At 33.4% G+C, this 144179-nt stretch overlaps 10 protein-coding genes and 3 long non-coding RNA genes across 36 annotated transcripts in view; 8 read left to right on the top strand and 5 right to left on the bottom strand.

The window, feature by feature from the left end:
• Window positions 1-46560: 46560 nt before the first annotated feature.
• Window positions 46561-50833, top strand: LOC112273328 (uncharacterized). The gene is made up of 3 exons (XM_090245147.1): window positions 46561-50164; window positions 50302-50419; window positions 50591-50833. Exons 1-2 carry the CDS (start codon window positions 47581-47583, stop codon window positions 50307-50309), a joined length of 2592 nt encoding a protein of 863 aa, XP_090101273.1. The 5' UTR covers window positions 46561-47580; the 3' UTR covers window positions 50310-50419; window positions 50591-50833.
• A 141-nt stretch (window positions 50834-50974) lies between these two features.
• On the top strand, window positions 50975-52340 carry LOC149987302 (uncharacterized). Its single transcript, XR_016498912.1, has 2 exons — window positions 50975-51387; window positions 51559-52340. It is a non-coding gene; the product is annotated as an uncharacterized LOC149987302 (long non-coding RNA).
• Window positions 52341-60308: 7968 nt separating this feature from the next.
• LOC112273235 (4-alpha-glucanotransferase, chloroplastic/amyloplastic) lies at window positions 60309-63236 on the top strand. The gene is made up of 2 exons (XM_024501726.3): window positions 60309-60484; window positions 60898-63236. The coding sequence occupies exon 2, from the start codon at window positions 60951-60953 to the stop codon at window positions 62949-62951; it is 2001 nt and encodes a 666-aa protein (XP_024357494.1). The 5' UTR covers window positions 60309-60484; window positions 60898-60950; the 3' UTR covers window positions 62952-63236.
• Window positions 63237-67952: 4716 nt separating this feature from the next.
• LOC141044592 (uncharacterized) lies at window positions 67953-68721 on the bottom strand. Its single transcript, XR_012216187.2, has 3 exons — window positions 68582-68721; window positions 68368-68443; window positions 67953-68091 (listed from the first exon to the last, which is right to left on the bottom strand). It is a non-coding gene; the product is annotated as an uncharacterized LOC141044592 (long non-coding RNA).
• Window positions 68722-68969: 248 nt separating this feature from the next.
• On the bottom strand, window positions 68970-70676 carry LOC112273241 (nudix hydrolase 1). Its single transcript, XM_024501737.3, has 2 exons — window positions 70374-70676; window positions 68970-69486 (listed from the first exon to the last, which is right to left on the bottom strand). The coding sequence occupies exons 1-2, from the start codon at window positions 70501-70503 to the stop codon at window positions 69197-69199; spliced, it is 420 nt and encodes a 139-aa protein (XP_024357505.1). The 5' UTR covers window positions 70504-70676; the 3' UTR covers window positions 68970-69196.
• A 3857-nt stretch (window positions 70677-74533) lies between these two features.
• On the top strand, window positions 74534-79115 carry LOC112273238 (protein TRIGALACTOSYLDIACYLGLYCEROL 3, chloroplastic). 4 transcript variants are annotated; one of them, XM_090245404.1, is made up of 14 exons: window positions 74534-74602; window positions 74858-74942; window positions 75392-75535; window positions 75691-75829; window positions 76002-76071; window positions 76294-76443; window positions 76633-76728; window positions 76957-77037; window positions 77291-77352; window positions 77568-77643; window positions 77779-77886; window positions 78073-78248; window positions 78442-78526; window positions 78845-79115. In XM_090245404.1, exons 4-14 carry the CDS (start codon window positions 75714-75716, stop codon window positions 78881-78883), a joined length of 1059 nt encoding a protein of 352 aa, XP_090101530.1. In that variant the 5' UTR covers window positions 74534-74602; window positions 74858-74942; window positions 75392-75535; window positions 75691-75713; the 3' UTR covers window positions 78884-79115. The 4 variants fall into 4 exon arrangements, with proteins under 4 accessions (XP_090101530.1, XP_024357500.1, XP_024357503.1 ...); XM_024501732.3 differs by having other exon boundaries at window positions 75675-75829; XM_024501735.3 differs by lacking the exon at window positions 75392-75535.
• Window positions 79116-79944: 829 nt separating this feature from the next.
• Window positions 79945-83016, top strand: LOC112273240 (uncharacterized). 3 transcript variants are annotated; one of them, XR_012216186.2, is made up of 7 exons: window positions 79982-80142; window positions 80700-80909; window positions 81194-81643; window positions 81901-82123; window positions 82236-82331; window positions 82507-82618; window positions 82746-83016. XR_012216186.2 is itself a non-coding variant. In XM_024501736.3 (6 exons), exons 3-6 carry the CDS (start codon window positions 81209-81211, stop codon window positions 82509-82511), a joined length of 759 nt encoding a protein of 252 aa, XP_024357504.1. In that variant the 5' UTR covers window positions 79945-80142; window positions 80700-80909; window positions 81194-81208; the 3' UTR covers window positions 82512-83016. The 3 variants fall into 3 exon arrangements, 2 of the variants coding, with proteins under 2 accessions (XP_024357504.1, XP_090101531.1); XM_024501736.3 differs by having other exon boundaries at window positions 79945-80142; window positions 82507-83016; XM_090245405.1 differs by having other exon boundaries at window positions 80002-80142; window positions 80757-80909; window positions 82507-83016.
• A 650-nt stretch (window positions 83017-83666) lies between these two features.
• On the top strand, window positions 83667-86043 carry LOC112273237 (uncharacterized). Its single transcript, XM_024501729.3, has 4 exons — window positions 83667-83799; window positions 83939-84339; window positions 84561-84704; window positions 84836-86043. Exons 2-4 carry the CDS (start codon window positions 84148-84150, stop codon window positions 85646-85648), a joined length of 1149 nt encoding a protein of 382 aa, XP_024357497.1. The 5' UTR covers window positions 83667-83799; window positions 83939-84147; the 3' UTR covers window positions 85649-86043.
• Window positions 86044-90041: 3998 nt separating this feature from the next.
• On the bottom strand, window positions 90042-92157 carry LOC149987301 (uncharacterized). 2 transcript variants are annotated; one of them, XR_016499106.1, is made up of 3 exons: window positions 91935-92157; window positions 91643-91769; window positions 90042-91048 (listed from the first exon to the last, which is right to left on the bottom strand). It is a non-coding gene; the product is annotated as an uncharacterized LOC149987301 (long non-coding RNA). The 2 variants fall into 2 exon arrangements; XR_016499105.1 differs by lacking the exon at window positions 90042-91048 and adding an exon at window positions 91408-91548 and having other exon boundaries at window positions 91935-92076.
• LOC112273242 (basic blue protein) lies at window positions 92042-93432 on the top strand. 2 transcript variants are annotated; one of them, XM_024501739.3, is made up of 3 exons: window positions 92042-92297; window positions 92458-92666; window positions 92839-93432. In XM_024501739.3, exons 2-3 carry the CDS (start codon window positions 92495-92497, stop codon window positions 93066-93068), a joined length of 402 nt encoding a protein of 133 aa, XP_024357507.1. In that variant the 5' UTR covers window positions 92042-92297; window positions 92458-92494; the 3' UTR covers window positions 93069-93432. The 2 variants fall into 2 exon arrangements, with proteins under 2 accessions (XP_024357507.1, XP_024357506.1); XM_024501738.3 differs by having other exon boundaries at window positions 92042-92666.
• Window positions 93433-93938: 506 nt separating this feature from the next.
• LOC112273236 (uncharacterized) lies at window positions 93939-99532 on the bottom strand. 3 transcript variants are annotated; one of them, XM_024501727.3, is made up of 7 exons: window positions 99056-99532; window positions 98065-98483; window positions 96520-96794; window positions 95750-95854; window positions 95302-95467; window positions 94730-95028; window positions 93939-94606 (listed from the first exon to the last, which is right to left on the bottom strand). In XM_024501727.3, the coding sequence occupies exons 2-7, from the start codon at window positions 98350-98352 to the stop codon at window positions 94228-94230; spliced, it is 1512 nt and encodes a 503-aa protein (XP_024357495.1). In that variant the 5' UTR covers window positions 98353-98483; window positions 99056-99532; the 3' UTR covers window positions 93939-94227. The 3 variants fall into 3 exon arrangements, with proteins under 3 accessions (XP_024357495.1, XP_090101528.1, XP_073385505.1); XM_090245402.1 differs by having other exon boundaries at window positions 98065-98558; window positions 99056-99353; XM_073529404.2 differs by having other exon boundaries at window positions 98065-98458; window positions 99056-99196.
• Window positions 99533-102794: 3262 nt separating this feature from the next.
• Window positions 102795-108768, top strand: LOC112273114 (uncharacterized). 11 transcript variants are annotated; one of them, XM_073529211.2, is made up of 6 exons: window positions 102795-103032; window positions 103456-104480; window positions 104610-105257; window positions 107271-107331; window positions 107489-107526; window positions 108027-108768. In XM_073529211.2, exons 3-6 carry the CDS (start codon window positions 105089-105091, stop codon window positions 108164-108166), a joined length of 408 nt encoding a protein of 135 aa, XP_073385312.1. In that variant the 5' UTR covers window positions 102795-103032; window positions 103456-104480; window positions 104610-105088; the 3' UTR covers window positions 108167-108768. The 11 variants fall into 11 exon arrangements, 1 of the variants encoding a protein (XP_073385312.1); XR_012216148.1 differs by lacking the exons at window positions 102795-103032; window positions 103456-104480; window positions 108027-108768 and adding exons at window positions 105579-106078; window positions 106249-106705; window positions 107949-107978 and having other exon boundaries at window positions 105120-105257; XR_012216145.2 differs by lacking the exons at window positions 102795-103032; window positions 103456-104480; window positions 107489-107526 and adding exons at window positions 105579-106078; window positions 106249-106705 and having other exon boundaries at window positions 105120-105257; window positions 108027-108264.
• A 31010-nt stretch (window positions 108769-139778) lies between these two features.
• LOC112273649 (protein SAWADEE HOMEODOMAIN HOMOLOG 2) overlaps window positions 139779-144179 on the bottom strand; it is a 5262-nt gene continuing 861 nt past the window's right edge. For 4 of the 5 annotated variants that reach the window (XM_090245325.1, XM_090245327.1, XM_090245324.1 and 1 more), the window contains exons 2-9: window positions 143572-144098; window positions 142949-143034; window positions 142701-142746; window positions 142369-142489; window positions 142078-142147; window positions 141711-141906; window positions 141328-141447; window positions 139779-141053 (exon numbers count right to left, since the gene is read on the bottom strand). In XM_090245325.1, coding sequence (XP_090101451.1) covers window positions 140202-141053; window positions 141328-141447; window positions 141711-141906; window positions 142078-142147; window positions 142369-142489; window positions 142701-142746; window positions 142949-143034; window positions 143572-143625 — 1545 coding nt within the window. In that variant the 5' untranslated portion in view covers window positions 143626-144098 and the 3' untranslated portion in view covers window positions 139779-140201. Of the gene's footprint in view, window positions 141054-141327; window positions 141448-141710; window positions 141907-142077; window positions 142148-142368; window positions 142490-142700; window positions 142747-142948; window positions 143035-143571 lie in introns of all 5 variants that reach the window. The other variant, XM_024502658.3, reaches the window with a different exon arrangement.

Here is a 144179-nt window from a genome sequence, read left to right as displayed (position 1 = left end):
TGTTATTCTTAAACTTTTTTTAATTTTATCTTTATTATTATATGTAATTTAGATAAATAATTCACCAAATCTTTCATCACATGATTATCAACTTTGAAAAGTCAAAAACATTAAATTATAGATAATAAACATAATTAGAAAAAATATTTATTGAATAAATGAGTGTATTATATTATTATAAGAAAACTCTATCAATGGCAATAGAGTTGTCCAATCATCTTATTCATAGTTAATAGTACATCTCAAATATTACTTCAAAACTTGATTTATGTGCTTTATTTGTCTATTAACTTGAAGATAGAAAGATAAAAATAGTTTTATGTCCATCTTCAAAATCTTGATACAAATTGAGTCATCCTATCCAAAATAATATCCTTGGATAATCTATGATAACAATAGATGTTGTCAAAAAAAAAATTAGTTGTTTCTTTACTTGTCATAGATTTTAGATGTAGAACAAAATGTGCCATTTTGATGAAACAATCTACTATCACAAATATAGAGTCATAAAAACTTGAGATTCAATGATTCATGATAAAATCCATAGATATAGAAGATAATGGTTGTTTTAGAATAAGTAATAGCTGAAAAGTTTTATAAGATTGATGACAAGGAATTTTTGATTTTGAACAAACATCATATGATTATACAAAGTCCTTAACTTCCTTCCATATGTGAGGCCACTAATTTTTTTTAAATATTAGCTCCAAAGTTTTAATATATCAAAAATATCTTATTATTGGAAAGTCATGATGAGCTTGAAAAATACATAATTATAATTTATTTTTTAAATATATAAGCATCTTTAAAATAAAATAGATTGTACTTAAATTCAAACTTGGAGGTATCATGAGATTTTAAAGAATCATCTTTAATATAACAAACAAGAAGAACAAAGGCCATACTTAATTGAACCTGCTTAAGAAAAGTTGAATCAATGATTTGAGTTGATTTCATTACTTGAAGATAAAATTATTTTAGCTACAAGAGAATAATTTATTATTGATTAAAAATTAAATTTCTTTCTTTTGATATAAGATAAGAATGTCTAAAAAGAGTATTTGATAAATTTTATTATTTTCTTAGGTAATAAGTAATCTTGAAATGAAATCTTGATAAGAACATGTTCCAAGGGACTTAATAACGATTCAAAATACATATTGACATGAAATACTTAAGATTCTTATGATTCATATTTATAGTAATTGGATTAAAAATTCCTTCTAAATAATGATTTTATTTTAAAAATAAATCCATAATTACAAAGAATTCTTTGTCATTGATTTTATAGTTGATTTTGGCTATTGAAAATTTCTTGGAATAGAAAACTATTAGGTGAAGTTTTTTATGTGATCTCATTTATAATAATATGGCACCTATAAAAAAGTCGAATATATTTATTTTTATAAAGAATGCTTTAAAAAAATTGATACAATATAAGATTGGTGCTGATATTAAAATTATCTTTAAAGCTTCAAAAAATAATTCAACTACTTTGCTTTAGTTTAGTTTATCTTTATATATTAGACATATCAGTGGATCTATAATTTAAAAAAAGTTCTTCATTAAGATCTAATAATAATTGACAAATCTTAAAAAATATTAAATATTTATTATTGTTTTTAGAATCTTCTAATCTATGATAATCTATATCTTTTTAAGATCCATTATAAGACCATCATTTAAAATGATATATCTTAAGAAGTCAACTTGAATAGTATAAAATATATACTTTTTTATCTTGGCGTATAGTCTTCTATCTCTAAGTTTTTGTAATATGCAACAAACATAAAGTTTATGTTTTCTAAGGCTCTTAGAATAGATTAAAATATATTTTTTAGATAATAGACAACAAAATTATCTAAAAACTTTTAAAAGACATTATTTTTAAGATGTGGAAAGCTATTGACATATTTATAAGTCCAAAAATTATTATATTGTATTCAAAATGTCCATACTTCGTTCAAAATGCAATCTTCTATTCATCCCTTTCTTTGATGCATATCAAATTATATGCTTCTTACAGATCTATTTTGATATAGATCTTAATTTAATGCAATTAATTAAAAAATCTTAATATTAAGAATAGAAGGTATATATTTTTGATGGTAATCTTATTAAATCATTAATAATACATACAAATTTGTAAAGATCCATCTTTTTTCTTCATAAATAAGATTAAAGCTCTTACTAGTAATTTTAAATGACATATGAAATTCTTGGCCAAATTCCAATTAATGTATTTCTTGTGTTTAACTAACTCATTTTACAATAAATTATAGATTGGTCTAAATGACAATTGAGCTCCTTCTTGAAGATCAATTGAAAAATCATAGAAGCAATATTTTAGCAATGTATCCAAATTTTGTTTTTCAAAAACATCTTAATAATTTTAATATTGGCTTGAAATGCAACTTTAAGTCTTTTTACCATTAAAAATAGATGTCGCAGATATAATACAAGGTGATGTTTCTTTTGTAGCATTCAAAAAATCTCTTGTATCTATAAATAAAGATTTGATTATATTAGACTTGTGAATTTCTACTTTTTTAACAACATTTTTAATTATAATTTCAAAAAAATTAAGACTACAAGAAATCTAATGTATTTAGGAATTATACTTTTTTAACCATCATAAATCCAAAATAATTGAATTAGAGGGAGGTGTAATGATATGAAATATTACAAAGCTATTATGTCTTTTAATAAATTTTTAATCTAAAAAATAAATTGAAGCTCATAAATCTAGTAAGACAAAGATTTTGTGATGTTTAAGTCTTGAACTAACATCTATTGTAAAACAAGTAGAGGATTATAGAAAGAGAATAGGACCTTTATTAGATATTATATAAGATTCCAACTACATGATATTGTATTATTTAAAGTCTTGCTTGAAAATACACCAAACACTTTGCTGTGGAAGGTACAAGAAATTTATAACAATAAATCATAATAATTCTAATAGAATCATATATAAATTATAATTAAAGCTTAAAAAATATAATAAAATATTCATTAAGTTCAATTAAATTTTTAAATAAATTATAAATAAATTACAAAGAAATCCTACAGAACTTCTAAAGAAGTAATAAAAAATAATAAAAAACCTAAAAAAATCTAAAAGAAATAAAAAATAATATTTAAATAAATAAAAAATAAATCTACAAAAAACTTATAGAAATCCTTATAAACCCTTAAAGAAATTTTTAAAAAATCCTAATCAATTTTTAAACAAATCCTAATTGAATCCTAATTAATTCAAACCAATCTTAGAATAGTCTTAAAATCTCAATATCTATTGGTTAAACCATTGATTTTGCTTAAAATTTTATATATCTCTCAATTTTTTAGTTAACAATAAGTACAACAAATATGAAGAAAATAAAACATATAAAATAGGAAAAAAAATCAAAATCCACTCACGTATTGGCTAGCCTCCACCTTTGATCTTAATGTTGATCTTCTATAAACAATAATTTTTAATTAAATTATTAACTTACTCTCAAATTTCACATAAATTTTAGAAGTCAAGTTGATTATTAGCTCTAATAAAAATCATCTCAATACAATAGGCAAATTAATGCAAAACTTAAATAATCTTATTGGACCTAAAAATCCAATTTTTGAGATCCTAACTCACTTCAACTTCAATAATTTCTAATCTAATAATCCAATTAAGCTCAAATTTACAACATATGTTAAGCACAAAAATACTCTCAATTCTATAAAATTTCACTTGTAGATCCATTACAAAATTTATAAAATTATGTAAATTATAAATCCTATTTTATTTCACAAAATCCAAAGTCATCCAAAATAATGCTAATTTATAAAACTCTTACAAAGTAATTAAAAATTTAAATCACTTAAAATCAATGCTTTAAAAAAATCTTATAAAGTCTTTTTTCAAATTCCACTCTTCAATTTGCAAAAGAATCCTAGAGCCATTGTAGGTGTACAATTTCATGCCTCAAGGTCTGATTTCAACCTAGATTGACAATTAGTCCTCTCTAGGTATCAATTTTTGTCTTCTTGAAGTAATTTTTGCTACAATAAACTCTTAACTTCTTCTTATAAATACTTATATTTTATATTTTTTTAATCTACCTTGTTTTGCTTTATTTATAGTCCTACAAAATAAATAGAAGCTCGTTTTATAAAAAGGTAATATTTATACTTTTAGTTTACTATTCTTTGACTATTATTTATATTTCTAAGATAATATGTTATAATATTTTAAAATAAGATCTTCTAAAATATAATATTTTCTTCACACTTTCACCTATTAGCCATGTTACATCACAATAGTCCCTTTTGTAGGTAGACAAATTTGTTGTTAGACATATTATCTTTTTTTGACAACCATATTCTTCATTTTATGGTTGTATTGCTTCTTTGGACAATGTTAAGTAGTATGCCTAGGTTCTCTATAATACAAGCACAATTCTTCTTGTTGACAACAAATCTTTTCTTGCTCAATAAGATATTTAAAATGTATTATGTCAATTTGCATATCTTCTACTTTTGCATGTATGTGCTGAAAAGACATTGGTATTGTTATTGAGTTGTAAAAATGTGAGGCCTATTTGAATAGCTATGAGATTAAAATTCAAAAACTTGATTGTCACACTTCACATCAAAATCAATTGCTTGACTCAATGTTTGAGGGTTTAATAAGTTGAACTTTCAATTTCTTTACTTCATATTATCATCCATTGAAAAATTGACTAATAAATGTAGTATTATTCTACTTGATATCAATTACAAATTATCAAAATTAAAAAGCATATAACATTATTAATTGATTATTTTATTAAAAAATATGAATCTTGTTGGTTGCAACATAAATTACATCATATAAATCACATAATTGACTCACTATTTATTTTAATACAAAAGACATTTATAGAGTCTAAAGTTACTAATTTAAAGAGTTAATATAAGAATTTTGAGTTAAATAGAAACTAATAGATTGTCAATGGCTAGAATAGATCTCTTATAGATTTTTAGAAAAAAAATTCTAAAATAGATAGTCTCTCTTTAATTTAGCTACTATGAATCTCAATTTGATAGTAGTTGTTTTTATTGTCATTAAAATATTTAAATTAGATTAGAAAGAGACGTGGAATCTTTGATTCAAAACATTCAACAAGAGCAAAAGAAAGAAAAGAATGAAGAGGTAGAAGGACAAGAAGAGAAAGGTAGGAGAGATGATGAGGAAAAAAAAACAAAAAACAAAAAAATGAAAAGAAAAGAAAGAAAAAACAACAAAAGCTCTTCTGTATCAGCCTGATGGATGCCGGCCGGATTTTTTGGAGGACCACAGAGATTTGGGTAGTTCTGGACCCCAGCTGCATTCATTTGGACTCTTCTTCAATTTTTTCTACATACCTCAGATGGGGCTCTGGAATTGACGGATAGGCAGCCGGTGGTTGTTCTTGTTTTTTCCTGTCTACGGTGTTTTTGCGAGGTCGTTGGTGCGTTGTTGCGTCCGTGTGGTGTATGTGTTGAGTGTATTTTCTTTTGTTCTTTTTTCTACGTTGTTAGAAACCTCCAACGTAAGCGGATTGTGGCGGCATTATTCCGACTGTGGTTGTTGCACCATTGAACTTTCGAGGAGTGTCAACGTCCTTTTCCTTTCTCTTGAGTTGGTGTTCAAGAGCAGTGATCTGAAATCGCACCATTGTTCTACTAGTTGTTTGGCAATGGAGCGTTGGCGCTGGGGTGCGGTAGTGCTGCAGTGGGAGATTAACAAAAATACTCCAAATTTGTGCAATTCTTCTTTCATGTGGTTGGGTTGACGACCGTCCACTAGGTTCTTCTTCTTGGCCATTGCGGCCCAACGACCATTGCTACGAATTCTTGCCATTAGCTACCATCGGCACGTCAGAGATCTCGATAGGCTGGAATGTTGAATTATCCCTGAAAAGTGAAGAAATACAGTAGGAAGGAGTTTATGACCAAGGTTTTGAAAGTTCAGTGGCTATGAGAAGAAGGCTTTATTTATACATTCTATCATCCAGCGTTTTGAAGATTTAGGAATTCCACGAAGACGAGCTCGGAGTTGGGCTCCTTTTCACGGACCTAGCAGCTAAAATCTATGCAGAACCCTCACAAATTCCATAAATCTATTCATGATACACGATTTCTCTTCTGCTCTTGTATGCGTGTATGATTCCAGCTGTTGTGGTATGATTTCAAACAAGAGTTACTTAATCTCGTGCAGTTTTTGGATAATTTTATCAAGAGGTGGTGGTGAAGAAGAAGAGAGCCCAGTGCTGGTTGCGAGCCCTGGGGTTGTGAAGAGCCCGGATACCTAGGTTGGGTTGCGAGCTTGTGGTTTTTAATGGTTATTGCTTCTTGAGTTAAAGCAAGCTGATCCCTTCTACCTAACTACATTCTATGTGAGGTGGAGTGTTTCACGAGACGCAATTATACAGATGAGACTTCTGAAATCGGAGTCTCTGGCTTCGGAGCTTCACATCTGTGGAAGTGTGATGATCAACTGTGTCACCAAGCCAAGCAACGAGCTCCAACATTCTCTTCCTCATCAGCCTTCTTGGATCATAAAGGAAGAAAGCAATCGATGTTCTAATTTGATATAGTCAATGTTTGCAGTTGAAGCATCAATATTTTACGTCCAGTCAACTTGTGATTGAATGTGACCAGAAGCGAAGGAGGATCTGGAGCACACATCGACGTCAATGTGGAATCAAATACAGAAAATTGTTTCATAAGATCCGGTTGGAGCACATCAAAGGCGCACGCAAGTTGTCTTTGCAATGACAAGCATATCGCTTATGAATTAGAGCCTTGCAAAAAAAAATTGTGTCATTACAAGGAATGGATTATCAAGTTGAGATTATTGGAACCATAGCAAGGAAAGTTTGAACATTAGAATGTTTAGGTAGATTAGATCATTGAATTTCAGTAGTAGAGCCACTATAGCTGGGAAAAAGTACCGGGAGGTGAGTTTTAAAGAGTGGCTGAAGCAATCAATTGAGGAGGTTTTGCCTCGGAGAGTGTAGCTAATGTAGCTAATGTGAAGAGGACGTCATCCAATATTGCAAGTATACTGCTTCACGTGGACACTGTTCAGACGACTTTCAACTCCAAGTGAAGTCATCGTTGGAAGACCTTGTCAATCCGCCATCTGCTTCCAGGGAGAAAGGAGAGGCATTCGACGACCCATATGCACTGCCGGAGTGAAGATCTAGTGCTAGTCAAATTGTGGTGCTTTTCAACCTCGTCTCGACTTGTCATTAGCCCTCATTTTGTAAAACATTCGAATTAAGTTGCGTGTGAACCAACCATTATATCGAATTATGATGATCAATTTAAATTGAATTGGATGAATTAGGGTTTGAAGTGGATGATAAATTATGGATGAAGGTTGATTGAAATTGGATGAATTTTCATTTGTAAATGAGAAGTTATATGTGGATGAAAATTTATTCATGGATGGAAATTTATCTTGGATGACTTTTGAATTTTGGGTGATAAATAATACTAGATAAAAATAAAAATTATATAGGCTTGAATTAAATCATATAAAAAATTATCTTCAAAGCATGTATTTTTGTTGAGTTATTTGAGTGTCTTCTATTATTTTTGTGGTGTGTGAGTGGTTATTTATCACTTAAGAGTATTAAGAATTTAAGACAAAGTAAAAGACAACTTAATTAATTAAAATGGAATCCACTTAATAATTGTAAGTTAGAATGGACTTCCAATTAGTATAGGTTAAATTTACTTCACACATCATGTTTTTTTATTCATAGATCAAAATTCCATCAAAAAAGCCTCTAAATTATCCAATATTGAATCTCATCATTTTAAAAAAGATAAAAACTATGATAATGCACAACTTGAAAGTAGTCTTCTAATAAACTTGACTTGTGATCCTAGAATTAGATAGCTTTGGAATTGAAGTTCAATTACCAATTGTACTTGATTGATAAATCCTTGAACTTTGATCTTATACCATCAAACTTCTTGGGCAAGGCAACTCTTGGTTTTTAAATACTTGAATGGTATTCTACAACAAAAGAAGTAATATGAGTTAGTGCAGATATTGAAGTAGTTCCAATTATCTCTATATCTTCACTTCCTTCCAATCTTATTGCTCTTTGTGGTTGCAAATTGAATTGATGCATTGTAAGTATTAATTCCTTCAATACCTCTTACATTTGTGCCATTTTACTCTTCATTTTAACAAGCTCTTCTATGATAACACTAGAAAAAAAATATATCTAATATTACTTAAGACAAGTAGAAGTGAGGATTTAATAACAATAAAATTTTTAAGAATAATATCAGCCTAGAAATGAATAATCTACAACTTTTAATATGCTTATGTCTTATTAAGAAAAAGGAATAATCTATTCTTAATAAAAATAAAAATAAAATTCTAATATTGTAAGTATATTCTTGTCAATTTTTTTAAAGATAAGAACTTAAAGAAGATATGTAAACAAATAAGATATGTATCAAAGAGAGATAATAAAATAAAAATAGGAAAGTATTTATATTTAAGAAGGAACTAGAATTATATTATTTACATTAAATATAAGATATTTTCAAATTAATCTACTTTAATTTACTTCTACCTATTTATAATATCTAGATAATTATTGAAATAAATATTTTTGTTTGTGAAAATGGTTACATATTAAATTTCAATTGTGAAGAAGAAATGGTTTAGGTTTATTGAGCTAGAAAAGAAATGCAAAGATTTTTTGGTATTATACATACCATTCAATTAAATAACTTTATCATCAAATTGGAAGCTTAGTATAATGGTCAAGCTGAGAGCAAAATAAAAATTAATCCTAATAACATGTAATAAGCATTTTTTTTAATATTTGGAAGGTGCTCTAATATACAATTATTCAAAAATTTGATGTCTATTACAAAGCAAAAATTGAGGCATTTAAAGATTATTGGGCACCAAATTTTAAGAATATATTTGAAGAACTAATAAAAATTGACAATTAAAGAGATGGTGGTGGTGTTTTATCAATTGAAAAAAATATGGATCTTAGAATAAAGATTGAAGATAGGAAAAGCTCAATGAGAGATAAATTTAAAATCAAAGTGGATGAAAAATAATAACTTTTATTTAACCATATTTTGAGTTTCTTTAAGGTTCTTTAATTGAACTAACAAAGCTAGAGATTGGATAAGATGTTGGAGCTCCAACAATTTTAGTTGAAGAAAAAAGAGATCTATTGTAATGTTTATCATTGGCTCATAAAGTTGATAGAAAATACTAAAAAAGTCATAGTTGTGTAGGCAATCAATTACTTGTATAATATCTTAGATTTTAAGCTCAATGATTTGATTAAAGCTAAAATGTTGAATTTGCCTTTTAGCAATTCATCTACTTTGAAATATATCTTTTTGGCTACAAATTCTATTCCTATTATTTTGACAAGGAAAAAAAACCATGGATGTAATGAAAAAGGTTCTTAAAATCGTAAAAAAGATTAAGATTATTCATGCTAAGATTATCATACCTTCATGTGTTGATAAAAAGAATATAAATGATGAAAAATCTAAACCACTCAGAAATATTTGGTAGCCAAATATTGGATTCTTTACCTAACATTGAGACCAACTAATGTATAAAAATACAATGAAGAAGCCAAAAGTGACCATAAATAGAAGTATAAGGCTACAAAAAAAAAAGACAAATCTTTTGGCAAAGAAGTGGAAAGTCAAATGAATGAGACTTAAGATGATTCTTATTTGAAGGCAATTAAAGCTCAATTGGCATTGATTATAGTTGTATAAAAGACCAAAGAATCTTTTATAACAAAAAAAATACTTTATTATTTTATAGAATATAGGATGAATCTTTATGTGGTATAAATGAGCCAAATTATATAATATCTACTAGCACACATACACAATAAAAAGTGCCAAGGGATGATACTAATATACTTGATCCAAAAGTTGGAAAGGTACAACATCAAGTTATATTCCAACAGACTTTTGTTTTAGAAGATTTGAGCTTTAAGGTACTAAAGGACATATAAAAAAATAAAAAGATAATAGTCTTTTGTAAAAACCATATTAAGTTGCCAAATAAAGATGGACTTTATCTACAACAACCACAATCTATTAAATGCTTGTATTTTTATTTAAATGATAAGAATACCAAGAATTAATGTAACTAAAGTATTAGAGACAATTATTGCTCTATGCAAGGTTAATAGATGCCAATTCATTATAATAATGAAGATGGAGGCATATAGAGAAAATAAATCAAGAGATGAATCATTAAAATAAGTAAGTCTTTATGCAGCAACAGTACAAGTTGAAATCAAGCCACAATGATTAAGAATTTAAAAGATCTTTTGTCATACTAAGTATTATAGTAGTAAATAATATACATGGTTTGCTGTAGATTGTGACACATAATCGATAGGTCTTTACACCTCACAGGATTTTTATCAAACTTTGGAATTCAACTATTAATGCTCAATAAGGCTTCTATTGAATCTTTGAGTTTATATAAAAGTACATTACAAACTCATCTTTTTACAATTAATATATTTATGGAAGGATAAAAAAAGCTATTAGAATCACAATTCAAACATTATTAATTAAATTATATTCTAACAATGTTATAGATACAACAACCATTAAGACTAACACTATTTTTACTCAGGCTAAGTTATATGATGAACTAGTGGATATTAAAATATTATATGTTATGATTTTTACTTTGAATTTCTGAAACAAAATAACCTTATATAAATCTAAATATCAATCTAGTGATGAACATCAAGCTATTCTACCTATATAATTTATATATATATAAATAGTCACTACATACAATATACCATAATAAAAATAAAAGCAGATGATATTTTGGATGAATGGTCTATTCATAAAGAAATTTTATCATCTTCTATAGTCATTGAAAAATGTAGTAGCAAAAAGACACATTTAGCTAAAATGTAGTAAGCAATATCAATATAGAAGTCTAACAATAAACTTTTAAAATAAGTCAAAGATATATTAATTAAAATATGAAATGATAAGTCTTTACTATTCAAAGTAATTAAAAGTACATATTAAATTTTTGAGGCCTCTCTTTTGGTGACAATAGGAATAATTTAATAGCCTTTTCAGAAAGACATTTATTTATTGGAATTATTTGGTGGCTTTAGAATTAAACTTGTAATTATTTTATAAGTATATATGAAGGTTAGAAAATACTTGTATGTAGATAAGGATCCAATTGCTAAAAAAGTAGCCATTAAACATATTAAAAAGCTCAAAAAATGCTACCTTAGTCTACTCCAACATAAGATAACTACAACTTGTTTTATTACATTAGCACAAGACATTATATTGATTGGTGATACTCAATTAAGAGCATATGATTTAGTGGATTTAATTATTTAAAATTAGCCTTAAGATAGAAAATCAGAATAGATTATAAGACAAGCGGAGTACCTCATTTCAAAAATTCATTAGAATTTTTTAAATTTTTTAGATTATACAAACAAACATACTAAGTTATATAATTGAGATTGTACATGTGCTTTCAAAGTCTAGAGAGAGGAACTTCAAGAGTGTTAAGTACATTCTTGCTATTTTGGATTAATCAATTATTATTGATGTAGCCAAGATAGGATTAAAAGCTCATAAGACTCACTAGTGGTAGACTAATTTAATCCCTATAATTGTTTTACAAGTCATTTATAATAATACAAAATAACCATTTTATTTATTTATATAAGATATTATAAATTTTTAACAAAGATTTTATGATATTAGGTAAGATGATAAGCTACTATATACAATAGTCAATATATTTATAGAACTATTGTCACGGACATACATATTTACCTTGATAATTATCTAGATAATAAGAATAGGTAGAAGTAAGTCAAAGTAGATAAATATGATAATATCTTATAAAAAGCTTCCTAGAAGCTTCATAGATGTTGCTTTGCCTTTATACATGTCTATAGGTGATTGATAGGTTGAAAACTTGGCCAATAAGGAGGCCACATATTGATATGTTGACCACTTGTAGTACAAATTGGACATATGGCGCACACCTATGAAACTTGCCTTGCAAATTAGACATGTGTCTTGGAAGTTAGACACGTATTAGAGGTCCTATAGCATGTTGCCACATGGTTTTTAATTAAGTAGTATATATAGAGGCAAGAGTGAGGCCTTCTTCACTCTTGTCAACGCCTTTCTTGCTTTTAGTTTAGTTTCAAGAGACTTATGTTTTCTAGTCTTTGACAATAGCCATTGCAGTTCTTCCTTGAATATACATACTTTTTTCTATTTTGTCACTTTTTTTTTGACACAAATTCCACTAGTTTATGTATCTTCTTTCAATTTGTGTCTTTGATAGCTATAGAAAGTATTCTTTAAATTTATCAACTTTTTTAGATCATATGAATTCTATGGAGATAGACTAGACACCATTTTTGATATAAGTGGTATGGAATATATCACTAAAGAACCTTATGTATATAAACAAGAGCATACCATGGGATTTTTTACTAATACTACTCAATTGTTTAATCATTCTATCTATAAGTATGAACAAAGAATGTTATTTATACAAGCAATGGATTTAAATTGTTTAACATGGATATTAGCTATTTTTATAAAAGAAAAATAATATATTATTTATTATAGCTTGAGAAAAATAATTCTATAGCTAAGAGCAAAGAGTGGTAACTATTACATCTTTAGAAATGGCGGAGTATTAAAATACTACTTGAAGGGCATTTTGCTACATCTTCTAATAATTATGAGACCTTTAGGAAATATGTAGAAAATTTATTTTTTAATAAAAATAGAAATAAAATTAATAATATAAGATTCTTATTGAATATATTTGATGCAAAGAAAACAAATTCTATGTCCATTAAGGTTGCATAGCAATTACAAAGACTCCCATCTATTCCAAAAGAAATTAAGCCACTATTGACAACAAAGAATTGAAAACCAAATGTGAGGCTTCAAAGAAGAGTAGAAAGGCAAGAAGAGTAACAATTCTTTAAAGAATTTAAGATTTTTTTTGCTTTTAGATTAAAAACTTTATAAGAGCTCAAAGCATAAAAAATAAGGATTTATTTTATTAGTGATGCTCATATTTTTTGAAAATCTTATAGATATAGTAAAGTAGTAAAATTATTGTTACAAGCTCAAACTAAAGAGCTTTTGGATTCAAAATTGATAGAATTTTCTAATAGAAAATATGCATCATTTATTATAATTCATTTTAAAAAATATATTTTTAATAATTGGACAAAAAAGAAAATATGTGGCTATTACAAGCCTATCAAAAAGAGAACAAAGTCAAATAGATATGTCATGCCTACCTATGAAGAAATATTTAATACCATTAGGCATATAAAGATCTTAAGTATGTTAGATTTAAGATCTAAATATCATCAACTATTGGTGAAAAAAGACAAGAGATATAAAATAATATTTTGGAAGATTAATAAATTTAAAAAAGATAGATTGTATCAATAGAAGTTTCTACCATTTGGATTTGAAAAATATACTTGCTAAATTTCAGAGGATGGTGAATAAATTACTCACAAGATTGCCTTTTTAAGTTATTATATAGATGATATCTTTTTTGGTAAGAATAAGAAAGAATATTGATAAAATCTTAAAATAATATTAAAGTGCTTAACAAAACATGGAATAAAATTATATTTAAGTAAATGCACATGCTTTTATTTATAGGTAGAATACTTATGGCATATAATTTATTTAAGAGGCCTTGTATTATGAAGAATAAGATAGAAGCATTGGCAAGAATTTCAAAATCCAAAGATGTAAATCAATTAAGATCTTTTTTTATATTAGAAAAATACTACTAAAAATTTTTCGCCAATTTTAATTGTATACCAAAAAATTTAACTATGCTTGTGAAATAAAATAAATTCTCTATTAATTAGAATTAATCTTAGTTCACAACAATATTAATTAACTAAAGTTTCTAATAAGTTCCTATTAGTGTTTGATTAAGTGTCTAAAAATTCCTATAACCTTTTAAATATGAGTTAAGATAATGTTTTTGAATAGGTGTTTTATTCTAACTCACTATTATTAATTAAGATATGAGTTGATAACATGAATTTTCTTCCTATTTTTTTTATAAAAAAACTTAAGTTATCTAGCTAATTAAATTTATATTCAACCAATCATAAAAAATAATATTATAATTTAAATAATTAAAAAAAAATAATTAAAAAATTCACAAAACCACATACTTGTAAGAATTTTTTATATGAATTAATTTAATTGTAGATATTTTTTATATTTTTTATATGGTATTAATTTTTATTGAAATTCAAATTTTCATTCAAGATAATTTTTCATCCAAGAATAACTTTTCATCTATGAATAAAAATTCATTCAATTCTAAATAAGATCTATCTATAATTTTTCATCCAATTATGATCTAATTTAATCCAAATTGACCTAATTCATCACGTGATTACATTCAAATATCAAGTTTTATTCAAATGAAGAAATTCAATAATATCACCTTCAAAATTCTTGTCTAAATTTTCATGTAGCCTTGAATTTTTTGTGTCCTAGTGTTGAGAACTTTAGGGATGCAATTATATATACTGCTCCAACTTAGAGTTGGACTTCAGCCTTTCTTCTTTGACTCTAATGGAAATTGAGATTGTAATCAGCTACTTCCAACTAATGCTTACAATTAAAATGTACCTACTTAGATGTGCTTATAATTACAATTCTATAAACGGCCTCTGTAATTACTCTCTAAATTCTACCAAAGTATAATTAATTCTAATATTTAATTAGTTTAGGCTTTAAATTTTTTATTAGTTTAGCTACTACTTGGCCTTCTTTAGATCACATAGTAATTAGTTTCTTTGCATGTTGGAAGTCAGATTAGACATTGTAAAAAATAAAATAAAAAATAAAAAATGAATGGTACAAGTTAACTTCTTATCGCTATTGTGTAGTAACATGGCTATTATGTGAAAGAAAAAAGAAAATATTTTATTATAAAAGAGCCTAATTAAAAAGATATAATAAAAAAAAATATAGATAAAAGATAGGCAGGTAGTATCACAAATATATATTTATATTTTAGTAAATACCTATATGATTAGGTAGAAGTAGATAAAAGTAGATAAAAGTATATTAATTTCATAATACCTTTTAAAGAAGCTTTTTAGAAGCTTCATAGATGTTGCTTTGATTTTAGATGTATTTTTAATTGATTGATAGGTTAGAAACTTGGTCAATAAGTTAACCACATATTGATATCTTGCAAAATAAGTTAATTATGTTGCGCTCATATAGAAAACTTGTTTTGTAAGTTAAGATATGTGTTTTACAAAGCCAACATGTTTTGGAGGTCTTATAGGACATCACTACATAGTTCCTAGTTAAGAATATGTATAGAAGCAAGAATAAAGCCTTTTTCACTCTTGCCAATGCCTTTCTAGTCCTTAGTCTTATTTCAAGACTTTCTAGTCTTTTTGTTTTTTGCAATAGCCATTCTAGCTTGATATTATATCATCTTTGAGTAACTTTTTAGTTCTTTTTAATGACATAATAGTATTATTGAGGATTCTTTTTTTCAAGATTCAAATATTTGACAATTTGATAAAAGTGCTAACTTATTATTTTTGTCTTGTTTTAGAAGTGAGTAGATTATCCTACTTCTATTGTTGTATTTTGAAGGTTGTGGATTATCCACCTTTAAACAAGCAATCTTATTTTCTAACATTGATCTTTTCCTAAAAGAAAGTAGATTATCTCTTTCTATGAAAATTTTCATTTGATATCAAAGGTTACAAATTATCCTCTTTTAATTTAAATTGAATTTGTTTGAGTTTTCTATCAAATGAAAGATTATAGATACTACTCTCAATGGAAGTGAGAATAGATTTGAAATTATTATAGATCTTTATGAGCTTATTAATATTCTAAAAATAGATATCTTACATACTTTCAATATAAATTATGGAGGTATTATTCCTATACCAAAAAAAATTCAGAATCTGCAGCAAGAAGTTGTGCAGTTGAAAGAAGCAAGTAGATTGACCTCACAACCAAATTTAAGAAGTTTTGCTTATATAAGTATGATAGAAATAAGGATTAATATATTTGAGAAGTTTAATGGATGAGGATCAAAATTTTGAGGATTTCTACAAAAAGTCAAGTTCTATTTAAGGTTGCATCCTTTCTAATACCTTGATGGATTTACTCAAGTCGGATTCATAAATGCACTTCTATCAAGAAGCACTCTCTCTTGGTTTGCCCCTTCAATGAAAAAAAATTTATGACTCTTTTATGACTTGAATTCAATTCTAGAAGTGTTTACAGCCACATTTAGAAAAAGACATTGAGAAAGAGTAGTAGAAACCAAGCTCTTATCTTTATGGCAAGGATCACGGTCAACCACCATATATATTCAAAATACCAAAACCTCTCTTATGATATAGACTGGAATAACAAAGCCTTCATCAATCAATTTTGATGTAAGTTGAAGGATAATATCAAAGATTTGTTATTGATAATGTCAAAAATAGAATCTTTAGAATAATTTATTATTCAAGCTATTGCATGTAATAATTAATTATTTGAAAAATATCAAGATCAAAGACTTGATTAAAAAAGAATAAATCAAATAATAACAACAACTTCTAAATTTTCAAAAAATTATTCATCAAGGCCAAAATTCAAGCAAATTGATATGATATGTTTTTGAAATCCTAAAAGAATAGGAATAGATTCAACAACATTGTCAAGATAGAGAGAATTTGCTTTAAAAAAGCAGTGGGATTTTAGCTATTACTAATTGCTTAATCAAGCCTCAAGATTAAAAAATACCAATTTTATATACAAAATTATTCCTATAGAGGCAATTACATCAATACACAAGCCTTAAGTACCAAAGATCATCAAAATTGTGATAAAAATATTATAAAAATTTGTATATCCTTCAGATAATTTTTTTCTAAATTTCAGTAGTTTATATCTCATGATTGGATAATCCAAACAAATCCAAATTTTATATAAAGTACTGATGTACTTTAAACAACTACCACAACAAATTTCAATTGCAAATTTATTACAAATCTTGAGATATTTCCAAAATTCTAACAATAACTTCAAATCCTTGCTTATATACACATGTATGCAAATTTCTTCATATCTCATAAATTAAGTACTCAAATACCATAAAATTTTGATATATAGCTTCTTAACTTAATAACACAGAGTTCTTAAAAATTTTGACTAAATATTCATCTAAAAACTCAAAATATGGCTCAAACCATTACTATCAACAAAACAAATCACTTATTGCCTCTGAATTACATGTGATATCTTCAATATTTTATAACTTCTTTATACAAACTCCAAATACAAAAAAACTTTCATAAACAATTTACATCTTAAAATCATCCTTGCAATCACACCTTCAATCTCCAAAATCTATTATAAACTCCTTGTATTCTCAAAATAGTAATAATATATCTTAAAAAATCACCTTTATTTTAAACGGCTATAATTTCATCACCCTAAGTCCAAATCCTCTAAAATTTGCACAAAAATTGTAGTCCAAATTCTAAACCTTTTGAAGTTACCAAAATCCTTGTTATGATTGCAGATAGCTTGTTGAATGCCCATTCGGCATGGCCTTCGACCAATAGAGATAAAGATCTTTACTTTTAGCCTTCATCCATCCATACCTTGCCTTCATCATTGCAAATAAGTTTTTAGAGGTTTGGATCTTCATCTTTGAGTCCCAATCTTCTCCTTATTTTTTATATTAGATATCTAAATCTTATATATTTTAAACACTATAATCAGCATAGATAAAGCTCAAAATAAATTTTCTTACATCAAGTCTTTTTAAATTAACCTATCAACCATTGTAATGTACATCAATACTTATAAATATATTATCTATTTTAGTTAATTTTTACATACTATAAAAAATTATAATATATCATTATCAATAAGGCTTAGCTTATATTATAGAAAAGCTAAATACATTGATCAACATTGTCCAAAGAAAAAATGTAATTACAAAATGAGAAGCATTGTTGCCAAAAAAGATAATGTATTGGAAAACAAGTTTTTTCAGCTATAATAGAAATTGTGTGGTAAAAATATTATATTATTTTTAATAAAGGTCTTATTTTTTATTTAGATCTTTTACCTTGCTTTATAATAGAAGTTAATATAGGACCAAAACATCACAAAGTCTTAGCTTTGTTAGATTTAGAAGCCTCAACATGTTTTATAGATAAAGATTTTGTTAAAAAATAAGAAATATCATTAGTCAAGAAAACTAAACATATATATATAGAAGTTATAAATGTTCATTTTTTATCTTTTGAAGATGTTACATATGAAATTATTCCTTTAGATGTAGCAATTAAAGATTATAATAGCATAATAATGTTTATTGTAATATCTTCATTCAATTTGGTTATTTTAAAATTATCTTGGTTAAAAAAATATAATCCCTAGATAGATTAGATTTCTTGTAACTTTAATTTTTTTAATAATTTAATCCAAAATCCCGTTAGTCAAGTAAAAATACATAAATCTACTACATCCAAATCTTTAGTGGTAGATGCAAAAGCTTTTAGACATGCTGCAAAAGAAGGATTATCTTTTGTTATATATGCCACATCTATTTTTGATAGTAAGAAGACATCAAGTAGTATTCCTAGTCAATATTAAGATTTTTAGGACATTTTTTAAAAAAAAATGCAAATATTCTTTCAAAGCATTGTCTTTATGATTGTTCTATTGATCTTCATGAAAGAGCTCAACCACCATTTAGACTAATATATAGCCTATTACAAAACGAGTTGGTTGCACTGAAGGAGTATATTAATGAGAAATTGGCTAAGAATTTCATACGTCATTCTAAATCTTTAGCTAAGGCTTCTATCTTATTTGTAAAGAAAAAAGATGGATCTTTGCAGTTGTTTTTGGACTATCAAGGATTCAAGAAGATTACCATAAAGAATAGGTATCTTCTACCTTTGATTTCAAAACTTCTTAATTAATTTAATAAAGTAAAGATCTATATAAAAATAGAACTATGAAATCATATAATATGATATGCATTAAAAAAAGATGAATAAAAAATTATATTTGAAACCAAGTATGGACATTTTGAATGTAATATCATGGCTTTTGGATTCATGAATGCACTAATTACTTTTTAACATGTAATAAATGAAGTTTTTTGTAAGTTTCTTGATGATTTTGTCATCTGTTATTTAGACAATATTTTAACCTACTCTAAAAGCACAAAAGAGCATGAAGTTCTTGTTTATTGTGTATTACAAAAATTTAGAGATGAAAGATTATATGCTAAGTTAGAAAAGTATATATTCTACACTACTCAAGTTAACTTCTTAAGATACATCATTTTCAATGAAGGACTAATGATAGATCCAAAGAAGGTCCAAACTAGCATAAATTAGAAGATTCTACAAAAGATAAGAGATGTGCAATGTTTTTTGAGCTTTGTCAATTACTATCAGATCTTTATCAAGATTTTTTTTAAGTTATAGCTCTACTTATATGTTTGACTTGTAAAGACAAACTTTAATAGAATAAAGAAACTAAAGAATCATTTGATGCTTTAAAAAAGAAGTTTACTATTATATCAATCTTATATTGTATTGACTTCTGCAAGGCATTTTTTATGGAAGTAGATGCATTGGACTTTGCTTAGAGTATAATATTATCACTAATAAAAATAGATGACAAACTCCATCCAATAGCTTTTTATTCCAAAAATATTTTAGTAATTGAGATTAATTATGAGATCCACAATAAAGAACTCCTTACAATCATAGATTCATTTCAAGAATAACATCATTATTTAGAAGGCCTCTCAAATCCAGTCATTGTATATATACATCACCAGAACCTTAAGTACTTCATCTTGGCATGTATTTTGAGTCATCGCAAAATTCATTAGAGCATATCTTTATTAAGATTTGATTTCAAGATCACTTATCAATCCAAAAAATAATAAGGTTTGTCAAATGTCCTTTTTAGATATTTTTATCTTATACCAAAAGAAAGAAATGTATCTTTTCATTAACAAAGAATGATTCCCTTGAAGTTAGAATATTTTCACCTTCAAGCAATAAAATCAACATTGATTGTTGATTTAATGTTTGTCAAGAAAATTCAATCAAGTATGTCTTCTGATCTTTTTATCCATGATATCAAGAATAATACTTCTAAGTTTCATGGTATTTTTGAGTTCGAGTTCAAAAACAACCTACTCTATTTTGAGGGATGATTATACATTCCAGAAGGTATGGCATGATTACATGTTCTTCAAACTTATCATGACTTTTCAACAACCAAATATTTTAGATACAACAAGACCTTAGAGCTAATATCAAGAGATTTTTGGTGGCTTCAAATGTAAAAGGCAATCAAAGACTGTGTACAATCATGTGATATTTGTTTAAGATCCAAAACTCTTGGCCATTAACCTTAGAGACTTCTTCAATTGATATATATTATAGAAAAATCATGGTCTTCCATTGTCATATTACGTATCATCTTATTTGAGAATACAGTAGGCATCTAGCTGTGAAAGTTGGGATTGCATTTTACAAGTATCCAAGAATCTTAATATGTATCATCCTTATAAGAAGAATGCAATTTGAACTTTAATTCAAAAATACTTAAATTTAATATAAATTACTCAAAAATAATCTTTTTAATAATTTCAACCATACATAAATTTCATTTACCTTATTTCTTTCATAATTAGGTAATTTTGAATTTTCTTTATAAATCTTAATCATAATTAGTAAGTTTTAGTAAATTATAGCCAATAAAGAATCTATTATTGTACAAAATCTATCACAAGTGAAGAAACAAATAAGTTTTATTTTAACAACATTTATTGCTATCATGAATTACTTAAAGATATTATATCAAACAAGAAGACTCAATTTATATCAAGATTTTTGAAAATCCTTTTCAAGATTTTAAAAATAGATATAAAACTCTCTTTGGTTTTTTATCTTCAAACTAATCAGCCAACAAAATAGGCAAATCAAATTTTGGAGTAGTATTTGAGATGTACCATCAATTATCATCAAGATGATTGGATAATTCTTTTATCATTGGAAGAGTTTGCATATAATTATTCAATACATACTTCCACTCAATAAATACATTTCTTTGGCAATTATGGTTATCATCCGTAACTTCATACTTTTGACTTTTCAAAAGTTGATAATTTTGTGACAAAAAATTTAGAAAATTATTTGTTAGAGCTACATGCAACAATGGCGGTATAATTAAAGGAAGCTCAAGAATGAGAAAAGATTAATGTAGATGCCTATCACAAGAAACAACCACAATTCAATATGGATAAGAAAGTATGGTTACTTTGTCGCAATATTAAAACTATTCATCTTTATAATAAGTTGGACTATTATAGGCTTTGAACTTTTCTTATTAGTGAATAAGTCAATCATATTGCTTATCAATTATATCTACCAAAGACTATGAAGATCCACCTTGTATTTCATGTATCTCTTCTTGAACCATATAAGACAAAGGATATCTTGAGAAGAAGACAAATGCCACTTCTTTCTATAAAAGCAGACAGTAATCAAGAATTCAAGGTAAAAGAAATCTTAGATTGAAGGTAGGGCCATAAAAGGTTGGAATATCTTGTTCATTGGCGTAGATATGATATTAGAGAATGTACATAGAAGCCAATAAAGAATCTTGCAAATACAGCAAAGAGAGCTGAGGCTATTCATGGATGGTATCCATAAAAATAAAGATAAAGAATAATAAGTCTTTACTATAAAAAAAATAAGATCCAAAGAAGATAACATTCTATCTTCTATCTTTTTTTATGGCTTTTGTATATTTGTGACGTTAAGGAGATGAAAAACTAACAACTAGTAGATTCAACTCAAGAGCTTTCACTTATTGATTTATTGGATGAGACATTGTGATTGTTACAACCTTCAAGACGATGTAATTGAGATGAAGATCCTAAAGAACAAAATGTTCTTTCTTGAATAGATGGCAAGATACAACGTGTTTGGTATCATGACTTTGGAAGAGACTCCTTATGTTTGGTGTTTTTATTAGAAATAAGAACAACTCTTGATGATGTTCCAAATATTTTATTTGAAGGAAGTTATAAAGTCCTGAACAATGATCAAATAACAAGGTGGTCTTCTTACCTTAGTATGGGATACTATTGATGGCTGAGAAGACCTATTAATTATCTTTGAAGATAGTAAAGATCAAAGTGTGTAACAAATATAATTTGCTCCATCTTGAATTTCATCAATACATGATGACTATTCTTCATGAAACTTATCCTTAGAAGGAGAGGTAATGTCACAAATATACATATGTATTCTAGTAAATACCTATACAATTATGTAGAAGTAGGTAAAAATAGATAAAAGTATATTAATTTCATAATACCTTTTAAAGAAGCTTCATAGATGTTGCTATGACTTTAAATGTATTTATAGTTGATTGATAGGTTAAAAACTTGGTCAATAAGTTAACCACATATCGATAGCTTGCAGAAAAAGCTAATTATAGAAAACTTGACTTGCAAGTTAAGATACATGTCTTACAAAGTCAACACATTTTGGAGGTCTTATAAGATATTATCACATAGCTCCTAGTTAAGAGTATATAGAAGCAAGGGTGAAGCCTTCTTCACTCTTGACAATGCCTTTTTAGTCCTTAGTCTTATTTCAAGACTTTTGAGTCCTCTTATTTTTGGCAATAGTCATTTTGGTTCAATATTATATCATCTTTTAGTAGCTTTTTAGTCATTTTCAGTAATACAAGAGTATATTGAGGATTTCTTTTTTTAAGATTTATGACCTTGACAAGTAATAAAATCTTGTAGTATTAAAATTACTTTTTATAGAATTAGATTTTATTTATTTTATATGGCCATAAATAAGAAAAAATAAGGTAGATTAAAAAAAAAGAATATAAACATATTTAAGATGGATTGATTAGTTGATTTTAGCAAAAATTACTTTAAAAAAAATAGGAATTGATAACAAGAAGGATCGGTTTCCAATCAAGATCAAAATCAAATCTTGACACATAAAATTGAGTACCTACATTCTTTATATGATTCTTTTTTCAATTAAAGAGCAAGATTAGAAAATAAATTGATGAAGAAATTTTTGAAAGTTGATTTCATATCATTTGAATCAATATTTAGGTTTTGAGGGATTTTTAAAGTTAATAATGTACTCAATAGATTTAGATTTTGAAAAATAAAAGAAAATTTATAAATTTCAGGATATTGTAAATTTTTTCATATTTATAGATAAAAAAAATTTGATTTTTTTTGTACTTGTTATAAATGTGTATGAAAATTTTGATATCAATTGAGTAATTAGATTGAAGAGTACAAGAGTTTTTGTGGATTATAATCTTAAATAATTAAAATTTATGATTAATGAGGGATTTCAAGATTTGGTAATATTTGTCGATTTGATTGAACCAAAATTTGATAAAAGAAATTTAGACTTGAATATCTACATACAATCCAATTTTTGAAAAAATTAAATGGTTTTGAAAATAAATTTTTTTATTGAAAGATCAACATTCAAGTTAGAGAAGGGAGATAGCTAACGACTAAGAATTTTTTTTGCAATTATTAAGTCCAATTCTTCTTAAATTTTGTATACTTCTTAATTAATTTTTTATTGAAGTTTGAATGAAATTTTATTCAAGATCTATGGTTCAATTAATATTTATTGAGGTTTCAAACAACTATAGTAATTGATTAACATTCATTTGGAATTTTCTTAGGATTTGGTTGAGATTTAAGATTTGGTAGGATTTCATTAAGATTAATCTAAGTTTTAGGGTTTGATTAGGATTTAAGATTTGATTAAAATTTTAAGATTAATCTAAGTTTTAGGATTTGATTAGGATTTAAGATTTGATTAAAATTTTATTGAAGTTTAGGATTTCATGATGACTAAATTAAATTTTGATCTAAGATTTCATTAAATTTGATTAGAATTTCAATTAAGATTAATTAAGATTGAATTAGGATTTATTTAGGATTTATTTAGATTTTTTTTAATGTTTAAAAATATTCATTATTATTTTTTAACATTTTTATATTTTAAATATTTTTTAAGATTTTTTTAATATTATTATTATTCTTTTAAGGTTTTATTTTTATATTTTTTTAGTATTTCTTTGATATTTTTCTTTAAAATTAATTTATGACTTCTTCGTATTTTTTTTGTAACTTCTTTTAAATTTATTTTGAATTAATTAAATTTTCATTGAGATTATCAAGGATTATTTAAAATTTATTTAAGACTTTATTAGATTTGATAAGATTGTTATTGCATTTCTACTTACCTTCTATAGCTAGGTGCTGAATCCATTTTCAAGCATGAATATATATAATATAACATTGCTATAGCCTTCAAACTTGCTCAATACATCCTAAATGTATACTAGTAAGAAAGCAAGTATATCAATCAAAATAAATAGTTATATATTATTTGAAAGGAACAATAAGCCAAAGCCATAGCAATTCCACCAAATTGTGGTTGAGACTAATACTCTCAAAATGAATTTACTACTACTACATTAATGAAGGTGCCAATTCAATAGGGTACTTGAGTGAGTTAATAATTGGTGAATTCAAATCTAAGAAGTGAAGAGAAAATTCATTGAATGGCTATGCGTTGAGTGAGAATACTAGTCATAATGCAATAGAATGAGAATATTATAACTACTATAACCAAATTCTAATGTACATCCTTAGGGTGCTAATTAATTTTCAAAAAAATCTAAACATGCAGCCACTTCTATTATTGATTATACTACTTAATGATTAAAAGTTGCCATCTTACTCCAACAGCAACATAATGAACAGATCTTTGATGTCATTTTAAACAATGATGGTTTTTCAATCACCATTAGTACTAAAATGAATAACTTAAATGATTCAAGCTATGTCACTTGATCTACAAGTGATACTCTATGCATTTCTTGCAACTTCACAAATAATTATCTTCACAAAATTGCAATACTTCCAATACAAGCATTTATATGGTAGTCTTATACAATTGAACCTAGATCCTTGTAAGAAACAAGATTGCATTGTCAATTCCAATCCAATATTAGGAATTACAATAAGGCACTACTTAAAAGCAATTTTCCATTATTGTAACAAATGGTGCCCAAAAAATACATGACTACCACCCTTGGATTCCAATAATATATTTATTGTAAATCTTTTGGAGCTAATAGGAAAAAATAAATAAAACAAAGAAGAAGAAAGAAAAAAAAATGTTGAAACTCTTTCAAAGTCAAGTGCTTTGGAATCATATAAAGCCACCAATACTTAATACCATTGGTAAGATTTGATTGAAATATCTTTGTAGCTAGACAATATGACTATAAACACCATTGCCATCCTCTACACATAGTAATAACAATAGAGACCTTGCACCACCATTGCAATAATCTTACACATAAGCAAATTGCCATCACTTAATCTTCAAAAATACATACAAATAGGAAAATAAAATAAAATAAAATAAAAAACTAGCATATTGTTGAATTATCTAAAGTCTATTTGAGAATATACTAAATACTTGGATGTAGAAGAAAAAATAAAACTTACAACAAGATGATCTTAATAATTCTAATAGAATTCTATAAAAGCTCCAATTAAATTATAACCATACTAATCAATCTTTAATTAAATCCAAAAGAATTTTCAAAAATTTATAAAAGAAACATAAAAAAATAATAAAATATATATAATATATAAATATTTAAAAAATATCAAAAATAGATATGCTAATTGAATTCTAATCAAATTCTAATATAACCTTTAAAAAATTCTAATAAAATTTTAAATCAATCTTAATGAAACTTTAAACAAAACCCTAATAAAATCCTATTCAAATCTTAATCAAACTTTAAATCCTAATCAAACCTTTGACAAATCTTAAATCCTAACCAAATTCTAAATCAAATCTTAAATCCTAATCAAATCTTAAAAAAATCTTATTTAAATTTTAGATCTTAAATCAAGTCTTAAATAAATCTTAATCAAATCTTAAATAAAACTTAACCAAATTCTAGACCTTAAATCAATCTTAATCAATCTTAAATTATATCTTGAATCTTAAACAAAGTCTTAACAAATCCTATAGTACATTGAAATTTCAATAACAGATGCTTGAATTAATTATTTTGATTAAAAATTTGTAAATTTTATAATAACTAAGTTAAAAATAAGTAAAAAATATTTGAAAGAGATCACACATACCAATTATAAGAACTACTTCCAAAACCTTTCAATTATTGGCTACTTTCCTTCTTTGACTTGAACGTTGATCTTTCAACAAAGATTTTTCCTTACTCAACCATTCAAATGCTTCAAAATTTAATTTATATGTAGATATTTAAGTCTAAATTTCTCTCACCAAATAATACTTCAATCAAACTAGCAAATATTCTGAGATTGTGAAATTTATCACTAATTCTAAATCACAATTATGTCAGACCACAAAATCTCTTGTATTGTTAAATCCAAATGTTCAATTGACCTCAAATTTTTCAAACACTTTCATACTAAGAACAACAAAATGTTAGATTTTCAGTCGTATACATGTTATTAAATTCAAAAAGAATATTAAAATTTTTAAATATATTTTTATTTTTCAAATTTTAAATCCACTAAGTACATCATTAACTTTGAAAATCCTTCAAAACTTTAATATTAATCCAAATAATATGAAACTAATTTTTAAAAAACTCTTATTTAATTTTTTCTTAAATTCCATTCTTTAATTAATAAAAAATTCCTATAGATAGCATAGATGCTTGGTTTTGTGCTTTGGGATTTTCATACTAATTGGCAACTAATCCTTTGCGAGTATCAATTCTTATTTCCTTGAAGTAATTTTTACTAAAATAAACTCCTAATTTCTTCTTACATATGCCTATATTCTTTATTTTTCTAATCTATCTTATTTTTTCCTATTTATGGCTGTATAAAGTAAATAAAATCTATTTTTATAAAAAATACTTCTAATACTATAAGATTTTACTACCTTTCTATCTTTTATCTATATTTTTTTATTATATCCTTTTAATTAGGCTCTTAAATAATAATAATAATAATAATAATAATACAAAAAAAAAAAAAAAAAAAAAAAAAAAATTGATTGAATGGGGGGTCTCTAACGCCAACTGCTTTGACAGAAGCAAGATTCTCTAATATCCAAATCAGCACCTAATTGAAAACCAATATGTACTTGCCAATGCCTCTTTTTTTTGTATCCGTCTTTGTATTGATACATTATATCTGCTATTATATGGTATTGTCTTTTGTATCATATTTTAATTATGTTTAGCACTATATTCAACATTACATTTTATTCATTATAGCTCTATTATATTCTAATTTATTTATATTATTTTAGTATTATATCAATATTATATTTAATAAATATTTGAATTATCTTCATCTATATTTGGATTATATATAGATTTTTATTAAGTTATATACATATTTTAAAATATTATAATTTTAAATATTTTAGATTTTTTTTAGATATTCTTAAGATACTAAAAGATATCAAATTGATATTTTTTAAGATGCCTTTTATTTAAAATTTTATATTAGATTTTCTTTACTATCTATAATTAATTTTCTAACTCTATTTTGCTTATATCTAGCTTTTCTAATCTAATTCTTTACCTAAATATTTGCACTTAGTATACTAATTACATTATTTTTGTCCTAATCTAATATATGACTTATTTTGGTGATTCACAATATTCACAAAAAATATTCAAGATTAGAAATGAAATAATGAATAAAAAATAACTTTTATAAAGCTTAAGGCTACATTGCCTAATGTGCCAATCTTACAAAGATTTATTCTAAGAAGGCTATAGCAAGTACTTACAAACAATAGTGTTTTAAGAATTAGACTTATTTTTATTAAAACAAATGATAAAACCAAAGAATATGTAGTAGTTCATACAAGCATATTAAACAATAATGTCAAAGCTTAATATAATTCATATGAAGGAGAATGTTTAGCTATGGTGTGGGCATTTACATACTTTTGATGTTATTTATATGTTAGAGAATTTATCTTAATAACATATCATTAATCACTTGAATGGCTTTTAAATTCTAACAAATTAACTAAAAAACTTGTCACGTAGGCCTTGTTGCTATAAAAATATGACTATAAGATGATGCATAGAGTATAATTAGTGAATATGAATGTTGATAGATTAAATAAGAATCCATACCTAAGCCAAATAGTTTTAATAGGAGTTAGATGGCATATTAAGAGGGATAAAAAAAAAAGTGCATAGATTGTATGCATTGATGTACTTTAGTTTATTAGCAATAAATGAAAATTCATCAAAAAATAATTTTAATAAAAGAAAAAAAAATTAAAAGTACTAAAGTTATTTATAAAGATGGACTAATTTTAGATTATTTAAAAAAAAGAATTATTATTTTATATAATTTTTTTTATAAATAGAATCTTATAAAAAATAAAATAATTTAAATGGGAAGAAGCTCATTTACTTAAGAAGATGCCAAATAAGAAGAAATATATGATATCAAAGCCATAAGAATGTAAAAAGTTAGTGTTTTATATTCATAAAAATTTAGTACATTTCAAGCTAAAAAAAACTTACAATCTTTTATAAAGTCAATATTGGTAGATTGATATATACAAAGAAATAAAATATATTTTTTTTAGATTCCAAGTGTGTAATAGGCTTTGCACTTAAGTTAATATATTAATACTTATTTTTCAACCTTTAGTTATTATAAAGCAAAGAAATATCAATAGAATTGGATTTTACATGAATATTATCAATCTTTAAGAAAAATAATAAATATGTATTAATGATGTTTAAATACTTGTCTAAATGGATAAAATTAGAGGCATTATTTGACAAATTTAATATAAAAGAAGCTTATGCTTTTCTTAATTGGATTCTAAATTGATTTGAAATATTAGTTGAGATATTAATTAACCATGGTAAAGAGTTTTTAGATGAGTTTTAAGCTTTATTGGATTAAGCATATATATATATATATATATATATATATATATAGAATAAGTAGTTATTTTCAGAATGTAGATACTTAGTGTATAGTGTAAACAAGGATAGATAACTACTGAAAAGGTGGTTCAGCAGGTAGAATGGATGAATAGTCAGGAAAAGTAGTTATCATCTGTAGTATAGGAGTTGGTATCTCGGGGTAGTATAAGGAGGATGGGAGAGGGGAAGAAAATGCCAGACTATGAGAGTCGTAAGCCGAGGGCCAGACTGCGATAGTACTGAGCCGGAGATAAGCTTGGTGCTATCTCTTCTTTTTAGTTTTCTTGTTTCTTTTGTGTTAGTGTTGATTCTAGTAAAGAGAATCGATTTAATGAATTAATGTTTGATTTACAAAGTTGTTTATGGATCACTATTTATCAATTGTTGTAAAAGATTGAGGTCGTATGGAAGTTTTCAGTCACTATTTATCGCAAGGTTGAAAATTTAGTGGAGAAGAATTGTAATCGAAGGAATTGTCTTGATTAGATTTTGTGGATTGGAAGTTGTTCGTTCCAGGGTTTGAGATATGCTTGTATGTTCGTGAATTATACAGGGTACTGAAATCGTTGTCGTGGATGTTATTGTATTGATATGAGAGATTGGACAGTAGGAGGAAAAGTTAAGTGTTCTTCGGTATGGTAAGCATTGAGCAGTAGCGGTAAATTACATGATCCTAACAATTGGAGCTCATATACATGGTCATTCCCCGTGTTCAAATCCCCCTATATGGGTTTATACTGGGAGGTTTCTTCCAGAATAAGTAAAATGAGCAATCACATTTTTGCACCGCTGCCAGAGATTGACAACATTATTGAGTGTTAGGAATTAACTGTCGAAGCAGTAAAGGAGATTAGGAAGCAAACTCAGTAGAAATAATGAAAGAGTATGGTTATTAAGAATGAAAATTTAACAGCAAAGAGAATAAAGCAATCAAAAGAAAGAACAGAGCAATCGCAAGCAAGAAATTTGTTGCATAATGAGCGAGATCATAAATTGAAAAAGAAGCATCAACAAAGTTGGATTAAGTCGTCGTTGCATGCCTGTTGGCATATTCGATCGTACCCAGAAGACGATCGACCTCTAATATTTCAGAAGTACATACCATTAAAGAAATTGCTAAGAGCATTCGCAAGGAGTGCTGCTAATAGTCCAGCAAACCTCTCAAAGCCGTTAACGGAAAACGAAGAAGGCATAGAGGAATTAGGTACCCCATTGGGTATCTTCTCAATTGGAAATACGTCCGATCCTAACAAGACTCGTTCTGAAGATTGACATAAATCACTTGCCAATAAAGACCAATTCAGAGTATATCAAAACCTGTCATTTTCACCTCATATTCAACTAGTAAAATTATTTGGAGATAATAATAGTCAATCAGGAAGGCCTAGAAGTCCAAAAAAGACTTTTACGGGAGACAGTTTTTATTTTAATAAGAAATTAAGCGGAACACCGGCATCTTTAATGACGTCCGGAGGACCAGCAGTTTCGATTGCAGTTCAAATGGGTGCAGTGGGTGATCGAACGACTAGCGTCGCGCCATTACCTACTTTTCGGGATTTGCCAAGTGCGGATCCAGATCAACATTTGTCTCAATTCTTAACGGCGTGTGTAGCTAATAATGGAAGAATAGAAGACATTTGGCTGAGATGGCTGCCAGCAACATTGAAAGACACAGCATTTGAGTGGTATAACCGCCAACCTGTGGGACAATTTATCAATTTGGAGGCATTGAAAAATACATTTTTAGCCCATTTTCGACCAATTGGTTTTGAAGAACGTCTTAGAGAAAAATTAAAGAATAGCAGAATGGTACCAGAGAAAGCGGTACAGTCATATTATGGTCGTGTAGAGGATATACTTCGAAAATGGCCAAATAACCAAATGCCGGAATCATTTGTGTTGTCCATATTGGTTAATGGACTATACCCACCAGAATTGAAAATGTTTGTAAAAGAGGCCCAATCAGCCACCATTGCATCATCTCTTGAGCAAGCAAAAGTATGGGAGGAATGTCACTATGACCAAAACTTAACAGTTGGACCCACGATGATTCCATCTCAAAGAGATTATCAAATGACAAATTGGAATGACGCATCGGAAAGTTATCTGGGAAGGAATGAGTATGGTACAATTCCACAGAGAATAGTGGATGCCGTTCCATTGCAAGCTGTACGACCATCATTATCAAACCCGTATGCACCTTATTCCGCATATCAGAAACCAATACCTACAAAGAAATTGCTAAATGCATTGGTATCAAGGAATCCTAATGAATCATTGCTGTTAACATTGATAAAAAAAATGGATGAATTGGCTGTGAATCTGGCCAAGGATAAAGAAAAAAGGCATAAACCAACCAATATGTGTCCCACTGTCTGGTGCAACAATTGTAAGGAGTAAGGTCATTTAGTAACAAAATGTCCTTCACCACCCCAAATAATTATACAATGTACCTTTTGCGGGGGCAAGCATATTACTACCAACTGTTGGAATTTACGGAAGCAACAACAACTCAGTAACCAGATAATGACTCAACCAACTTCGTGGGATGTCAATCAAGTATAAACGAATAATAGGTTTGGCTGGAATGGAAATCGAGCGAATAAACAAAACAGGAATTATTCTAATTTCTTCAACTCTGAATTTCACCAAGAAGGTGTATCCAATACTCACAGATTGGCGATGAACCAACCAGGATACCATCAATATCCACCCATGACGAAGCCAATGCCAGACTCTACACTAACAATGGGTCAACCAGGATCCTTTACTCATCCGACATGGAACAGACCTAGCCGTTATATACCAATAGAGACACCCATTATCCCTGAAGGAGTTGGCAGGAGACCACTTCGTTATTATTATTATAGACAAATTGGACATTATGCGAGTGAATGTCCTAATCCAAGGGCCAATGATGACTATGCTCCAATATGTGGAAATTGTAAGCAGTCTGGTCACACTTATCAGCAATGCAATGTACCTTTTAATTATAATAACCGGGATCAGCAAATACAAATAAGCCAACCGACGGAGGACAAAGGCCCTGTTCAATGAGACTCACTAATACATCGTATCGAGGTGGTGAACGCAGTGCTTACCAGAGGCCAACAAAAAGACAAGAATCAAATTCAAGACATGGATGAACCAATCACAGGAGAGCAAGTAGCGCCATCTATGGGACTAAACGAACCAATATCAGTATTGGGACGTATCCCAATATTGAGACCTCAACAAATTGAGGAACCTAATTCGGTCCCACATGCCAATTTACCGGGACCATCAAGATCGATCCCAATTGACCAAGTACCAATATTTGTACAGCCCAATAAAAGATCTTACGCATTAAAGAAACCTTTAGTGGTAGACAAGTTGCCAAAGTTATCAACGGCAATCCCAATCGCTAGAAAGGAATTGCTGCCGAATGGAGTAAAATTGAAACCAATGAAATGTAAAAGAGCATAGGAAATTACTCTCAATATGGAACCCTATGACATTCTGAGGGATTTTGATGTTATTCAGCCTTCAATTACAATGAAGCAACTTTTGGCTGTAGCACTGAAATGTCGATCTACATTGAATTCAGCGTTAATATGATGAAGATCCCGCACTAAAGAAATTCATGAAGTTAGCTTAAACCCAGATCCGGGAGCATCAACAATCGATGTATCAATCAATGGCGTTTTAATTCTAGGGGTACAAGTCGATGGTAGCTCCAGTGTGAATTTAATGAACGTAGATACAATGGAGGACTTGGATCTAAAATAATTTCTACCTACGACATTGGTCTTGCGAATGGCAAATCATAGTTGGATAAAGCTAATGAAAATCTTACGTAATATTGCCACTGTAATCGTTGAATTGACATACAAAATCGATTATATTGTATTCCGATTACAAAGTTCTACATTATCGTATCCCATTTTATTGAGGAGACCTTGGCTTTATCAAGCCAAAGCTAAGAATGATTGGGACCGAGGCACATTGACAATTGAAAAAGGCCGGGACCAGATTGTTCTACAGATGTACCCTGTACAATATCATGGAGAATCTCAATTGCCAGAATCAGAATTTATATCGGACAACGAGAGTCAATCGATTGAGGCAGATGACGATGCTATAGGTTCATCGCAATTTGGGGTAGGACAAAACACTTCAACAGCAAAGGCAGGAGTCTACCAATGTGGAAGTCCCAGTGAATATTTACTGTATCAGAAGGATGCGACTAACTCAGATCATACTATTGCCAAATGGATGAACAATTCTGCAATCAATAGAGTTAACACATTGGCACCAGATTTGGGTGGTTCCCATATGTCGGATAATACAAGAAATTCAGATCAGGAGAAGACAATTAAAACAAAGGTTGTTGAAGACCCTGTGTGTCAATCTATTAACCTGGGTACCAACGAAACACTACAACTAATTAAAATATATGTCGGTATTATCGGTACAGAATTGGATGCTTGAAAACAATTTTTTGTCCATCACAAATCTGCCTTTGCATGGTCGTATGCGGATTTGAAAGGGATTCCAGCCGACATATGTGAGCAACAGATTATTCTGGAGGAGGATGTTATGCTAGTTCGTCAAAGACAACACCAGCTTAATCCAAAATATTTCCTTTTAGTGAAAGAGGAATTGAATAAACTTCTCGATGTGGGTTTTATTTATCCTGTTCCACATAGTGCATGGATGTCGCCAATCGTGATGGTACCAAAGAAGAATGGAAAAATCAGAATATGTCAAGATTTTCGAAAGTTAAATGCGGCTACTAAGAAGGACTATTTTTCGTTACCATTCACAGATAATATTTTGGACGTAGTGGCCGGACATAAATGTTATTCATTTTTGGACGGATTTTTGAGGTATAATCAAATTAAAATTACCGAAGAAGACCAGTTGAAGACTATGTTTACCACAGATTGGGGCACATTCGCCTATAAAGTAATGCCATTTAGGTTATGTAATGCCCCGACTACTTTTCAACGGGTAATGATACAAGTGTTTCAAGATGACCTACGTTTATCAATGGAGATATTTCTGGACGATTTCTGCACCTTTAGCACAACGGCTGAAGATCTAGCATGCCTGGATAACTGTTTGAATCAATGCGACAAGTATGGGATATCTCTAAATTTAGAGAAGTGTCAATTTGGCGTACCATCAAGAAAGCTATTGGGACACATTGTCTCTGTTGAAGGTATCGCTATGGACCCCGATAAAGTTACTTGTATATTGGGTTTACCAAAGCCAGATACAATGTCGACCGTGCATAGTTTCATCAGCCATGTCAGCTACTATCGGTGTTTTATTGAATCCTTTGTGGTTATCTGTCAACCGTTAGTCCACTTGTTAAAGAAATCCTCGTCAGACGGGTCTAGCCCAATATGGACTGAAGACTGTACTTTTGCATTTGACGAATTGAAACGAAAATTGGTATCTGTCCCAATTCTTGTAATACTTTGTTGGACAAACCCGTTTCATGTCTATGTGGACGCGTCCAATGTTGCTATTGAATCCGTTCTCAGTCAAAAAGATGAAAAAAGATTAGATCATCCCATATATTATGCGAGCTGAGAATTTGTTGCTGCATAACAAAATTATAATACTATCAAGCGAGAGGCCCTCGGAATCATCTACTCTTTACAGAAATTCCACCACTATCTACTTGGATACTCATTTTTGTTCCACATTGATCACGATGCGCTTAAGTACATGATAAATAAACCTCAATTGAGCAGACAAATTGCTCGATGGGTGTTACTTCTACAGGAATTCAACTTTACAATTAACGTTCGACCCGGCAAGAAACATGCCAATGCGGATCACTTATCCCGTTTATCTAATATATTAGGTAATGAGCCGATAAACGATGCTCTTCTGGATGCACAACTATTCGCTGTGGATGTCATTACACCCGAATATGGTGAATTGATCCAATATCTAATGTTTCAGACTTTTTCCATTTCTTATAATGAAAAACTAAAGAAGCGTCTGATTTTAAAAAGTGCGTCATACACCATGATTGGAGATGCCTTGTACAAACAAAGGCGGGATGGAATTTTACGTCATTGCATCTTTCAAAGTGAAGTTCATACAATTTTGGAAGGATGTCATTTGGATAGTTGTCGTGGATATTTTACGGGAGACAATACTTCTCGCAAGGCTTTAATGGCCAAATATTGGTGGCCCACAATGTTTTTTGATGCACACCAATTTGTTTGTCGTTGTGATCCCTGTCAACGAATAGGTTGACCCACGGGTACTTCAGCGATGCCGTTACTACCAATCTTGGCACAAGCACCATTTGAAAAATGGAGAATTGATTTTGTTGGACCCATTGCACCAACATCGAGACATGGACAAAAGCGGTATATTTTAGTCGCCACGGACTATGTAACCAAATGGGTGGAGGCTATTGCTATCCACAATGATAATGCCAGTACAATGGCCACATTTCTATATGAGAATATTATTACTCGATTTGGGTGTCCAAAGGAATTGGTTAGCGATCGCGGCACCCATTTCATAAATTCTACCATAGCAGCCTTGATGAACACATACAAAATTAAGCACAGGAAAACAACACCATATCATCCTCGGGCCAATGGACAGACAGAAAAGACCAATGGTATTCTATATAAGATTTTAACCAAAACAATTTTGGACACGAGAACGGATTGGGATACTAAATTATTTGCGGCATTGTGGATGTATCGTAATGCATATAAAGTGACTACCAATTCCACACCATTCTAATTGGTGTATGGGCAAGAAGTAATATTATCCATTGAATTGGAAGTTCAGAGTTTGCGCATTGCGTTAGATGAATGTCTTGGAGATAAGGAATCACTTCAATATCGGTTGGCTGAATTAGACAAATTGGATGAAATACGGGCTACAGCTCTCTTCAACATGGAAGCAACTCAAAAATGGTGGAAGAGTTACTATGATAGTAAACTGCGTCCGAAGAGTTTTATGCCCAATGATTTGGTATTGTTGTTTGATAGCAGGTTTAATCATTTTTCAGGCAAATTTCAAGTTTGCTGGCATGGGCCATATCGTGTGATTGAAGGGTTTTCCAATGGGTCTATTCAATTGGAGGATTTCATGGGTCATCGATTCAATACCCGCATTAATGGGAACCGATTACGATTATATCATACGTAAAACCTGGGACGGGTTTTCAATTTCTGGAGGAGGTCATGTCGAATGTACTTAGGATAGACCTAATTAAGTACGTTAGGGTATAGAGGTGGCTGAAGGGATAGTTATTAATTACTAATGTGTCAGATGGGACGGGGATGAGAAACGGACAGTAGGGGTAACATATTGTCGTTATCACGACTAGGTAAAAGAATAGGAAAGGGGCACCTATTTACGATCATTCTCAATTGTCACATTCTGTTATTGTTTCTTTTTGGTGTTACAATTTCGGATGTTTTGGAGTACTGGAGCGTAGTATTGACGGTTAGAGCTTGAAAGAGTGTGCTTTATGGTGATTGAGAGTACAAAGAGAGCTACGGACAGAGAAAAAAGTGGCCGAAATGTGAAAGCTAAATACAATTTAGGACCACCATCTGTAGTAATCGTTACTAATATGGAGCCTATGAAGCTGGAGATTTGCTAGACGCCAAGGTGAATACGAGATTTTTGAAACGCGCAAATGTTTCAATTTTTGCGAAGGTCAAATAGTTTGCCTTCAATGAATGTGGCATTAGTGGAAGAATACATCGCGAACTATGACCCACATGATAGATCGAGCATAGTACAAGGGCACATTATCGATATTGATGAGAAGATCCTCAAAAAAGTATTGTTTCTTCCAGTTGGAGAGATTGCGGTGGGTGTTGAGGAGTCCAGTGACTTCCGACCAGGAAGTTATTTCAAAAGTGGCATGTCATCATTTGAGAAGAACTAAGGTTGGGGGACGGCTGAGGCAATTACACCAGAGCTCATAGAATGGTTTCGCTTCGTGCTGAGGCGTCTAGGGTTGTATCGACACAACACATATATGTCAAGACGGTTAATGTTTGCAGCGGTAGGGACATTTGAAGGGATGGTGTTCAATTGGACAGCTTATGTAGCAACCCGTATTCATGCGAAAATAGGAGCCAAGCACAAAATAGGAAAGTTTACAGCGTTGATATGTTCCAATTATGTGTATGCTGTGATCGCGTACATATTGTGGCAAACATCGCCAGTAGAGGGAAGTTCTGAATCAATGCCAGTGCCTCCCCAGTGAGAACAAAATTCGTCGCACAGAATATCAATACAATAGAGGTAATACATAAAATTGGGGAATCCAGTCGTCTAGTGGCACCGAAAACGGATCCGATTTGTTCGGTGGTGGACGACGAGAATGAAGTCCCGACTTTGTTAGATATCAATCAATTAGCGTTTCCACAGGGCCGATTGTCGAAAGGCGTACATCTTAAAAATTCTTTATTGAAGTACATTTCGTAAATACATTGCATGGTACGAGCATTGGATGTAGAGGGTAGTGATAAACTGGAATTAGAGGCAAGCAAAAAGGTGATATCGGAGCAAACACGAAGAATTGAAGAGCAAGAACAGATCATCCAGGCGAATGTTAAATCCAAGCTGCTATTGGAGTGACAAATTGGAGAACAACATGAAGCTTGGGACAAAAAAAGAGAGCGCATGGTGGAGACCCTCAGGCAAGAACTATTCCGAGCTCGCAGTCATTCAATTTTGGAATTAGAAAAAGTGAAGGGTCAGTTGGTAATGGAACGAGAAAAGACCGAGTTATTGGCACAAGAAAAATTGGTTTTGAGTGACCAATAGAGATGTGAAATGGAGCAGTTAAGGGCTGAAATTGAGGCCTTGAACTCCAAGGTGACAAGATTGGTAGAGGATTTAGTCAATATTGGTCAAACACAAGTATTGACGTTGCCAGTTCCCAAAGTTCCAGAAGAGAGGAGTCACTTTCAGCGCTAGTTGGAATTGAGAGATGCCCAGATCTTGAAATTGGAAGCTCAAGTCCGTGAATTAGGCAAGTACAATGAAGACCTTTCAGCTCAGTTGAGGTAGGAGCCAATGGAAGGATTGGAAGAGGACGAAGATTTGCAGTTGGAACCGGAATTGGTGGAACCAATAACAGATACTACGGCAATTGATTAATTAGATAGGGCACATGGATCACAATTTTTATAGAGTTTTTTTAGATAATTTTTAGATAGGTATCAATTGAGTATTTGCAAGGACGTTACACAGTTAGGAATGGGGCTATGTAGAATAAGTAGTTATTTTCAGAATGTAGATACCTAGTATATAGTATAAACAGGGATAGATAACTGCTGAAAAGGTGGTTCAGCAGGTAGAATGGATGAATAGTCAGGAAAAGTAGTTATTATCTGTAGTATAGGAGTTGGTATCTCGAGGTAGTATAAGGAGGATGGGAGAGGGGAAGAAAATTCCAGACTATGAGAGTCGTAAGCCGAGGGCCAGACTGCGATAGTACTGAGCCGGAGATAAGCTTGGTGCTATCTCTTCTTTTTAGTTTTCTTGTTTTTTTTGTGTTAGTGTTGATTCTAGTAAAGAGAATCGATTTAATGAATTAATGTTTGATTTACAAAGTTGTTTATGGATCACTATTTATCAATTGTTGTAAAAGATTGAGGTCGTATGGAAGTTTTCAGTCACTATTTATCGCAAGGTTGAAAATTTAGTGGAGAAGAATTGTAATCGAAGGAATTGTCTTGATTAGATTTTGTGGATTGGAAGTTGTTCATTCCAGGGTTTGAGATATGCTTGTATGTTCGTGAATTACACAGGGTACTAAAATCGTTGTCATGGATGTTATTGTATTGATATGAGAGAGTGGATAGTAGGAAGAAAAGTTAAGTGTTCTTCAGTATGATAAGCATTCAGCGGTAAATTACGTGATCCTAACAATTGGAGCTCATATACATGGTCATTCTCCGTGTTTGAATCCCCCTATACGGGTTTATGCTGGGAAGTTCCTTTCGAAATAAGTTAAACGAGCAATCACAATATATATATATATATTGGTCACAAGACTATATTGAGAGATTATCTTGACGCACATGGTTTAGCAAAATGCATAGAGTAAATTATCAAGAAGGCTCTTAAAAAATATTGTCTATAAAAAAGATATCATAGAGATTCGAACTTGCAATCACTTTGGTTGATTATAAAACACTATCAAGGATATGAATCTCAGAGAACTAAAAGATCAATACACTCTTATGTGACTCATAAAGATTAAGAAATTACTTATAGATGGTATGATATTAAATTAGAATGGCTACTGCTAAAGATAAGAAGACTAAAAAGTTTTGAAATAAGACCAAGGACTTAAAAGGCATTAACAAGAAAGAAGAAGGCTTCACTCTTACCTCTATATATACTATATAAGTAGGAGCTATATCGCAATGTTCTATAGAACTTCCAATATATGTTCAATTTTTGAAACACATGTCTTAATTTAGAAGGCAAGTTTTCTATATGTATGCCATATTTTTAGCTTGTATCTCAAATTATCTATATGTATGATACATGACTAACTTATTGATAAAGTTTCTATCCCACCAATCAATAACAAATATGTATAAAGTCAAATATACATCTATAAAGCTTTTAAGAAGCTTTGCCATAAAATAATATTAAATTTATATATATTTACCTTCTACGTAGCACTTTTTATCTAAGTAAATATATATGTTTATGATATTATCTCCCCTTCTAAGTACATGTTTTAAAGAGAGCGGTCATCATATATTAAAGAAGTCTAAATTGATGCAAATTATGTTTGCCACATATTCTTCTCTTTGTTTCTTTTGAAGGTGCTTGATAGGTCCTTTCAAACATCAATAGTTTCTTATATTAAGACAAGAAGACTACCTTCTTAAGTAATCATTATTGAGGTCTTTGTAACTTCCTTCAAATAAAACATTTAGAATATTGTCAAGAATTATTTCTACTTCAAATAAATATACCAAACATTACAAGTCTCTTTTAAGGCCATGATACCAATCAAATTGTATCTTGTCATCTATTCAAATAAAAACATGTCATTTTTGAAGATTTTCAATTCTATTACATTATTTTGAAGGTTGTAACAATTGCAATGTCTTGTCTAGTAACTCAACAAATAATAGTTTTTAAGTTGAATTTGTTGGTTGTTGGTTTTCTATTTGTTTAACTTTATAAATACACAAAAACTACAAACAATAATAGAAAGTAAAATATAATTTTTTATTGATCTTGATTTTTTTATAGCAAAGATTTGTTATTCTTTATCTTAATTTTGATGGATGTCATTAATAAAAAGTCTCAATATTTTTTGCTATATTTATAAGATTTTTAATAAGCTCCTATGTACATTCATGAATATCATATTTGGATCAATAAATAATATATTCCAACCTATTTTGGTGCTATCTTGAATCTAAGACTTCTTCTACCTCATATTTTTTATTATTTTCAATTTTTATAAGAGAAAGTGGTATTTTTTTCTTTCTAAGATATTTATTATCTTATATGATTCAAAAAGAATTATGTAGAATATAAGATGGATCTTCATAGACTACAATAGATGTAATTAATAAGCAATTAAATTATCATTTGTTTACAAATAAAAAATAATTGAAGCCTACAATATTCTAACTTGTTACAAAGATGGATAATTTTGATATTACAACAAAGTAATCATATGTTATTGCCAATATAAAATTGAGGTTATTCCTTGTAATAAGCATCTGCATTGATCTTTTGTTGTTCTTGAACTTCTTTTAATTGTACCTTTATTATTATATGTAGCTCAAATAAATAATTTTTTAAATCTTCTACTGTAAGATTATCAACTTTTAAAAATTCAAAAGTATTAAGTTATAGATGATAATTATAATTAATAAAAAAAAGATATTTATTGTATAAAAAATATATTATATTATAATAAGAAAATTCTATCAATGGTAAAAAAGTTCTTCAATCATGTTAATAGCAGTTAATACTATACCTCAAATACTACTCTAGAACTTAGTTTGTATAATTTATTTGTCTATTAATTTTAAGATTTATATTTATTTTTAGAATCTTAAAAATAATTTTTTAAAATCTTAATATAAATTTAGTCTCTCTATGTAATATAATATCCTTGAATAATTCATAATAGTAATAGATATTCTCAATAAAAAGTTTAGTTGTTTCTTCACTTATGATAGGTTTTGTATATGATAAAAAATATTCCATATTATTAAAATAATTTATTATTATAAATATAGAATTACAAGAAATCAAGAGTAAAAGATTTCTAATAAAATCTATAGAAATAAAAGAAAATAATAATTTTGAGATAGATAATAGCTAAAAGAATTCCATAAAGTTGATGATAAAGAGTTTTTGATTTTGAAAAAATATCATATAATTGTAAAAAGTCTTTGAAACCACCAAAAATCTTTAAATATTAGATCTAAAATCTTGTTCTATCTAAAATATGTGGCTATTGGAAAGTCATGACATGCTTGAAGAATATGTAATCATGCTTTGTCTTTTAAATTTTAAAATTATATCTTAAAATAAAGTAAATTATTTTTGGATTTGAACTTAGAAGTATTATGAGATTTTGAAGAATTATTTTTAATATCATGAATAAAAAAATCAGAAGACATCCTTCATTGAACTTGCTTAAAAAACATTTAATCAATAGTTTGAGTTGATTTCATTGTTCAAAGATGAAATTGCTCTAACTTCAAGATGATGGTCTGTTATTGAACAAAAAATACATCTTTTTTTTGATATAATATAAAAATATCTAAAAAAGATATTTAACAAACCTTATTATTTTTTAAATTGACAAGTGATCTTGAAATTATATCTTCATAAAGATATGCTCCAATAGACTTGACAATAATTCAAAACACATATTGCAATAAAATACTTGAAGTTCTTGTGATTTGTATATGTAATAATTGGATTAAAAGTGCCTTCTAGATAATAACAAAATTCTTAAAATAAATCCATAATTGCAAGATTTTTTTATTGTGGATTTTATAATTGATTTTATTTGCTAAAAATATTTTAGAATAAAAAGCTATTAAGTAGAGATTTTTAACTACTTCTATTTTTGGTAACATTGTATCCAAATCATAATTCGATGTATTTTTTTTAAATTCATAATGTCTTGAAAAAATTAACCTGATATAAGATTGGTACAAAAATAAATAATATCTTCAAGGCTTCAAAAGATACTTTAGCATCTTTGTTTTACTCAAGTTTTTTTTTATATGTCAAACATATAAGAAGAGCCACAATATGAAAAAAAAAAAAAAAAAAAAAAAAAAAAAAAAATCTTAATGAAGATCTAATAATAATTGACAAATTTCAAAAAATATTATGCATATTTAATTATTTTTAGAATCTTCCAATCTATGATAGTCTGTATTTTTTTACAATCCATCATAAGGCCATTATTTGAAATTATGTACCCTAAAAAATCAATTTAAATAATATAAAATATATTATTTTTTATTTTAGTATATAATTGTATATTTTTTAATTTTTTTAATACATAACAAATATAAAGTTTATACTTTTTTATATTCTTAGAATAGATTAAAATATTTTCTAAATAAAAAATAATAAAATCATCAAAAAACTTACAAAAGATATCATTTATTAGATGCTAAAAAGCAGTTAGTGCATTTGTAACTCCAAAAGATATGACATTATATTCAAAATATCTATATCTAATTTAAAACATAATTTTTTATTCATCTCTTTTATGATATATATTAAATTATGTATTTTTCATAAATCTATTTTTATATAGATTTTTACTTTATTAAATTAATTAAAAAATCTTAAAATTAAAGTTAAAAGATACCTATTTTTTATAGTAATCTTATTGAATCCTTGATAGTCCATATGCATCTGCAAATATTCATTTTTTTCTACATAAATAAGATAAGAGTTATTGTTAGAAATTAAGAATAACATACAAAGTTTTTAGCCAAGTTCTTGTTAATATATTACAGGAGTGCAATCAACTTATTTTGCAATAAGCTATAGAATGGTCCAAATATTAATTGAGGTCCTTCTTATAAATCAATGGAATAGTCATAGAGACAATGCTTTGGAAGAATAATAACATTTTTTTTTTCAAAAACATCTTAACAATCTTTATATTGGTTTAGAATGCTACTTGAAGTCTTATCTCTATCAAAAATAGATGTGGCATATATAGCAAAAGTTGATTCTTTTTTTGTAACATGCATGAAAGTTCTTGCATCTACCAATAAGAATTTGGTTGTATTGGGCTTATAAATTTCTATTTAACTAGCAAAAACTTATGCAAAATTATAGAAAAAATTAAGGTTGTGAGAAATCTAATCAATTTAAGGATTATTTTTTAATAACAATAATCTTATAATAACTGAGTTGGAGGGAAATCTAATGACATTAAATATTACTTATTTATTAAGAACTTTAGTTGTTACATCTAAAAAAATTGTTTCATAGATAATGTCTCCAAAAAATAATAAATGACCATTTACAATTTCAACATGCATAGATTTGATTTTCTTGACTAAATTTATTTTTATTTTTTGATAAAATCTTCTTTTATAAAATAGGTTAAGGTTCTTGAATCTAATAAGATAAATATTTTTTTGATTTTTTTGATTCTAAAAAAAAATCTATTATAAAATAATATGAGGGATTTAAAGAAAAAATACAATCTTTATTACATATTGTAGAAGATTCTAGCTGCATGGTTCCTATTGTAGTTAAAAAAATTATTTTTTTAACACATTATCATCTTTGGCAACCATGATTCTCATTTTGTAACTATATTGCTTCTTTACACAATATTGAGTAGTGTACTTGAATTCTCCATAATATAAGCATAAATCTTCTTGACAATTAGGAGTCTTTTCTTACTTAGTAAGATATTTAAAATATATTATATCAATTTATATAGACTTTGGCCTAGATGAGTAAGCTTTGAAAAACTTAAAAGAGATCACTGTGACTTGACTTATACATCTTCAACCAAATCTTTGTTTTTAGCATCTTTTAAAGAATCAATTGTCATATGCCATGGCTTGAACAATAAATCATTCTAATGAATTTTCTCTTAGTATTATCAGCAATAAATCCTTCATATTAACTTTTAACTCATATCAAGATTGATTTATAATGGCTTTGTCATTCTAATCCATATCATAGATAAGATTTTGGAATTCAATACTATGTATGGAGGTTGAACGTGATTTTTCTTGTAAAGATATAAATTTTATCTCTACTAAATTTTTTTGATCATTTTTTCTAGATATGGCCATAAACACTTTTAAAAATAAATTAAAATCATAAAATAGTTGTGATTCTTTTACCATCAAAGGTGCAAACCAAGAAAGAGCACTCCTAAATAGAAGCCCATCTATGAATCTAATTTGAGTAAATCCATCAAGATATTGGAAAAAGATGCAACTTTAGATAAAGCTTCACTTGTTATAAAAACCGTTGAAACTTTGATCTTGTTCCATCAAACTTCTCTAGCATTCATATCCTGCTTCCCTTATACTTGTAGTAGTAAGGCTTCTTGGATTTGATTATAAACTTAATCTACTTAGTTTTTCTAATTTCACAATTTTTTGGCATAGTCTTTCAACTTTATTGTTGACTTCTTTCATAGGCACAAAAATAATATCTCCATGATTCACATTGGAAATACATGAAATTTCTATTTTAAAAGTGTTGATAAGCTTGTGAATATCTATAATTTTTGCAAATCTATTTTCACTTCCAACAAGAATAATATCTATATTTTTTTCCTCTTTAGAAAATTCAAAAAAATGTACATGATAAATTAGAGGAGGATAATCTACAACTTATAACACCTAATGAAAATTTCTCTCTTTAAAAAAAATTAGTCTTAGAAAATTAAATCTTAGTTTAAAGATGAATAATTTGCAACCTTCAAAATACAACAATAGAAGTGGGATAATCCACTCACTTCTAAAAACAAAACAAGAACAATGAATTAGTAGTCTTGTCAAACTATCAAAGACATGAATCTCAAAGAACTAAAAGCTTAATATACTTTTGTGTCACTCAAAAAGACTAAATATGGAAATTATCATCATCTTTGTTGGCACCATTATAGCAAGAATTTGCAAAAAAACAAGTATTATTACAAACTTTGGTATAATGATCATATGTGATGCGAGCTTACCCAAAACTAGATGGTTGGATGTTTATTGTTTCAAGAGTGTTTTAGAGCCTCTTTTCTTCATTTTGAGTACAAATATTTTGGAACTGATTGGTGGTCATTGAAACTAATCTTTGCATTTTGTTGTTGCGCATTAAGTGTTAGATCCGTCGAAAATTCCTTGGACTCACTTTGGAACTCACAAAAATTGATCTATTGAGAAACATGAAGAAGCACAAGTTATCCCACGTCGAGCGGACCTTTAAGATTTCAGAAGCAAACTCTAGTCTTGTGGGGTCCCATGAGCTGGACTTTAAGGCTCGAATGACTAGGCTGCCTTGTAAGAAGCCAGTGGATGGAGGACATGCATTGAGAACAGGGACTGGGACGTCAGGACAAGGAACGAGGGGCTGGAAACAAGAAGATAAATTTAGTAAAAGTCTATTTAACATTCATATATATATATATATATATATATATACATATATTTAAAAAACATATTTTTATATTATTAAATTATATGGAATAGATTTAAAATCATAAATTATAATTATACTAAATATTGAAATATATACTTAAAAAAGCATTATGCCAAAGTAAGTTGTACTTATTATTCACTTTAAAAAATAAAATTAAAATATTAAAATAAAAAATGATAAAGTAATAATTATCAATTCAAATATGATAAAATAAATGGCCGCATGGTAGCTAATGTATTCCACAACCAGTAATTGTTCTTGGATTAAATTAACACTAAAACAGTTACCCACATGATATAAAAATATTAACCCAGGATTTAAAAATCACAAAAAATACAGAAAAGCAAAAAAATTTTAATTATGAATTTTGGAGAATTAAAAACACATGACAGAGAAATTCAATTCAACGGCTGAATTATTCCGCACAATTGTGGCCCCAGGTACCAAGGGAGAACGAGAACCAGCGGAACTCTGTTCACACGGACATCTGAGCACGCAACAGTATATCCCAAGAAAAGCGCCGCGAGGGGAGGAGGATAGGGCATCAGCAGCATCACGGATAGGGCATCAGCATCCCACTGAGACGACGTGGCCGCCACGTCGGATCAACAAGGGGTGGTGGGGTCCACGTCCGGTTGTGGAGCTCCGTGGGACTCGCTGCTTCCGACGAGTCCGATCAAGAATTCCGCGCCTTTGCAGGCGCAGGATATTGCTCCTCCTCCTCCTGCTTCGAGTCGGTCAATCGCTGCTGACCCGAGCGAGCGAGCGCCATTGGGGTGGAATTTCTTAACAGCAGCGTGAAGTGAGCTCAGTGGTGGTGTGCCACACAAGTTCGGGAATACACACCACCAACAACAGTAACTATACCCAAGACGAGTGCTGTCGTCGACGTCGGTTCCGTGTTTCGGTGCTTTCCTCTTGAATTGGTGCCTGTGGTGCTCGTAGGGTTTTTATTTTTTATTTTTTATTTTGTTTCGCTCTGTGCTGTTGCTGCATTGTGTTTCTGTGGAGGACACGCCGTGGCTGGTTCTTGTGATCACCGTTCTGGCAACATGTAACGCTTTTGGGCTGGAATATTGGAATCTCGGGGAGTGAGTACTGCGATGATGCATTGTTAGGGTTTGGTGGGGATGGGGTAGCAGGGTTGTAGTGTAGGGAGAGAAAGGGATCGAGGTTGGAGAAGTTGGTTTTCATCGTGTGCGCTTGGTGGTGAGGTTGTGATACTGGCTAGGCTTAGTTTTCTGTGTTTTTTTCGTTGTTGTTGTGCTGCGACGATTTCGGGATTGGTGAAGCTGTTGGGGTTGCTGGTGAGGGCAGGGCTTTAGGGTGAGGACAAGAGCTTCGCAAGCAGGGGAGATCACGGAGAGTGCTGCGAGTGGCTAGCAGTAACAACGGAGAAATTCTTTTAGGGTTACGAGTGAGCGTGTGCGGGAAATTTGATTCGAAGTATGGAGTTGTGAAGGTCAGGTAGGGGCAGGAGATGCTGGGCAAGATTTAGTCTGAGGGAGGTTGTTGCGAGGGTGGGGAGCAGTATCGCGAAGGTGGAGCGAGGGAAGTTTAAGCGAGGGACGCGCTATTCTTCTCATCGATATTGCAATGTGATGTTCACTCTGGGGGGACATTGTTTCTCCGCGCTAGGGCGAGTGACGTGCATAGGGTTTGCAAGAAGATTGGAGAGAGTGGAGAGTCGTCGGTTGTGGTACAACGGGGAAGGGCAGCGACATGGGTGACACCGATGCAGGACCAACAGCAACGAGCTCTATGGACTCCGGGGACATGGCCGGACTTGCAGCCTCTCGGGCGTTGATAGAAGGAGGGTCGCTTCCTCCTCGGAAGCGATTGCTAGCAGGGTTGAAGCAGAACGGCTGGTTGTCTACTTCACCTCCGCCCGCGGTGTTTCCGACTCAGGGTGGTGAGCATGCTGGGTTAGAGACCGAGGCAGTGAGTGCGGGACAGGGATTGGTCGCACGCAAGCACGAGGTCGGGAGTTGCATGGGTTGCAATGTGGTGGAGGGCGATGGAATGCGGAGAATTAAGCGGGGCGGGGTTTCGCTGCGGCTTTGCAGCGCTTGTGACGTGTTGTATTCGAAGAGCATGTTCTGTCCGCATTGCCTTGCGATGTACCACGATGCGAGTTTGCTAGGAGACCCGTCGATGTGGCTGGTATGCAGTCGATGCAGGCGGTCGGTGCACCCGGAGTGCGAGCAGAAAGCGAGCGGGACGATGCCGGACGCGGCGTTGTACGTGTGCATGGATTGCGTAAACTCGAGTCGACGGCACAGGGAGTCGAATGGGGTGACAGGGATGAGGAGCAAGCCGAGTTCTGGAAGGTCGGAAAAGTTTGGGGAGGTGAGGACAGGAGTGAGGGTGGGGTTAGATTGTTTGAGTCCAGCCCTGAAGAAGCCTCGAATGATGAGGCACGCGGATGGTTCAAGATTTGAGAGGCAGAGGTATATGCTGGATGCAACGGGCGTGGCGGGGGATGCAAGGAGCAGGAGCTTGGGATATTCTCGAAAGATGTCGCTGGGGCAGGTGCAAATGGAGGGAGCATCGCCGCAAGAAGTAGCCGCCGCGGCTCGGAACGCCGCAGCAACAGCGGCGAAAGTGGCGGCAGCAGCGAAAGCGAATGCAGCTGCGAAGGCGAACGCTGCGGTGAAAGCAGCGGCTGCTGCGAAGGCAGCACTGGAGACTGCTGCACATGCGTGCCGGGCCGAGGCTGCGTGCCGAGTGGAGCTGCGAAGGAAGGTGGCGAATGCGCAAAACAGATCGGGCGGAGGCGGAGGTGGCGGAATGAGACTGGAAATCAACGTGCATTCAGAATCTCGTCGTGATAGGAGCTATAAAGGAGAGGTAAAGAACGAGAGGGACGAGGGGTATGGCGGCAGACGGGCTGGCGCGGGGTCTGTGGACGACGAAGAGCTAGCCCGGCAGCTGCACAGAGTGATAAATAGCAGTCCGAGGATATCTCGAAGCATGACTCCGATGCGTCGGAGAGCTGTGGTGAAGCCAGAGGCTCCGTCGAGCGGGCTGAGCAACAGCAGTGCGGAGGCAGTGAGATCACGATCTCGAACCGGCGATGGAGGTGGATCAGAGAGCGTGCAGGTGCATGGGCAGAGTCACAGCCACAATTTACATGGTCAGCAGCAGCAGCAGCTCCATCACCATCACCACCACCAGGCAAATGCGCATCAAGTCCAACGTCATGGGCATCAGCAGTTCCGGCACCAGCAGACCCGACTGCGGTCGATAACGCACAAAGATTTGAGGCGCATTGATAGCAGGGCGTCTCGACATGAAGCGAAGATGGGGTTGGAAGGTGACGGCAATGGCAGTGGGGATGGGCAAGGAGAGCAGATGCAGATGGAAGGGTTGGAAACCCCGGGCAATGCTAATGCCGATGCCGATGCCGATGCACTGGGTAGTTCCATGCAGCACGACCAGATGAAGGTGCAGGAAGATGAGGGGATGGATGGAGGTGCGAAGATGGAGGTGATGGATGCAGCGTTGGAGTTTGAAGGCGTAGTTGTTGCAGATGACGCGAGCATGTTATTCGACGCGTTGGTGGAGGCCGATGGAGCGGGGATGGAGGGCGGGAGCGTAGGTGTGGACGATCGGAGGCCTGACTATTTGCAGGAGATATTGGAAGCGGCGGTGCTGACGGACACCGCGATGTCTGTCAACGAGTGTGGTCTTGTAGAGGTGTCGGATCTGGAGTCTTTTCGGGGGGAAGTGGGAACATCAGACCAAGAACATAGTGTAGGACGAGAGCAGGGGCAGGAGGTTGTAGAAGCTTCGGAGTTGGGCGGTATGGGAATGGGAGCAAGGAGTGAACCGGTGGAGTTGCACAGGGACGCATGCGGGACAAGTCTGTCAGAGCCGACCCCGATCGTTGGTGGTGTCCCCGAGGGTTCAGTGGTGGTCGAGGATGAGAGGAACACTTCGGCAGTTGTAGATGATGTAGAAATGCGAGAGGTAGGCGATGGTGAAGCAGCTTTGATTGCTGCGGAAGTGGGTAATACGGGCCCATCAAGTATTAGTGAAGCGCTGTCGGAGGCACCTTCAGTGGTTCAAGACGATGGTGCGTCTGGACCGGAGACTGTGAGAGAAACTGGGATGGAGGAGTCTGGTGTGGAAGGTCCGGAGGGACGGATAGCGGCTGGGGATGCCGTCACTGGTAGTGCCAATGCTGCAATATTGGAAGGCGGAGGTTCGACTACTGGACAAGAAGAGTGGAGATCAGGCGTATCTGAAGGTGCTGCTCATGGTGCTGACGGACAGACTACTTCCGGTTCTGCAGCTCAACAGAGTAGGTTCTGCAAACTCGCTGCTGCACGTTTTGCCATTTTGCATTGTATTGTAGCTTAGGGTTTTCCTTTGTCTTTTTATTTTTCTCTCAAGTTGTGCTTGGTGAGCTGGTGTTGAAGGGTGTTCTTGTGTCGTCAGGTGGTTGAGCTGACTGGGGAAAATCACGCAATTCGAGATGGTTTGGCGATGTCTTCATTTGTCTCTGGAATTCAAGTTGGATCTGTGTACGCGATGGCTGGCGGTGCTGATGTGTTCGGTATGCTAGCCCATGTGAAGTCGAAGTACATGAGTGTCTCCATTGGGCATTTTACCAGTGTTTGCTAGCTTCGATGCTGGTTTGGTGATTGGATATAGAAGTATTTGTGTTTGTATGTTTTTTTTTAGGTTTAGGAGTGGGCGTTAAGTTCCTTCATGTCCTTGTGAGCAGGCAGCAGAGTATTTCATGTGTTGTAGGAAGAGTGGAGACTTCGGAGGCGGAGGGTGCTCTGAGGAGACTGAAAGAATATAGTGAAATTTCTTTTCAGACTTTAGGTGTACATAAATACTGTACCATGGGTCTTGCATACAGTCGCAGGGACGATGCGTCAAAGTAGCTGGGCCACCGCAGCTGTTCCGAAATATGTACCACGATATTGCCACTCACCAAGTTCTATGTGTGAAGTTTTGTGTACAGGGTGTCTGTCACGTTTATGCATCACATAACTGGGTTGGCTCGGAACAGGATCGGATGTCCCACCTAGTTCTTATATTGTGAACCATGGATCGATTTTCTGTTTGGGGAGCACATGTTTTTCTCAAGTCGCGTAGTGTCTGCTCTCTTCATTTACGTCATGATTGCTGCATAATTGTACGAGTGTAGTGGGAGTAAACGGATGAATGTTTCTGTCGGGGGACATCCCTCTTGCAACATTTACGAAATGCCATGTTGTTGTAGAAAGGTTTAAGCAGATTCGCAGTGTTAAAAAAATCGGATACATAGCTAAACCTGGAAAGTCTTTCCACCTTGCGAACCCTGTTCAGCCTTGAAAAGTTGCACCTACAATGAGTGACGAAGATTCCTTAAATTTTGGTGTGGAACATCCATATTATTTTCAGAGTTTTAGCGCCGCAACCGGACGACCTCACCTTCATTTCAGATTGTTGACTTCACTGAAGTAGCTGCTGAACTTGAGGGCAGGGGCCTTCATCTCCAGACTACACGATGGAAATCATCATATTCCGCGGGTAAGTTTTCATTCCCAGAATAGTGACTTTACTTGGAAAGGCCATGGAACGTTCACTTTGTCTTCGCGAAGCACCCTAGGTTGCCAAGATTGGAAACGTTGGGGCTGGACGATTCTTGAGGAATAAACCAGTCACGTCCAGTCTGTCAAACTGGGCCCCTCGTCGCCGCAGGAACACAGCTACGATATTTGTGGCCTATCCCAAGCTAGTTGCAGCGCAAATTACTGGTAGCCAAGACCCCCAATCCCTCACGGGATGCCATCTCCAAATGATTCTGTTCTCGATTACGGAACCTAGAATGTGCTCCCAGTGTGGCTGACGAGATCTTTCAGCAAGTGCATAGAATAATAGCCTTGCACGAGCTCACCTCCAGCTCCCTTCAACCAAACAGCATAGCTCCTCCAAGTGAACATCCTCTGATGGGTTCACCAGGATCGCAGCAATCCTTCGGAAAGCAAAGACGTCACTCGTAGATCACGATGTCAGGTGTGTGCGATTTTTTAAGACCAAGTGGGTGTTTTTTCTATTGCACAAAGGTTATCCATTGTGCGTTACGTGGACCCACACAATCGTGTCCGTGGAAACGAGTGTTATAAAAAAAACGGAGTTGGGTACGTCGAAACATCGAACAGATATTGTGGGGGTCCTGTTCAGAGGCAGCGTGGAGGGGAGGGGTCGCCGATCGATGGTCGCCGTCCTTTGAGGGTGCTGCACCGCCCACAGGACTTGCATAGCATGGGTGGGGGCTGGATAAGTGGGTGGAATCAGGCAAGGAAGGCAGTTAAGATTGCCCGTTGCATGACCCACCAAAATTAGGGTTTCTGGAAGCTTCACACCTACCTTCACCAGCACATTTATTTCCTCGGTGTGATCAACATTGCCAATCTGAATATAAAATTTTTTTTGTTTTGTTTTGACAATGTGATATTTCCATTGTTTATTGTGTATAAATATATATATATATATATATAAATCTTTATTTATTTATTTAGTAAAATTTACAATATATTTTTAGTTTATTCATTGGTATTATTAAATTATAACTTTAGTTTAAATAGTCTAATTTCATAGAAAATATATAAATACTTTCAAATTTTTTTTCCAACGTATACAGCCTATGTCTAAGAAAACAAAAGAAAGTAAAGCATAATGCAATATAAAGTAGTGACTTCATCAAAATATATACATACTATATTATAAATATCTAGCTTAAAGCAAGATAAGAAAAATACATAAAAACAAATATGAAGATTAATAATTATGGATCTGCTGAATTAAATGAGAATGTAGTAAATGTCATTGTGGTATCAATACTTATTTTGAGGTCCCTGTTTAATCTTTAACAAAAGACATTTTGATTTATTTAAACCTATCTCATCACATCAAGTGCCAATAGAAGTGGTTGGGTAGCGGCAAAATATCACAATATTATTTTAGGATGTTTATGTTTTATAATTAATTTGATAAATATTAATATTAAATGATCTATAAAGATCTATTCAGTTTTAGAATTAAGTCACTTGAAACCAACAAATGAATTTAGTTGTTAAGAAAGTCAAATACATGTTAAAAAGTTACTCAAGTATAAACTTTAAAGATGTATCTTCCAAGTGATGACATTATATCAACAAATACAAATTTGATTATTTATAAAATGTCCAAATAAATTACTATAAACAATGAGTATAGTGGGTAGATCATTTTGAATAACAAAAATTTACACAATTTATAAAATTTACAAATTTATAAAATTAACAAATATTTACAAATTTATAAAATTTCACGAGGATATTTTGTATTATTGTTGAGTTTTATAAAAATAAATAAGTTTTTATATCAGTAAAACTACTTCTTTTGTTGCAATCCTTATTGATGCAATACTTAAACTTACTATACATTACTAATCTATCTTTATTTTTATATATACAAAATATAAATTAGTGTGTGGATATATAAACGATGGTTGTACTAAGATACAAAAATATGTATATATGAATATAAAAATCTAAAAGATACCTAAAAATAAACACCATTTATGGCTCATAGATGTTACAATAAATTTATTAAATATATAATACCCTTATGGTTTATTATACAATTTACTAGAAAAATCCTCTGTAAGACTTATCAATAGAGCATCTAAAAATAACATATAAAAATTATAGATTATTTAATCAAATTTAGAAAAAAAAAAAAAAAAAAAAAAAAAAAACAGTATATGTAATAATTTTTCATCATCATTAAAAAAATCGATTTGTATCATCATTTTCTGTTTCGAAAATAAAACTACTCCTACATGTACTAACATAAATCATAAGTTGTAGCTCCTTTTTTTTATTTTCTGTTTTTTCTTTTCATTTCTTTGTTTCTTATTTGTAAAGATTCGTATATGATTATACGTATACTATTTTCTTTCACAATTCATGTGTTTGTTTTAACTTTTGAATTCAAAGCACCAAAAAATATTAATGAAGGTGTAACGTAGGCAACAAACTGAGGTCTAGCAGCTGTGAAGGAATCAATTACATGACGAAGTGATAAAGGAACAGCATCTCAAAACTTTTGATCAACCTATGAAACGGTTACTTCTAATTTTTGTTTTGTGGAATCATAGAAGGGTTGGACACTGGTAAATAAGCAACCATAAGCTGAAGTGAAAGCACAACCCTCCCCGGCATCAATATCCATGCGGACCTCGAAACTTTAATACAGCCAGTTCAACAATTTGTTCCATGTGTTTGGAAGGCATACCTGTTTGTCCTAGATTTTGAAATATAGGTGCGAAAAGTGACAACGAACTCCTAAAATATACAATCGAAATCTTTATGAAATTTGCGAATTTTCACCGCAACTGCGAGATGAAGAAGTAATACGATTGAGTATTCAAGAGCTTCTGTAAACATCGAGCAGCTCAACATCAGAAGGATACACACAACTATGTATCGAAAAGGGGAGTCAGAAAAGCGCTAGTCCTTTCAGTGTGGTCCTCTTCTGAGGTGTGTGTGCTGCACAGACGCTCTTCTTTAGCAAAGGAAAGTAGTTTCTAAATCTGTACAGGCAAATCTGGTTCAAGTCATACTATGTGATTGGTCACACTGCTCATGGTTTTGGTGAACGCCAATTCTTGCTGTTCTGGTTGACTATCGAGCAGTAGCAAAGTGCACACCACCTTTGAAAGTGCTCCTCCTGTCCAATGCATATTTTTGACGCTGTTCAAAATGTGGCGTACTGCTTTCAAAAGTGCCTAATCAACTCAGGTTTTCGCTGTCCGAATGTTCATAAATAGCAATAATACAATTCACCAAAATTCTAGATTAAAGCCTCCGGTATTTGTTTAGAACTAATATCGATAAACAGAAGTTGATCCGAATAGTGCAGGGTCACCTTGAATTGGAAACTAATGGATAATACAAATCAGTCGATTTTGGGATCAAATAGTGCCCGCGACTCAGCTTCTTGATATCATTAGCACAGAGTCCAGCATAGTTTCTACATCAATGGAGCTGGACTAAAGAAATTCTAACGTCTTCCGCTCAACTACTTCGTTATCCAATACATCGCTTAGGGCATGTCATTCCACTTACATCAGCACTATCTGTCAGTAGTCGTTAACAAGATTGCATAACCGAACTATCATAGTATTCGTTTATTTATTCATTTACAATTACTAAAAAAACGAACGAGGTTTTCAAATCAACGAAGGCTGAGGTTATCAAGCCATAAAAGTTTGAGTTCTTCCTTGACTGCCACTCGAATGAGACCATATTAGATTATTGCTACACCACTTGTGCATCAAAAATAGCACCTCTACTTGCTCCATGTATTTTCGCAGCGTGAAAATTCACATTCTGTGAGGAAGATGCATATTGAATACAATCGAAATGCCCAAAATGCCGTCGACAAAAGCTGATGAGAATCCATGGAACTCTAACAATGTCAGCCATGGTCAAACTTTGGAGTTTCAGGGCCCAGAAATTTTAGCAGACTTATCAGTGGAATGTGTACAATAATCATGGACTTCGACGTTCCAAATTGATGTTGCTCAAGGATGCATTAACCAAGTTCCTCTGCAAACTGCATTGTCGTTATAAATTCAACGCGTATGATCATCTGCATTGTTAATGAATTACGCTCCTCACTAAATTCTTCAACGATTTCGAAAGTTTCCCACATCCAAGTTAAAGAGTGCAACAAATTGAATATCCCGCAAAAACTACAAGACTTGATGCTTGCGCAATATCCGAGGATTATCATTCTGGATTCGCAAAACAAACACCAGGAAGAAGATCCAATAGCCGATTTGCGAGCTCCACAGTGAATTGCATGACTTCAAAGAGACACATGTGTCTGCACCGACGGAACCATAGGAATTGCAATTGATGACAATGCACAACCGCAGTATTTGCCTCAACGAACTCGGGAGTGAGTCTGAACAAGTCATTGTTGAACCAATTGAAGGATGGTTCACAACAAGCACACAGCAAAAACCAGCTCAGTCACTTCTTAAATATCGTGAAGTTCGTTATTGGCCTTGAGAATGAACAAAAACGTCTTGCCTCCGCTGCTGCATCCCTCAGAGAACGGAATAATTCTCTGGTCGTGAAATCTTAACCTGCAAAGTGACTTCAACGCATCCCTCGAACTTGTGGCTGTGCAGCTCGTAGCATTCGTCGTTCAGGACGCGCCAAATTGAGGCGGCGAAATGCACAGACCTCGCCATGGTGACAATCAGGGACGACAAAAACAACAAGACGTAGTGGATCCTACGATCATCGGAGGGCTGGCGCGGCATCCAGCAAGCAAGCAAATAGAATGAGGCGAGATTCATGACCCCGCCCTTGTTTACATAAACTGGCTAAGAGGATTTGAATCGGACGAACAGAACAAGGCGCGGAACAGGATGTCTCATCCATTGTCCCTCTGTTCATCCTCGCCTGACAGTGGAGATGCCTCTTTGAATTGCCAATTTGGGGTTGCCCAAGATTAATTAATTGCTATGGATATAAAGTTTTATTTCAAAATCCTCTTCCTAGTCCAAAAGTATATAGAAATGAAAAAAATAGTAATTTTGGATTTTATTTTATTTTAATTTACAAGTAATATTTTAAATGAAAAGGAACGATCTAAATAATTATGGTTACAAAAGAAGAATATAAATTTATAACTCACAATAAAGAAAAACAAAAATAATAAGTTCTATGATATTATAATTAGTCAGTATCATTTTATTATGAATTACACTATTCATAGCCTTTTAACTATTGAATGTTTTTTATCTTCTAATTTGATTTTGTATAATAAATATTTATTTTGTACACAATTCAACTCTAGTGTAAAAAATAATTTCATTTGATGATTTTACAACTTATTCAAACTATACATGATGGTTGGTATTTTGATTTTTATAAAAAAAATCTGGATTTATCATTTATAGATATTTGCACATTGTTTCAATAATTATAATATCTTCATAATTATCAAGTAAATTATAAATATCTTTTTTTTAGCTTTTTATATGATTTTCCAAATACATCTACAGTTCATAATCATTTATAGTTTTATAATTGATGATATTTTATTTTTTCTAATTTTATAATAGCCATTCATTAGATACACATTTATATTTTTATAAAAGGCTCGAAATTGATATTAGAATATAAATTTTATAATAAAAGTAAACCTAAGTAAAACTTTTATACTATATATACTTTACATAATTAAGTTCCTTTATTATATAGTTACAAAATCGAAAGCTGTTTTGGATAAAATATCATTTATAAAAACAAGATAAAAATGATAATTTAATAATAGTTCAAATAAATAAATATGTACATATATATCTATATATATATAGAGAGAGAGAGAGAGAGAGAGAGAGAGAGAGAGATAATTTTTTCAAAGTTTTGTATGTTATTTATAATATTATTTGTGCATTGAAATCAAGCATACCAAATTTTTGGATTAAAATATCCCAAAATTAATATTATCAACGTATTATAATATAGTGAAACTAATAATAATAATTCTTAATTTTTTTACTTCAATTTTAGACTACTTTTGGTGGTAAAATATTATAGCATTAAGCAAGTTTCAATTTTTGAGATTTTTATTTCATAATTTATATTTATATGTTACTCGTATTGTTATGTTGTTCTCGGTACAAATCTTTACTATATGTTCGTTTTAAATTTAAATAATATATTTACATTTCAAACTGTATCTTATAATATAATCTTTTCAACTATGGTCTCAACCGCCACTATCTGTGCACAAACCAAGACACTAAGGCATTTACTTTAATGGGACTTGAGTCAGGAGAACTTGCCTAAACAAGAAAGCAAATCAATTAATACTTGCTTGTACAAAGCAAGGTCACCTGCCAAATGTGAGCAACATATGCTTGTGGGGCTACTAGAAAGCAACCAAAGATGGTTTTTTTGGTAGATAGACAATGTTTCTTCATCAAAATGCAAACTTGTCTAATATTTTGCTTTGCATATTCAAACGTGGACACTCAATTTCTTTGTAATTTTCACACAATTCCACACAAAGTTGTGACAAGGATTTGGCACACATGTAACTATAAATATCTTTTACTTTTTTCTTTAAAAATTTAGGTTTTGTATTAAAAAGATTCAAATAAATTTAAAGTAATGCATTGATTGTATAATCACATAATTTCTATATATCGATTTCATGCAATCTAACATGAATTTGGTTTTTTGACCTTAGAAAGCCATGCAAGATTTTATGTATTTGATTAATTACACACATACACATAAATGTACCAATTATATGGCTTGTGCATTTAGTTAAATCACAAAAGATGCTATCTATTTTCTAAAATAATAACATCAATAACAGTCAACTACAGTGGAAGAGTATCAACAAAATTGAAATCAGAATTAAATAATCTTACAAAAACAAAAGAAACTAACTCAAAGTTTGTTTTTATAGTAATTATTGAACATTCTGCCACAAAGTAATAGATATATCAATCATTTGTTCCAATCTTATCTTCAACATATTTCCAATCTTATACGATTTTATAATTTAATTTAATTTCCAATCTTATTTTCAAAATCAAATTCATTGTGTCAGTTGGATTCACATTTGGATTGCTGAATTTGATTTTGAAAATTTATTGTGGAATTTATACGTTTAGGATACCATGAAGGCTGGTTGTAATAAAATTTGTCAATGAGACAATATTTTAATGATGGCTAGTATTTTTAAATATATATAAACACAGACATGCAATTAAAACAAACCCAGTAAGAAAAATTGTATGAGATCAATGATTTTTTTGAAGAAGGCATTATAGTAAAAATTAAAAACTTACAAAAAATAAATATATTTATATATTTATTTATATTATGGCCTTTCTAACAAATTTTGGCAATCATTGTATGGCATTTACTCAACAATAGTTCCACATACACAAATTTAACGCCCACCCAAACAGTATTTTTGGTTTTTTGTCCCTCTGATTGAACAACAACCAATCATCCTACTTGCTTATGTTGCCGTGTCAGTACAGCATTGCTCAAGATTTCTAAAACAAACATCACAACTTTTTTGAAAACACTTGTTCAAATAGACCAAATCTTAGTTATAAATGCACCAGTCATATCCATTACATTAACAAACAAAGGTGGATTGGTTTATGATCAATAAATTACCAAAAAAGAAAACAAACAAACAAACACACCTAATTTTGATTTAAATACAATGTCCACCTTTATTAGGGGGTTTCAAACATGGCCTTTTTGGGTGATATTTTACTCGTGATGCAAACTTGAAGTATCTCATGATATTTCAAAATATCACTTGATAGTTCACCAAATTGACTTGGGTGATTTTGAAATTGAAATATAAAAAGAGAGGCGACTCAAATATCAAAAACCAAGTCACTTGCCTTAACTCTCTAGCCTCTTTGACTTCTTACCAAGGAGGTAATATCAAGGGATAATAAATTTTGAACCCAGGGGTAATATTAGGAAGTAATAAAGTTTGAGTTAGGGAGTAATATCAGGAGTTAATCAAGTTTGAATGGTGATTTGGAGTGATCCTGGGAATATCAGAGGTTGAATTCCAATCATTTGGTTTTGCAAAAGTGCCATATTTGAAACCCCATATTGTTACAGAATTGTCTTCTAAACCTTTCAATGAGTAACTTTAGGCATACCCAAGTTAAAAAGTCACCGACAATGTGCTCTAGTTCTAGTTCACAACAAGGTGATTATGACCTCACAATCACATACCCACACATGTGCTCATGGGTTGTTGTTGTCAATTCACAATACACACATTCACTTTTTTCCATTGACATTCTACTAAAATACGCCAATGAACGTCAACTTCACTCACCATCATCATATATATTCATGTAAAGGAATTTGCACTTGGGAAAATTATGCCATTCACACAACACCACGTTTCCAAACAAATAACAATGTACTCATTTTGAAATGTCCTTGGAATTAATGTACATGGGAAGGAAGAATCCACATCAACTTCGTCCTTGCTCCCCATAACTTCCAAACCCTAAAAGTAAAAGTAAAAGTAACAAGTTTTAAAGAAGTAAAGATGGGAAAGTCAAAGTCGCGAAAAGTGGCGGGGGGAGGGAAACGGATGAAAGCGAAAAGTGGAGGGGGAGGGGGAAATATCGCGCGTGGTGAATGATGGGGGACCAAGCGTCGTGTACGCCAACACAATCAGTTCGTCAGTCACGGGCATCAATGTTTCCACCCGCTCGCCCTCCCTTCCTTCCCTTCTTCGCAGCCTATCCTAGTTAGTTGCACATGCTTCACGCTTCTCTATCCATCACTCCCACACCACTCTTGCTTTCGCACCCTCCTCTCTCCACGCTGCTTTCCTATTTAGCAGTGGAGGAAGGCAGCGAGGGAGGGGATCCTTGTCACCGAGTTGAGGTGTAGCGGGTAGACGCGGAGTCATTTTCTGCTCGATCGTCGCCACCGAGCTGCGGCGGAAACCACGTGTGGCCTTGGCTACGTTAGCAGGAATCTCAAGTGCATTGCAGTTTGCCGTCACGGCAGACGTTTGTGCGTTTGTTGAGGAACAGCGGTGGTTGCAGGTTAGTGGCAGTTTACGAGATAGAATCTAATCGGAAGATGTGTAATGTGAGTAGATCTAGAGTTTGTTGTTTCTTACACGTTGTCAATTGGATTTGAATGGTGACGGTGTGGTGACATAGGCTGGTGTTCCGTAGAGAGGGTAGGTTTGACAGTGTGGCATATTGCGCTAGGCATCGGACGTTGGATTAGAGTTTGTGTTTGTTTTCTTCCTTGTGTCGAAGGAGTGTAGCATGATCTGTATGCGCGTGTTTTCGAAAGTTGGGTGTGAATGAGAGATGCTGGTAGGAGTACATTGCCGTGAAGCGGATTGTTAGTCGGAGACCAAGCAATGGTGTTTAGGGAGGTCCGACCTGTGAGTTTGGAAGTCTAGTTCTGAATTTGTGACCTGACTTTCGTTTAATTGGTTGTTTAGGACTATGAGCAGGAGGTGTCAGCCGTGAGAATCGACTGCCTCAGTCTACGGCCATGACTACTTCCGTTGTTTGTGCTTCTCGAGTGTACGCAGTCGGGACACCATCGTTGAAAAGTTCCACATGGCGATGGGGAGAACGGTCGTTGCTCCCTAATAAGCACAATCATGCTCTTGGGAGCACCTCCAGGGTGTGGGTTGAGAGGGTGAAGAGAGACTACCCCCGATATTTCACTGCGAGTCCCGCGGCAGTTCTTAGTCCTGAGAGATTGGATCTTTCTCCGAAGGAAACGGATACCAATAAGCTTGGATCGGGGACATATGACCTGAAGGTTGGCGATGACTTGCCTGCAAACTACGCTGACGATGACCCGAACAGAATGAAGCCTGAGAGGAGATGTGGGGTGTTGCTGCACCCGTCGTCGTTGCCTGGACCAAATGGGATTGGAGAGCTCGGAGAGGAAACGTTTGCATTTTTGGACTGGTTGGCGTCGACGGGTTGCACGCTGTGGCAGGTCCTGCCTCTTGTTCCCCCAGGTAGGAAAGGGGGTGAAGATGGCTCCCCATACGCAGGAGTGGACGCGAATTGCGGTAACACATTGCTGATTTCTCTTGAGGAGCTAGTGAAGGACGGGTTGCTGGAAGAGATCGACCTTCCGTCACCTGTTCCGCTTGGTAAAGTGGACTTTGACGCGGTTGCCAGGATTAAAGACCCCCTCATTGCCAAGGCCGCGAGGAATCTCGTCAGCAGTAGAGGTGCTATGCGGGAAGAGCTTGACAGGTTTAGGACGGATCTTAGGATCTCCTCCTGGCTCGAGGAAGCGGCGCTTTTCGCTGCCATTGACAACGTCATTGATGCAAAGCACTGGTGGGACTGGCCGGAGGACTTGCGAGACAGGAACGCAGAGGCACTAGAAGCTTTCAGAAAGGAGCATCATGGCTTCATTACGCAGTTTGTTGCTGAGCAGTTCTTGTTCCAGCGGCAATGGCAAGCAGTGCATAAACACGCAAACGCGTTGGGGATTCGAATTGTTGGTGACATGCCTATTTACGTCGGGGGGCATTCAGGGGATGTGTGGGCAAACAGGGAGATGTTTGAACTGGATCCCTCGACTGGCGCTCCAGCTATGGTGTCTGGGGTCCCCCCCGACGCTTTCTCCGAGACTGGACAGTTGTGGGGGAGCCCCCTCTATGACTGGAAGGCGATGGCGGAAGATGGCTACTCGTGGTGGGCAAACAGAATGCGGCGTGCATTCGAGCTTTACGACGAGTTCCGGATCGACCACTTTAGAGGGCTTGCCGGCTACTGGGCTATCGACGCAGCCGAGGACACTGCCATGCACGGTAAGTGGCAGAAAGGTCCAGGCGAAGAGTTCTTTTCCGCCATCCGCGCCGCCGTGGGGAAGGTGGACATTATCGCGGAAGATCTCGGTGTTATCACAAGCGACGTCGTCTCGCTTCGCAAGAATATCAATGCGCCAGGGATGGCAGTTCTTCAGTTTGCATTCGGTAGTGACTCCATGAACCCGCATTTGCCTCACAATCACGAAGTTGATCAGGTTGTTTACTCGGGTACTCATGACAACGACACTGTGGTGGGATGGTGGAAGAAGGCGACGACATCCGAGCGGGAGCATGTGCTGCAGTATATGGGTTTAAAGAGTGACGAAAACATCCATTGGGAGTTCATCAAATGTGCGCTCTCTTCCGTGGCGCTCACCACCATTATCCCAATGCAGGACGTGCTAGGGTTAGATGACTCAGCTAGAATGAATACCCCAGCAACGCAAGCTGGCAACTGGGGGTGGCGGATCGGCGAGCCCGGCATCTTCAATGAGCTGGAGACGGAGAAGCGACAGCTTCAACTATGCTTGAAGCTCTTCAATCGATACCCGCGACACTTGCAAGAGCAGGAGAGGCTGAAAGCAGAAGCTGACGCTGCTAAAGCTGAAGCCCCCGAAGCAGAAGCTGACGCTGCTATAGCTGAAGTCCCCGAAGCAGAAGCTAACGCCAATGGCTCTTTGTCGTCTCTGCTCGAATCAACTCCTACAGCATAGACAGAATTTTCTTTTTCTTTTTGACAAGATTCTGTTTTTCGATTATTGTAAAGTCGGATCTGACCTTCCGGTAAAGCAAGGAGCATTTACCTCCACTGTATGTAGCATTAGCTATTAGATAATAATAGAAGACAATGTTTATCACCATTCAGTCAAAATCGCAGTAACGAAGCGGAGGCAACAGATGACTGAATGTTACGGATATTTTGGTGTACTTCTGAACACGTTGTATATTCCACTTCTCTATCTGAATTTTCCTGTAAGGAAAGGTGCTCAACTTATAAATTCAGTCTGTCATGATTTCCAAGGTGGCTCGTGAATACCGCTGCGTCTAGTCCTCGTACTCACTTGCAACTGTAGATTCGGTGATAAGCACGTCGGCAGCAGTTGGGGATTCAGAACGTATCAGCGACGTGGAGGCCTACAATTATATCAGATCATGCATTGGGTAAACGGAAACCGAGAATTCGTGGCAAACCCTATCTAGATCTATCCAGTGGAGCTTTTGCGGTGATCTCGTGCGCACTTTTGTATACAACGTCTTTGTCTGACGTGACTATATTTAGGCGGTTCACCAGAAGTGGAGCTCCAAAGCTGTTAATGACGCGTTGGATTGAACATGATGGGCGAGCCTTGGTTGGTTGATTTGCGGAAGAATTTGTCCAGATATTCTTTGAATCTGACACGGGTTCGGTCGTCCTTGTTGTGCCGCTATTCTGCAAGACCGACAAAACCCAGTAGAGTCTGGGTATTTGGGATCGTTGTAAGAAATTCTGATCCATACCTTGCTCAATTCCATGGCACCGACAGAGGGAAGACGTCGGCAAAGTGCCCATCAAGACTTGCAATGGATCTCGGTGAGCTGCTGCAAACTCAACAGCAGATAGATGCACTGGATTTCCAATTCATCGATGTATGTGATTGTTTATATATATATATATATATAGGCATTACACGAAAAACACCACCGTAAAGGAGTCATTACACTCAGATTGATGGATAGTGAGTGTGAAAAGGGGTGTTTAGGTTTAGGCAAATAGAAATAGAAGTAGAAATAGTAGATAGAGATCTTATTTGGTTCGCAGTATGCTTAAGAAAGTTAGTCTAGAAGACATGAAAGAAAATAAAGTTGTAGTTTTATTTATTTTAACTTTATATTGGATGGATAGGATTGTCATGTGAAGTTTGTATTAGGCCATGTCAAGAGATGGTCTTGTCAAATGTCAAGGATTGTTGAAAGTATTGATTATACTTTTTTCTTAAATATTTAAAATTATTTTTATAAATATTAGAAGTAAGATATAAGTGGCTAAGATTTAAAATTGTAATTAAAAAACATTTTAATCTATATCATGGACTCTTATTACTATGTATCATTTCTAAAGAAGAAACTTCTAAAAGACAAAATTTATCCACCAAGCCAAGGACCTATACAAAGACCTATACAAGGCTTGTATACTATTACCTTACAAAACTAGCTTTTTGGTTTGAAACCCTCTTATTTTAATTATAGGAATAGAATAGGTATATCACATTAATTGCTTCACTTCAAACAAGAACTATGAATGCATATATGTAAATACTTTTTTGTTCTAATGCTTCTAAAAATTATTTTAAAATTAAATTTTTGGACTATCAAAAAATATATATATGTTGATACATACATATAATTAAATCTGATATTTTGATTCTAAAAATATTTTTAAAATGATCTATACACTTATACAAATATAATTTATTTTTATTTTTATTTTACTCAAATAATTCACATTAAAAAAATCATTTGATTAAATTTTTATTATTATAATTTATTAATGGTTATATGATATTATAATATATTATATTATTTATTAAATATATATATATAATTTATATATTATTAATTATGTGTGTATGTATTTTAATAGATACTAATATAATACTAGTTTTAATTATAGATTTTTTAGTGAGATTTTAAATATAATTAATTAATCAAGATAAAAAAGAGTATGTAAGGTTAAATACAAAGTTCAAACAACTTAACAATAATTAGCACAATTTAATATTGAAGCTTCTTAAAGCTTTTAAAATAATAGTAGATTGTAATTAGATTTTTAAAACATAGAAGAAAATATCAACAATGTTAAGAAATAAGTATCAAGCATTGCAATCAATAGATAAATAAAAACACATAAAAACAAAGCACATAAAAGATAATTTCGTAGGAATTAAAGGTGATAAAATATATTGACAAGAAGATAAACTTGCATTAATTATTGGTTAGAGTTTATAAATTAGTTAATAGAATTGGTGGTTTTTATATTAAGCATCGAATTATATTATATTATATTTAAATTATTAATAATTATTCTTAATAAATATTTAAATCTCATTGTTCTTAAATTATATTATTCTTCTTAATAAAATTTATAATCAAACATTAGAAGAGGCTAATAATAACATATCAAGATAAATCATATTTGAAATTTTAAGTGCTTGAAGATATTAATTTTTCAACTATTATTCTTTGTACATTTTATACTAATAACCATTGAATTTCAAAATATGACAAAAATTGTAACTAACTCTATAAAACCATAAGCACAATGAAGTTTTTATGGTATGTGAGATTAGAAAATAACTTATATTTAAATATTATTTCTAATTTCTAATTTTTTTTATAAAGTTTTGAATAAAACATGCTACTAATGTATAAAATAGAATAAAAATAATTTTTAAAAATTACAATATTTTTTATAGATGATAATCAAGATATCTAATATAAAAATAACCAAATTGAAATTAAATTAATAAAATTAAAAATTAAAAATTATTTCTAAATAATTATTTTTAGAAGAGTTAAAAAATATTTTAAACATATTATAAAACTACAAAAGAAAAATATCAATACAAAAATCATAATTTTGCCAATAATACTATTCATTCTTTTAAATGTCTAATTGTCACTAATAATGCTAAAAAAATCATCAAATTGTATTAATCTTTAAATAAATAAAATAAAATATTTTTTAGTAAAAACAATCTTTAAAATAATAGCATTACAATTTTTAAAGCATATTAAAATAATAGGCATTAAAAAAAACAATAAGCCAATAGACCAAAAAAATTCAAAATCACATGTAATCATTTTTTCTTCTTCAATGAATGGATATCCCACCAACAACCACAAAATTAAAGTTGAAGATTCAAAACAAGAATAAAAAAAGATTCTTTACAGATCCACTTTTGAACCCCTAAAATTACATGCAAACATTGCTTTTGTTTTTTTAAATTAATTGCAATTGTTGGTGGAAAAAGTTTCATTTGTATCCCTTCAATATGTGGTAATATTAAGAATATCCCAATATTCTCGATAATTACTCATGTATCCTTGATTTTTCTCATAATTTTAATTGTATCCTTGGACTTGATAGTATATTAAATTAATCTTATTTTAGCTCATTTTGGGGTCCAAACTGCATACCACAAACCAAACCTTGCCATTGCCCCACCGCTACTACTTTTGATCTCTTTGTATGTTGTCCTCCAAGACAGTTCTCTTTTATGGACCACCTAGATGTGGTAAGATAATACTTGTAAAGGCTATTGCTAATAAGTGTTAAGCTAATTTCATCAATGTTAAAGGTCGTGAGCTTTTGACTATGTGGTTTGGAGAGAGCGAGACCAATGTACGAGAAATCTTTGACTAGGCCCAAGAATGAACTCTCCTACTCAAAGAGAAGGCAGCGGCAGTGACACAGGTGGTTTAACAAATCGTGTATTCAACCATTTGCTCATAGAGATAGGCATCATAAATGCAAAGAAAACAATCTTCATTATAGGTGCTACAAATTAACATGATATTATTGACTTTGCCCTATTGCGACCGAGAAGATTGGATCAACTGATCTACATCCCACTTCCCAATGAAGCTTCGATGAAGCTTCGATGAAGCTTCTATGTTACATATCTTCCAAGCATGTTTGTACAGATTGTGCTAAAGAAATCAATCTAGAGGCACTTGGTTGCCACACTATGGACCTTAGTGGTGTTGATATCACCAAAATCTATCAAAGGGCTTGTAAATAAGCAATTTGTGAAAATATTGAAAAAATATGTACATAGACAACTTTGGAGCTTTGCTATTTCAATTAGATTTGCACGTCTTGTTAGTAGATTTGTTGTTGAGATATTAGCAATTTCACACCACCTCAATTCCTAAAATAAATTTTAGATGATCAATGGAATTGGATTTCGAATGCATGTGTGCAGGATATGGAATTCGAAAAAAAACGAACTAAGATCCCGGAAGCAATGGAAGAAGATGATATGGATGAAGTGTCAAAGATCAAAGCAGTGCACAATGAAGAGTCCATGAAATTTGCCCGCAGGAGTGTTACTGATGGCGCCATCAACAAGTACCAAGCTTTTGCCCAAAAAATGCATTGGTTCATATTTTTGTTTTCCACATCGACCAGCCATCACAGGATCAGCACCAGCAGCGGGATTGACAGTGGCAGCGACAGGGTCTAATTCACAGGGGCCCGCCGAAATGTGCATGGCACGCAGTTTGGGCCCAAAAATGAGCTAAAACAAGATTAATCAAATACGCTATCAAGTCCAGGGGTATAATTGAAATTATGAGAAAAATGTAATAAACAAGAATGCAGGGATATTCTTGATATTACCACATATTGGAGGGGTGCAAATGAAATTTTCCCTTAATTGCTCAACTTGAATACTTACAACCTTGTTAAACAATATCTATAGAAAATTCCTCTGGGAGTTGAAATTCTCCTCTCATTACAAAACAAAAATTATTCTCCAGAGAATTTTCACACAAAAAGTCCCCTTTTCTTGTTATTAGATTCTTTCAAATCTGATAACATTACGCACATTATTCCACAAATATTCCCTGTGAACTTTCTTCATATAAAGTCATCCCACAATTCTTTCATGTTGTTCCTTTGGAAAGCCTATCCCTTTGAGTGGATCTATACTAGTTGTAGGATCTGGGCTGTGATGGGATTTTTACATAACTTTGAATTTGGAATTATCTTTCAGTTGCTGGAATTCCTGATCCGAGAATCGTCCCACATTTGCGAATTCATCAGCTTGCAATATCAGCAGCCTTCACAAGGTTCTCACCACAATTGGGTCCCTAATTTCAGATCGGAAAACATGATCAGGTTAATCAAAACTGGGTCCTGGACTCATTTGGAAGGGCTTGAGCTTGAAAGCATTGCCAGATCTCTCAAACTCTACGCATCTCAAGGTGATTAATGAGATTAGGGGGTCGCAAGATAATCCGAGTTTTAAAGAGATTACGGAGCTGGACACTATGTTTTTCCTGACTTCGAAAACAGTTGTGATGCCGAAAGAGATGCGAATAGATTCCAAGAGGTGTGCAGAGAGGCACTGGAGATTGGTCTGAGACCTGAGGTGGGATTTGTAGGAGAAGATTCACACTTTCCCTCTGTGCTTGGCACCTCTCCTTTACGTGTTAAAAGCAGCTGCACAGATTGTATCACTGAGTTGAAACTAGTTGAAAAATACCTATCAGAAGTGTCCTATTCTGGCACACCTAAGTATTACACTACATTTCTAAGAGATTACATTACACTACATTTCTAAGAGACGTTCAGAAATACCTTGTGGCTGGGGATGCTGATGGAGGCACTAAACGTAAGTCACACCATGAATGGTAGTATTTCTCCTGAACGAATAGATGATTTGGTCTACTACGTTTCAAATTTATTAACAAACAAAAACTGATCAAAATCGGATTATGGCAAATGGCAAACATGATTGCTGAAAACTCTAGCCAACACCTTACTTGCAAGGTGGTCGCGTATGTTATGAGTCTCGCCAGTACGGAATTTACTACCACTAGAGGGATGTCTGGAGGTTGCGAAGGGCGTAATTTTGACAGATTTGCTGCTCTACATAGGCAGAATTGACAAAATTCTCAAAACCAGCAGAGTTTTCCTACCCGCTCATGGACTACAAACAAGAAAGAAAACACTTCACATCACTCAATCAAACGAAAGCTGCGAGTCATTGATTGCTTGATATCTCAAAACACAGTTCAACTTTAGAATTGCCGGTCGTTTAATGTGCGTCCATAATAGAGACCAATTCAGTGAGCAACGGTAACTGGTGCTATCAAAAAAACTAATGCAACATACCAAATAGCGGGATGAGATTTCTATATGGGAAAAACAAAATCAAGCAAGAAAAGCACTAGCTTAATCAAATGCCTCCCGCTATGAAAGTTTATAGCCGCTCTCGACAAGAGATTGTAAAGGACGAAACACAGGCAGTGGAACGTTGGGCCACTCCACCCATTCCCACCCGTCGCATTTTTCTGGTTCTAGGTTCTCTGGCAGAGCATTGGGATCACTTAGCTCGCCACGCATGAATATTGTGATATAGTGACTCGGCCTTTTCTCATCCCGCATCACTGTGTTCACCACATGCGCAAACTTGACATTGACGATGGACAGCCCCGTTTCTTCCATTACTTCCCTTGCGGCACACTCTTCCCAGGTTTCCCCTGCCACATTCATCAGCGCGTTTAGTAGAGGCTCTCAATGAAACCATAGATGCTTCAATTACAACCAGCGGGACGACTTCAATGCGTTTTGTCAAATTGGTTCAGGAAACGAATTCATGATAGCATGAGGATGTTCGTAAGAAGTGCCTTACAGTAAAGGGTGCATCATCATTTCAAAAAAAGAGTGAGCAAAACATGTGTAAATCTAAAAAGTATTTATGGGTTGTGCCTATGTTGACAATAAGACCCACACACAGTATCATTTCAACATTATTGCAGGAGAACAATTGCTGACAACAATAGCAGAGTAGGCCTAGTAAAACGAACTGTCAAGCACAAGATAGGCCAAACATAGCTGCATATGAACACTTCCAAAGAAGAGAACCCTCAAAAAGAATTTCAGAACAGCAACTCATCAACTTAACACAATGCCCTACAATTGACCAAATACGAACCAAGAGGATAAATTTTAATGATAAACTACAATGACAAACACCATAGACTGCCACTTGAAAAGTAGACTCAACAATCTTCTTTTTCAAAGTCACACACCACCATATCACAGACACCACAGCCTAGAGAGGGCAACAGTTCCAACAGCCGCTCACGACCCAGACACAAGAATCTGCAGGTCCGATTCCGCCAGCGACCTCCTCTCCGCACAACGACAACCTTCGAGCACATTCCCAGCTGCAAAGAGTGCCACTCCAAGAATCCCAAAAGCACAAAAATAGAAACACTTCCCACAGATTCTTCCGAAAGATGAACACAATCTCCAAGACAAAACTATCAAAAGTTGCCAATGCGTCAAACCATCACCCAACACCGAACCCACAAACCACAGAAAAGGCAACGAGGTGGGTACACGACGAGAAAAGCAGAATTACCAAAATCGAGATGACCTCCCGGCAGCGCGTAAGTGCCATCGCCGATGGAGGAGCGCCGTCTGCCAATCAACACGCGGGATCCTTTGCAAATCAACACCCCAACTCCCACTCTGGGCACAGGCTCCGCCATCGCAGCAGCTATTACCCTCTAGACTAGAGCTGCTGCTGCTGCTGCTTGCACAGTGTGCCACTCTTCACTGTGGTATCTCTCTTGCTCTGCTGCCTCTGCCTCGGACTGGTACTCCCTCGCTCCCTCGCCGTCGCTGCGCCCTCATTCCCGCAGCCCTCGTTCTCGGCTTGGCTGCGCAGGGAATACGCTTCCTTCCGCCATCGCTCCCGGGCTAACGAAGGGTGCACGATGACAGATTCTGTTTGGAATGTGCTCTGTTCGAGCCCGTTCAGTTCTGCCTGGAATTGTCGGATTAACAAATTTGTTTATGTCCATAAATGATGGAAGGTTTTTTTTGTAATATGATATTCTCATTCATTACATTGCAAGATACAAGAAATTTTGATTTAGATAATTTTAAAATCGGCATCGCATCTAATTTGAAGTTATATATCATTTTTTTAATTTTATTTTTTTATAGATGATTATTTAGATAAATTTAGAAAATTGTCAAATTAACCCAAGCATTTACTAAATTTATCCATTCATTCTAACTATCACCAAAAAAAAATCTTCAATGTTGGATATGGATTGGTCAAAAACTAATGAAAAAAAATGGTTGGATCTTCAATAAATGATGATGGGTGGGTCGATTTAGTAAATGCCTAGTTCAATTTAATAATTTCATATATTACTTTCAATTTGAAATACTACAGAACTAAAATTCCTAACAAGTAGAATAAATAAATATATTTTTATATATATCAAAAAATAATAAATACCAAAAATTACATACATAAGAATGTGTAAAAATAATAGTTAGTTGCACTTCTGTTACGTCATGTATCATAAATCTTGCAAACTTCAAAACAATTAATTGATATAATAAACAAAATGTTCATATTGATGTAGTATTTTTATAGAATGTCTTCACATTAATGTTGTTGTGTTGTAACACGACTACATGGTGAAAATATAATAAAAAATAAATTTCTAATTAATATTTAATCATCTTGGTTCAATAATAATTAAAGATATTTAAACATTGATTTTATAAAAAAACATCTTAATTTATTTTCTTGTCTTAATAGCTAGTAGATTGAAAGCTGGTTAGTAATTTTACCTTTTAGGCTATAGAAATTCTATTATTGCCTTAGAAAGGACATAAATTAGTAAGATTAGGTTAAAAGAGGTAAATAATTAGTATGATTGATACTAGGATTAAGTTGAGGGTAGGGTTGGACTAAAAAACCCCTAGGATAGGTTAGATTGATACTCAAGGGTCGACCATTTGTGGAACAAGGTTAAAATCAGACCTCTAGCCATTAAAATGACCGCCTAAGACAAAACAAAGAGACATTTGAAGATCGGAATTTAGAGTTAGTGAGTTAGCTTCAAGCTTATTCGAAAGGTGTAAAACTTATTTTCAAAGGGTTTGGAATAACTTTGCAATTGTTGTGCAAAGTTAGGGTTTGTATTGGTGATTTGGGATTCATACAATACAATTAGGGCTAGCACTCTTGATTAGTTTGTGCAATTGGTGTTACATCTATGGTTCAAACTTTGAAAGTACTTGGTTGATTAGGTGTGTTAAGAATGTATAAAATTTTGTGTTAATCTAACAATGCAATGGGGAGATATTTGGATTTTGGTACAAGAAGGTATTAGAAGTTGGCAATTTGGAGTTGGGTAGGATTTTTGTGATATCTGGAGATCTACTAGCCAGATCAAGGTGAAATTTGGCATAGTCATAGAAGACATCAATATTAAGCTATATAGTAATTTTGAGTTGAAGTTAACAGTTGGAGAAGGAGAAATTGCTATTGGAACATTTGCATCAACTTTCAAGTTGGAGGCTAAGTGATATCAATGCGGTTTTTGGGCTTTTTCTCACAATTTGGTTTCTTGGATATTTGTAAAACATGACTTCACCTTCTACAACCAAGTACTTGGTGCATTCTAAAAGAAGACAACACATATTACGACAAATAAATTAGAAGCAATGAAGCTATACAATATCTGTCTCAATTGCCAATTTTAATAAGAAAAAACTTTGAACTGCATTTTAAAAATATATTATGAAATTTAAAGTTCAAAATTTGAAGCTTTAGCTTAGGGATTTTATATAAATTGAAGTAGGTTTTATAACCAAATTCCAATCAATTTAACTTTTTCTAATGCCGACTTTAATTACAACTCTAGATATTTTTGTATACATGTGTTTAGACACAAGTCCCTGATGTAAACAACAATACAAGTACAAAATTTGTAAAAAATTCAAGCATATGAGAACATTGTAAATTTTTCTTAAACAAAAAAAATTAAATCATCTTAAATACTTTGCATGTATATTTTAAAACTGTATTTTATACAAAACACATATACATTACCACATCTATAGAACTTATGCTTTTCGTCCAAATAAAATAATTATATTTTTAATGATAATGTTTGGTATATAAAAATATAAAAATAAAATGTGAAATGTCAAGTACTTGGTTGTGGAAGGTGAAGTCATGTTTTACAATAATAAATTTCATCTAAATAATAAATTTCATCTAAATATTTTTTATGTCACAAATTAACAATAATTTAAATGAACAGGGTCTACTCTTTGCATTGAGAAGTATACAATTATTGGTGCATGTAATATACATAATAAAAATAAATAAAAAATAAGAATTAATATGTAAAAACATCAAATTTTAATTAATGGATTTATTATTATTATTACTATTTTGTATGTATGGTTCTTATTTGAATTATTTTACTAAAATGGTTGAAAGAATGCTACATCAACCAATTATAATCATTTACAAAAATTTCATCTAAATATAAAGTTATTTATCTTATTCTTTTTTTTGAAGTAGTTGAATATTAATTATTTTTTAGTTATAAGATTTTCAATAACATTTTTTTATCAATGAATTTTATACATAAAATTCTTGACTTAACATTTGAATAAAAAAAAATGTAATTAGGTTGCTCTCTAGTCAAAATTTCCACTTCAACAATTTACACAGTAAAATTATCTAACAAAAAATATAATTTTATTGTAAAATTCTACAAAAATATATAGTAAGTAGTATTTAATTCCCAATTATTTTTGATTGAACCATTGAACATTGTGTTTTATTTTTAAAGAATCATATGCATTCTTTCACCAAAATAATAAGTGTTTCTTTGTATGTTTCTTTTCGTAGTTTTTTTATTTTTTAGTTTAAAAATAAAAGAGTAATATATTTTTAATATAATCCAAATAGTATTTTTTCAACATTCTTGTTTAATCTTATGGATCTGTCTAAATATGTGTAAAAATTATAACTATTTTAAAACATTGAGTCATTAAACATATGTTATTTCTAGAACTTTTAAAACTTCTAAAAACTAACCAAATTGATTGTTTAACTGATAATCTTCGTAAATTATTGTTATAATAAAATTCATAATATTGAATCAATCTAATTTTAATGAATATTATTAATTGAATAAAACTTTTCAAAATGTTTTTAAAGAATTCAAAATCATGGAAGCCAAATTGTTTTTTAAACTTTTAATACTGAGTACAATTTTCATTTTATATATATATATATATATATATATATATATATATGTAATTTTTTGTGTTGATATTTGTTTTTTAAAAAACGAGCAATATGCTGACATGGCATTCTAGAACTCCCTTCGCACACTCTAAAAGAAGGAAACCCAGCGAATGCGATCTCGACACGTGACGTCCACCCATTTGAAAACCCGCCTCGTGCGGCCACGCAGTCGAGACAAGTTACGAGCGGAACCGTCGCGACGCAGGAGACGAGGAAGTGGGTGAATTACAACCAGATCCGTCGTGGGGTTCACAAGGCTGGAGCCATCCACCTCGGCGACGGATTCCACCCGGAGCATGTCGTCTTCTCCGTCAACCGATCCGGGGTCATCCATTTGGGCTAGCAGAGGAGGAGGAGCACGAGGAGGATGACGATGGAGTGAGTTGATTGAATGAATGCGAGGAGTAAGTGCGAGGAGGAGGAGGAGGAGGAGCATTGTATTGTTTTGTTTTGTTTTGGGGGGGTTCTGATTGATTCTTCTTCTTCGCCAATCTTCCGCACGGAGTGAGGGAGAGGTGAGCGTCGGATAAGCACAACCAGGAGAGACTGACCAGTCTTGGGTTCCAACGTGTAGTCTCTCTCTTTGTGTGTGTGTGTGTGTGTTCAATGTGTTGGTGTTGTTGTGGTGTTTCAGGGATCTGAATTGTGCCCAGTCTTTTTTTTAAGTTTCCACAAGGGACGCCATCTGATTGCTGATTATTATTATTATTATTATTATTATTATTATTGTTTTCTTGTTTTGAAGGAATTGAGGATTTTGTGAGATGCAGGAGTGGCGGGGAAGGAAAAATATTTCGGACAGAAGCTTTTTTGCTGGTGTGCAATTGAAGTCGTAGGCGATTCTTGGTGGACTTGGTATTGTTCCCCCACCTCTTGTTTCTGTTTTTTATTATTTATTTATTTATTTTGTGTTTTTTTTGTGTGTGTGTGTTTTATTTTTTATTTTTTATTGCGAGGAATTTTTGTTACGCATGAACAGGGGCATCTGAATTGGTCGATGGAATTCCCTGGATCATGTCTTACGGAAAGAAAGAATGAAAGAAAAATGAAAAAAAGAAGTGGAAAAAAATTATTAGTTTTTGTCCTAGAATTTTAAAACCAATGGTTTCCGAAAGAGGGCTGTTGATTTCGGCTACGGCAGACGTGTTGAAACATAGATGTTTTAGGGTAGAGCATCTCTAACTCTGAGCGAACGAGCTTATTTCACCCTTTAGCTACTGGGATCGCTTCATGACCTTGGTCCACACGGATAGGGTTTGTTGTAGTGGACGTAAAGTTTGATATTTTCTGCTCTCGTCCGGCAGATTTTTTTGAATAATACGTATTTCGAGTCACGGAAGTCTGAGGGTGTAGCTTTTCTTACACAATTTTGGAGCCATTTTCGGAGAACTGTGGAGCTCTGCGCTAGACTATATTTCATTGCAAGAATGAGGAGAAACTGTTAACAGGTTCCTGAATTCCCTTCATTCGGTAGCTGCTCAGAACGCCACTAAATTGTCAAATACCCGAGTTCGTGTTATTTCCTTCATCAAGTTGTCTATAGCTGAACTTTTGTGCGAGCCCTTGAACTGACTTAATATATTCCAGAACGTGCGAGTTGCAGACTATTGCTCTGCGTTTGGCACAATGATGGCGGTGGCACACGCACCTGTTGGTGTCGCCACGACTGTTGGAACAATTTCCAGTTCTGTACGACGGCGGTCCGGGTTTGGACAGTTTGCCGTAAGATGTGAGATGGAAAGGTCAGTTTACTAGACGCTTAAGCAATTGGTAGAATTCATGCAGTGGTATGGAAGATTAGTGTAAAGCAGAAACTTATACCGGTTTTCACATTAAACTATCTTTCTCTGACTCACTGCCTTCTAATATGTACAAATTCTCAGCTCAGCTTACTAGAATTTCTTGGGAGACTAGGGTGGTTGCAGAAACGGCTACACGCACTACAGGCGGCAACATGGAGCCCGGTAGGTGGAAAGAGATTCAGGTGCACATTTATTTTCCCCATTGTGAAACTCTTTTATATTTAGATCAGTTGTACATGCACATTTTCTCATAATTTAAGATGTATGATTTTTTTGAAACTGCATGATTCCGAGTCGCAGATGCTGGTGCGAGTACTTAACCACAGTCTGTATTTGTAGTTAGAGACTAATGATGCAGTAGCAAGAGAATGCCTTAAATTAACACGTTTACATATGAATTGTAGAGCCAGCATCATTCGTCTGTAAATGTTGGTGATGCGGCAATACCAAGAACCAAACGTGCTGCGGATGAAGATGCGGAGGTTTTAATTGAATGTCGTAATGTTTACAAATCTTTCGGCGAGAAGCATATTTTGCAAGGTGCTAGCTTTAAGGTAAGTTGATTCCTTCTATGTAACTGTGAGTAAGTGTCTTGTGCAATGGTATTTTAGTCTAGATGTTGATACACACGGAATACTAGCCCTAATTCTTTTAAACTCGCAGTAGTTTCAGTATGCACAACTCAGTCAATGTCACTGGCTAATCATTCGGTTGTTCCCACTCTAATTTTTCGTGGCTTTCAGATACGACATGGAGAAGCAGTGGGCATTATTGGCCCTTCTGGCACAGGCAAATCTACTATCCTTCGCATCATTGCTGGACTGCTTGCTCCAGATAAGGTGAACAGTCTAATGATATGCTCAAGCTATACAAAGCGGGTTTCGAATTTTATGCTTAGCTCAGAAGTTCTGATGTATTGGCGATTTTCTTTCTCAATGTCAATGAATGTTACTTGTTTTTCTAACTTATTTCTCTGTTTATTTGGTCGTTGGGAGCACGTAGTATTTATTCTGACTTTTCTAAATGCAAGTGACAGTAGTAATAGTGTTTCGTTTCTTTGCTTTTAGGGAGAGGTATATATACGCGGAAGGAAAAGAGTTGGTCTGGCAAGTATGGATGAAGATTCGTTTGGCCTTCGAATTGGTTTGGTGAGGACACAAACTCCTTGATTTGGTTCTGTTTGGTAACCTGGCAAGATTATATCACGCCTGACCAAGCGCATTGATCTGCCATTGTTTCTACTTTGCTTAATAATATGTAAGAATTTGATTGGACCCGCGGCCTGCGAAGAGAGCTGCGTCCTCGGGATCTTTTGGAAAAAGAGTAAACATATATGTTACAATTTTTAGCTTAAAGTGCTGTGTGCTTGTCTCATTTCTTCAATTTTAATATCCTATGCAGGTATTTCAGAGTGCAGCATTATTTGATTCGTTAACCGTCCGAGAAAATGTTGGATTTATGCTGTACGTATCCGCTCCCGAAGCACCATGTATTGGCTTCATGAGATTTTATATAAAAGAATATGGGGCTACACTTTGACTTCAGAGCAGAATTGGATACCCTTGGCAATGGGTGAATCTTGTAGTGCAGTAGCTTCTTCCCTGCTTTTTTATAAACGTGGTTTTCTTATCAATATCTTTGCCGACTAGTCCCTGTCCTTGCATCGACTTCTGTGCAGATATGAACATTCCAAGTTGTCTAATGAGAGAATAGCTGAACTAGTTCGAGAAAGCTTAGCAGCTGTTGGTTTGAAGGTATGAATACACGAAACTTATTTTGATTCTAAGGATTGGGGGCTAGAAGCAAAGTTTTCCAAGAGTCAGTTAGGCGTACTTCGGTCCAGCCACTATTTTTTGTGTGGCGCTGATTCTACACTTCTTCTGTGCTAGGGTGTCGAAGAGCGACTACCATCTGAGTTATCAGGAGGTATGAAGAAGAGGGTAGCTCTAGCCCGTGCCATTATCTCTGACGGCAAGCCAGGATGCACGGAGGAAGAGGTATGGAGAATATCCATTTATAGGCTTTAATTTTTCTTGGTTCGTATGCTTATTACTTGCATTCGGACACACGAGTTGAGCGTAGATGCTAATGATGGACGTCTGCTTGGTTCTTAATTGTTGTGAGGCTTGTGAGATTTATTAAGAAAGTTTTTCACGACTGTGAAGGGAATTGGTTGACTGCAGTTGGTTATGTATGACGAGCCTACGGCAGGACTGGACCCAATTGCTTCGACAGTTGTTGAGGACTTGATTCGATCAGTTCACATAAATGGTAATGATGCTCAAGGAAAGCCTGGAACCATATCCTCTTACGTCGTTGTAACTCATCAACATAGCACCATTCGTCGAGCTGTTGATAGGTACAGTTTCAGTCCCTTCGGAGCACACTGTTCTTTCTAATGAATGGATCAAGTTCCTTTCGCATGATTTGATGAAAGACCAACATTTCCTTTCAGTTATGGTACTTTAACTTTGATGAAGACGGTATTTGTTAATTGTGTTTATGGGAAGAATTAGACGCTTTTGTGGTAACTTACGGTTTGGTGTTTGCAGAATATTGTTCTTACACGAAGGGAAAGTGGTTTGGGAAGGCCCAACTGCCGAGTTTGATACGTCTACAAATCCTATTGTTCGCCAGGTAACTGTTGGGGTTCTACCACTGATAACATAGACTTATTGTTTTGTTGATGACGCTTTCCGTTCGAAATTGACGGTAGTTCGTAAATATCATATGGTTTCTTTCTTTCTTTCTAACCCGCTTGCACGATAGACGTTACATTGAATTGGCAGGCCATTGAGCATTGCATTTAGGTGAAGTTGATGCGCCTATCTTTAATCTTGGACTAAGTTCCAAGTTTATGCTTAGTCCAGTTGAGAAAATATGGTTTTGTGACTGACATCTTGTTGTTGTTGTTGTTGTTGTTGTTGTTGTTTATTTTTATTTTTGCTTGTGCAGTTTGCAGATGGCAGCTTACTTGGTCCAATTCGGTATTAAGATTCAGAATGTTAAGTGACTCTTTGTTTCGGCTAATGAATTGCTCGCCAGTGTTACTTATTGTATATAGGTGCTCTAAGTATGAGCTTGAGAGCTTGAGATGCTACCAGATTTTGGTTTGCAGTTTATTTGATTCAACCTTCTACCTAAAGGTTTGAAGGTTCAATTTGAAACACATTGTTGTTCTTATTAATACTAAGACTTGTCACATCATTCGAGCTTACAAAACCAATATTCTTTTCGTCTATTCCGAGCCATTCAATTCAGTTCTTTAAAGTAGGTTCCCAGCACCAAACTGTTTATGATTTTCATCACGAACATACTGATACTCGTTCCCTCCGAATAATCTCCCTCCAACATTGGATACTGCATAATGTAGGGAAATCCGTGCAGGAACTCTTGTTTATCCCTCAGAAGGTCACGCTAAGCCATTGAAGATTTTTGTGTGGACGCAGAGTATCCAAACCAAATCATGGATAGAGTAGGGGTCGTTTAGAGCGTTTATTTCAATGAAGAACTCGTTGGAGCCAGTCATACTCAAACTCACGAGTCAAGTGTGAGCAGTAGTCTTAGCTCTGAATATGCAACTCCTGTTACAACCACCACAGAAGACATGGTGCATTAGTTAAACATCAGAGGTACAAAGAACGACAGCCTGTTGTGAAATTAGTTGGTTATCTCAACACAAACGTTTTTGCCTAGAGCGTTATCCTTTAAGCCCCATGTTCTCAAAACTCAAACGTAAGGGCACCGGTGAACTGGATGGTCGAAGAAGAAACTGGAGAATTCACAGAGCACTGTTCTTATGCATGAGGGAAGAAGAATAAGAAGAAGAATAATAAGTTGCAAATTGTACAGAAAAAGGTAGTTTTTGTTTCTAAAGTTCTGAAAAATGAATTCGTGTGTAGTAAAAGGACTTTTAAGCCGCATTCGACTGCGGTTCTAAAACCAGTAAACTGCAGCGGGAAGTGGGAAATTCTAGTTCTCTGAGACTCCCTTTTCACACAGGCAACCACCGTTAAGACGGAGGCATGACATGCAAGACCTCGAGGAGGAGGGAGGTGGGGTGGGGCGGGGGGGGGACTCTTGTTGCGTTGAAGCGAAGCCCAAGTTGGAGCTACTACTACACCCCATGCCATGCACTCCGCAATCCATCATCCATTCCTGAATGACACCGTTCGGATTTCTTCCCGCAGGGACGGCACCGCCACCCTCCTCAACTGCTCCAGCACCGAACGCGATTTCTTCTTATGCCGCTGGTGAGGACCCATCTGCAACCTTTTCCCCTAGCCAAATTTTATTGCAATTACGTCTTGATTTGTAATTTGTATTTCTCTTTTTTGAGTTGTTAAGTAGAATTCCTCTGGCATGTGTGGTGGGAAGTCTGGAGGACTGATCGCAATCGAAATGGTTTTTCTTTTTTTCTTTTTTTGTTGCGCTGAATTTGAGTTTTGGTTGGGGAATCGGAGGTTCTGGTGACTGAGATCATGTATTGAGTCTATGAGCGTGAGTGGGAGAGGTCGAAGTTTTTTGGAGAGGGGGATCTGTTTTGGGTTTTGAACTCCCTCCCCCCTGTGCTTCTCCTTTAGGTGATCGCCCATGATTTTCTATCTTCGGACGGTCGTTGGTGAATTAATTTCACTACTGTTTTGTAGTGTATTATTTGGATATGGTTGATGTGAGGCTCTTTTCATGGGCTCGGTTTGTGGATTTTCGAAGGGAGTGTGGCAGAAGTTTCTTAGATGGAGGAGGCGATCGTGTCATAAAAATTCGCCTCGCATCTTACATGTGCTTCAATCTTCTTGGTTGATATCAGGTGGAACTGTACTGCTCGCTCTAAAATTGGGTACCTCTGTTCTTGATCAATTTTTAGAGCCACTGCGGTGATATCGTCCTGGCGCATAGGTGCTCCTTTTGATGATTTGGTTCATCGTATTTTGAGACCTATAAGGCTCAATTATGATCAGGGAGGGAAAAACAGCGCAACCAGACGGACTAACCCTATCAATATTCAGTTTACAGCCAGGTTAGTTACTGGAAGATGCAACCTTTTCCATATCACGTTCAAGTAAACCTAGCGACTGTTTCTCGTCCTTTTTTCATTCTAAAGTCATTATATTAATATCCCCAATTGACAAATGATCTAAATTTACAATTACCCAATTCTCGAGTCATAGAAGTGTCCGCACCAGAATTGTGTTTTTCTAATTTCACCCTGTTCTCTGCTGTTTGTCCGACTCAAATTTTTGTTTCACGTATTCCTGCAACTCGAGCACTGAATTACGCCCTCTAAATTGCACATTCGGGCAGGATTTGTCGTAAGCCATGGTGAGGGTGAAAGGAGGAGAGTGGGGGCATGTGCTGGTAGTGAAGGAGCCTGCAAAGCATGGCATGGCATGGCATGTGAAGTGCACACACTGTGGTAAAGTATTCCAAGGGAATGCCATGCGCATCAGATCGCACTTGCTTGGACATCCTGAGAAAGTGTCGGGGTGCCCAGCATGTCCGGCAGAGGCTCGGGAAGAGCTTCGGCTGAGTTATCTAGCTAAATCTCAAGTTGAGCGGAAGAATCGTCAGAACCGAAGCTTTAAGGCATCTCGAACCTCACACCAACGCCGGAAAGATGCTCAGCAGGGAGACCCAATGCTCGATCCGAAGCACACGGAGGAAAAACTCGCCGTGGAGCAAGCTCTGAGAAACATGGCTTTTCAAGCTGGATTACCTGTGAACTATGTAAACCACTCGGCAATCAAGTCAACGGTAAGGCCTTTGCCCCCATTAGAGCAACTTGAGGAAGGTTTAGGGCTCTTTGGATAAGAGAAAGGATATTTGGATTTTTGCACAACATATAAAGTTCAGAATATTTTATTCTAATAATACACTTTCTTATATTACTTGCTGTAGGGTAGTGGCTATTTTTTAACTAAGATATTCCAGCTGTCATGCTGCACAGTATTCTTTTTTGCATTTTTTCATCGTTTGAATTCCTCTAAAACCAGCTATGACGATGTCCGCAGGTGTCGGATACAGGTGATCTTGCAGATCTGGATTTTTTTCTTGATGGCTTTGGAATCCGGGCAGAAACGATCGGTAAGATAAAGGAGATGGGCTTCACTGGCAAAACATTCATGTCAAATGTTGATGAGCTCCTCACACTTCTTGATTCCATTAAGCAGCATTGTCATTTAACACTTGGAGAGGAATGGGGCATTAAGGGCGCTGCAAAGAAGTGGCAAAAAGGTGACAACTCAATACGATACCCTGTATTATAGTTGATATTATTTCAAACAAATCTATTTCCTTCTCTTATAAACCTTTTAGTTTAATTCTTACATCCCAATATGCTCCACAGGACATGGAATAATAAATTCCCAAACAGAACTCGAGAAGTGGCCGGATCCAGAATTCAAGTCGGCACCTGGGTGCAAGGAGGAAGTTTTGAGTCTTCGTGTGTATACTGCACCTGATCTTTTCTTGAATTGCGTCTGGCCTTCCGGAATGGAAAGTTATACTTTTTTTTTCATCCGAGACTTTTTTTTCAAGCTAGTAATATTGTTCGATCTGTAATTCAGTTTTTGAGAATAATTAACATCTTTATGACAAGGCCTGTGGTTTGTATGCAGCTTAAACCTCGCTTCACAAGAATACATGTGCAAAGTTTACAGAAAGGTTGGGAGGATGTGATATCTCGAAGGAATGTGAATATTTGAGTTGGTTGAAGACCAATTTTCAAATGTACGTCATGAGATTATGAGACATGTTCTATACTTAGTATTTGTAAATTATATGCCAGGGGAATGTGATTCAATTTTGCACTGTCGGAAAGCTCCATGTATTAACGTATAATTTTCGGTTGGTACAGATGTAGCAGTAGTAGAGATTTTAAAAGTGTAGGTGAGCTGGAGTGGTAGATGTGAAATTTAGCATTACTGGAATTCGGGTGAGGTGAAACCAAAAAGTTCTACTGTAGAAATCATAATCTGTAATTGTTAGAGGTATGTTGAGGTTGTGAAAATCAGCTGTAGCCAAACTTGTAGACAGGTGCAGACTTGGGAACCATTGTAACATACTCATTGGCTATATATGTAGCTAACCATCCTATCGCAGTAAAGGAGTTGCTTGATTATGGGAAATTGTTATATCATCACATCGTCATAAGTTTATGTTGAACTTTCAGGTTTGAATGTTCTTTGCAGCTATAAGTAATGAATGCACCTCGCTCCAAGAGATTACTCGATTGCTTCTTCATGCTGTCCAACTTCCTCTGGTTATTAGACCATGGAATATGATCTAAACCTTAGACCCTGGCCGATTATGCACTGTTGGAAAGTAACAACTACAGTTTGCGTCGTCCTGGCTTTTACGATTTCTGAGGGCCGTAACGTTCAATGTTTTTTTCACTCGTCCACAACCTCTCTCTGACACTAGATGTGTTTCTGTTCACTGAAGCTATCCAGGGTTTATATTTTTAATTTGTTTTCTTTTTTATATTCTGATTAAAAGTACCCAGAGAGAAAATTTGACGTGAACATCCTGGCATCAGCTGTATTTCTTAAGTTAACGTATCCGCTTCTGCCTCATCTCAGATATTGCCTTCGATAATACAAAAGACAGAAATTGTTCTAAAATTGGATTCCGCGTTTGAAATTTTATTCTGGAATGTGGGCATCTCTCTCGGTAGATCTGTTGCTAGAGGTAAATCAGCTACGGAAATCCTGATCAAGGACATTTAGCCCTAAATCTTTGGAAGGTCCACTATCTTCGTCCCTCCCCTCTTTTACGCGTGAACCCTTACTCATGACTTTCCTTGTTACTGGTTCCCCACCTGCAACCTTTGTGCATCTTTCGATTCACCATAACAAAGCTCCGATTTGTCGTTAGAAAAGTTTGGATCCCTCAAGGCTAGGTTAAAATTGGTATGTACACCACTTCTCGTTCTTTAGCTCCTGGGGGAAATTTTTGAGCAGTCTTCTTTTTCTGAATCACCTTGTCCGTGTTAAACATTTACCTGCTAGGGTTTGGGCTTACCGATTGTACATGTTGTGATTGCCGTAGATTCACAGCGAGGCATCGTGCGTGCTTACTCGTGTATGATTTTCAATACCACCGACTGGCAGCTTGATCCATCTCTTTCAATGCGTTTCAGTTCCTTTGGATGGTACAGATCCTGCCTTCATCGCACCGCCCAGGGATTTCTTAGTCTGCAGTGCAGTCACATGGTTGGGCTTGAGGATCTTTTCACATGATGCACATTTCACAAGGTTATGGCAGTAGCTATGAATCTTTGGAGGGGCACTACAAAGACGTCCCGTGCGAAGCTCCCAGCTCCACGGTTGAAGCTTTCGTTCTTAATTCTTTGCATTTGCGCGTCATTGGTGCCCGTCATTTACGTTCAGTACCACAAGATTTCCTATTTTTTGCGACCACTTTGGGATACTCCTCCGAAGCCCTTCCATGTACACTTCGCCCACCTTCACTTGTCATTTCATTCTTTAACTTATTCCAGCTTCGATGTCGACCCAGAGCAGCTAGTCTCTGCCAGTACGCTTGGGTGATTTGCTTCAGGTAGGATGGAAATGATAACGCTTCAGAACCCGTGGCTATAATCTTACGTGTGCATCAAGGATGATTCATATGTTGGTTAGTTTTCTGAAAGATTTGAGTAATCCCTCTGCAGGTTATTCCCCACTATTACGCGGAAGGCCTCTCCACACCCGAACTATGTAAGATCCATGGCTGGACTCCGCGGGAGACACCACTCCGCGTGTTCGATGCCGTCATTTTCAGCAACGAGGTTGACTTGCTTGAAATTAGAATGCGAGTACGTCAAAGCTCTAAATTTTTCTTCCAGACCCAAAAGTTGCAGCACAATCTCACATTAGTTTTACATTTTACGAAATGCGGTTGGCTTCTAATTCGATTGACGATCTAAGAATTGGTTTATAATTGCAGGAGCTCATGCCCATAGTAACCAAGTTTCTCGTCTTAGAATCTAACGCAACTTTCACGGGCCAGCGAAAATCCCTCATCTTCAAACAGCATAAGGAGACCCGATTCAAGTTCATCCACAGCCAGCTCCTCCACTTCTTCCTCCCCAGCCGCCCTTTCATACCCAACGAAGATCCCTTCATCAATGAGTGCTATCAAAGAGACGCTATGATTGGCGCCCTAATCCTCGCAGGCATAGAGGACGGCGACCTTCTCATCACCGCTGACGTCGACGAGATCCCCTCTGCTCACACAATTAATCTTCTCCAAAACTGCGACGGGTACCCTCCTATCATGCACCTCCAGCTACGAAACTATCTCTACTCATTTGAGTTTCTGGTTGATAATAACTCCTGGCGATCAAATGTGGAAATTTTTTATAAGAATTCCACGAAGTATGAGCACATTCGGAAGACGGACTATCTCCTGGCAGATGCGGGCTGGCACTGCAGTTTCTGCTTCCGACATATCCGAGACTTTGTCTTCAAAATGCAAGCTTACTCGCATGCTGACCGTGTGAGATATGCTTCTTTCCTGGATCCTAAGCGGATTCAGAACCTTATATGTAAGGGGAGTGACCTTTTTGATATGCTTCCGGAGGAATATACATTCCAGGAGCTCATTAGCAAGATGGGCTCAATTGCGCGTTCATTTTCTGGAGTACACTTGCCAAAGTATTTGTTAGAAAATATAGAGGCCTACAAGTACCTGTTGCCCGGAAATTGCAGACGTGAGCCAGACCCTGTCCGCTCCTTCAGCTATGGGGGTTTGCAGTGAGCGCTGTGCATGGAGTTGGTAGAGGGTTTAAGGTTCATCTACAGAACAGGTTCACCTGTAGGGTTTTCGGCTACCAATTTCGTAAACACAAATACATGTTTTAGAGTTTCGTGATGGTTTCCAGAGACTTCCACGGAACGCTCCATCTCCCTCTCTTGGAGAATTGTAACATAGTGGATCCGAGATGCAGAGTCTACAGCTGTTAGCTTACGAGTGAATCCAATTTGAGGAGCTAGAGAAGAATGAACATAACCAGGTGCAACTTAAGACCTGCCAACTACTCGAACTGTCAGTCAAACAGTGGTCGTTCACGTGGACAATTCTTAATGCTTTGATGTATCACACAACCAACACTACACTACTTGAGGTAATCTTTGAACTTGAGTTTGGCATTATTATCTCTCGAGTGTGTTTCTTCTAAATCGTATTAGATTTCCAAGTGTGCGACTTTGTCCATACCTTTCCTCCCCCCATATCATGCATCGAACACAGCTGCATGGTTTTAGTGGTTTTTGCTCTGTGGTTCTGTGTCTTATCAGCTTGAAATTTTCTGCACATGAAGCAGATCCGCACGCATTGTAGCGTCTGTCAAAACTTACAAGGAGAGTTCATCTTAGAAAATCAGATAATGTTGTTGGTCCCTAATTACACGAATATACTGCTCATGAAATCATACATCCGTGCAGTGGATTTGTGATATTGGTGATGTTCCACAGTTTTTAAGTGCCTGAGTCATGCTCCTTTCATCGAGACATAGTTCTTATCATTTCGATTTTCGAGGTAGAGTATGAAAACAATCGGATTGCACGTGTTGATTTACTGAGTGTACGAAAGATACATCGAGGTGATTGTTTTAGTTTCTACCCTTCTGAAAGTCCAGAAAAGTCGAGATCTCTGACAGTGAAATTCTTATTATTCTGGATTTTGTCTGCATTGCTGTGCCTTTTATTTGACTGCCCTTCTTCACTGCAGACTGGTCGAAGTCACACGTTTTCTATGCATTTGTGGGTAAATTATTTGATGTACCGAAACTACAGGTCTAGGGTATGGGGTTGAAACAGTGGCATTCCCCTACATGAAGCAGTGTCTTCTGATGCCAACTTGTCATGTCTCAATTGTATTGCATATGTGTGATAACAACTTTTATCACAGCTGCAGATTTCAACTGTTACTTGTAACTTGGAGTACTTTCGACTCCTGTCATGTTTGTTATTTTGTGCACTGATTGAGTGATAATGAAACATTCCCTCGTGACGATCACATTGATTGTTAACAATTGGGTACAATGTGGATTTCTAGCTTATTGCGGCTTCTGTGCATTGGTAGTTGAGGAATGACGAGGTATTCGGTGAACCCAGTGGGTCCGCTGCTAAACGAAGAGAGGTTGGCCATAATTAGGGTAGAGGGTTCTTTTTTATTTATGTTGTGCGGAACCATTATGAATTAACGTTTTGCTAATACATATGTAAGTTTCTTTTTGTGGTAATTACCCTACGTATAAAGACTATTTTCAAGACTCTAATTTTAGAAAAAAGCATGGAAAAGAGTCACTGGATTGGAATTGAAATCAAGGTGGTATGATCTTAAAAGGAGGAAGGAAGAGATGTCGTTGCTTGTGATTGCTTAAATGTTGACCTAAACGTCTCTTTGACTCATATCTTCTTTCTTTTATTACAAGTGATTAAAGGTCAGTTTTCTAATTTCTGATCAATCTTCAACTAATTATCTTTTTCTTATGACATAGCTGTATTGCTTACCAATTCATCTCAATGATTTATAATTTCTAATATTGTTGTGTACAACCTCATTTGCCTCTATTGCAATGCTTGAAAATTTTAAAACATCATGAAAAAAATTCATCTACTAATTTTTTAACTTATTTCTTGACTTAGGTGTAATATTATGCACTCCTAGACATTTTTTGTATTAGTGGTTGTTTTATTGTTTTTCTTTATAACCTCTCTTCATGTTTTAGGCATTTGTACTATATTTTATATTTCTTTTATGTTATATAGAAGAATTTGTGTTGATTTTTGTATTTCTTTTGATTCTTATTATACCTTTTTGGATTGTGTTCTTTTGTGTGTTTTGTTTCTTCTTTGTAACAAGCATAAAATTATCCACATTTACATTAAATTGTTGCTTGCCTGTGATATTATTTTTGTAAATATTTGTTATTGTTGCTAATCAATTTAGGATTTTCATTTTTTAATAAATTTAACAAGTGTTTGATAGTCTTAACTTTCATGTGATAAATCTAGACAATACATATATCTATCTGTTTTTAAGTAATAGTCTACACAAATGTTCTATTTGTTTTATTTTTTTTTTGTTAATAATTAACAACTCAAAAAGAGATCCCATTTCTATTCTTTATAAAGAAATAAAAATAAAAAATATATATTAATTTTTTGCATCAACCTTTTTTAATTTTATTTATATCTTCTCTTTTTAATTGTTGATGTTGTTTGCCATAGACTAGTTAATTATTCTGAATTCATTGTGCACCTATTTTAGTAAAATTCATGTAAAAATTCTAGTTTGATGTTATATTATAGTAGTAACAAAATGATCATAGTCTAAGGGTTGTTCTTGCATTGTACATGTTCTTATATGAAATCTACATAAGTTGAAGAGTTGTAAGTTTTGGTAGTTTTAAAAGATAATAAAATGATTTTAAAAATTATCTTTCTATTAAAAAAAATTATTGTTATTATATTGCCCACTTCTTCTTTTTTTTTAAATTAAATAAATTGTTGTTTGAAAGTTGACTTGAAGGATTTGCTTCCTACATATGTAGTTATCACCACATATTTCTTAAGAATAAAATATTCTTGCTTTATTATTTTATTTTTAATTCCAATAAATTAATTAATATTTTTTAATAACAAACCTCTAAAGATTTGTAGACACCTTTCTTGCAACTCTCCTCTTGGCATTGCTTTACAACTATTAGTTATCCATCACTATTAAGTAAAAATTGTTGTCCAAATCCTATGACACCAAATGCTAGCAAAATCATGATCTTAATGTAAATCATGTATTAGATTGACCTCCAAATCTCCAAAATCATAATGACAAGCTAAAAATTTCATTCAACAAATGAAAATGAATATCATATTAAAAAAAAGGGGAATGTTGAATAGACCCAAATGTTTACTAAATTGATCAATCCATGATGAAGAATATGATAACCATGATGAATGTGGTTGGTTTTCATTGGTTTTGGATCCAATAGTAAAGAAATGAATGTAGAAGATTTTTTTTTTTTTTTTTTTTTTTTAATAATGGTTAGGATGAGTGGGTCAATTTAGTAAAAGCCTAGGTTTATTTAACATTCCTGTAAAAAAAAATCCAACAACCCATTCTGCAAGTTGTGAGTAGTATGTGCTACAACCCTAAAGCACTCTTTTAAGCACACCATCGCTCTCCACAACAAAAGTCACCTTTGTCTCCTTAAGCTAAGAATCATGGCCAGCTTTTATTCTCTTGTGGGGGTGCAAGCAAGCAAGCAAGCAAATGGAAGCACAACATGCCAAGTCAGAGGAGGTAGAAAAATTAACTCAAGGCCACATGCACAACTCTGAAGAGAAATCCACACAATTGACGTGGATTCCGGTGCCTGTCAATGGGCCTCCAACACCATCACCACCCACCACGCACATGTGCTGACTGGCAACTCTGCCAAGTCCCCCTCCGACATGGTTTCAGAGTCAATACAGACCCCATTTCAAGCTATGAAAACAAAAATAAAGGGAGGTTTTTATGCCCCACTGTGGAAAAAGCTTACCTCTTGCACAGTTTCAGCAATGAATTGAAGCCATAGAATTGGCTTTGAGAAACAGTGATACTCTTTCCGAAGTGGAATTTTGGAGAGAGGCCAATTCTGTGGGTTCTTTCCACTATATATTTTTTATTTGTTTGATGGATGTGTGGTATGAAATAGGAGGTTGCACGGTGAGTGATCAATTTCAGAAAGAAAGAAAGAAAACACAAATAAACAAACAATAAACAAGAGGAGATTTTTCTTGGATGTGAATCAATGAAAGTTTTCATGTTTGTTTGCTCTTAAATGCTCATCAAATGTAGGGCAAGAATATTGTCTGAGAGATGCTCTTGAAATTATTGAAGGGTAAAAAAATTACTTGCTAAACTTGATAAAGAGTTGTGGAAAATACTGGAATCAAAAGAAGAAAAGAAATGAATACGGAACAATCTGGAAGAAGATTATTTACTTTTCAAAGCATTCTGGATTTCAATGCTAGAAATGCAACTCGAGTCGATGTCAATTAAGTCGCCGTTTCTTCTTCCGCTTGACATCGGAACAGTCCACTCACGACATAAAAGCACAACACAAAATGTCGTAACACTAAGAACAAAAAACAAAAACAAAAACAAAACTGCAAAATGGTGACAGTGTCCGATTCAGGTTGTGGACCCACAAATGGCATGATTGATCCTCTCCTTAGGAAGGTCGTGTAAGTTTTCTTTACAAAGCTACTCTTAATTTTTACAAGAATGTGTTTGTGTTGGCCTGTCTTGTTAGTTTATATATATATATATATATATATCAGGCCCTGCAAGTATTGATGTTGAGAAAGAAGAAGAGGATGGTGCTGTCGGCTGCAGAGCTTGCACTTCCCGTCATCTCCATCATCCTCTGGCATGCTCCACGTTGAGCACGTTCCTGGGCCCATCGAGCTCCATCTTGCACTCACAACCCGACGCATGCCTGCGCTGCCTTCACCCACCTTGAAGCACGTCAAGGCTCCTCAAAGCTGATGCTCCTGCATGGCACCAACTCGAATCTAGAGCCTGTGCTTGTGGCTTTCACACTCGCACCATCTGCACCAAGCGAGTTTTCACAAATCTTGTCTGACACTTAAACAGCCCCAAGCGCAGTTGCCAAGTCGGTTGATCACTTGCTCTCAGCATGGTTACCGATCCGAGGCATGATCGAGATCAACCATGTCTGGAAGCACAATTTGGAGAAGGTTTCAGCCGGTGGGTCTTGCGTTTTGTTTAGAGGTTTTAGCTTCTCCAACAGGGAGTTTTTGTGTCGACTCTAACTCACTTGCGGTGTCTACTTGGTTGAGCAAGTGAACTTCATAAAACTTGCTTTTGATAACTTAAAACTAGAGCTTGCTTTTGAGGTGAAACCTGGTGCTCAGTCTTGTTTCCCTTTGCTTCTGCTTCTTGTGGGTTGTAGATTATGTGAAAACATGGCTTGGGTCTAGTACACGTAAATCTGAAAACAGTTCAACAATGCATCGTGTTCTTCTTTTTCCTAGTTTCGAGAAATTGACCCTCCGACATGCACCAACTGCTGGTGGAGAGCCTCTTCATACCCACTGCTTTGACGAGATACTGGTGTGAGCACGGAGACAAACAAACGGAAACCTGAATGCACATTAAAAAAAATTATAAGTTACACACTATATTTACATTCGATTGATATCAACTCATATTTTATATGGTAATAAAACTCGCATTTCTAGCAATAAGACAATCTTTAAATTTAAAAAAAACAAAACAAAAAAAACAAAAAAAACAATGCTACATTTCAGTTTTAAGTAATTGATGTCCAACAAATTCACATCTGTAAAACATTCATTGGTCTGACGATCCTTCACTCAAAAACTACCATAAAAATTCATCAGAATAACATAAATCGGTTGTAATGATACAAAATCTAAGAAATCGAGAAGCGTTATCCAAATAATGACATGTAAAACTTCATGTTATTCAATAATCCATTTGGTGCTTTAACCATTTCATTTTCTATAAAGCTCTAACCGACGCAGCAGCCTTGTGAGTCATTCTGATAGCTTCTCTCCCAAAACAGGTTTCCGAGTTCCTAAAGCTATGGCAATTTCCTTCAACTCTGTCGAAAATCACCACTGCAATCAGACTCATCGTGGTTAGAATACAAGCTTGCACTTAGAATGGTTTCCTAAGATGAGAGAAACTCTTGAGAGTTGGTAAGAATTTTACCAGGGACGTCGGCGGTGAGTCAAGTTGAATCCATAACACAAAACTGCAACTTCTGATCATCGACCAACTCTTTATTTCGAAAAGACGAAGAAGAAGAAGAAGAAGAAGAAGAAGCAAAGTCAAGCTGCTGCAGTGAACCACAGTATAATGTCAGAGAAAAATGTCAAGTTCTGTTGGAGCAACGAAACAACCACTGAGAGGGAAAAAGAGAGTGGCGCAGAGGAACTTTAACGCCGACTGAAGGCAGCGAAAGGTGAAAACAGAACAAGGTTTGAAACATGGACGGAGCTACCCGGAAGACAGGCACGGCGATGGAGATCCAAGGACGACGATGAGCAACGACAGTGGGTGCCATATAAGAACAGCTGATCGTGTGTCATTCTTCCACCCTCCCGCTTCTCGCATTCAATGCCCCACTGGGCCACTGCTTTTATGAATCCATGCTTAGCCCTCCATCCTCCTCCTCCGTGCCTCCTCCTCACCACCATCATCTTCCCCACCTCGCTCCTCCTCATTACGCGACCCTGCAGTCACTGGACCTTTATAACTCCACAGTCAGGTCCAGTCTCTGGCAGTGTTTTAAGGCAGATGATAGCTGGCTGCTGTTCTACTACTCGAGGACCCTCTGCCTGCAAACTGATAGCTGGTCGTCCTGGTACTAGTAGTTGTCTTAAACTGCCTCTACGAAATTCGCATCCGCTTCGTTTTGAGCACTTGTGTCTGATTTCCATGTGTACCCAGTTCTTTTTGAATGTTTCATCCTGTTAGCGTATCTCAACAGCTAGTGTGGGTCCATTGCGCTCATTGTATTGTAGAGCGAGGTTGCGAAGTTCATTGGGCCAGGGAAGTGGCATGGCAATGGCAGTGTGGGTAGTGATTCTGGTGGCGCTGTCTGTTGCGTCGTTGGCTGATGCTGGTGCCCAGCCGGTTGGCAAAGAGTACGAGGTGAAGTGGGACTTCCCCACTGGAGATAAGTTTTTCAGTGCCATCCAGGGGAAGACATACTTAGTCGGCGACACTCTTAGTAACCTCTATCTCCCTCTCTGCTTCCTATGGTTGTGTTGATAACAGCGAGAATCACTATTGACAGTTTCGAATGCTGCAATGCGTTGCGTATCGTGCGTTTTCTTGTGGTTTTTCGGTGAGAGTTACTGAGGGACGAGTAAATGGGGGGTGGTGGTGATTGGTGTTGCCAGAGTTCAAGTACATGCAAGAGTTGCACAACGTGGTGAAGGTGGGGACCTTCGATGACTTCAACCAGTGCACCACAACCAAGGTCCTGAGTCCCGAATTCGCCGATGGCGACACCTCCATGTTGCTGGACAAGCCCGGCGTCCACTACTTCATCTGCTCTATCCCCGGCCACTGCTCTGATGGCATGAAGATCAAGGTGCTCGCGGTGAATCGGCCCCGTAAGTTGATGTGATCTCAACTTGCGACACTCAAAACTTTGCTGCTTCGTTACCAAAATGGATGAGATATTGAAACCAAACAAGCGAACACCAGTGTTACAACCATCACCGGCATGAATCTAGATGAGTGTGACTACAAATTGTGTGGTCCGAGTTTGTGTCGGCGTAATTTCTCACACCAGAGAGCTCCTAATTCTATCGTTTTGTTGTTTTAGACAGTTCATCGAAAGCACATTCACCTTTGAGTACCACTGAACCTGGAGTATATGGGTATAATAGTTATTATGATGATAGCAGCAAGTGCGGACACGACAAGCTGATGCTAGTTGCACTTTGTGACTTCCCGCAGTAATAACAATAACACCGAAAAATGACAAATCGTCTACAAAGAGGTCGTGAAATGAATTCTAATTGCAATTCGGGATTAATGGAAGTGAATAGATATCATGGTTAGAATGTTAGTATGCGCCCATTTCCTGACGTGAACAGATTTATATCGAGAGTAATATAAGACGGAACTGGTCACATGTTGAGAGTGAAACAGCTTTAAGCATGATATTCTCCGTAAAGGTGATAAGTGAAGATAAACTATTCATCCTCATCTGAAATTCATAGTTAAGAATAATTGCTCCAAAATGGAAAGGTTTTTTTTTAAGAGGAACTTTCAGCGATTGATCCTTCTGCCATCTCAAAACGTCATCCCCTAATTTTGTGCTTGAAATTTAATACTGCGTGGGGGATGCCTAGGTTTATTGGCCTATTTAATTGAGAGGACACTCCACAGTCAGTAAACTTCTCAGATACAAAGCAGCGAGAAGAGGAACATAAAAGTAGACATCATAGTTGACATCGTACACTATGGCATGGACAAAATAGACAAGGAATGAATGCCTCAATTTTCCTCGATTATGCCTCAATGCTGTTGGAATTATAGAAGAACCAGACACATGAGCCACTTGTTAGCCCTTGTTTACAGAGGAGGAGCTCAGAAACCGCACCTGAAGGAACACTGCCCCCAGATTCCTATTAGCTCTCCCAAGTTCCAAAACGTGTCTTAAATTTTTCCCAGGATATGGGACGGCAATTACACAACAAGCTGATTGTGAACCCAGAACTAAGCTGCACTACGAAACACGAGAATGAAATGAAATGTGAGACGTCCTACTCTACATCCTACAGAATACCCTTCGACAAGGGCTTCTTCTTTAAAAAATCATTGGATTCTGGGGACAAATACTCCCACCATAAACCTGCACATTCTTGGCCTTTCTCTGGATCACCACAAATCGAAATAATGTCGTCGTTTTCTCCACGATGGCGCTTGCCCTTCCAAGGCTTATATTTTCCATTGAAATGAAGGATATTTGCTTCATCGGCAAATGGGGACATGAAAGGGATTCGATCGAAAGTGTAGTTCCAACCCTTTTTGTAGTATATCCTCTCCATATCACTCAGATTAGGTCGACCGAGACCTCGAACGTTCCATGTCTCATCCAATACCTTGTGTTTCCCGTAGAGTGCAAGTAGAAAGGGTGGCTGTGACATACCCGCCCTGGAAGGATAAAAATACCAAAGCACAATAAGAACCTGCGAAAAATGCATAGATGATGTACAAATGAGGGATAAAGAAGCACAAAAATAATTTTTGTGTACTCTTTTTTGGTAGAGTGCATACTTGTATAATGCCTTCTTGTCTGCCTTTCGAAATTCATCCATCCACCAAACAATAGCTTTGGTAATGTTCTGTTCAATCCATTGATTGGTATCGATAATAAGTACCCCCCGGTTGAACACACAAGCTGATTTGTTGAAAGGCTCATCTGGTAGCCATTTTGGTCGATCTGGTCCCTGTCGTTTATGAATCTCATCCAATTGTGCAAAATCGAAGTAAACCTGAAATCTCTGCGAGCAGTCTTCAATGGCCGCCACTGAATGACCTTCAAGATCCACATCATTCAGCACTTCCAAATTTCCCTGTCAAACAATCAGATGCACATTGCTTATGAGTCAAATGAACGTATCATCAATTACTCGACAAAAAGTACAGAATTCAGATGCTTTGAGAGACCTCAAAGTACTGCACAAGTGGAACATGTCCATCACCAAGGACCAGCGATAAGACTGGACGCCCGAAAATAAATGCAGTTAGAATCCACAAAAGAAACATGTGAGAGAAACCATGTACCCACTTCGATACTTGTCATCAAGATTAAGAAAAGCCAGCATAACAGACTCGAAAATAAATACCTTTACTACAATATCAGAGTCTAGGTAGATGATTCGCCTAATTTCGCTATATGTTTTTGGCAGGTAGAATGGCAGAAAATTGTAGGGACTGACGAGCTCCTTGCGAGCTCCAGTGTCATTCCGGAAAGTGATATGCTCTTCCACCTCACGGATGTCGATATACTTTCTGTGTCGAACCAAAAAAGACAACTCCGATAATTGATTAGGGGATGAGTGACAAAGCGCACTAAAGAAGTACTAAACAGAAAAACTAAAACTATACAGCAAAAAATCCCGAATCGAACCAGGTGATGGGTTCACTAAAAAGATTTCATAGAATTTCTTGTAAAGAGTTACGCTTGTTAATAAAGACCAATCTGACATTGTTTTTTCGAAAAATCAAAAAAATCAAAGCATCTCAAGTAAGAATGGTTCGGCAAGAAAAAATTCTTGAGAAAGACAAACTCACTCGGCCATCTCAACTCTAGCATTCGGAAACAGATGTTTTAGACGTTTAGCAGCATTCCTCTGACTGTAGGGCATGACCAAATGATAGAAAAGGCGTTCTGGATGTCTGCAGTCAAATGACAAATCGTTGGAATTGTTAACATAAGAACCCAAAAAAAAGAAAATTAGAAAACTCAAAGGTGTACGGAAACGGGCTTTCATGATGCATCTACAACCATAAGACGTTGAATACAAAACCCACCAATCAGTTCCTAGAATGATGTATAAAATTTCTTTCACTTCAAGAGAGGCAAGAATAATGACAAGAGAAGAACTGGACTCTTTTAACAAGAGGGCATCATGAAGAACAACATCGGTGTTAGTCGATTAATTCAATTCCGAATCATTCTAAATCTTTTACAAGACATTCACACACTATAACAAACGTAGTCAAGTTATGAGAATGGAGGCAAATGGTACAACTCGAAACAAGCGTTAATAACAATTATACCGTCACATTCAGAACATAAACTAGAAAACAAAAGAGGGCCACTACTGAAACAACAACAGCAACCTTGCGAATTGATTCAAGGTGCATTAAAACCAAGAGAAAGCAACCAACTCTTTTAGATTTCGACACGCGAAAGGGACTGTAAGTACAACGAGAACCCGGGACTTCCGTTCTAAAAACAAGCGATGTACAGAGTTTAATTAAGATAGAGAATTTATTGGAATAGAAGCTGCCAAAAAGCCTAGGTGAGAAGGTAGTCGCATACAAAGCGAAAGACTTACGGGCAATTCGCCATGCTGGAGTTAATCAATACAGCAAGGGGTCGAAGATCAGCTTCATCGGTACAAACAAAAACATGTATATCCTCCCTCTTTACAACGTCAATGGGCTCGTCCTCCCTCTTCAGGGAATAGTTCGTTCCCTCCTCAGACTCTGCATTTAGAATGGGATCTAACACAACAGCCTGAAGCCCCTGTTCAAAAGCATTACGATTGTCCTGAAGCTGACTGCGCTTCCATGAGTGGAAAGATGCCATTACATTGGGAAAAGCCCACCGCTGTAAAAACGAGAAAATTTTTCAGAGGCTAATGTGAAGCATATTCTGATAACTAGTGCCTAAAAGAACATTTCAAACTTTCGGTAAGGAGATAGAATTGCAAGCATTAACATCCTTGGGCGCGGATCCGCCCAAAGCACAAACATGGCAAATTTGATAAGGTGCAATCCTCATGTATTACTGCATCCATATTATGAAGTATCCCTCAAATCATGTCTCTGCGGGGTAATGCATTGTTACAACCTAATCAGCAAAAGTTTTCCCCCACAAGAGATACAGCTTACTGCCTGAAGATGGGAATATGACTGATAACGCAACCTCAAAACTGAAACATCACGTATCAGCTCAAGTGCCAACACGAGTCACCCAATTATTACGATTGAGCTTCACTGACTACACTTCGTCGGGCCCTTATCCCATCCTCCGCATTCCCTCAAATAGCCCCTTAAAGACCATGAAGTTGGCAAGAATCACAGCAAAACTTTTCACTGTCTCTCTGATCTCTGGAACTGTTCCATTACCAAGATACCCTTCAACATTAACGACAAGGAGGAACGGCTTGACACAGTTTGAGATCTCTGACATGCCTGTGCAACGCCTTTTCGAGCGTCAACGCAACCAGGAATAAAAACCTAAATGGCTCTCAAGTTCTAGCCACAGATAGCTACAAAAATCTAGTCTCAATACGTTAATCCTGCCTACGCAATGTTTCGCAGTTCAGCCTCACATGCCCATGTCAAATGCAGTACCAACAATAAGAAGATAATCTCCTGGCTTTGAAAACTGAATGATGTCATCACTGCACCTGAGCTAAATTAACTTCAAAACTGCAGCAAAATGTGGGTAAGCTTTCAACACAACTTGATCTGGCAGAAAATGCAAGGTGGGTATGAAAGATGCCAAATCACAAGAAAGACATCACGAGCTACTCTAACACTGAAATCTCAAACGCACCCATTTTCGATCAGAGAACTTGGCTCCTCCTTAAAAACACAAGCGAAAACACCAATAGCTCAAAAACGTGGACGAAAAAGACATAAGGTCTACAATTCACCTGATCGGCTACCAAAATATTTGCGAGAGTTCAATGTCATAGAATATATCGATTTGAACCTGGTGAGGTTTGAATTAGCTCTGACCTAAGCTGCTTCATTTTCGTCTAGCGCATTGGTTCCGCCATGTGAAAAGGGAACAAATAACACTCAGAGCTACCCAGCGGTGACTTATGAGCAGTCGGGAGTAGAGTTAGGGCATGAAATTTGATGCCTACCTTGTCCTGGGGGTCCCAGCTCTTGAAAGGATCAGCCCAGTTGGTATACTTGGAGGGAGGTAGAAGGCGCATGCCTAGAATGCCCATACACAAAACAGCCGCAAAGAAAGGGAGGAGCGGCCATGTCCGAGGCGAAACTGGTGCTCTCTCGCGACCTGCGCTCACAGAGTTCGTGGAGTCCTTTTGGAACCTAGGCAGCGGCCGCCTAATGGTCTCCGTCTCCTTCATTTCCACCCTCTCAACCTTATCCTCATGCAATTGCTTCTTGGCCTCAGATCGCAGACTCATGGGGCTCCGCTCAATGACCCACAGTCGTGCACAAGGCGTAAGTGACCTCGGTTGGTTGATGCGGCACTGGCATTACAGCCTACCTCGAGCTGAAGATCTGGTCGCCCTGCATGGGTTGCAAGAACTCTACCCTGTAATTTAACTCCAGCAGAGGTTAGAAAAAGGGCGGATTCCAGAGCTCTGCGCAGTCGAACGCATCTTATATCCTGTTCCTCAGCAGGATCCCAGCGCCTGTACTCAGTCATCATAAATCTTCTTCCGACCCAATTTCCGCCTCTCAACCTCTGGTTCCAAAACAAACTGGACTAACTCCCTCTGCCAAAATGCAACCTCTCACACCCAGATCTCACCCCACTACTGCAGCGATTCTACTGCTCTCACTCCCAAGCTGGTCCCTCGTTCTCTGATCTCTCACTATTTCCACAACACCATCGTCTGCGCGAGATCTGTGAGCAAACATTACCAAAGCACTCCCTCCATTTCCCCTCAACTATCCAATACCAAAAAAACTAATAAACCCCACAAAGATCTCTCACCTCCCACAACTCTTGTAGCTCACCTCACCATCCAAAACCTCTCCCCCCGTGCGGAGCATAAACCTAGAAACCATGTCCCTTAACCCACACAAACCCACCAAAAAACACGACTAGACCAAAAGCGGGAAGGGGATAAAAATACAAATCAAGCAGACAGAAAAACCAACCTGGAATCCCGCACTTCGACTCCCGACACTCCTCCGCCTCGTGAAACCGACGACGCAGAAACAAAGCCGAGAGGGAGGAGGAAGCCAGCACCACCACCACCCCAGAAGGGAAAGACCCAGATCCTAGAGTATAGGAGGAGGAATGAGAGGGGATGGTGGATACGGTGCGAGCGAGCGAGCGAGCACCGAAGCCGCATTTACCAACACCACCACCACCTGGGGTTGTTCCGCATCCACCTGAGATTGATGCTTTCTCGCAGGCGATTACAACATTAGCACAACTCCCACTCCCCACCCCCAGTGCAACTCGCACTCACTCCCCACACACCCACCCACACACACCCACCCACACACACCCACACCCCACACCCAGTTCGGAATACAAAAAAAAAAACAAAAAAACAAAAAAAAACAAACTATAACAATACAATACCAAAAAAAAAAAAAAAAAAAAAAACAAAACGGAGAAGGAAGGACATTCGCATCGACCTCGGGGAACAGTGCACCACCACCTCCACCACCGCAAGACGGCCCCCCCCCCCCCCCGCGTCGATGGATGCCTCCTGCACAGCGACGACTTCGACGACGCCGTGACCCTACCACCGCACCTCGCTCGGATCGACCCTCTCACCCCCACCACCACTTCCTCGTCCAACGATTCGTCGAGAATCTCAACGAACGATATCTACGAACTGCGTCCTGATTCCGCGCTCCGTCATTCCTTCGTCGGTTGGACGTGGTGTAGCGCCCATGTGCGCCGCTTGGATGTGTGTGCGTGGACGCCCGTCGTCGATGTGGGTAGGTAGGTAGGTAGTTCTGGCCGGGTGGTACCGTGTCGTCCAGTGCGTTCCCGTGTTTTGTGCTCCATGTGAAATTTGCTGAGGTGGAGCATGCGGGGGGGGGCATTTCGTGGATGAATGTCGTCGTCCGTATGGACTGGTCTGTTGATCAGTTATCATCAATCAGACTCAAAGGGGACCTTCCTGGTGGTTGCTTGGGCCCTCTATTGGACCTGGTGATTCCTTTATCGGGGCCCCTTATAATGGGTGGTATCATATTATTTTATTTTTATTTTATTTTATTTAGTGTGGTCCTCCCTTGATCCTACCTTTGAGCTTCCCCTTTTTTGCTTTGCTTTGGTAGCGATTACCAAGTTTTTTTAAAAAATAGAATCTTCAATCATTTTCCATAGATAGTGACCATTGCATTTCACCATCACAATGACATTGGAATAGTTCATTTTTATTCCATTTCCACATATTGCATCCATTCCACTGTTCGTTAACCACCCCCATTTGTCGTTTATTTATTCTTTTACATTCTCCACACTTCACCAAATCTGAACCTTGATTAATAATAATAATAATAATAATAATATTAAATGGAATAAAAGTTCACTTTGGTAATGTTCTTAGCTTCTGTTGTGTATGTGTACGTGTACATATGGGTGTTCCTATACATCAAAAACTAAAATATAAATGCCAGCTGGATCAGACTGAAAATAATAACAGTTGGATTATTATTGTTGTTGTTGTTGTTGTTTTGTTAACATTAATATTGTATAATTTTTTCTTAATTATTTTTCTTTTGCTGGGACATTTTCTATTGCTACAAGTGTGTCTGATTCCTGGGATACTTGGCACCACACAGACAAGTACAAACTCATATTGTGTGTTGAATTTAATTTATTGTTATGACAACTTATTATAGGACAGTACCATGGCTACATTAACCTCAAAAAAAATTACCATTTGTTAATGTTCAAGGTTGTGAATTTGAGTTCAGAAGTCTTCCTTTGTTATATCTTCAAGTTGAACATGGTAAATTATTACTGAGTACAACATTAAAAATAAATCAAACCATCCAACAATACTTTGTTATATACTTATGATTCACAATGTAAATTATGGCTACTTGTTACTTAATGTATTAACAATGCATTTAAATTTTAAATTGAACCTTTTGGGATTGCAATGAAACCAAGTCCTTGTCCAATTCTAAGCCAATTGCAAGAACATTCATTCAAAAAAAATTACAAGTTTATATTAAGAGCATAACTAAGAGCATAATTTGCAAACATTACAGGCTTTTCAATACTTGGACCAATATGTAGCATGTTGATTGGGCCAATAGCATTGCTCCACCTCAACAGTGGAGTTGTTGGCACAAAGTTATTTAAAACCTCAAAAAATAAACAACTGCTACTCCACTCATGTAGCATTTTCCCCCAAAATCTCCACCAAATAATCAGCAGATTGGTGTATATTTAGTTGCATAAGTAAAGGCAAAGTGAGATTAGTTAATATCTGATGCAGCTCAGCACATGAGGTGCTAATTGGTCAACCACATTCATGTTGAATGGGTCAAGGGAGAGACATGAGTCACAACCCATGTATTATTTATACTAGGTACCTTTGTTTTTGGGAGGATCTAGCAACCTTTACCTAATAATACTTCACAACAGGAGGGCTTTTCATAAACCCATATATATATGAAATGTTCAACATGGGTGATTTAATTTTTGACATTCATCATACACAATATGGAGCATGTCTTATACACACACCCATATCATACGTTGATCATGTGATCTATGTTTAGACAAAGACTATTTGCAATGGTCATGGTTGCACTAAAACAGGCCAAACACCATGTCAACCCTAGTTTCCTCTGGGAACTTTGGGAACAGGAGCTTGGAGATGCCATCTCAGCATTCTCATAGCATTCCATGTCATGGGAACACATGCAGCAATGCGTGAGGCACAACTACTCACATTTCGTTTTTCCTTTGAATAATGGGCCATGCAATTCTATTTTGCCATTGAATTTTAAAAATAAAAAGGAATGATTCATTTGCTTGCATACTCTTTACATCAATGTCTTCAACATTATTTTATGAACTTCAAATTGATCTTCGATTTTTGTCATAATGAGTTCCCAATTTGAAACACCCCCATTCTCATGTAATGATGCCCTGGAATTATTCACTAAAAAAGTAGCTTTAGAAATATACCAGCTGTGACTTTCACTTTTTCATATTATGCATATCACCATTCTCATTCTTTAAGGATAGTTAGTATGTGCTACATTTTAAACCCTGTAGACAAGCCTTACACTCAGTAGGACTTCCAACAATCAAAACTAAAATATATAAAAAAAGTACCACATGCAATAAAATTATCACAAGTATTCTAAAAACTATGTTTGAATTTGTGTATTGAAACCCTAAAATGTATATTTATAACGGATGACCAGCTTTCATTGGCATGTGTAACGAAGGATGAAAAATCCAATTACTATAAGGGGAGAAAGTTCATTCATCCAACGGAATGCTCGATACGTTCATCCATCCCAGGGGAAATGAAACCAAAGCTTCCCCACCAAACACCATCCAAGGAAGCCATCTTTCATCCATTACACATCCTACAAGTTTTCATTCCATCAGCATCCATCCGTTGCATGGATGCAAATGTGAAATTGTTTTCATTCGTCCAATGGGGGTGATGTGACCCATGGATCATTTCTGGCGCCCAAGTTGGTGAACAGAAGCCAGCATGGCAACAGCGCGGATTGAGCCCCTATTGCATGCCGCCAGCTGGAAGTGCTGACATGGCACATGGCGGTGACATGTGACGTAGCTAATGCGCATCAAGGGGTGGAGGGAGTCCCCGTGCCCTTCCTAGAACCTTCCTCACCCAATAAATAAATAGATAAATATTATATATGTTCCTTTAATTCTCATTTGATTATTGAACTTTTGCGTTTTTCTTTGGTATTCTATGTTGCATTTCGTAATATTTAGTGCACTAGGTTTTTTTAAAAAAAATTGGGATAATTCTAGCATGATATAATATATGTGGGTATAACAATATTCTTTGTTATGGAAGGTATAATAATCAAAACATGTTTTTTTTGAAGTTATTGCAATATATTCAAGCACGATATAAGTTAATTATGGAGCTTAATGTTTATACATTGTAAGTGGTGTAGTTTCATATATTTTCATTTTATTCATTGTTCTTCCAAATGACTTATTTTTTGTTGTTTTCTAACAATGTTTTAATTATTAGATTTTTTACTATAAATGTCGTATATTAATATAGGGAATTGTTGAATTGACCCAAACATTACATGAATTCACCCACCTATCATCATTGGTTGTGGATCCAACCATCTTTTAATTGGTTTTTACCCAATCCAAATTCAATGGTGGAGAAGTTTTTGATGATGTTTAGGATGGGTGGGTTGATTTAGTAAAATGCTTGGATCAATTTAAAAATTCTCATTATTATATATATATATATATATATATATAGAGAGAGAGAGAGAGAGAGAGAGAGAAAAAGTATACATAAAAATGATTTTGAAGAAGACCTAATTTTTAGTACATTGTGCTAAAGGGCCTTTATACTAAATGTACAAGATGAGAGAATACAACTTTTAAATTCTTGATTGGGTGAAATTGAGAAGCCTCTAGATTTTATTCAATTCACAAATTTTTAAATGGTGGTTTGTCATCTTCTCTCTTGACTAAAAAGACCCCTAAAATGCCATTAGAAAGGAACAAAGAAGCATAAGAATACATGTAATCCAAATATAAGAGACAAGTAAATAAACATGTTAAATGATTTATTCCATGTCATTCTATTCTGGCAACACATATTTCATTCAAGTTAGATTTGATTATTATTATTATTATTTATTCTGGTATAAAATATTATTATACTCGAATTCAAAATATGATTGGATTTTAAAGAATGTAATCATTTTACACTGGTATCATAAAAGTTTATCTCTCTTTGTACACAAATTCGTAAATTTGTATACAAGTTTGAAGTTCATTTGATTGACAAAGAAAAAAACGGTCAAAATTGTCTTCAAAGTGAATCTGTATTCCAACATAATATTGTTTTTTAAGTTCATCCTTTGATTGTTTCAACTATTCTACAAACATTGACACTGAAACAACATTTTACGTTTTCTGTTTTATTATTACTTTATAAAATTTTATTGCGTAATTGTTTTCACAAACATTTCCTCAAACCCATCATTTCACTTCACAGAAAATATTTGAAACACCAATGAGAGAGTGTAAGGCATTGAACCCATTTCATCATGAAGTTTCCATCAATAGGTCCTTAGATTGGTACATAATTCATTCTGCAACAAACCATGAATATCAGACAACAATGATTCACATGACAAGCCACACATTTCTTTTAATGACCAGTCAACTCAATTATGTTCGAACCCTTCAAATACCATTCAATATCTACATGAAATGTTGAAAGCTGGTGTATACATTTCAGATAAACGTAAAAATAGAAACAAAAACAAAGCAAGGAACAAACAATTAATGTTGCAATGAGACTCATGAAGAAAGAGATTCATCACAGTTGGAGAAATCAAAAGGCCTAAGAAACATGTATAAGCACCGCTCCTGTAATGCACAATTTCACTGTCAACTTTCATCACAATTTCATTGAACACCATCAACAACCAATTTGTGGATTTTGTAAACCCTAATTCTGCTTTGCTATGCTTGCTGGGTCAGTAATTTTGTGTTTCGGCTCCGCTCCAATGGAGATCCAACAAACAAAAAACAAAAACAAAAACAAATAGGAGTTTCAAGACACAGCTGAAGCAACAGGAGTTATGGCTGCACATCCTCAAGCAGAGTGAAAACACCCATTTCCAGACATGAATTCCATGTGCCAACAACTGTTGTTTTTGAACGCGAACATCCTCAAGCAGAGTGAAAACACCGAACAACTGTGTTTTTGAACGCCAACAAAAGTGGGTTTCAGCCCATGAAATCATAGAAAGAATTGAGCGAAGGAAATGGGAGACCGAACAACTTGTACATGGGTTTCAGTAGAGAATACCACACAATGCAGACAATGAGGAGGGTTTTTGGGGGCAAGGATGTTTAGTTGGTGAAGACAGAGACCTCAGCCTCATCAGCATAGAGATGCCTGCATTTTGGCTTTATTTCCTTGTTCATAAGTGTGTGGAGTTGGCCACAGATTTGTCATGTGCTTTCATGGTGTTTTGTTATATTGTGGAAAGGAGTTCCAAGTGCACCATTCCGTAGAGCAAGCTGGCGTTCGCAATTGCGTTGGGTTCGGTGGGTGGCTTCTCTGGTTTTGTGGATGCTACACCGATCTTGATGCAACTGGAGAGATGGGATGTGATTCTGAGGGTATGTGGCAGTATTTCCCTGTTATCTTTGCAACTGCAGCCTCTTTCCGTGTTTTCCTTGATACTCGACCTCAGTTGTAGACATCTTGTGCTGGACTGCGGATAGAATAAGTAGTCTGCGAATGTAGCTAAATAGATCTTCAGGATAGAATATGCGGTGGTTGAGATCGTAGAATATGTCTTGAAATCACAGCATCGAAAAACTTGCAGGGAGTGCCATGCTCTTGTTTGTTGTCTCGTTAGTTTGTAAGCAAATTGGGTTGTTGTTTGAGACTTTGCTCTAGCATGATGCCGAAACCGAGTGCTGTAAATAACGATGTAGGGTTTGCATGGAAATGCTTTCAACGAGAACTTCAACGGAATGAGTGAAGGACAAAGCAAGAAACTACTGCATGTTCTATCCTGAACCAAGAACAAAGCCAAGCTTAAATTCAATGCCAAGCTGCCTATGGCCTCCGCGCTGCAGGGAATCCAGGGATTAATGAACCTCCAATAAATATTTAAAATAATAATTTGTTAAAAGAGGTTTTGAGAACTCCTAAACCATTGGTTCAAATAGCAACTCAGGAGGAGACAACAATGCTGTTAGGGAATCCTTGTGCCTGAATGGAAAAGCGTGGGTTACTACTGAATGAATTCAAGGAATTGGCAAACTACAAAGGAAAATATGAAAAAGCCTAGTTAATGAAATGAACCGAGTTTTGCCGACATTCAACGGCATGTAGCCATGTTCTGTTACTAAGGAATTCGGATACAAACTTTGCCCACTTTCTGCCGATTATTTGCACGTTGGAGGGTGCTTGTAATGGTTGTCGCTAGTAGGTACACTGCCGGCTGCCCTGCTCATCATTTATGTTCGCACTAGAAGTTTGATCTGCTCGTTTGTCAGCTCTCTCCTGCATTGTTACTTTTTGCAATCAATGTGTCAATAATCAACTGTCGAAAGCTTAGTGGTACCGTTCATTGACTTATTCTTCGTTCTGTCTTATTAGGCTACTTTTTCATTTAGGCTCCATTCGCAACTCTCAAGCTTCACAAAAAGCTTTTTATTTTTCTTAATTCCATCTTGTTGTAAGCTGGGGAATGTTTTGGGTTATTACAAAGTTCTGGTGGAGAAGAGGCTTGAGGTGTACGAGAGCATAGTTGGAAAAAGCCACTTACCTGACTTTAGTGGAGAAGTTCAATGAAGGCTGCGCGACTCTGTTGTGGATTTGAGGAGGTATTGTGCTGGGTTTTTGATTCTGGAGTGCGATACAAGTAGGGGCAGTAGATGGATACAGTAGAAAAAGTGCAGGCGGCGGCGGTAGCGTGGGACTCGAGCGTTCTGCGCTCGCTTACATGGAAATTGTGAAAATACGAGATGTTGAAGTGGGCGAAAAGTACCAATACAACATCATTCAGCTGCTGAACGTCTCTTCTCTACGAAGAACCTGGGTTCTGATTGCCCAGGTCTGAACGCTCTTATCCTTGGAAGGATTTCAAAACTGTTCCTCGCATAAAATTTACCTTTTCTGACATCTGAATTCCAAACGATCACACACGGTGCTTCTGGATTGATGATAGGGCTTTTTCCTCTCATGTTCTGGCCAGACGGAGGTTCAGTTCTGGTTGTGAACTTTTCCCTTGAGAGGGTGTAAGAAAGGTTTTGTAAGTGTTTGAGTTTGTCTCTAACGAAAGCTGTTAGTCCATAACCCCATGGCTTTAGCTAGTTATTATCTTGCATCTACTAATGATGAGTTGTGTAGCGAATGAATTTCACGTTGCAAATGTTTGATTCTATGGGACGAAAGTTTCTCTCTTTTTTAAAAAAAAAGTGTACGTCTCTTACTGCCCTCTGCTCTGTAGTTTAGCTGCATTAACCCCCTTTTGAAGGATAAACGTATAGAGTGAAATTGAGGACATCTTCGTTTTGGTCCTCGTTGTTTGAAGGCAATATTGTTTTGTATGACCGGATCTTTTGTTATTTGAGGGAGCATGCCAGCAATATCTGACATTACTCTGGTGTGGCGTGCAGAAACACGACTCTCTTTCGTGGTCATTGGAGTTTTCATGAATGGACCTGGTTTGCATTACTGGTATGCTTTGGATTTTCTTCTTTCCTCTTCAATAGAAGTCATGCTAATGATCCTTACTGAGTATGACTCGTTTGATTCTTGAAACCTGTGAGTATCATAGTCGTTCTAATCTTCTTATGAAAGTTTGAGCTTCTGTCGAAGTTTGTCACTGTTCCAGGGATGGGTGGTGTACTTCTCCGCACTGCAGCCGATCAGGTCTAGTAGCTCACTTCAATATGTCTAGTAACCAATTAACGTTTTGTTTTCATTTTTAGAAATTAATGCTTCTCTCCTGAAAGTCTATCCTGGAAAAAAGTGACGGTCTTAATGCCTTTGTGCTCGATGATCTAATCAGGACTGCTAGTTAGGGCACAGAAAATGAATTGTTGGCATCGCAGTTTGTGTTCACTCTCTGGAGTATTGTGGGGTTTTTTTTTTGTTGTACTTCTCAACCTTGAAAGTCATCAAGCTGAGGTTGCTGACAAACTTCAGAAGGCACCTCCATCTCACTGATCATCATTGTTGAGATTTTTTGGGAAAGAAGTTCCTTACCGTAGTGGATCTAGTTAAGGATTTTCACCTTTCACGAAGACTTGCACCTCACACTTGGAGTTAAGCTCAGGCGGACGTTGTTTCAGGGATTCTATGCGATTCTATGAATTGAATGTACCGACATCAACTTTTGAGAAAAGAGGTTACTCTGGTTGTGTCAATAGGTTGCCGCAGCTGGAGTTCTGTGAATGGCATGGAGTATCTTTATTTCTTACAAAGGACACGATCAATGATGCGTGCAAGTGATGGCAACAGTGAGACCAAATGTGCCACACGGTTTGGTCATCATCCTACCCTTACTTGATGCTCGTCCATGTGCTACATTGTTGTGGTTGCAAAGCACCGACAAACAAATTCATTATAGAGGTGACAAAGTGAAGCGATTATGCTTGCATTATGCGAGGGCTTTATCTCCAGTGCAGGGTTGTACATCCCTTTTTGATGCGTTCCAAACGGAGCTTGGACGGGGTGGGTGCAATTGAATGTGTGGGCTGATTGAGAGTCTCGCTTATTGTTACATGGTCAACTATGAACTCACACTGGTTGCGCAACTCTTGCGACGGACGTATCCTCAAATTGGGACACATTTATAGAGGAGGAAAACTGTAGCTTTCTGTAGTTTTATTGCCATTCGTCTTGCTGCTAATGCTGAATGAACATATATTGATTAATTAAATTTTAATCTAGACTTCACAATCGCTTCTATTACCACCTCAAGTAGCTGCTTCTAAGTGAGCCAACTTTAAGTCATTGCAACTTCAAGTAAATTCACGTTGTAAGTTACTCTTGCTTTGCAAATGTCCATTTGAGGGATATTGGCAAATCGTACCGACTGTAGCTATGATGTTCACTCCAAGTTCCGTGCAATGAACGGAAAGGATCAGTAAAATGTTCAAATTCCATTTACACATTGGAGTACTTAAAATGCAAACTTTACCGAAAACAGAGATATAAAAACAAGCCACCGACTGATTTTGGAAAACAAAGCATCCTCTCTGGTTCTCCGAAAAAATTCTCTCCATTGTCCGGATTTATATTTTGCAAGGTTCTGGCTGTGAATTCACTGATGCAAGTCCAAATTATTTGTACATATTTTCTTTTAATATAACTGTCAGTAAATTATAGATGGAAATTATGTCATCACATGTATGGTTTTACAAGCCCATGTGACCAGAAAAGATTAAGCGATCAATCTTCCAATCTTTGACTACACTTAATATAGCCACTATTCACTTTTAGTTTAGTTGGAGGGTGATAAAAGATGATAAGACATAATGCTTTGAATATCATATTTATTCTTTTTATTAATTTATTTTAATCAACTTCTATTTAATATTTTATTTAGTATTTATTTATATTAAAATTGATCTTAGTTGATTTGTTTTCTTCTTATATTATATTTAATTTTGTTATTAATTTACTCATTATTGTAAAAATTATATTAAAATAAATAAATAAAAATGAGAGTAGAATAAGTTATATTGTAGAGAATATTATCTTAGGTAAGTTACTATAAATCAAAGGACTAATTCTTAGTATATAAGATGTTATGGACATACACATGTAAACCAATAATTACCTGTATGATTAGATAAAAGTAGATAAAAGTAGGTTAATTCTATAATATCTTCTATACAAACTTCTTAGAAGCTTCATAGATACTACTTTGACTTTATAGGTGTTTATAATTGAATTTTTAGATTAGAAACCTGGTCAATAAGTTAGCCATGTACCACACATATTGGTAGCTTGAAGAACAAGTTAACTATGTGGCGCACACACAAAAAACTTACCTTGTAAGCTAAAATATGTGTCTTGCAAAGTCAACACATATTAGAGGTCCTATAAAACATTGCCATGTAGCTCCTAATAAGATAATATATATAGAGGCAAGAATGAAGTCCTCTTCATTCTTGTCAATTCGTTTCTTGCTTCTAGTTTAGATTCAAGAGTCTCTAATTTCCTTATCTTTTGGCAATAGCCATTCCAATTTCTTTTTTGATATACGTATTACTTTATTTCTATTTTGTCACTTTTCTTTTGATACAGATTTTTAAAGTTTATGTATCTATTCCATTCATGTTCTTGAAAAATTGACAAGAGTATACTTATAATATTAGAGCTTTGTCTTCTCTTGATTAAGAGTAGATTATTCCTATCTCTTGATAAGACATAAGCATATTAGAAGTTACAAATCACCCTCTCCTAAACTAATATTATTCTATGTATCTTTTTTTTTCTCAAGTCCTCTCTTCTGCTTGTCTTAAGCGATATTAGATATGTTTTTATAAAGTATTATTATGGCAGAACTTGTTAAAATGAAGAATATAATGGCAAAAATTCAAGAGCAATTAAGGGAGTTAATGCTTGTGATGCATCAACTCAGTTTACCACTACAAAGAACAACAAGAATGGCATGAAGTAAAGATATAGATATGATTGGAGTTGCTTCAACATCTGTACCAAATCATATCCCTTTTCCTATGGCAAAACATCTTTTTGATATTAGAGAACCAAAGATTACCTTGCTTAAGAAGTTTGATGGCACAAAATCTAAGTTTTGAAGATTTATCAATCAAGTGTAAGTTGCAATTGAACTTCAATCCCAAAGCTACCAAATTCTAAGATCACAAGTTAGATTCATTAATACACTTCTTTCAAGTTCAGCATTATCGTGGTTTTTTTTATCTTTTCTTGAATAACAGGATGCAATACTAGATAATTTAGAGGTTTTTTTGGTAGAGTTTCAATCCATGTATAGAAAACATGATGCAACTTATGTTGTAACCAACAAATCTATATTTTACAACAGGACAATCGATCCATAATATTATATGCTTCTTAATTTTGATAACTTATAACTGATATCAAGTGTAATGATATTATTTTTATTAGCAAATTTTTCTATGAATTATAATATAAGATAAAGAAATTGATGCTCAACTTATTTGATCCTCAAACATTGAGTCAAGGGATTGACTTTGCTGTGAAGTGTGACAATCGACTTTTTTAATTTTAATCTAAGAATTGGACAAGTAGGCCTCAATATTACTATAATTCAATGGTAATACCAATGCTTCTTCAATACATATATTTGGAAGTAGAAAATATGTAAATTGATGCGATATGTTTCAAACCTCTTACTAAGCAAGAAAAGACTCATCATTGTCAAAAAAAATTATATTTATATTATAAAAAATTCTAGGACAAAAACTAATAATTTTTTTAGCTACAATAGGGACTGTGCAGGTGGAACCTTTATATAATACCTATTGAAGGTCATATTTTCTTTTCAGAATCTTTTCTTTATTTTATATTAAATATTATTTTACGACCTAAATATTACAAAGTCTCTACCTTGTTAGATTCAAGAGCTTCAAAATATTTCTTAGATGAAGAATTTGCTAAAAGACTTAACATATCCTTAGTGAAAAAAACTAGACTTGCTCATATAGAAGTTATAGATGGTCGTCCATTGTCTTTTGGAGATGTTAATTACAAAACTCTTCTTATAAAAGTAATAAGCAATGATCATAATAGCTTTGTGGTATTTAATATCATTAGATCTCTTTCTAATTGAATCATTTTAGATTTATTGTAGTACAAAAATATAACCTTTGAATAGATTGAATTTCTTGTATTCTTGAATTTTTTAAAAGTATAATTAAAAGTGTAATTAATCAAGTAAAAAATCATAGGTCTAGTATAATTAAATATTTTTTTGTAGGTGAAATAGCTTTCTTGCATGCTGCAAAAGAAGAATCACCTTGTATCATTTATACTACACTTATTTCTAATGGTGTAAAGAGTTCAAGTGGCATTCTAAGCCAATATCAAGAATTTCAAGATATATTTGAGAAAAAAAAATGCAAATACTCTTCCAAAATATAGTTTTTATGACCACTCAATTGAATTTCAAGAAGAAGCACAACCTCATTTGGATCAATCTATAATTTATCACAAAATGACTTAGCTGAACTCAAGGAGTATATTAAAGAAAATCTAGTCAAGAACTTCATATGATATTTCAAATTTCTAACAGGAACTTCAATCCTATTTGTGAAGAAAAAAGATGGATAATTGCGGATGTGTGTTGATTATCAAAGATTCAACAAGATCACTATCAAGAATACATATCCACTACCTTTAATATATGGACTTCTTGATCACTTGAATTAAGCTAAGATCTATATAAGAAATAATCTACAAGGAGTATATAATGTAATATGCATAAAAAAAAGAGATGAATGAAAGACTGTATTTTGAATTAGATGCAGACAATTTAAATATAATGTCATACCTTTTGGACTTACAAATATACTAACAACTTTTCAATATCTTATGAATGATATTTTTTGAGAGTCTTTGGATAATTTTGTTGTCTATTATCTAGACAACATCTTGATCTATTCTAAAAACATAGAAGAACATGAACTTTATATTTGTCATGTGTTACAAAAATTAAGAGATGCAAGACTCTATATCAAGATAGAGAAGTGTATATTCTATTTTACTCAAGTTGACTTCTTAAGTTACATTATTTCAAATGATGGACTTATTATGGATCTTAAGAAAGTTCAAACTATTATGGATTGGAAGATTCTAAAATTAGTATAAGATGTCAATTTTTTTTGAGATTTCTTAACTATTATTGGATCTTCATCAAGAACTTTTTTCAAATTGTAGTTCTACTTATATGTTTGATTTGTAAAGACAAAATTTAGTAGAATTAAGAATAAGAAACAATATTTAAAGCTTTAAAGATAACTTTTGTTTGTACACCAATCTTGTATCATATTGACTTCTCTAAGATATTCTTTATAAAAAAAAATAAATTAGACTTTATTATGAGTGCCATATTATTACAAATAGGAATAGATGATAAACTTCATTCAATAACTTATTATTCCAAGAAATTTTTAATAGTTGAGATTAATTATGAGATCCACAACAAAGAACTTCTTGTAATTGTGGATTCTTTTCAAGAATGGCATCATTATTTAGAAGGCGTTTCTACTCCAATCATCATATATATATATATATATATATATATATATATATATATATATATATCACAAGAAACTCTGATATTTCATGTTAGCACATATGTTGAATTGTCACGAAGCTTGTTGGAGCATGTCTTTATCAAGATTTGATTTCAAGATCACATATTGACCTGAAAAATAATAAGGTTATTGAAACGCCTTCTTTAGACATTCTTATCTTGTATCAAAAGAAAAAAATGTATCTTTTAATCAATAAAGAATGATTTTCTTGAAGCTCAAGCATTTTCATCTTCAAGTAATGAAATTAATATTGACTATTAATTCAACCTTTATCAAACAAATTCAATCAAGTATGTCTTTTGATTCTCTTGTTCATAATATCAAGAATCTTTCTTTCAAGTCTCATTATGCTTCCAAATTCAAATTCAAAAAAAACCTACTCTATTTTAAAGGACGCCTATATGTTCTAAAAGAAAAAATACATTTACATGTTTTTCAAGCATACAATGATTTTATAATAGCTGAACATTTTAAATACAATAAGACTTTAGAGCTGGTATCTAGAGATTTTTGGTGGATACAAATGTGGAAGGCGGTCAAAGATTTTGTTCAATCATGTGATGTTTGCTTAAGATCAAAAACTCCCTGCCATTGACCTTATCGACTTCTTCAGCCATTACTTATTCCAAAAGAAGTACAGTCTTCTGTTTCTATGGATTTTATTACGGATCTTCTAATCTCAAATTTGTATGATTCTATATTTTTAATAGTAGATTATTTTATGAAAATGGAAAATTTTATACCATGTACAAAATCTATTATAAGTAAAAAAACAACCAAGTTTTTTTTTGACAATATCTATTGATATCATAGATTGGTTAAGGATATTATATCAAATAGGAGGATTCAATTTATATTAAGATTTTGAAGAATTCTTTTTAAGATTTTAATGGTAGACGTAAAGCTATCTTTGGCCTTTCATCTTCAAATTGATGAATAGATACAGCATGTAAACCAAGTCTTAGAGCAATACTTAAGATGTACCATCAATTATCAATAAGACAATTGGAGAACCTTCTTTTCATTGATAAAGTTTTCTTATAATTATATGATATATTCTTCTATATAAAAAACACCTTTTTTTTTTATTAATTATGGTTACCATCCATAACTTGATGCTTTTGACTTTTCAAAAGTTGATAATCCTATGGCAAAAGATTTAATAAATTGTTTCTGTGAACTACATGTAATAATAAAGGTGCAATTAAAGAAAGTTTAAGAATGACAAAAGATCAATGCTTGCCTATTAAAAAGAACAATCATAATTTAATATAGGTGATAAGGTATAATTATTTTATCATAATATCAAGACTACTTGTCTTTGTGATAAGTTGGACTATTGCATGTTTAGATCTTTTCCTATTTGTTGCTTATCAATTACATCTACCAAAGTTAATAAAGATCCATCCTATCTTCTATGTGCTTCTTCTTGAACCATACAAGACTTTAAACATACCAAGAAGAAGACAAGTCCCACTTCCTTTTATAGAGGTGGATAACAATGAAGAGTTTGAAGTGAAAGAAGTTCTAAACTCAAGGTGTTGCCAAAATAAATTGAAATATCATGTCTATTGGTGTAGATATGATATTAATAAATACACATGAAAGCCAACAAAGAATCTTGCAAATGTAGCATAGAAGGTGGAGGCTGTTCATCAAAATCAAGATGAAGATCTTTTCTATAAAAAAAATAAGATCTAGATAAGATAACATTCTATTTTCTATCCTTGTTGTAGCTACTTTGTGCTTGTGACACTAAAGAGATGGAGAACTAACAAACAACAAATTTGACTTAAGAGCCTTTATTTGCTGACTTGACAGATGAGATATTGTGATTATTACAACTTTTAAGATAATGCAATTGAAATGAAGATTTTGGAGAATGACATATTTTCCTTTGAATAAATGGCAAGATATAACACATTTGGTATCACAACCTTAGAAGGGACTCTTAATATTTGGTGATTTTACTAGAAGTAAGAACAACTCCTAACAGTATTTTAAATGTTTTATTTGAAGAAAGTTATGAAGGCCTCAACAATGATCAAATAACTCGGTGGTCTTTCTGCCTTGGTATGGAATACTATCAATGGTTGAGAGGTCCTATCAACTATCTTTAAAAAAAAAAAACAAATTTCAAAATATGTGACAAATATAATTTGTCACGTCTTGGATTTCTTCAACATGTGCTAACTACTCCTTGTGAAACTAGTCTCTAAAAGGCGGAATAATATCACAGATATATACATGTAAACCAATAATTACCTATATGATTAAATAAAAGTTGATAAAAATAAATTAATTCCATAACATCTTTTATAAAAACTTTCTAGAAGCTTTATAAATACTTCTTTGATTCTATATGTGTCTATAATTGACTTTTTAGGTTAGAAATCTAGTCATTAAGTTAGCCATGTGCCACACATATTGGTAGCTTGAAGAAGAAGCTAATTATGTAGTGCATACAAAGAAAACTTGTCCTATAAGCTAAAGCATATATCCTACAAAAACAACACATATTAGAGGTCCTATATAATATTGTCATATAACTCCTAGTAAGATAGTATATATAGAGGCAAGAGTGAAGCCATCTTTACTCTTATCAATTTTTTTCTTGCTTCTAATCTAGATTCAAGAATCTCTACTTTCATTATTTTTTTGTAATAGCCATTCCATTTTTTTTTTTTTTAATATATATACTACTTTATTTTTATTTTTTTACTTTTTTTTTGATACATATTTTCCAAGTTTATGCATCTTTTTCAATTCATATCCTTGACATAAGAAGGACAAGAGATAAAGTAGATGAATAGACAAAAGATCTTAAAAATTTGAAGAATATATTAAAAGTATATTTTTATAGTAGATAATATATTAATAGATAGTATTGATAGAATATTGAATAGATGTGATGATCAAAGAATGGAAGATGTCCATTAGGACAACAACTACTATCTATAAGTAACTAATAATGGAAGTTGGAGCTATCTTACTCCATACTCTCTTTGTAAGCAACTTTATTGATGTTATATATTACAACTTCAAAGTTTTTTTTTTTTTTTTTTTTTTTTTTTCAATAGATTATGAGTCCATTCATTTTTAATTGTGAATTTTAAGTACTTTAAAATCTTTTTTGTTATAAGGAATAGATCTTATAGTTCTTGATAATGTTAGGATTTGATATCTTCTAAACTCTCTTTTTTGCATTTAATTGTTGATATAATTTTGTTCTTAGTTGTTGATAAGTACATTCATGGTCTTAGAAGTTATGAAATAGCTTAGAATGATGTTTTAGAATATTAGTGTTGTATTTTTTTATTGAATTATATCATTAATGTATTAATATTATTCTTTTCTATGCTAAATTTTTTAAGAGATCTTCTTATAATGATAAGATGGTATTTCTGAGATTAGAAGTATTTTTATGAGAGTTGAGAATGATTCAAGAGTGAAATTACTAATTTACTCACAAAGAAAGTAATTTAGATTTTTTAATGTAAAAACTTCTTTATCTTAAATCTAAGAGCTCTATCTCTTCTTTTTTTATTCTTTTTGATACATCTCTTCTTTAGAAATAGTTTTAAAAGAAGGTAAAGGCTTGAGAGTTGTTGAAAAATTTAAAGGTGACAACTTTTATCATTAGAAGAAGAAAATGGAGCTTTTGTTGGCTTCATTGGACTTTTAAGATATTATTGATGAAAGTGAAGAATCTCTAAGTGATGATGCTAATGTCAAGGTGAAAATGAGTACAAATATTGTGAAAAGAAGGCTTTTGGATTGATTGCAATAAATCTTGATGAAGCCAATTTTTTACAAATAATTTCTTCTAAAAGACCAACAAAAAAAAGGAAGATTTTTGTGACATCTATGAGAGTAGAAATCTTACCAACATTCTATGGACAAGGAGAAAGTTCTTAATGATAGAGATGAAAGAAAGAAATGACCTCATAGTTCTTATCAATAAGATAAAAATACTTATAAAATAACTAACAATTGTTCATAAGTGAGTTGAACATAAGGACATTGTATTGACATTATTCATGAGCTTTTCAAAGTCCTACAACTACCTCATTGTAGCATTCGAGACTATCAATATGAAAGAGCTTACTATGAATTATGTAACATCAAGACTTGCATAGGAAGTGACTAAGGAGGAAAAAAAAGAGTTTTAAAATAAAGATTTGATTCTATTTTTTAGATAAAGAAAAGATAGTTTTTTTCACCAATATGATAATTCAAAAAGAAATATAAAAAATTCCTATGTTTGTAAAAAATCAAGTTACTTTGTAAAAAATTACTACAAAGCCAAGAAAGAAGTTAGAGAGAATACAAACAATGCTAGTGGTAGTTTTGATAGAGATGATTATGCTTTCATGGCAAGTAAAGAAGCCTCCATAACTGCCATGTCCAAATAAATAATAGATTTGGAAGCTATTAAGCACATAATACTATATAAATATTCATTTGACACTTATAAAAAAATTCCAGCAACAAAAGTTTGCTTGAAAGATAATAGGATAGTACAAACCACTGAAATTGGTTCCATTATGGTGGAGATTGTAATGAAAGTCCAAACCAAGAGGATCTGATTAAAAAAAGTCTTACATATATCAAAAATGAAGAAGAACCTTTTTTTAGTGACCAAACTTGTATCACATGGTTGTAAGGTTTAATTTGACATGAATGAATGTAAGTCAATAGGTACACCTTTAAAGGCCAATTTGAAGTTGATGAATCTCATAGATGAAGTATTTGCTGAAGTTGAAGGTAAAATATAAGGTATTTTATATAAAGCAATAGTGGATTCACTTATATTTGCAATGGTTGATATAAGATTGGATCTTGCATATGCAATGAGTGTTGTGAGTCAACTCATATCAAAGGATAGACCAATCCATTTGACAACCATTAAAAAAATCATGAGGTACTTAAAAAGTACTTTGTATTTCAAATTATATCTTGGAGGTGATAATATTACTTTACATGATTATTGTGATACAGATTGGACTGGAGATACAAATGATAAAAGGTCAACAATGGAATATGTATTTTTTTATTGGAATAGGAGCAATTTTATAGAATTGAAAGAAACAACTCATAATTACAAGGTCAACAATAGAAGCAAAATACATGGCAGCAAGTCATGGTATAATAGAGGTAATATGGCCAAGATAACTTTTGGAGGGTATTAGAATAGTACAAATGGAAGTAACTCTAATAAGATGTGAAAATTAAAGATATCTTGTATTTAAAAAGAATCTAAAGCATCACTCAAAGATCAAGCACATTGACATTTAACATTACTTCATAAGAAAGAAGATCAAAATGGAAGTGATTGATATGAAGTATTGTACAATGGAAGACATTCTTCTTGATTTGATTACAAAGGCATTAGTAAAGAATAAATATCACATATTGATAAAGGTATTAGAGCTGAAATCCTTTGATCAATAGCAAAGTGAGAGTGTTAAATAAGTAAGTAAAATTGAAAGTAAAATAAATTATATTTTAGAAGATATTATCTTAAGTAAGTTGTTATAAGTCAAAGGATTGACTCTTAGTATGTAAGAAGGCTAAGAGATAAAGTAGATGAACAAAAAAAAGATCTTAAGGATTTAAAAAATATACTAAAAATATTTTTTTATAATAGATAAGATATCAATAGATAGTCCTGGTAGAATATTGGATAGATATAAGTATTAAAAGATAGAAGTTGTCTATTAGGACAACAATCACTACCTATAAGTAATTGATAATGGAAGTGAAAGTTATCTTATTTCATATTCTTTTTGTGAACAATCTTACTAATACCATGTGTTGTAACTTCAAAGTTTTTTTTCTTCAATAAAATAATCATTGATTATTTTTATAAACTTCAAATTCAAAGTCTTATTTTTTTTCCTTTAAAACCAACTTTATATTATTTTAATTATTATCTTCATCATAAAAATATAACATATTAAATATATAATATATTTTTAATTATTTTAATATTTACTTTACTATTATTAATTTCTTTTTATTTATTCTACTTTTTTTAAAAAATAATTCTATTTTTGTATATTTTTTATGCATGTAATTAGTTTTTTTTACTTAAGTTTTTATTTTAATTATTAAATGAATTATATTCTAAGCTATATACAATTTAAGAAATTTATAATAATTAATGTCAAATAACAACTCTGTTTGTAATATGATAATTTGTAAGTAATTCATTCAATATATATTTTTTAAATTCAAACCATAAAATTGAACTAAAATAAAATCATAAAATTAAAAAATAATATTAAGAATAAAATTTAAAATTATAATAATAGAATTTTTATTGAGTAAAATATTTATTTATTTATAAAGCTATTATATATATATATATATATATATATATATATATATATATATTTAAAATAAGTGGTAAATACAACCTTATATACAATGACTCAAAAAATTATTTTAATATTGACATATTTTGGAAAGAATGATATATTATAGATGAATTGTAGTGAATAATGACACATAGTTTGTATAGCAAATAAAATACTTTTTTGCAACTACCAAATGAGCTTTATTTTATTGATAGAATCCATTAAGTAATTTCAAAGCTATGTTTAATTTAATTTGGAATAGTATTGAAAATTTGTTTTGAGTGTAGAGTTTAATTTTTGAATTCTATCAATTATTCAACATTATAGCATTCTATCATCATTAGATTTACTATAAAAATATCATTATTAATCTAATGATATTATTAATACTTATTACTAGCTATAAAAGCACCATTTTTAATCACAATTCGTGGCATAGACATATTCCAAATTACTACATTCTAGGACCTTCTATAATCTTCTACAAAATTTTAGAACCTTTTAGATACTTATAGAATCTTTTGCAATCTTTTAAAAAGTTCCATAGGCTTTTAGAAGTTTTTTTAGACTTCTAAAAACTTCCATAGAAAGTGCCATAGACTTTTACAACCTTTATTATAGTATAAATAGGAGTCTTTAGAACCACTTTTGCTATCAACTTCATTAATTTGTCTTTAATCTTGACTTATTTTTTTATCAGATTCTTGTATCTTTGACAATTTGTTGAATAATAATGAAACCTATTCTCTACTCTCTCCAAGATAACATCACCTCTATTCTTCTTCATTTTCAAAAATCTTATGGCCAAATTGCTTCTAAACTTAGTTGTAATAGAACTACTATCTTTAAGCTAGCAAAAAAGACCACTTTTAATAGGAAGAATCTTAAATTAGGCAAATTAAAGAAATTCAATGTAATAATTAAAAAAAAAAATCATTTTTCAAATCAACACTAAAAAGATTGAAAATATTGTTGAGGTTGCTAAAAATCTTAACAATATTAACAATAATCTTGTATCAATCCAAATCATTTGAAATATTTTCAAGAAATAAAATATAAAAGTTGTAGTGAAAAAGAAAAAGCCACTATTATCTACCTACCATTTGAATCAATGCTTGGATTTTGCTGTGAAGTATAAAAAATGGACTATGGAGAATTGAAAGAGTGTTATTTAGTTAGGTGAGAAAAAAATCAACAAATTTGGATCAGATGATATAAAATGGGTGTAGAAACAAAAAGATTAGTCCTACTTGACAAGAAGATCCAAGAAACAATTAAGTATGGAGGTGAAAATATAATTTTATGGAATTGTATGGGATAGAATAGAGTTGAGAGGATAGTAAAGATTGAAGGGAAGATAGATGCTAAGGAATTTGTAGAAATTCTTGAAAAAAACATGTTCCCTAGCATTGAAGAATCTGACATTTTTGAAGAGGAGGTGATTTTTCACCAAGATAACGACTCCAAATAGAACTCAAAACTAATATAGAAGTGGTTTGATCATTATAGGATTAAAGTAATGGATTGGCCTACTCAATGTCTTGATCTTAATTCCATTGAACATCTTTGGGAGCACTTCAAATGCTAGTTCAACACCTGGAAGATAAAACCAAAGAAAATTTAAGAATTATAGAAAAAATAGCTATCGAATAGAATAATATTGAAGCAATTTTGTGCCAAAAGTTAATAGAAAGTATGCCTAGGAGGTTGAAAGCAGTTATCAAGGTCAAAGGAGGTTTTACAAAGTATTGATATGTAATTGGATACCACACTCAAAAAATTGTTTCAATACTATTTCAAATTAGATTGATTATAGCTCCACAATTATCTAATGGATTCTTTTCAATTTCAACTCATTTGGTAGGTATAAAAGAATACATTATTTTTTATACAAACTATGTGTTACTATTTACTACAATTCATCTATAATATACCATTCTTTTTAAAATATATCAATATTAAAATAATTTTTTGAATCACTGTATATATAGTTAGGATATGAAATAATTAAAGATGTTGTAAAATTAATTGAACAAGAACTTTGGTACATTTAATCTATGATTTTGAATATAATTTTGCAACCAATATATAATAAAATATTTGATTATTATAAGTAGTTACATATTAAAATGTATTAATTTTATTTATTTTTATAAAATATTTTAATTGTAGCTAAAATTTTATATTTTTCTAAAATAAATCTTTATAAAAAACTTTTATATTAGTTTAATAATAGTAATAAACTTCTATAAGAAACTTTTTAAATCACATGTTATGTATAGAAGCATCTATAGATTTAATTTTGTAATTAAAAAGCTTTGTAGATATTTTTTTGAAGAAAATATTATCTAAATGATATATTTCTACTTAATTCTATTTAATTCCATTCATATAAGTATCATAAATATAACATCTCAAATGTAAATATTCTAATATGTCTATTTTTTAAAAAGAGATAAGATTGTCTAATCTATTTAAAAAGATGGTTTAATTTAAGTACCTAAAGATATTAAATAACTAAAATATAGAATATTATTAAATCTATTTTAAAAAAAACTAAATTTCTATATTTTCATACATAAAATATGGTCAAAGATGTAATACTATCTAATTTAATTGTCAATGTTATCAAACTTTATAATTAAGATGTACCAAATACATACAAGATTCTGAGGTCTTCAAATCAATTTTATAATTATATTAAACTTGAGCACTATGATGTACCAAATTTAGTCAAAGATGTGAGATTGCTTAATCTATATGGCAATAATATCAAATTAAATTACTAACAAAAATATAATGTAGTCAAAGATATATACTTATTTAATCTACCAGATAAAGATTTTAAGCTTAAATATTAGAATAAATCTAAAATAATCAATAATGTCAAGCTTGAGTACTAAGATATTGTAAGTATAGTCAAAGATGTAAAATTGCCTAATTCAGTTAATAAAGTTGTCAAGCTTGAATATAAAGATATTTTAAGTATAGTCAAAGATATAAGTTTGATTAGTTCATTTGGCATTAATGTCAAGCTTGAGCACTTAGATATTTTAAGTATAATCAAAGATATAATATTACCTAGTTTATTTAGTAATGAATTCAAGCTTAAGCATTAAAATATATCAAATGTCGTCAAAGAAGTAAGGTTGCGTAATTCATTTGGAAATAATTTTAAGCTTGAATACCTAAATATATAAAATTTAATTAAAAAATATAAAGTTGCTTAGTTCATTTGGTAATGATATCAAGCTTGAGCACTAATATATATATATATATATATATATCAAATGTAGTCAAAGATATAAGGTTGCCTAATTCATTTGGCAATAATATCAAATTTGAGCACTAAGATATATTAAACATAGTTAAAGATGTAAGATTTTCTAATTTATTTGGCAGTGATGTCAAGTTTGAGTACCAAGATATATCAAGTATAGTCTAAGATGTAGGATTGCTTAGTTTATTTGGCAATAATAGCAAGCTTGAGCACAAAGATATTTTAAGTATAGTCAATGATATAAGGTTATCTAGTTCATCTAATAATGATATTTAAGTTGAATATAAAGATATAATAAGTATAGTCAAAGATATAATATTATTTAGTTCATTTGATAATGATGTCAAGCTTGAGAAATGAGATAATATCAAGTATATTTAGAGATGTAAGGTTGTTTAATTCATTTGGTGATGATGTCAAGTTTGAGCACCAAAATAATATAAGTATAGTCAAAGATGTAAGATTGCTTAGTTAATTTGGCAATGATATCAAGCATGAACACCAAGATATTTTAAGTGTAGTCAAAGATATAAAATTACCTAATTCATTTGGTAATGATGTTAAGCTTAAGCACCAAAATAATATAAGTATAATCAAAGATGTAAGATTGTATAATTCATTTAGCAATGATGTCAAGTTTGAGTACTAAAATATTTCAAGTATAGTCAAAGATCTAAAATTGCCTAGTCCATTTGGCAATATTTTTAAGCATCAGCACAAAGATATATTAAGTGTAGTCAAAGATATAAGACTATGTGATATAATAAGAATAATTATCAACATTGGTTTTTATTTAAATTAAATATAATTAGAGATTTGAGATTTTAAAATATATTTGATTTTATTTTGAAGCTTAAATACTTAATTATATCAAGTGTATTGAAAGAAGCAAGATTATTTATTCTATTTGGCAATGGTATCAATTGTAAGCATCAAGATATATTAATTGTAATCAATGATGTTAAGTTGTTTAATCCATTTGACAATGATATTAAGTTTATGCATCCAACTAGATTTAATGTGAATAAAGATGTAAGTTTTCTAATATCTTTTGCCAATAATTTTGACTTAATATAAAAAAATATATTAAGTATAGTCACAGAGATTTAAAAAAAATAATATTTAGAAATAATATCAAATTATGGCATGAAGATATATTAAGTATAGTCAAATATGTAAGGTTGCCTAGTTCATTTGGTAATGATATTAAGCTTGAATAATGAGATATATCAAGTATAGTCAAAGATATAAGATTGCCTAATTCATTTGGCAATGATATTAAGCTTGAATAATGAAATATATTAAGTAAAATAAAAGATATAAGATTTTTTAGTTTATTTGGTAATGATATTAAGTTTGAATAATGAAATATATAAAGTATAATCAAAGATATAAGATTGCATAATTCATTTAGCAATGATGTTAAGCTTAAGGAATAAAATATATCAAGTACAATCAAAGATGTAAGGTTGCCCAGTTTATTTGATAATGATGTCAAGCTTGAGTAATAAAATATATCAAGTATAGTCAAAGATGTAAGATTGCCTAATTCATTTGGCAATGATATCAAGCTTGAGTATGCATATATATATCTAATATAATTAAAAATATAAAATTACTTAATTTATTTGGTCATGATATTAGCCTTGATAATACAGATATATCAAGTATAGTTAAAGATATAAGATTGTCTAGTTCATTTGGCAATGATATTAAGATTGAATAATGACATATATCAAGTTTAGTTAAAGATATAAGGTTGCTTAGTTTATTTAGAAATGATGTCAACTTAAGTAATAAGATATATTAAGTGTAGTTACATTAAGATGTAATGTTGCTTAGTTTATTTGGTAATAATGTCAAGCTTGAGCAATGAGATATATCAAGTATAAACAAAGATGTAAGTTTGTCTAATTTATTTGACAATGATGTCAAGCTTGAACAATGAAATATATCAAGTATAGTCAAAGATGTAAGATTTCTTAGTTCATTTGGCAATAATATCAAGCTTGAATATTCATATATATCTAGTATAATTAAAAATATAAAATTACTTAATTTATTTGACAATGATGTTAACCTTGAATATGCAGATATATCAAGTATAGTCAAAGATATAAGGATCTTTAGTTCATTTGGCAATGATGTCAACCTTGAGCATTTAGATATATCAAGTGTAGTCAAAGATATAAGGCTGCTTAGTTTATTTGGCAATGATGTCAATCTTGAGGATCTAGATATATCAAGAGTAGTTAAAGATGTAAGGTTTCCTTGTTCAAATGGCAATAATATAAAGCTTGAGTACCAAGATATTTTAATTATAGTCAAAGATGTAAAGTTTTCTAGTTTATTTAGCAATGATATCAAATTTGAACTCTGAAATGTTTTAAGTATAGTCAAAGATGTAAGGTTGCTTCATTCATTTAGCAATGATATCAAGTTTAAGTACTGACAAATATCAAGTGTAATCAAGGATGTAAGGTTGCTTAATTCATTTCGCAATGATGTCAAGCTAAAAAAATTTTCTATATTCAAATATTTTAAAGTAATAATTCTTCTTAATTTCTTTTGTAATACTTTCAATTTTAAACATCTTAGAATATTAAGATTTGATAATAATGACACATTTTGTATTTTTTTTGATAATATAAGCAAATTTATATATCTTTGTATGTCAAGGTTCAATAATATAGTAATTTTATAAATAGACTTAAGAACCGTTTTTAGAAAATTATAATTTTTTAATTATAAGACTTTCAAATTTTTACAATTTGTCCAAAATTTTCTTTTATTTAACTTATTTTATAATTTTTTAAATAAGTTTTTGTGTAATTTTCTAAAACTTGATATATTCAATAAAAGATATTTTAATTTATAACATTATTTTTTTAGTATAATTAAAGTATTAAATGACTCTTAAAAATTACTAGATATTTTTGCACTAATTTCATAGCTCAAAATTCAAATAGAAGCAAAAGAATTACTTTCAACTTTGTTAAGTATATTATTATTTTGACAACTATAAAGTAGTCCGTCCAACTATATAACAATACCATACAAACAAACAAATGTTTTAGAATTTCTATATTTTAAAAAAATTAGATATAAAATAAAATAAAATAAAATAATAAAATATCATTAAAAAAAATAAACATATATAATATAATATTATCTAATTAATGTCAAAATGGCATATTTTATCTTTTAATTTTTATTCTTTTTTAATTTTTTAGTCTTGTAAATGCTATTTAAATAAGAATAATATATAATATCTGATTTGATGATTTGTGAATTGGATGTTTATTCACATTTCAAATTCATTTACTTTTATATTTTGCTTCAACTTTAGTAATCATGAAATTCATATCTTGTAGTTGATCATGCATACTTATAATCCCTTTATTATCTATCTTTACCAATGAGTTTTGAATGAATGTATCTAATATATAATTTATATCTTCTATTTTTTTATTTTATTTTTATTTTTGTTTTTATTCCATATTCGAAATGTTCTTTTTTTTAGCATATCTTGTGGATATACATCATTACAAAAAAAAAAACAACATATATCATTTTTTTTTCAACATTTAAATTATCAAAGTTTATTCTTAAGATGCTCCAAATCTTATAGTTATTATCATTTTCATCTCCATCTAAATTTCTTCCCTTTATCAACCTTTATAAAGCTCCCTCCTAATATCTCAACCTTTTTTTTCTTCTTAAAAATACATCCATCATTTTTTAACTTAAAGCTAAGCCATTACAAGCTTTTACAATTTTTGCACCCACCTCAACAAATTCATTACCCAATTTTTCTTAATATCTCTATGAATAATTGTTGAATAGCTCTAAACTTAAAACTTCATTAAGTTCTTCAATATTTATTTTTTGAATTGTTATAGAACATTGTTCCATTGATTTTTAATCTTGAGTTGTCACAATCAATGTGCTACCATTACTAGCTTATAAAACATCCATAGACAACTTCAATTTGACTTTGGTTCTTCACATCATCAAATATCAAAGTGATTTTGTTTTTAATGAAGAATGATTTTAACATTTTTTGTACTTTATTTATATCTTTTGGTTTTTATTCAACTATGAGTTGTTTTAATATATTCCAAGAGATTGAATAGCTATTGCCATCATTTTGAGTAATTTCAACAAAGTATGAAATATCATACATGTATTTTATATAAATAAATGTGGTCTTTGCTATTGTGATTTTGCCTATTCTACCCATGCAACAAAACATATTATCTTTATATTTTCAAACATAATTTTCTTATTTGGAGTAAACATTGTTTTCTTCTCAATAAATATTTTTTAGACATATGAACTTGCATGTAAATAAAAATACAAAATTGAGCGACTTTAAATCATATAGGCTCTATTCTAGTTTAATTTGAAGCAAAAAAAAAAAGTAATTAATCATCATTATGGCATATTTAATTTGTATAAAAATTATATTAAAATAATAAAATTAAATCTATACTTGCTATGTATTGAATATTTATAAGAACTTTATTATTAGTGATGTATTATAAGTTTCTTTCTAATGTATGTTTTAGTTCATGTTGTTCCAAGTTCCACTAAAAGACAATAGTTTATTTAAACATTAGTCAACTAGAATCTTCTTTTTTGATATGATGAGTCTTTTACAAATATTTGTAAAATTTCAACAATGTGAAGGATTCCAATTCCAACATTCTTGGATGAACTTATTTAATTCATCACAATTTGAAGGAAGTTTTGGTCTTTTACTATTTTGTATTCTTTCTAATATATCTCGTTTCAAGAAAATACCATCAAATCGATCTTTTTTTGAAAGAATCTTAGAACACACCATTCCAAATGAAAAAAACATGTGATTTATAAAGATACATCTTTGTGCTTTCAAATATATTTCTTAATGCCTCTAGAGCCATGTATCATATACTACCATAGATATTATTGTTTTCACTAACTTTTGGATGTTTGCCAATATTCACCTTAGATATGCCAAAATCTATTAATTTTACTATAGCATGTTGAACAAGATTATTAATATTTTATTCTTAATAATACTGATTAATATATTTTCAAGCTTTAGATCTCAATGTACAATTTACATATCATGTAAGTAGCAAATGCCTTTTGTAATTTGATAAATAATATCAATATTAGATATAAAAAATTATTAATTTATTTCTTTTAATATATAAATCAAACTTGTTTGCATCAGTTCCATTCTCAAATATAATTCTTTATTTGTATCATATTCTTCAATTATTTGTCTACTTTCATTATTTTTAGAATTTATAGAAAAGAAATATTTGATTATATTGGAGTAGTTTAGACTAACTATAATATTCACTTCTTTCATAAATTTTTTTTATTATAAGTAACATCCAATTTTTTAATTGCACTCAAAAGTCCCCACCATTTAGATTATAAACTTTTTCAAAACTTCCTTCACCTAAGTGTTGTATGATGTACCAACATGCCAATTTTTTCCATTGTAAGAAATAACTCATAAAATATAAGTCCATACTCCAAATCTTTGTTGTTGTGATTTATTAAATATTGATAAACATCCAAAACAAGATAAAGTTTCTTACAAATACTTGTACATTGATTTTTATTCAATATATCTTTTGTCTTTAATATATTCTTCATCTCTCCAACATGGATTTTACATTATCTCCAAATGTCTCTATTAATCTCTTATCTCTTTATAGAAGTGCCAATCTCTTGAATATAACTATTATATTGGTCCAAAAATCTTAAAAATACTTGTTTTTGGAAATCCTTCAAAAACATCCAAACCACGAGCAATCACTTGGTAACAATTCGAAAAGATTTTTTATATTGTGATATAGTAGTAGGTACAATTATCCAAATGCTTCTCTATAAGTGCACAACCAATACAATATATTAACTTTATTATATGTCTATATTGTTCATTACTACAAATTCTAACAAGAACAACCATAACCTTTGTTTACAACATTTATAATGTTATAAATTATTTGCAATCAACATTCTAAACAATAAATTAAGACTTCAATCATAATTTAGAATAATTGCATGTATCAAAACATTCACCAAATAGTCTTTACAATCTTAGTCCACCACATTCTTTTCTTATTACATTATCTTTATTCTATCTCATGTAACATTTCTAAAGTATAAAACCATTCATATAATCATATAGCCAAATAACTAACATGGATTCATGATCTTTGAAATTATAATCACCAAGGTAGTATCTAATAGAACCATAAAAAAATAATATTAATCAAAAATTATTCTAACAGAATGTTACACAAACCAAAATCAAATTAAACAATCCACCAATATAAATCTATACAAGAATAATCTAATAAACTTGTTTTTTTCTACATGCAAGATTTACAATAATAATACTCTTTCTTTAAGCATTATCAAATCCATCGCAATCTTGGTTGGAAAATAACCGAACATTATAATAAATGAAAAATCAACAAATTAGATATATAATTACATTAATAAGAAATTAAAAATGTTAATAATTAATATAAAAAGGTTTTTAAATCTTACCTTTTGAGTAAAATTTCCTTGCATCATCCCAAAATTAAAAAATCAGCCATGATACTTCAAAGCCTAATAAATGAATTGGATAAATTATAATAATATATTACCAAAAACAACATTCCACTATGATATATAGAAAAAGCAAATATTTATTTCCTTCAAAAACCCATAAAATACCAATACAACAAATTACTTTTTTCCACAAAAATTCTTTAAAAACAATATTTTTTCATCATAGATCATGTGAAATGCACCCATTTCTTATTGCAAAACTTCTTAGCATCCTCATAATCTTACAATCCCACAAACATTTGCAATGCATCAAAACTATTCACAAATTTAGTACACTTCAGTTAATCCTAACTGCAACAAGAAATAGATGACTGTTAACTCCATACAAATAGAAGATCAGCAATCGGGTAAAACACTTGTGTATGAATTTCATGACCCCACACAAGTAACATACAGACAAAGACAACCGAAGAGGGTGAACCAACACCGTGCCGAGGTCGGGTCTACAGTACCAGCAACTGTAGGGCCGCCCAGTCTAAGTGGGTTTAGCAGAGAGCAAGCATTCACGAAGGCAACGTCCGCTGACGGGCACTGGTATCACAGAGAAATCCAGAGGCGCCGCCCGAAGCATCTGTAGCGTTCCAGATGCAGGCGATTTCTGGCACTGTAGACAAGTGCTGGTAGACGATACCGACAGAGGACAATATTGCTCGCGACAAAAAGAGGGAGAGCGCGTAGAAGCAAAACCATACTCGGCGTGACAGACGAAGCAACGAAACAAACAAATAGAGGCGACACGGACGCACTGCAGAGCAAAGGGTGAGAGGCAAAAGAGTGCACTGCGGCCACGGAAAGACGGGCCGAGAGAACAGCAGTAGCAACGGTGGGGAGCAAACTTACATGGCAAGGTTGGATGGTCTTCGTAAGAGATTAGAGTGAAGGAAAAAGTACATATTATGCCTTTCAACTTGAAGAAATATTTGGATGATTATGTAGTTGTTTATTTAAATGACGTTTGGACATATTAGAAGAGAAATGAAGATTATAAAAAATATATCAATTGGTATTGAAAAAGTAATGAAAAAGAAGATTTTATGCCAAATTAGAGAAGTGCCTCATTTATATGCCATTAATAGACTACATTATCTTTAATAATAGGATTTTTTTAAATGTAAAGAACATAAGATCTATATTAGAGTCAAAGACACCAATATCAATATAAGATGTATAGTTTTTTTTATAGTTTTATAATCTTTTATCAAATATTTATTAAAGATTAATCTAAGATAGGTTTACCATTAAAAAAAACTTATTAGAAATGAAATATTTACATAAGTTGAGAAGACTAAGTAAATTTTTTAATTTATATATATATATTATATTAGGTCCAATTTTTATCTATAAAATTTTATTAAAATCACTTTAATTAGAAGCAAATGAATGAAGGTTTTATTCTAAGTAAAAAGTTATATATATATATATATATATATATATATTATATAAATATAAAAGAAATTATAAGTAATAATAAAGATTTATTTAAGCTTGCTAAAGAATATGAATGTAAAGAAGATCTACTTTATTATATGACTTTAATAGATATCTTTAGGATCTATACACTTAAAAATATTATAATTATAACATGATTTTTTTAAGTCTTAGTTATTTTGATACAAAAAAATATTTTTAATTAATAACTAAAAAATATTGGTGGTTTTAAATATTGAAGAGTAATTAGTCTTGATATTACAACAAAGTAATAAGACCTTATTGCCAACATAGACTTGAGGTTGTTTCTTGCATTAAATATATGCATTGATCTTTAATTAACTTAAGTTTCATTTAATTATTTCTTCATTTCTTTGTGTGGTTTTGATTAATAATTTACCAAATCTTCTATCATAGAAAAGTCTAAAATCTAAAATTTTGTATAATAATTATAATTATCATAGAAAAATAATTATTATGTAGAAAAATGTATCATGTTACTTTAGGCAAACTCTGCCAATAGAAAAGAGTTGTCTAATCATCATAATAGTAGTTGATCGTATATCTCAAATATTGCTCTAATATTTAATTACTTCATTTATTTATCAATTAGTTTGAAGACAAAGGAACAAAAATAGTTTTTTTATCTATAATTTCTTTAAAAAAAATCTTTTAAATATAGATAGAAATTAAATTCTTTTATTTGATATAATAACCTTTGATAATCCATGATAGAAATAAATATTATCAAGAAAGTATCTAATTATTTTTTTATGTGTGATAGTTTTTTTACTTATATAAAATAAGACATTTTTGTGAAATAATTTGCTATTACAAATACAAAGTCGTATAAGCTTAAGATTGAAAGATTTGTAATAAAATTTATATAAATGGATGTCCATAAGTATGTTACTTATTTTCTATTCTTAAGATTGTCAAGAATTATTTTTTTTGGATTCAAGACAAAGTTCCATATTAAAAGTACAATATTGCTATAAGATTTGCAGTGAAAGAATAAACAAGCTTAAATCACAAACAATATTACAATCAATATTAAATGATGAAGAAAACAAAAATGATCTTCAATACTCCTATGACTTTTGTTACATTTATGCTTGGATGCACTACCCTCTTTGGATAGGACTAATATTCCATAGTGGGAAGACAAAGGATCAGAGGACATACTTGATTGAATTTATTTGACAAAGGTTGAATCAATAGTCAATGTTGATTTTATTGCTCAAAGGTGAAAATACGTTTTCTTGAAGAGGATTATTTTTTATTGATCAAAAGATATGTCTCCTTCTTTTGGTGCAAGATAAAAACATCTAGAAAGAGCATCTGATAAACCTTATTGTTTTCTAGGTCAATATGTGATCTTAAAATCAAATCTTAATAATGACATGCTCCAACAAGCTTCGGAATGATTCAAAATATGTGCCGACATGAAATACTCAAGATTCTTATAATATATATATATATATATATATATATATATATTTGATTCGACTTGAAGTGCCTTCTAGATAATGATGTTGTTCTTGAAATGAATCTTTATCATGGATCTCATAGTTAATTTTAGCTGCTAAAAATTTCTCGGAATCAAAAGCTACTAGATGGATTTTGTCATCTGTTCCCATTTATAATAATATTACACTCAAGGCAAAGTCTGATGCATTTGTTTCTATAAAGAATGCCTTAGAAAAGTCAGCGTGATACAAAGTTAGTGCATAAGTAAATTCTTTCTTTAAAACAACAAATGATGCTTTGGCTTCTTTATTCCACTCAAGTTTTTTTTACAAGTCAAATGTGTAAGTGGAGCTACAATTTGAAAAAAGTTCTTGATAAATATTTGGTAATAATTAACAAAGCTTAAAATCATTAGACATCTCGTACTGTTTTTGGGATCTTCCAATCTATGATAGTTTGGATCTTCTTTGGATCTATCATAAGACCTTCATTGGAAATGATGTATCTTAAAAAGTCAATTTGAGAAGTGTGGAATACACACTTTTCTATCTTTGCATATAATCCTACATCTTTTAATTTTTATAACATACAATGAACATAAACTTCATGTTCTTTTGTATTCTTAGAATAGATTAAAATATCATCTAAATAACAGATAATAAAATCATCAAGAAACTTACAAAAGATATCATTCATTAGATGTTGGAAAAGAACTGGTGTATTTGTGAGTCCAAAAAGCATGACATTATATTCAAAATATTGATAACTAGTTCGGAAAACAGTCTTCCATTCATCTCTTTCTTTAATGCAAACCAGATTATATGCTCCTCATATATCTGTTTTTGTATAGATCTTTGCTTGTTTTAGTTGATCAAAAAATTCTAAAATCAAAGATAGAGGATACCTATTCTTAATGATGAGCTTGTTAAATCCTCAATAATCTACATACATTCGCACAGATATGTCTTTTTTCTTCACAAATAAAATAGAAGCATCAATTGGAGATTTAGAATGGCATATAAAGTTCTTAACCAAGTTTTCATCAATATACTCTTTGAATAAAACCAACTCATTTTGTGTTAGGTTATAGATTGATCCAAATGGTCATTGAGTTCTTTCTTAAAGATAGATGGTACAATCATAAAGATGAAGCTTCAAAAGAATATTTAAATTTTTTTTTTCAAAAACGACTTAAAAATCTTGATACTAGCTAGGAATATCGTCTTGATATCTTCTCACCATCAGCAATGGGTGTGGCATATAAAGCAAAAGATGGCCCATCATTTACAACATGCATGAAAGTTCTCGCACCTATCAATAAGGATTTGGATATACTAAACTTATAGATTTCTATTTGCCTTACAGGACCTTGGACTAAACTATGGAAGAAATTAAGATTGTGAAAAATCTAGTCTATCTAAGGATTATATCTTTTTAATGAGAATAATCCTGAAATAATTAGATTGGAAGGAAATTTAATCACATTAAATATTATTAAACTATTATGACTACTAATTGCTACTTCTACAAGAATAATTTCATGTGTAACATCTCCAGAAGATAATAAACGTCCATCTGTTACTTCTACATGTACAGGTTTGATTTTCTTAACTAAAGATATATCTTGTTTCTTGACAAAGTCTTCATTTATAAAACAAGCTGAGGCTCCTGAATCCAATAAGGCTAAGACTTTGTGATTTTTTGGTCCTAAACAAACTTTTATTTTAAAACAAGATGAGGGATCAGAGGAAAAAATACGACGTTTATTACATGTTGCATATAATTCCAGCCGCACTATGTCTATTCTAGCTAGAGCAAATTATTTTTCAACACATTGTCTTCTTTGACAATCGTGCTTCTTATTTTGTAATTGCGTTGTTTCTTTGGATAATGTTGAGCAACATATTTAGCTTCTCCATAATATAAGCATAAGTCCTCTTAATGTTGTCAACTCTTTTCTTGCCTTGTAAGAGATTTAAAATGTATTGCATCAATTTGCATTGGTTTTGGCTTTGATAAATAAGTTTTTAAAAACTTAGGAACTGCCATCATTATTTGATTTATTTCTCTCTAGTCATATCTTTGTTCTTGACATCTTTCAAATAATTGATTGTCATATGCAATGGCTTAAGGAATAAATTATTCCAAAGATTTTGTCTTTGGCATTGTCAATAACAAGTCTTTGACATTATCCTTCAATCCATATCAAAAGTGATTAATAAAGGCTTTATCATTCCAGTCCATGTTGCAAGTAAGATTTTGGAATTTAGCAACATATATGGTGGCTGATCATGATCTTATCCATAAAGATAAGAGCTTGGTCTCTGCTATTCTTTTTCAATTACTTTTTCTAAATGTGGCTGTAAACACTTCTAAGAATGAATTCAAATCATAAAGGAGTAGTGAATCTTTTTCCATTAAAGGTGCAAACCAAGAGAGAGCACTTCCTGATAGAAGTTTGCCTATGAATCCAACTTGAGTAAATCCATCTGAGTATTAGAAAGGATGCAACCTTGGATAGAGCTTGACTTCTTGTAAAAATCTTTAAAATTTTGATCTTATTCCATCAAACTTCTCAAGCATACTAATCCTTGTCTCGAACATATTTGTAGAAACAAAATTTCCTAGATTTGATTGTAATATTAATCTACTTGCTTCCTTCAACTGCACAACTTCTTGTTGCAGACTCTAAACTTCTTCTATAGGCATAGGCATAGTACTTCTATGATTCATGCTAAGAATACATGAAATTTCTACTTTTAGAGTCTTGACAAGCTCATGAAGATCTGCAATAGTTGCAAATCTATTCTCACTTCCACTAAGAGTAGCATCTATAATCTTTCCTTCCATAGACAACTCAAACAAATTCAAAAAGTTAAATTAAAAGAGGGTAATCCAAATCTTCTAATAAAAATTTCTACAAAGAAGGATAATCCATTCTTTTTAAGAAAAAAATTAATTTTAGAAAATAAGATATTTTATTTAAAAATAAGTAGTTTGTAACCTTCAAAATACAACAATAGAAGTGAGTTAATCTACTTATTTCTAAAATAAGATTAAAATAGTATATTAGTATTTTTGTTAAACTATCAAGAATATCAATCTCGAAGAAAGAAAATCCTCAATATACTCTTGTGTCACTAAAAAAAATTAAAAAGTCATTCAAAAGGTGATATAATATTAAATTAAAATGGCTATTACTAAAAACATAAAGACTAGAAAGTCTTGAAATAAGACTAAAAACTAGAAAAGCATTGACAAGAGTGAAGAAGGCTTCACTCTTGCCTTCATATATACTCTTAACTAGGAGCTACGTGGCAATGTCATATAGGACCTCTAAAACATGTTGACTTTGTTAGCTTCATATCTTAACTTGCAAGGCAAGTTATCTATGTATGCACCACATAGTTAACTTGTTTCACAAGCTATAACATGGAATTGACTTGTTCTATAAGCTATCAATACGTAGTTAACTTATTAGCCAAGTTTCTATCTTACAAATACATCTAAAGTCAAAACCACATTTAGAAAGCTTCTAAGAATATTTTTTAGAAGACTTTATGAAATTAATTTATATTTACCTAATTCTACCTAATCATATAAGTAACTATTGGAATAAATGCATATGTCCGTGATACAACGCCAACTTCATTGTTGGCAATGCTCAGACATTCTTAAAGCATAATCGTATAAATTATAAATTTGATGGATTCCTCATTGCATCATCTTACAAGAGCCTTAGAAAACTCCATTTAGTAAGACATATAGAAAAATAAGATAGAATTGACAAAACAGATTCTCACATTCTGTAAGCATGTGAACAAAAAGGAAAATATCCAATGCAAATATTAAAATTTTGAATAAATGATATCTTGCATATGGTTTTATTAATGTGCCTCCAATATGTATTCACTTATTAATCTATCTTTCCTTATTTTTATATTCCCATGTTTCTATGCTTAGCTAATTAGAAACTTTCTTAGTTTCTTTATATTATATCCATGTTATTTTATATAATAGATATTTATACTTAATATAAATTATAAAAGTTTATTTGATTTTATGAGATGAAGCTCCCAATATAAATGCAACAACACAAGGACTTGACAAATTTTATCCTAAAACTAGCTTCCAACTGCCAAAATCAAAAGCAATACATAAAGCTACCTATCTACAAAATGCTTTTCCATCACAACAAATGGAATTTCACCTTAGTATAGTTGCAACATTCACCCTAACAATGCAACAACTAATTCCTTCCTCATGTATTACTTTTATTGTTTCCATAGTTACTATAATTATTGAATTAGTCATATTGCAAGTTAAAGCTTCATTTATTAGGGTTGAAAGCTTAGAGAGTTTTTTCTTATAGCTTGTAAGAAAAATTTGCCATAGCATATGTATTATAGCAACTATTAAAAGTATTTGGAATAAGGTTTGATGTATAATCCTCACGGAGTCTTGTATACATTTCTATTGGCATGAAGAAGTGGTTCATGGATAGACATGGAGTTGATGGTATTGATAATAGTTTTGATTGCTTTCTTCTTCAAATTCTAATTTTTTGTTTTAGTAACTGTGGTTGAGAAAGAAAGGATGTTATAAAAATCAATTTTTAGAGCTGCTTTCATAATTGTACATTTTAGGATTCTTCTAAGTCATGTCATGCCTTTCTATACATTGCATTACAAAGTGTGCTTATATTTATTCAAACATTATTCAAACATTGAAGACTTCAACTACAATAAAAATATAGAATATAAATGATGATACTATATTATCCATATTATTGATCCAAAATTAGAAATATATATTATATTTGGTTTGTCTAGATATTATTAGAAATATTATTCTATCACATCTTCTGAAGGCATCTCATGTACATTTTTATTTGTATGAAGGACACATATTGCTACAGAACTGGTTTGCAAATCACTTGATTTTATTTGATTTAAAGTTTGACAAAAACTTGACATCAACTGTAAATTGAGTCTTATAAAATCTTATAAACTGCTTTTAAGCACATCAAAAGTATTGACAGTGCATAACATGCAGAAAAACCACCAATGATTAAAACCAATAAAAAAATTACATTCTAAATTTCGACATCCACACTTAACGTTGTTATTTCTTGGTTGAGAAAATTGCTGAAGAATTATCAAATTAAGAGATTCTAATTTGAATAATGTCTAATTTTGGAGATCGAGATCATAATTAAAAAGATGATTATTAGCTGCACATCAATAATTGAATCAAGCATAACGTGATTTCAAATTTCAAAAAATTGGGTGCATGGTCAATGGGAGAACACGCAGGAACACCAAGATTGAGGTGACGAAACCAAGACCAAGAGATAATTATGGTGGTCCCAGCTGAGTTGAGAATGTAACCAATAAGCACCAATCGCTTGAAAAGCATCGATACTCCAAACAAAAATATAAAAAAATAAAAGAAGACATAAGGAAAAGTACCCAAATTAGAGAATGACTTGCAAAAGAAGAACACATTTTAAATGAGTAACGTGATGTAATCAAAGACAAAAGTCAGAGCTGTACAAGATTGCACAAAATACACCATCAATGATTCTTTCACAATTTAAAAACACATATTCAAAAGCAGCGTTGTAAGGCTGAGAATTGACTTACAAACAGGTGTCCTTCACCTAGAAATGAATGTTCTTATCACGTTACTTGAATAGTAATTAACAATTGACTTTCTTTGCATACCTCCATGTCGGAATCAACAGTTCCGAAGTAGACTTAACCTTTCATGCCATGGACATGTACTGGGGACTCAAAACCGACTTCGTGTAGGGCTGCGGGACATGTGATCACCTCGAGGAGATCTACCACAGCACCAAAAGATATAAGAATAAGCTCTTTACAAACAAAACGGATGTAAAAATTAAAACATTAGATATCAATCACTGCAAGAGAAACAAAGATAAGAATCACAGCTTCTTCAAACATTGCGACAATGAAGTGGGCCACTACTGAAGGCCCAGTTCACAGATATGGTTTGAGTTAGCAACTGTTTTTCATTCATGTTAGCAATTGCTCCCTGAGCCTCCTTTCTTATTTTATATTCAATCAATGCATAGCCCTACATTCGCAATACCGCTCAAACAATTACAAAATCATAATGGAGACACAAATGCAAGCGTATCGATAATTACGCACCTCGTCAGAAGTCATATTACTCGTAGAAACCCGTGCCCACTCCAAAATAGATCAAAAACTTCAAGTTCGGATTCCTCAACGTGGACGAAGGCAGAGGAGTTGGCAAAGAAGTGGTTTTCAAAATCCCACAATGCGATTAACTGCTGCACAAATTGTGTAAGCCAGTAAGTGTTCATACATCTAACTTTCTGAGTCCAATCTTGTCAAGATTTAAGTTATGTTTCAGATATAAGATTCGATCTGTTCACTTAAACTGATTACAAACCTTTGTCTTCCATTTTTGCATACGTAGGATAGTGGCTGTTGCGAATGCGAATTATTGTCTCCACCTTCTTGGGTGATAGAGCGTCAGGAGCCAACTTGACCTCAGTCTATGAGGCACATCTGGACACCACAGAGGCTTGGTTGGTAATGGATAATTTCCTCGGCGGCTTGGTGCTGGTAAAGTAGGTAACATATTCCTTGATATCACTGTATTCTACAGTGTGTGAAACTGTAAGGGTAGATCATTATAACAGTACGTGAAGTTTGCCCACCAGTGGCTCAAGTGCACTGACAAATATTGTTGCAAGGTTGACCTGCAAAACTTCCAAGCTCTTCATTTTATGGCACATTCTATGCTGGAAGTCACCACTAAAGCCTTCCAGGTACTAGAATGGTTGGTGGAATTTTTTCCCTAAAGCTTCCGATGGGGTGTGCCAGGAAGCTAGATTCACACATTCGGTTTTATTCGAGAGGATCTGTCAACTTTTCACTACGAACATCTCCGTTGAAAAGTCCCCTCATTCTTCTGTTGTGAATCTTGTGCGAACTTTCGTTCAGCTTACTGATGTGCTCCTGTTTGATAATCTCGCCCAATCAATTTAGGACCACTGGAGGGCACACAAAGACCAATGTACATGTTGAAAGTGCATATTACTTCTGAAGCGAATTGAACAGAATCATTCTTCAGCGGTTCTCAGAGTAGCTTTACATACAATTGAATGAACAACGCTAATCTTGCCTATAGTTTGTTATTCTATGAAAACTAATGATTTTTTATTCTCGGAAAGATCTTCAATAATTGTAGGACGGTGGAATAGTATTTATAGCTTGCATGACCTATGTCGCAGCTTGTGCTACTTCAGTACATCTGGGTACTAATCCAACTTCTCTCTACGTGAGTAAACCATCCGGTCTCGAGCAGACAAAAAATCAGAATCTCCAACCTACATGTCTTAATTTTTCTGCACTGTTCAGTAACTTGTAGGATAATTTATCTCTAATACAATTGATTCGCTGAACGTACAATAGCAGCTGACCTAGGTGAGAGCAGCAATACATTCATTCCCAAGATAGCTGCACCTCAGCCTCAGATGTCTGATTGCTGGAACACAACATACGGTAGTGGATAGGTGTCGGCCGGGGGATTCATGACTTGTGGGGCAGGAATTTCACGACACACAAGCAAGTCAGACGCCAGAGGCAAGAAAAAGCCACAGGTTCTCAAGCAAGTGCACAAACGTTAAGGCAACCAATCTTTACTTCACAATCGACCAAGTACAAAATGAACCAAAGCAGCTGCAAGTTGTGACGAAGAGTCGAGCTACCCTATTCAGTTATGCTAACCATAAAATGCACTACCCTACTCAAAGCAATCTCTGCTTAAGTACACAAAACCACATCTCTGTGATCTCTAGAGACACCGCTAAACGACCATTGAGAAAGCTACACGGGCTTGCAAAAAAGTCAGCTAGCCAAGGCCGTTCGCCTTAGCCGAAAGATTCAGTCATGTACCCTGCAGGGTCCAACAGGCTGCATACTTCACAAATCTTGAGGATCGGAGAATCCATCAGTTCTTGTTGGTTCTACTTACTGAGGAAGATTGCTACTCGATGCAGCCACAGATAAAACGTTAACTAGTAAATTCAAACACAGGTAATGAACACTAGGTTTTACCCGCCAAAGGTTTCTCCTCTTCCTTAGGTGTAGTTCCCCCAGATGTGCCCGTTGAAAGACCAACAGTTGTAGAAGAATCCACTTGAGTCACGGTCGAAGGCCCAGTTTGTTCAACTGCTAGAGTTGGCTTTACACTATCCACGTTATCTATTTCAGGGACTCCAGTGCTTGCAACGGCTTCTTCATCGGAAGCTCTAGAGACACCAGGCTTGATGACTGCAACATCTGCAGCAAGCTGCTGTTGAGCTGGTTCAACTGCATTACTAACCGGAGGAGCATGGTGCTGGGCAGGGGCAGAAATGCTCAATTGGTGAGCAAGACTACTTTCGATACTTGTAGTAGTCTGCTGCTGAGCAGAGGTTGAAGCCATGGGTTGTGTAACTGCAGCAGTTGGCGCACTCGGTAAAAGTCCCTGAGAGGCAGAAACGGCGGGAACAGGAGTAGTGCCTTGATGCGTAGCGGCAGTATTTGAAGGAGGAGCTTGGTGAGGGATTGAAGACTTAACGTCTGGAGTATTGAGCGGCTGCATCGGAAGCGGCTGAACGGGAGTTAATCCTGGAGTGGTTGTGCCTGGTTGGATGGGTGTGTGGAAATTGGAAGAAGCGCCTGGTAATGGCGTTGCAGTGAAAGCAGCGCTGAGTTGTAAAGGTGTGGCTGGTGTAGTTAGAGGCATTGGTGGTGCAGCGATGGTATTTGGGGTCCCGTTCAATGGCCTTGATGAAGCTTCAACAACAATGTCTTTGTTGGGGAACTTATTGCTGGACGCATTCGCTTCCCTGGCCTGCTGAAGGCGCTGCTCTGTTTCAGGTCTTCGACAAACTTTCCTAAGTGGCACAACCTCCTGAAATGAATTGCAGTACATAGTCAACACCACTGCTTCACACAAATTGTTGATACTTGAATAATTTAGACTAGCCGATATTTAATAGCTGTTGCCACAAATAAAGAAGAACCGAGGTGAAATGAAGATTTCACACGAACTGGAGAATCTACGTACATTAGAAACAATAGTGCCAAGTGCAAGAAGTTATCTTAGAAGGAAACATGGATGTTAAGTATTACTGGACTTCAAAGGATTCCAACTGGGATAAAAGTAAAATAAAATCTGGTACTACCTCTGTTTGATCGTGACGATAGCGAACCCAGAAACGGCACCGACAACCACGTACGTCGTGTCTGCGTCTTTGTACGTCCAAAATGTCCGCATCGAAGTACAAAGCCTGCTCACTGCCCTCCTGCACCAGTAAGAAAGAATTAAATAATTCTGAATCATTTTCATGAAGTTTTGCGGCAGAGGAAAACTTCACTAGATCAGACATGCTTGGTCAGAAATATTCAGACCATCCTAGCACTGAACACATATATCGTTGCAGTAGAAAAAATGACGCTTGTGCACGATTGTAACGTGCACTCAACAATAACGTGCTAATTTCATTAAAAAAAAGAAAATTTCAAGGGCAACAATATCTAAAATAGTCAATGACTTTTGTGCACCTACCTGAAAACACAGGATCAAATCACCAGGCAGCACTGCCACGCACTCGGTTGTCTCACAGGGAAGTGATCGTTGACGAACTGCAGTTGCAATATTGACCCACTCATCTTCTTCAGACCCAAATCCAGCAAACCTAACCCGCACTTCTGGTTCACCATTCTCACCTGTACGCTTGTTAATAAAGGCCGAAACATCATACCTGCATACCAATTTACCAACCCCTCATCAATGCTCGCTAAGTGAAGACTACTGTTAATACTGTACTATTTGCATACTATTAACAGTAGTCTGTCGGTATTGGTTGATAACAGTGTGTGTGTGTGTGTGTGTGTGTGTGTGTGTGTGAGCGAGAGAGAGAGAGAACACATACCATGCACCATCTCTAGCTGACTTGGCTTCAAAATCCATTGGCACATGGACGTTTGGTTTTTTGGCAGCACCTGTAATAACATTAACACGATCAACAAGTATACACAGTCTAACGGTAACCAGCATGATGACCTACTTAAAATGACCTGATAAATCATCAATGCGATCTTATACCATACACCCTAACATCATTATAATATCACGCGGCAAAAGTAGTGATTGTCAAAAGATCGTAGACAAAACACATAAGTGTGCATTGAAACCAATTTATTGCTTATAAAGACCCACTTACTTGGTCCTGCCACAACAACCGATTTTGCAGCAGAAGGTGTCTCTCCACCTGGCCCAACACCTTTGAGCTTGTCAATCTTAGCTTTCTGAGCATGCCGCCGATTTTGGAACCAATTCCACACCTGCTCAAACCCAAGGCATTTCTGTGAACAAATATTGAGGCTAAACGCTCAAGTGGAGACGCTTATCTTTGCCAAATTAATATGTTTAAGTACATGTTTAACTAGCCTCTAGAAACCAATCTTGTGGCATAGGAGAACCAAATAACACTGGTGCAAAACTGTGTATCTGGGTTTGTTTGCGAAAAATGACACAAATTGAAAAGAAACAAACCTGCTTCCATTGAACTGGCCTTTGACCGCTACGCTCAGAAGAGTTACTGGTCAAACACAAACAATTACCATCAGGGTGCGAAGAGAAAATCGCTTTCATATAAATAAATTACAAACTATGACCTATCTAGTACAATACATCGAACATCATCACACATGAAAATCTATTACCACTCAAAATATTGAAGCATTTTATGAAATATTTTTATTCAGCTCCATTTTTAAAATAGGGAAGTAATAGAGACGTACGTGAACTTATCTGCAAGTGTCTCAACAATGCTACGGGCTGGGGTTGCCCCATTGCTTGCATCAAGAGCTTTCTCCATATCTGCGACCTAATAGGATCCAACCAGACAACCATTGACAGAATTAAAAGGTGAATCAATATGTACAAAGCAATCTAACACTGCAGCGCCGCCACGAAAAATCGGTCACGGTGAATGGTTTATTTCACTTTGAACTTGCATAGTGACTTAAGACGGAAGATAGTGCGATAGAAGATAGCTACGTCAGTGTATATATTTCCAAAAGAGGAAGTTTGTTATAACTAAAACTTGAATGTCAATGACATGAAGATAATTAAGATCAACTTCTTAGTATTTTAAACAATATGTTCATGAAGTACATTCCCGAGTCCCTTTTAATCGGGGGAAATGCTGAAAATTTCGCGAAAGTGTGGAATCATCCAGGCTGAGGTTTCACTTAAACGAGATGCTGATTATAAGATAAGAATTGAGTTATTTTTCACGATTAATTGCAAACTTGAGCAGATAAGTTAACCCAACATAATGCCCCCGTCGGCGCAATGAACAGTCAACAAATATGATGTTTGCAACCCAAAAAGATAGAATGTAGAGTCCACAGAGCAGTACCTCTGCAGGTAGAAATCGGAAGGCAGTGCCTCCGCTCATGGGAGTGCGTCCCATGATGATCACTTCTCTTACACAGCAGCCAAAAACTTCGAATGAATATGTCTAACTTCAATCTAGGCCCCTCATACTCTAGATTTCTCCTGCAATTCTCCGGAACGAACCATCGCAACTCCAAAAGTAAAAAACCTTGAGAACCCTCTCAAAGTTTGTCATCCTTATTCTATTATCCTGCTGCAGAAAGAACAACAGCAACAGAGCTCCATTCCGCTGCTTCGCCCTGTAAAACTACTTTCCCCATCGCGTTCTCAATTCCTGAAGGGGGCTCTTCAAAACGCGGTAAATAACCACGAAAGCTCAGCCCCAACAGCCCAGAGAATAGTACCCAATAATGATCACTGCAGCAATCGAAGAATCATCCGCGTCGCAAGAAAACACGTATCATACTCCAGCAACCCAAAACAACGAAGACCCCCGCACCAATGCTGTAATCTTCGATCTTTGGAAGCTCCTCAGCACTCAATTTCGAACTGCACTCCAATGTGATCATGAGTCAGAATTGAGGCAAAAATCGGGGCATGTCGAAATACGCATACACAGACTACGAGTTC

The sequence above is a fragment of the Physcomitrium patens genome, chromosome 20, assembly GCF_059467195.1.
Source record: "Physcomitrium patens ecotype Gransden chromosome 20, ASM5946719v1, whole genome shotgun sequence".
In the NCBI taxonomy this organism is placed as follows: domain Eukaryota; kingdom Viridiplantae; phylum Streptophyta; class Bryopsida; order Funariales; family Funariaceae; genus Physcomitrium; species Physcomitrium patens.
Note: the sequence above shows the minus strand (reverse complement) of the source record. Positions and strands in the feature narration are given on the sequence as shown.

Excerpts from the sequence above, each read along its gene's own strand:
- LOC112273328 (XM_090245147.1), top strand. The coding sequence starts at position 47,581 with ATGGGTGACACCGATGCAGGACCAACAGCAACGAGCTCTATGGACTCC.
- LOC112273235 (XM_024501726.3), top strand. The coding sequence starts at position 60,951 with ATGACTACTTCCGTTGTTTGTGCTTCTCGAGTGTACGCAGTCGGGACA.
- LOC112273241 (XM_024501737.3), bottom strand. The coding sequence starts at position 70,503 with ATGGCGGAGCCTGTGCCCAGAGTGGGAGTTGGGGTGTTGATTTGCAAA. Across the intron at positions 69,487-70,373 it reads GGGAGGTCATCTCGATTTTG|GGGAAACCTGGGAAGAGTGT; the intron begins GTAATTCTGCTT and ends TGAATGTGGCAG.
- LOC112273238 (XM_024501735.3), top strand. The coding sequence starts at position 75,714 with ATGATGGCGGTGGCACACGCACCTGTTGGTGTCGCCACGACTGTTGGA. Across the intron at positions 75,830-76,001 it reads GTAAGATGTGAGATGGAAAG|GGTGGTTGCAGAAACGGCTA; the intron begins GTCAGTTTACTA and ends TTGGGAGACTAG. Across the intron at positions 77,038-77,290 it reads TTGGCCTTCGAATTGGTTTG|GTATTTCAGAGTGCAGCATT; the intron begins GTGAGGACACAA and ends TATCCTATGCAG.
- LOC112273240 (XM_024501736.3), top strand. The coding sequence starts at position 81,209 with ATGGTGAGGGTGAAAGGAGGAGAGTGGGGGCATGTGCTGGTAGTGAAG. Across the intron at positions 81,644-81,900 it reads ACTCGGCAATCAAGTCAACG|GTGTCGGATACAGGTGATCT; the intron begins GTAAGGCCTTTG and ends CGATGTCCGCAG. Across the intron at positions 82,124-82,235 it reads TGCAAAGAAGTGGCAAAAAG|GACATGGAATAATAAATTCC; the intron begins GTGACAACTCAA and ends TATGCTCCACAG.
- LOC112273237 (XM_024501729.3), top strand. The coding sequence starts at position 84,148 with ATGGCAGTAGCTATGAATCTTTGGAGGGGCACTACAAAGACGTCCCGT. Across the intron at positions 84,340-84,560 it reads CTCCTCCGAAGCCCTTCCAT|GTTATTCCCCACTATTACGC; the intron begins GTACACTTCGCC and ends ATCCCTCTGCAG. Across the intron at positions 84,705-84,835 it reads TGCTTGAAATTAGAATGCGA|GAGCTCATGCCCATAGTAAC; the intron begins GTACGTCAAAGC and ends TTATAATTGCAG.
- LOC112273242 (XM_024501739.3), top strand. The coding sequence starts at position 92,495 with ATGGCAATGGCAGTGTGGGTAGTGATTCTGGTGGCGCTGTCTGTTGCG. Across the intron at positions 92,667-92,838 it reads CTTAGTCGGCGACACTCTTA|AGTTCAAGTACATGCAAGAG; the intron begins GTAACCTCTATC and ends TGGTGTTGCCAG.
- LOC112273236 (XM_024501727.3), bottom strand. The coding sequence starts at position 98,352 with ATGAGTCTGCGATCTGAGGCCAAGAAGCAATTGCATGAGGATAAGGTT. Across the intron at positions 95,468-95,749 it reads GCTAGAGTTGAGATGGCCGA|AAAGTATATCGACATCCGTG; the intron begins GTGAGTTTGTCT and ends GGTTCGACACAG. Across the intron at positions 94,607-94,729 it reads GACAAGAAGGCATTATACAA|GGCGGGTATGTCACAGCCAC; the intron begins GTATGCACTCTA and ends TTATCCTTCCAG.
- LOC112273114 (XM_073529211.2), top strand. The coding sequence starts at position 105,089 with ATGTGCTTTCATGGTGTTTTGTTATATTGTGGAAAGGAGTTCCAAGTG. Across the intron at positions 107,332-107,488 it reads GGACCTGGTTTGCATTACTG|GGATGGGTGGTGTACTTCTC; the intron begins GTATGCTTTGGA and ends TCACTGTTCCAG. Across the intron at positions 107,527-108,026 it reads TCCGCACTGCAGCCGATCAG|GTTGCCGCAGCTGGAGTTCT; the intron begins GTCTAGTAGCTC and ends TTGTGTCAATAG.